The 126,078-nt window shown below is 42.7% G+C and overlaps 12 protein-coding genes and 1 non-coding gene across 22 annotated transcripts in view; 6 read left to right on the forward strand and 7 right to left on the reverse strand.

Annotated features, from left to right (window-relative positions):
* The first annotated feature begins 1,571 nt into the window (after positions 1–1,571).
* LOC139928759 (tumor protein D54-like) lies at positions 1,572–6,183 on the forward strand. Of its 2 annotated transcripts, XM_071921411.2 has the most exons (9): positions 1,572–1,638; positions 2,167–2,279; positions 2,379–2,527; positions 2,859–2,906; positions 3,568–3,669; positions 4,872–4,898; positions 5,314–5,349; positions 5,636–5,684; positions 5,778–6,183. In XM_071921411.2, the coding sequence occupies exons 1-9, from the start codon at positions 1,626–1,628 to the stop codon at positions 5,853–5,855; spliced, it is 615 nt and encodes a 204-aa protein (XP_071777512.2). In that variant the 5' UTR covers positions 1,572–1,625; the 3' UTR covers positions 5,856–6,183. The 2 variants fall into 2 exon arrangements, with proteins under 2 accessions (XP_071777512.2, XP_071777513.2); XM_071921412.2 differs by lacking the exon at positions 4,872–4,898.
* Positions 6,184–6,552: 369 nt separating this feature from the next.
* Positions 6,553–6,624, reverse strand: trnae-cuc (transfer RNA glutamic acid (anticodon CUC)). The gene has a single exon. It is a non-coding gene; the product is annotated as a tRNA-Glu (tRNA).
* A 548-nt stretch (positions 6,625–7,172) lies between these two features.
* On the forward strand, positions 7,173–9,995 carry ppdpfa (pancreatic progenitor cell differentiation and proliferation factor a). The gene is made up of 5 exons (XM_071921436.2): positions 7,173–7,322; positions 8,886–8,989; positions 9,169–9,246; positions 9,352–9,445; positions 9,579–9,995. Exons 2-5 carry the CDS (start codon positions 8,935–8,937, stop codon positions 9,709–9,711), a joined length of 360 nt encoding a protein of 119 aa, XP_071777537.1. The 5' UTR covers positions 7,173–7,322; positions 8,886–8,934; the 3' UTR covers positions 9,712–9,995.
* Positions 9,996–18,507: 8,512 nt separating this feature from the next.
* Positions 18,508–36,012, reverse strand: nol4la (nucleolar protein 4-like a). Its single transcript, XM_071921430.2, has 11 exons — positions 35,671–36,012; positions 27,310–27,465; positions 25,677–25,788; positions 24,726–24,835; positions 22,288–22,429; positions 21,143–21,435; positions 20,797–20,982; positions 20,116–20,304; positions 19,789–19,908; positions 19,449–19,638; positions 18,508–18,725 (listed from the first exon to the last, which is right to left on the reverse strand). Exons 1-11 carry the CDS (start codon positions 36,010–36,012, stop codon positions 18,508–18,510), a joined length of 2,058 nt encoding a protein of 685 aa, XP_071777531.1.
* A 13,625-nt stretch (positions 36,013–49,637) lies between these two features.
* Positions 49,638–64,043, forward strand: dnmt3ba (DNA (cytosine-5-)-methyltransferase 3 beta, duplicate a). 2 transcript variants are annotated; one of them, XM_071921437.2, is made up of 25 exons: positions 49,638–49,767; positions 49,876–50,021; positions 51,372–51,558; positions 51,676–53,423; positions 53,930–54,107; positions 54,472–54,531; positions 55,006–55,061; positions 55,594–55,743; positions 56,558–56,629; positions 56,839–56,988; positions 57,090–57,197; positions 59,300–59,432; positions 59,695–59,811; positions 59,928–59,972; positions 60,083–60,162; positions 60,291–60,403; positions 60,632–60,815; positions 61,324–61,408; positions 61,648–61,793; positions 62,164–62,254; positions 62,391–62,539; positions 62,641–62,726; positions 62,842–62,911; positions 63,108–63,226; positions 63,624–64,043. In XM_071921437.2, the coding sequence occupies exons 1-25, from the start codon at positions 49,644–49,646 to the stop codon at positions 63,763–63,765; spliced, it is 4,539 nt and encodes a 1,512-aa protein (XP_071777538.2). In that variant the 5' UTR covers positions 49,638–49,643; the 3' UTR covers positions 63,766–64,043. The 2 variants fall into 2 exon arrangements, with proteins under 2 accessions (XP_071777538.2, XP_078144122.1); XM_078287996.1 differs by lacking the exon at positions 55,594–55,743.
* A 1,489-nt stretch (positions 64,044–65,532) lies between these two features.
* LOC139928758 (microtubule-associated protein RP/EB family member 1-like) lies at positions 65,533–70,071 on the forward strand. 3 transcript variants are annotated; one of them, XM_071921410.2, is made up of 7 exons: positions 65,533–65,571; positions 66,549–66,670; positions 66,806–66,951; positions 67,045–67,237; positions 67,744–67,850; positions 69,231–69,380; positions 69,503–70,071. In XM_071921410.2, the coding sequence occupies exons 2-7, from the start codon at positions 66,550–66,552 to the stop codon at positions 69,551–69,553; spliced, it is 768 nt and encodes a 255-aa protein (XP_071777511.1). In that variant the 5' UTR covers positions 65,533–65,571; position 66,549; the 3' UTR covers positions 69,554–70,071. The 3 variants fall into 3 exon arrangements, with proteins under 3 accessions (XP_071777511.1, XP_078144376.1, XP_071777510.1); XM_078288250.1 differs by lacking the exon at positions 65,533–65,571 and adding an exon at positions 65,617–65,729; XM_071921409.2 differs by lacking the exon at positions 65,533–65,571 and adding an exon at positions 65,881–65,986.
* A 263-nt stretch (positions 70,072–70,334) lies between these two features.
* Positions 70,335–72,955, reverse strand: LOC144542323 (uncharacterized). The gene is made up of 2 exons (XM_078288389.1): positions 72,729–72,955; positions 70,335–71,938 (listed from the first exon to the last, which is right to left on the reverse strand). The coding sequence occupies exons 1-2, from the start codon at positions 72,869–72,871 to the stop codon at positions 71,611–71,613; spliced, it is 471 nt and encodes a 156-aa protein (XP_078144515.1). The 5' UTR covers positions 72,872–72,955; the 3' UTR covers positions 70,335–71,610.
* A 1,477-nt stretch (positions 72,956–74,432) lies between these two features.
* Positions 74,433–84,057, reverse strand: LOC139928799 (uncharacterized). Its single transcript, XM_078288100.1, has 9 exons — positions 83,383–84,057; positions 82,189–82,413; positions 81,224–81,382; positions 79,531–79,602; positions 78,185–79,429; positions 77,690–77,812; positions 76,890–76,939; positions 75,574–76,807; positions 74,433–75,075 (listed from the first exon to the last, which is right to left on the reverse strand). The coding sequence occupies exons 1-9, from the start codon at positions 84,055–84,057 to the stop codon at positions 74,917–74,919; spliced, it is 3,942 nt and encodes a 1,313-aa protein (XP_078144226.1). The 3' UTR covers positions 74,433–74,916.
* Positions 84,058–87,020: 2,963 nt separating this feature from the next.
* Positions 87,021–94,556, forward strand: osbpl2a (oxysterol binding protein-like 2a). Of its 3 annotated transcripts, none has more exons than XM_071921398.2 (14): positions 87,021–87,087; positions 87,418–87,559; positions 87,717–87,828; positions 88,284–88,359; positions 88,857–88,991; positions 89,170–89,267; positions 89,392–89,574; positions 89,730–89,837; positions 89,927–90,016; positions 90,148–90,274; positions 90,807–90,926; positions 91,846–91,969; positions 92,144–92,234; positions 92,685–94,556. In XM_071921398.2, exons 2-14 carry the CDS (start codon positions 87,523–87,525, stop codon positions 92,785–92,787), a joined length of 1,404 nt encoding a protein of 467 aa, XP_071777499.1. In that variant the 5' UTR covers positions 87,021–87,087; positions 87,418–87,522; the 3' UTR covers positions 92,788–94,556. The 3 variants fall into 3 exon arrangements, with proteins under 3 accessions (XP_071777499.1, XP_078144528.1, XP_078144529.1); XM_078288402.1 differs by having other exon boundaries at positions 87,028–87,087; positions 87,522–87,559; XM_078288403.1 differs by lacking the exons at positions 87,021–87,087; positions 87,418–87,559 and having other exon boundaries at positions 87,757–87,846.
* A 507-nt stretch (positions 94,557–95,063) lies between these two features.
* On the forward strand, positions 95,064–101,164 carry LOC139928778 (proteasomal ubiquitin receptor ADRM1-like). 2 transcript variants are annotated; one of them, XM_078288400.1, is made up of 10 exons: positions 95,064–95,094; positions 95,785–96,012; positions 96,174–96,290; positions 97,190–97,313; positions 97,457–97,543; positions 97,760–97,841; positions 98,675–98,916; positions 99,627–99,784; positions 100,343–100,445; positions 100,731–101,164. In XM_078288400.1, exons 2-10 carry the CDS (start codon positions 95,803–95,805, stop codon positions 100,832–100,834), a joined length of 1,227 nt encoding a protein of 408 aa, XP_078144526.1. In that variant the 5' UTR covers positions 95,064–95,094; positions 95,785–95,802; the 3' UTR covers positions 100,835–101,164. The 2 variants fall into 2 exon arrangements, with proteins under 2 accessions (XP_078144526.1, XP_071777534.1); XM_071921433.2 differs by having other exon boundaries at positions 95,788–96,012.
* cables2a (Cdk5 and Abl enzyme substrate 2a) lies at positions 101,151–109,692 on the reverse strand. The gene is made up of 9 exons (XM_071921414.2): positions 109,145–109,692; positions 108,333–108,425; positions 106,833–106,910; positions 106,597–106,696; positions 106,280–106,448; positions 106,049–106,146; positions 105,337–105,443; positions 104,955–105,159; positions 101,151–103,730 (listed from the first exon to the last, which is right to left on the reverse strand). Exons 1-9 carry the CDS (start codon positions 109,690–109,692, stop codon positions 103,590–103,592), a joined length of 1,539 nt encoding a protein of 512 aa, XP_071777515.1. The 3' UTR covers positions 101,151–103,589.
* A 3,094-nt stretch (positions 109,693–112,786) lies between these two features.
* Positions 112,787–117,205, reverse strand: xkr7a (XK related 7a). 3 transcript variants are annotated; one of them, XM_071921445.1, is made up of 4 exons: positions 116,830–117,097; positions 116,673–116,751; positions 114,029–114,228; positions 112,787–113,742 (listed from the first exon to the last, which is right to left on the reverse strand). In XM_071921445.1, the coding sequence occupies exons 2-4, from the start codon at positions 116,723–116,725 to the stop codon at positions 112,787–112,789; spliced, it is 1,209 nt and encodes a 402-aa protein (XP_071777546.1). In that variant the 5' UTR covers positions 116,726–116,751; positions 116,830–117,097. The 3 variants fall into 3 exon arrangements, with proteins under 3 accessions (XP_071777546.1, XP_071777547.1, XP_071777545.2); XM_071921446.1 differs by having other exon boundaries at positions 116,673–116,748; positions 116,839–117,076; XM_071921444.2 differs by having other exon boundaries at positions 116,673–117,205.
* Positions 117,206–119,109: 1,904 nt separating this feature from the next.
* Positions 119,110–126,078, reverse strand: part of LOC139928791 (ras-related protein Rap-1b) — an 8,755-nt gene continuing 1,786 nt past the window's right edge. The window contains exons 2-9 of the mRNA XM_071921447.2: positions 125,840–125,995; positions 123,947–124,035; positions 123,318–123,386; positions 123,128–123,184; positions 122,895–123,035; positions 121,555–121,698; positions 121,251–121,369; positions 119,110–119,864 (exon numbers count right to left, since the gene is read on the reverse strand). Coding sequence (XP_071777548.1) covers positions 121,280–121,369; positions 121,555–121,698; positions 122,895–123,035; positions 123,128–123,184; positions 123,318–123,386; positions 123,947–124,003 — 558 coding nt within the window. The 5' untranslated portion in view covers positions 124,004–124,035; positions 125,840–125,995 and the 3' untranslated portion in view covers positions 119,110–119,864; positions 121,251–121,279. The remainder of the gene's footprint in view (positions 119,865–121,250; positions 121,370–121,554; positions 121,699–122,894; positions 123,036–123,127; positions 123,185–123,317; positions 123,387–123,946; positions 124,036–125,839; positions 125,996–126,078) is intronic.

Consider the following 126,078-nt stretch of genomic DNA (forward strand, 5'->3'; position numbering starts at 1 on the left):
AACTAATATAATCTGAGTAATGGACAAAAAGAAAAAAAGGTTCCACACATTATTTAACATTAAAACCTCACCTCATGGTTTACTGCTGTATTGTTTATCTCATTGTAACATGATGTCAGTGTAGATGGTTGAAGCGTTTCCTAGAAAAAGCTAAAAGTTGCCAACCTGTGAACTTGTGCTCATTCTTAGGTAAGTGTGACTTGCTAGTATTCTGCAGTGTTGTGGCATATTTTGCCAGCAGATGGAGACAAGTCTTGCATCTCACCAACTTATTGTGGGATACTAATGATGGATCTTAAATTACACACACTCAAAAATTACATATTACAGAAATTTTAAAATGGGTTTGGTGTCAGTCCACATACCACAGTGTAAAAAAACACAAAAACACCTCTATCTCTCAGCCTGTCATGTTCTGCAATAAAGGTTATTCAAATTATCCTATTATACAAAATCATAATCAGCATTATTATCATAATCATAATTTTTGTTTCTGACTTAGGGGGAATAGGTCTAAAGGGTTGTGCAGTTCTGTTTCTAGCAGCTTCAAAATATTTTCAAAATTAGGTAGACTTCATAATTTAATTTAATTTTCAAACTTTTATAAAGTCATTCACATTTTTTTGATTTATATATTTTTAATATTGACTTCACTTTACTCTTTTCTCAATTGTAAACCCAACTCTCATCTAACTAGTTCAGAAAGCTATAATAAGGCTATTAGGGTTAGAGTTAAAGGAAAGATTATATAACTCCCATTACAAGTGCCTTACATTGGCTTCCAGTTGAATTGCTTGACCCTAACTTACATCACTGAGATTTTAACTCCATATGAATGGTTAGTCTTGGACATATTAAAGACCAAAATTGATCAGCTATTTGCCATTAGGGCCTCCTGAAATTGGCATATTTTGTCTGTTGCTTCTTAAAAGTTCAAAACCTCACATTTATATACTCTTTAAACTATTTAACACATTAACTAATGTATTTCTTTCTTTATTTATTTTTTTTTACAAATACTATACGACATTTTATGATGATGTAGTTATCTACAGGGGGGTTCTGTATTTTATTTTTTTAAAATTTTGAGTTGATGTGTTTGCATAAATAGAGCCAGTAGTGTCAGTCATTCCTAGTTTTTGTTTGCTGACTGAATATTAGACTACTGAAATTGAACTCATCCTAATATCTATGTATTATTTTTTTGTGTTTTTGCTTGCTCTCGGAGTAGGCCTGCCCTGCTTTAAAGCGTTTTTAAGTAAAGTGTGATAAAAAATAAATGCTGATGGTAATTATTGTTGTTGGTGGTGATGGTAGTGGTGTTTTGACGTTTTTGGTGTTCTTGCTGTTGATGGTGTTGTTGTTGTTGTTGTTGTTGTTGTTAGTGGTGGTTGGTTTGGTGTCACCATCATAATCATAATCATCATCATCATCATCATCATCACCACCACCACCATCACCATCACCATCACCAGATGTGCTTGTCTGTGTGTGTAAACATCACTAACAAGCTGAGTGATCCTGAGTGTGTGTGCCTCCTGTTGGTATGTGAGCTGATCAGGGATTGGACTGGTAGCAACTTAGCCGCTAGCTCGTAAAAACACTCCGAGGTGAAAGTGGCAAGAATGAACCGGCAAGGTAAGGACATCATCTGTGTGACGGGCTGGTACTAATATCATACTGTAGTTAAAATAGTACTGTTGACTTGCACAGGTTATTCGTTAGTTTTAGTTGCAGCTAACGACTAGACGTGTGTTTATAATCAGTTATGCTGCTCTTGCCGCTGGCTAGCGTTAGCTCTGTGTGCAACAGGTAACGTTAGCCAGCTAGCTAGCCGGTCAGGATGGAGAGTTCAGCACTAAGGACAGCGCTGTTGTTTTCATTATTGCCTCCTGAAGTGCTTTTAACTTCTAGGTTATAATACCTAACTATCGGTGCTACTACTGCCTCTGCTAGGGGTTAAACCACTCCTCACAGTACTACACTTACTGTTAGTCAACAATATAAGTACTTCTGAAATACTCCGAATTCCAATACTGCCTCAAGTAGTCTTCCTGTTTCATTGGTTCTACACGCCACGCACATATTGCAAACTACCACTTGTTGACGACTGAAATGAAGATCAATGTATTGTTGTTGTTTTTTCCCCCTTTGCCTCTTTGAAAGGTTTTGGTGGGACCTCATCAATGAACTTCTCTACGGGAGCAACAAGAAATGGAGGCTCACCCTCAGATCTAACAGAGGAGGATTTAGATGACCTAAAGATTGAGCTCACAAAGGTAATGTCGCTCTTGTATTTTATAAAATAATATTGCAACACGGGAATATGATTAATATATACAGTATATGAGTAAAATGTGTCATTCGCTGCTGCCTAGGTGGAGGATGAAATTCAGACTTTGCGGCAGGTGCTTTTGGCCAAAGAAAAGTATGCAATGGACATCAAGAGACAGCTGGGTATGAGTCCGCTCGATAACATCAAACAGAACCTGGCCAAAGGCTGGCAAGAAGTCCAAACCTCAACCCCGTAAGTCCATCACAGCTTTAGGTTTAGACCAGCAGCTTGCTTGCCATATGACATGACACGGTCTTTTGTTGCAATCAAAACACTAGTAAGCTCCTCCATGATCTGTTGACGTTGGAAGGAGAAAAAACTCCTGGGATCTCCACAGCCTCACATGGCAGTCTTGGTTTAAGACCCCCCACCTTTCCTCTGGCAGAACATTTGCCGCACATTGTCTCAGTGTGATAGGGTTACATAACCATGAAAGGGCACACTCATGACTGTCATGGTCTCTCTCTTAAGTCGAGGTGATAATCTGCCAATCTGTGCACGTTTTTCTGTTGTTTGTTTTTAGATATCTCTCAGCCTCTGCAACTTTGGAAGACATCAGCCAGTCCAATGCGTAAGTGTTGGCCATCATGTTTACATCATGTCCTGAAAACTTTATAAATAGCATTAAATGAGGCAGGGGTTTCCCCAGATCTTGTCCCATGCTCACATGGTAAAGAGGGAGCTCTTCTAAGGAACAAGTGATGGGATTTTCCAGGTCAAATAGGATCAGTGCCCTGTTAATAGCCTAATAGCCTGACTGAGCGCAAGGAGCAGCAGTATTAACAGGCAGCGGCAGGACTAGCCTGCTGCAATTGCTGGAAATTGGGCATGGCATCCTCTGTTCTTCTGTAGCCAGATGGATAATAGCTACTGACGTGTGTGTGTGTGTGTGTGTGTGTGTGTGTGTGTGTCTCTACGTGTGTGTATGTGTGTCTCTTAAGTGTGTTGACTGTTTCATCTCAGTCATCTCATCTGTATGTGTCCTAAGGGTGCTAAGGGTCATAGCTGTGATGGGAGCTTAGTGATTTCCCTCCGTTCAGGTTCTGAACCCAACATGAAGCACAGACGAGGCTGTACTGATGTCACTGCTGATAACTCAGAATGAGTTAGGGCCAGTAGCATTTAACATCCCTTCCTGATAAAAGAAGTAAACCCAATCTGATGTGATTATGCCACAACAGCGTTTCTTCCCTCTGTATTCTAATCTGTGTTTTCTGCCTGGCTGGCTGTAGCTATAAGAGGACCCAGGAGAATCTGTCTCATGCAGGCCAGGTGACTTCTGCCGCGCTGTCCAGTATGGGCGTGACCATCACCAGGAGACTGGCAGACATGAGGTACCGGCTAATACCGTCCCTATTGATTTTCACAAAGAAAAAACAAAAGAAATGGTTCATAATATTCCTGTGGTTTGAGTAATGATTCAACCCTTGCAGAATATCCCAAAAGAAATGCTGCTTTATACGTTGAATTACTGAGTTTTGAGATAGCAAATTTTGTTCTTTGTGATACACTTTTATAAGTATAATGTTAACGATTATAGAGACTTTGTGGAAAAACGCCAAACTCCACATATGTGGCATGAAAGCAGAGTGAGGGAGAATAGAGCACAGGCTACCATCAAGGTCCCTGGCTGGAGTAACAAGGAAATGATCTGTTTGGCAAATTCACCCAGACAGATGGACAGGCAGGAGACCAAGAGAGAGGCAGGAGGAATGGACAAGGCAAGGGACAAAAAGATGCTTTGAAATGATAATTGGTAATTAGGGTTGCTGTTTTAGTGACAAAAGTAACTTAAAAACAACGGATAAGAAAGGAACTTTAGAAAACAGTGTCTTGGCTTTCAGAATAAAAGATACATTCCAGAACATTACAGATCACTTTTACTCCTGATTATGTTTCTGTTCCTCTAAAAGAATTTCAAAAGTTTTCATGTTTGTTCTGTGAACCATTTCCCACCCCAGTCTGTATCTAATATCTCAAAACCAAAACATTATAGCAAGTAAGATTTGGAGTCGGTATCAGAATTACAATCACTTTATTCACCAAGTACAAACTGTAAAGTAGTTGTCTTAGTGGCACTGGTGCATTGTAACGTGACTACAGGACAACAGGACCTACTGTATATATAAAATTATATCATGTCCATTCAAGTAGCAGGGCCATATTTGAATTTATGATGACTTAAGAAAGTTTTAAGATGCGTATTTTCCATCTGTAAGTCAAACTGTTTAAGAACATAATGTAAATAAAAATAAAATTTAGTACTTAAGAACAAGAGATGTTATATGAAGTTGTAAGTGCTGTAGCTTCACATTCGCCCCCCTGACCCTTCACCACAGGACACCTTTTTTCAAGTTTGAAGGTCTCCTGTCTTGTGTTCCTATTTAGCTAGTAAACAGTCATAATCCAATCACACCAGTACATCTGAAGTTGAGCAACAATAGCTGCTTAGTCTGTTGTTCTCAGCCGTGTGGAAACAGACGCTGCTGTGACGTTATCTGTGTCTGTCTTTATCTTAATGCTGCAAACTCAACAGAGCTCTGCCGCTCCCAAGCCCACCACGGTAAGACTGAGATAAGTGGTAACACTAAGTGGTCTCACTGCAATACAACTAAATAGTCTGAGCTGTGTGTTTAATGTGTTCCAGTAAGTTGTTTTTTGTGTGTCGTGACCACAGCTTGAGTAAAGTTTATAGGTTCATAAGAGTTAACTTAGAGTAAAGTTTATAAGTAGAATATAGTGAGTCAGTTTGAAACACAGAATGAACAGAAAACCGAGGTAGCTTTAGTTCCACTTTAATATGGAGAGATTAATAAAATATTTGAGCAATTTAAAGGAGTGAAGCAAAGTTAGTTTTTTATGCTGCTGCTGATTCTGTATGATGTTGTTTTTGTGATCTCCTGCTCACACCCTCCCCCCTTCTTATCTCTCTCCTTTCTCTCTGCTGTGCCTCTTGAACCTCTTGACACACCCATCAGCCCTTTAAGCCACACCATAAGCGTGCCGGCTATGAGGTAAAAATGCCAAACATGTGTGGCTCTGACATGATTGAGATTCCCACTTGCACTGTTTACTTAAATCTGTCAGTAGTTCACTTAGGTGTGTCTGTGTGTGATTCACCTAGAAATGGCATTTGAGTCCTGAAGTTTTAAAGGAAAAATAGATAATCACCCTCCCATTGCTATATGTGAAAATACATTGGGTGCACTTGAAATAAAGTTTTCTTGTGTAATTTTACTTTTAAAGTTACCGGGCGCTGCACTAAAATACATTATAATGTGTCTTCACGTTTCCCTGTAGACATTCCTCTACATTCAAGTCTTTTGAGGAAATGGTTGGCAACATGAAGGTGAGTTTGTCAGAAGATTACATACTGCTCACTGTGTTCTTATCGTATAAATATAGGAATATTGATTACTTGTATCCTGTCTACATCCCACAGGAGAAGGTGACTGGTACTCGGGCAAATGATGGAAACACCTCCGGGTTTGAAAGAAGGTCCTTGCGCCAGAGCTCATGAGGCGGACCACACTGAATTTTTCTCCCATAACTTGTAATGTCCCTTTACTCCTCTGACCCAGTGAACTCTGCCACTGTCACTTATGACTGCTGTATTAACATGACTAATAGGACGCATTAAGTTTGTTATGCAAAGTTAATTTAAACTTAAATTTCCAAATAGTCTTTAATGTGTTGATATTCCTGCATGTTGTTTAAGTGGGATTTAAGAGTTTCCTTATTTTGAAATGTAAGTGCAGTAAAACCCTTCAGTCTTTTAAATAAGTTCAGTTACTCAGAATATGCATTAATTGACGTCAACTGTGACATAGTTTGTATCCTCATTTTTCAAGGGCGGAGAATTTCACTAATATAAAGTATTTTTGTACTTTAAGATTTTTCAATTAAAGTCAATTGGATGGTGTGTGTCTTTTTTGTCACTTCTTTGAGGGCTGTCATTTACTTACATGGTTGTTGTCAATTCCCTTTTGATAGTCAGTTCTGTAAGAATAGTTTTATAAAACCCTTTAATGGGAAAACATTAAGACATAGCCTAATACTTTTCGCAGACAAACGTTTGAGCATGACTGCTGAACACTGCCGTTGAAAGTACCAAATTACGGATTCAATTTACTATCGGAATTGCTAATGGTCCGGCCTTCAAAAAATTCCAGCAAAAAGAAATAAAGACAGTTTGTGCCACAATGGAAAAAGATGAGTTCCCTGACCGGGAATCGAACCCGGGCCGCGGCGGTGAGAGCGCCGAATCCTAACCACTAGACCACCAGGGACAGACACAAGCGCAAGGGCCAGATTCCATATATTACAATATAAAGTGAACTATGTCTGTATAATAACTAGGTCACCATTAACTTTTTTATTAAGGATAGTCCCAGAACTCATTTCTCACAGTCTGAGTCACGTTCGGAGCTATTGTAAAATACCTGAACACACACACACCTGTGGCTTTTCTGTCGTGTTTTCATACTGGTTAATGTTGTATCTTTTGGAAATCAAAAATGTATAGAAAGAGAGCCGTGCGCGCGCGCGTGAATTGGAGCCAAGCTGTAAAAGCTGCAGTTTGAGGTTAACAGCAGCTAGCCTACGAGCGAAACTGTTAGCTACTGAGTGTCTAACAGAGGGTTAAGGTTAAGATAAGCTTCTCAAAAGCCTCCGTCCGTCTCGTGTCACTGAGTTCCCATTGACAGAACAGAACAGATATAACAGCAGCACGTTTTGTGTCCTCGAGCTGTCCCCGCCCCACCCCGTGTCACACCAGCGCCCAGCTCATATAAAGCTACTAGTTCGCCCTCCTCCAGTCAGAACGGGATTGTGAACACCAGGGTGGAGTGACCGTGACGGGTCCCAACAGAGAGTTTACCAACAAATGGGCCATAATAACAATTAGCACTTTCTCAACTTCAAGCCTTGCCATCCGCACCTTAACCGCCTTTGGTGCTACCAGCGTCATCCTAGCCTAAACTAAAAGGTAGGTCTAAGTAACAAGGGAACAAATCATCAGTGTGTTTTTCTGTTGCCTATTCTAATAGGCCTTTGTCCAGTCATTGTTTTTGTGTAAGCTATATATGATATATTACTATTGGAATGGGTAAAAGTTGCTATCTAGTATAGTAAATAGCAGTTTATCTTATATCTGACATCCTCAAAAGTTATATAGTGTGAGAATACAACAGTATGGGCATTAGTTATACTGGTGTCTTTCCACTCAGCTTTCTTTCATCAGCCTTCATCAGATAAGACAAAGGTACATTTTGTATAATAGTGTGCTGGACTGTTTTGTAGGTAGAGGTAAATGTTCTCTGGATTGGCTGCATGCCTATAATGCTTATGATACGTCATTTCTGATTAGTAGTACACACAAACACACACACACATGTACAGACACACACACACATTCTTAGTTTTTTAAAGGTGGAATTTAATTCTGGCCATTGTATAAGTGGTCAGACTGCTCATTTGTTTACCCCTCAGCTGTTCTATCTAGTCTAGTGCAGACAAGTATTAGCCTGTTCCTTGAAATCCCCAAAGCCATCTGTGCTCGCCTGATGTCAAGCAACAACAGGTTCCCAGGCTCCAACCCTTCAGATATTATGCTTTTCAAGCCTTTTAATTTCATGAGCCTGAAGGCGTTTTTATACATTTTTACATTTTGATTCTATGTTAATTAGAAAGTAAAGCATTTTTTATATATATTTAATCAATTCTCACAAAAAGAAATATAGTTAGGATATATTGTTCTTTTTTTGGCACATAAATCTGGATAAAGTGTTCTATCATGGCCTGGCTGAACACAGCAGGACCTTGGACGTCCCCTAGCCGTGACATTGAACAGCATTTTTTGCCAACAACTTTAGTGATCATGCAGCCAGCTCATGCACTAGACTGTCAGTGCTCTGATGGACTTGTGGACACACACTCACTCACACACACACACACACACACACTCCATAGACACTCCAGCTATTTGAGTCAGGGGAAACCAGATTCCCAGTGCCAGCTGCCTGTGCTTATTCAGTCTGGAGTAAAGGCTGGTGGACTGGAATGGAGCTCAAAGGGCATGAATACATGAAGCTAGCCTACCTTGAAATGGGTCCAGAGTGACACATTTTCTGTGAATGCTATCATGGCAGTCCAGATGTTTTTCTCTCAGAAACATGTCCTCTGTCTCCATAAGGCCAGGCAGGATCTCTATACTGGGCTTGCAGTGCTTTGGACAATATTGGTTTTAGGAGATTAAAAAATCCAGGTTTATAAAGTTATGTTACCATGAAACAAACAAACAAAGCAACAAAAAAATCAAGATGTCAGACAAAAACGCAACTTTATTAAATGATAGGATCTAAATCTCAACAGAACGGCATGGTGAAAAACGGCAGAACAACATACATAAAATATAAGGGATATAGAAATAAAAAGCAAGTTAAATCATAAGGGAAATCATAGTGAAACCATAGCAACATCCATTTTCTTCACTTTGTTTCCACCCTCATAATAAATCTGCCACCTATTTTTTTTCTTCTCTTTCCTCAAGGTTACCATTTCCCATCTTTGAGCGGTTTTCCACCTAAGGTCGGAAGAAAATGGCAGCAATTCCATCAAGTGGCTCCCTCATCGCCACCCATGATTACTACAGAAGTGAGTGCAATGTGGCCTATATGCATTCATATTTATTTATTTATTATTTATTCATTTCATTGTACGGTGAAAATGCCAGTTGTTCGTTTTTCTCTCTGCATCTCCACCCAGTCAATTTGTTTTTCCTGTGGAGTTTTCCTTGAGTTTTGCACTAAAATGAAATATAATCTTTGTTGCAGGGCGCCTTGGGTCCACCTCCAGCAACAGCTCCTGTGGCAGTGCTGAGTACACAGGAGAGGTCATTCCACACCACCCAGGTATGCACCGGACTAGTAAACAAGGATTTATTTTGAAACAGTTTATTGTTACATCTCCCTGCGCTTCACTGAGCTCCTGTCTGACGTTCACTTTGTTCTCCGCAGGACTTCCTCGACAGGACTCGGGCCACTGGTGGGCTTCATTTTTCTTTGCAAAACAGAACCAGCCTGGCATGCAGAATGGATCCGAGTCTCAAAAGTGAGTCTCTCTAAATATGTAAACATAATCAAACTAAAACAAATCAGGTGCATTTATAGGCTCACACATACTCCATGTAAACTGTTCCTTGGTTCTCTTGAATCGCTAACTCTAACGTTCCTCTCTGCTGCAGGACTGGAACCTACACAGTGACCAATGGTCAGGTGACCTGCATCGCCAGGGAAATGGCTCTGAACAGACAACTGAGCGAGAGTACTGACAATGTAAAGTTTGAGGCGTCGACCCCTCCACCAACTTCCTCCTAGACTCCATTCCCTCCACCGCTTCCCCCACCATTCATTCGCCGCCCCACGTCCCCCCACCCGCACCAGGCCATCCATGACATAGTCCATCACTGGAGATGGAGATGGTGGTGGCTTGTTTTTATACCTGTAGTCACTGGAGGCTGCTTTTCCTCTGTGTTTATATATAGTGTCTTTTTATCATGACCAAAACAAAAAAAAACTCATATGTGTAAAATGTTTTTTTCATTTTTTCCTTTTTGTGACATGATGCTTTTTGCTGTTAAATAAAATGCTTTCAGCCAGTACTTGTGTTGCATTGATTGTACTTTATTGATTCCCCACAACTATTATCCATTTTCATAGATGGGTTGCTAAGACAAATATATATATACAAACATATAGTGTATGCATTATATACAATATGACGTCTATTCATGTGATTCACACAGTGAGCATAACAACTGTTTTATAACTGTGAGAGAACCACGGTAGCCTACTTGCCAAACTGACCTAAGCTGTTTAGCTTTGATATGATTAGCAGCTATTAATTCAATGGCTAATACAGCTTACATAACGCATCACCTGTGCTGGAATATGGGTCAAACACTTCTGGAAAACAGCCTGGCAGACTGTCATAGAAATCAGGGAAAGGTTATGTAAATTATTTGATTTTCGTAGAACAAATTTGCTGACGCCCAGTTACATGTTGCTTTGGCTGGCTGTTTTTTTCCAGTTCTCGAAACAGTAGCCAAATTCATATTTTCTTTTTTTAGGTCAAATGCTAGAGATACTCTGGCCCTATCTTGGTGCATAAAACATGATGAAATGTTTTTGAGAGGAGATCAGTTACTGCAAGGAAAGACATCTGGTCAGAGAGTTTCCAATACATACTTCCATAATAACAGCACAGCATAAAAATAAAGTGGTCACTGGCTGCTATTAACAACTTTTACTGGAGTCACTTCCAAGGACATATTTTAAATGCCTCATGACGCTGTTGTGAGAGATTCAGTCTGTTTATATGAATGCTACAATGAGGGAGCAGATTTTACAAGCTTTTTTTGCTCCCTTGCAATCTTTGCATTTGCATTATACTGTAAACACAACATGCTGTGTGTGCATGCACAATTTATTTCTGGACTATACCCTGCGCTGACAGAAATATACCTGGCGAAGAATCAACTATCTGAATTCACTCAATATTATGTAGCAGGTGCAAGTTGCCAAAACCAGAGTCATATATTCCTGAGAAGAACCAATATCTCTTGTGAAGATTTCCAGTACTATTAACAATGCATAATTTTACTGGACCTCCAAATGTTCTAATTATTGTGATTGCACTGCTGAAGGGTTACTAAAGACTCTGTTTGACTGAATGGACTTTGAAATGCTTTGAAATAATATCTAGGGAACATTTTGTAATCGGCACACTGACATCTAAGAATAGACTGAGCAAAGCCTGGATACAGTTCAGTCATGCTGTTAGATAATCTTCCTGTTCAAATATGTAAGTTAAACAGTTCCATTATGTGTAACATTTAGGCCAAAGCATAAATTACATTTTGGCCAAAGACTGGATTCATGTTTTCAGAGCTTGAGGCAACTCTGCCCATTCAACAGATGCGTGACCCTTCTCCCAGTCTCTACCCCCTCCAAAGCTGCACTATTCCTGGCAAAGCATCAGACCCACTTGGGTCTAAAAATGTCCTGCGATGCCCAGTCCCTTCACAGACACAGGAATCTCCCATCCTGCAGGTCCTGCGGAGCATGTGCCTTTTTTATCACCTCCGAGAATATTCCAGGTTTCTCTGGGCAAAGTTTACAGGACACAGTGAAGGACAAATTGACAGAATACTGATTTAAAAACAAGATAGCCACAGTGACTGTGAAGGTACTAAATAGTCAGGGAAAAACAATGTTGTGATGATAGAGCTTACAACAATAATGCTGGACAGTCCTGCAGCTTGAATTCAATAATTGCACTGCAAGTTTGTTGTGTACATTACCTGCAATCTCAGATTTGTGTGTTTGATTTAATAAACTGATATATTTCAGAAAGTAGCAGAAAGTTGGAAAGTGAATAGAAAACTCAGCTCAAAGAAAGGCAATGGATTGACTGCAAGTGAAAGTGACGCTCTATTGATGGAGAATTGTTTGATTAATAAAATAAGTTGCAGTTTTAAGTTTTATTCTTAAAAAATGTGGGTGAAATAAGGGTGGTAGTGTTATGGAGGATGGGTGGTTAAATTGTGAACTTGGCCATAAGTGAGATAAACTGAACTTGAACGATCTATTTCTCTGTGAAACCTTATGAAAGTGGATTCTTGGGGCATAGTCTTGATCCGTTATAATTCGGATAATTTCCTTGTGTGGAAAATGGTGGCAGAGTCACTTAAGGCACTGCTGTACATCAGTCAGCTCAGAGATAAAAGGGGAATGTGGGGCAAAGGCAGCCGTGTGAGCCTCCTCTGGCCCGTGCCAGGACTCTGGTTTCAGGTCTCAGTGCTGCCCGGGAAGCATGCGACCTCCCCACTTTCACAAGACATCCAAGTCACTGCTGCGTGGATACGGGTGACAAATAGGGGGAACGCTACATAGCATAACCCTATAGGCTCGTATTAGTCAGTCTTTCCAGGTAAAGGGGCAGGAGGTTCAGCAGTCTGTTGGCAAGGGTTCATGTGTCGTCCTGTTACAGATCTATATTTGATCAGCAGCATGAGCAAAGAACGTGAACCACATAGCGTGGTCGAGTCCACGTGTCACTCAGGACGCTTTAGTGTCAACACAAAACGTTACTCATCGTCTCTATAATGTTAGTTTAGCTACAGGCCACAGTTGTTTATACTGCTTCTTGTCTGGATGCTTCTATTTATGGTGGCAACCGGATCTGAGGTTTTGGGTTTTCAAAAATATCTGGTAAAAAAGATTTTAAATGAATTTGATCTGACAACTGGCTTTAGCCTTGAACCTCTACTGGTCAGGCTATTACACAAACTGTAGTTCCTGTTCAAGTGTTGCAATGACTCCAGTCAATGTGCTCACCTGCATGACCTTGTTTCTGTTACACTCTGGAGCATAAAGGATAAGGCAAGTTGAAACTTCTATTAAAAAGCAATGCATACCATGGCTAACTGCATGTGGAAAATACAGAAGGTGGAGAATATTATTTTAAACTAAAATATATCAAATGAATATTGTGCCCAGATGGTCGAATGGTCGAATCCCACCAGAGCTTTCTCTCCTCTGTCTCCCTCTCCTTTCTACTACTTTCCCGCCCTCTAAATAAAAAAAAAAATACAAAAGGTGAGTGGATTGTCTAGTGTACTTATTCGAAAAAATTGCTTTCTTCTGAATATTATTCTGAGCATGAATGGAACTGTTGCTGAAATTGCCTATAGCTGGGAAAACTGTAGATAAGTGAGAAGAAAAACAAGGCCACTGCCAATGTTCCATTACTTTCTGGGAACGCTGACTTTGTTCTAGTTAAACTCTGCATTCATTTTCACATGAGAGTCTGTTTGTGAAACCACCTGTGAGTGTTGACAGACATGTTTGAGCCAAGGCAAACTATTTGGCAATACCATAAACTCTAAAAAATAAGAATAATATAAGGCAGTGGCCATGGATCAGAACCACACAGGCTTATGGGAATCAAGGTTTGTGTAATCTCAGTCAATAAAAACACTTTATCTTTAATGTGGTGCAAAACAGCAAACATGTACTAGTAGGAGTATTAAAATGGGATGTAGAAAGAAGTAAATAATAGAGGTTACGCAATCATTCTCAGACAACAATTTGACCTATTTTGTCATTTTAAGAATGGTCTTGTCAATGATTTTTTACTTTTCATTGGAGCTTTCTAATTTTTAGCCATTTGTTTTTTCCTCTGACAGTAACATTGACAGCAACATGTTTATTGAATCAGTCAAATTAATAACTTAAATGTCATTTTGTGTGTGTGTGTGCGTGTGTGTGTGTGTACTATTTGTTGTATGTATGTCTATAGTTTTATTGCAGGTATGGCAGTTTTGCAGCAGTCTGTGATGACCTGCTGCTCCCTGGTGGCATCTCGTCTCGGTTCGCTCTCCTACTGCTCTCCTTGTCTCTGCTGCTCTCTTGTGGACGAAGGCCTTTACTCATGAAATAGTAAACCCAGTTCTTTGTTTCCTACTGATCTGAGATACAGATGGAATAAGAGAGAAAAGACAATATGTGAGGGAAAAAAAAGAAAACCACAAGCCATGTTTCAGTTTGATAGCTCATCGCACTATTTTATTCAATTACTGACATCTCAGGAGAAGAGGAAGTATGAGAGCCTTGCAACTCTGCCGTTGGTAAACCACTGTTTTTTTACCATAGCGTTGATGCAACACTGAAAAAGCGCTATTTCCAAACAAACACAGGTCCCTCATTAGTGATATGTAAGAGGCAGAGAGAATCCCACCTGGACAGTTTTGCATGAAACATACAAATGAAACAGGTTCAGCCTTTTCTTTTGTCTTTTAGTTGTTTCACATATAATAATAAATATTCATACCTATAAACACTCCAAAAATCAAAATATTAAGTCACAGGTACTGGAAAAAGCTCCACTTTTAAATCACAATGATAAATGTACAAAACAATAGACATCTCATATAAATGTTATGGTTTTCGGTAGAGACTTAACTCTCATTTCAGAAGAGATCAATGGATAAAAACTAAACTCGGAGATTCAGTATTTCCTGAGGTTTATGGGTTCCCCTTAGAAGGCCAGGAGAGGGGAATGGCTTTTATGTTACAGAGGAGATATTACAACAGGTCAAAGTGTACCGTCCAGGGTGCCAGTCAGGTTAAGAACAAGGAGTTTTTCCTGACAACACGGCCGGGATAATAAAAGATTCTGAGCACGTACAGCATTATAATAAATGCACCTATATGCTCCAGTAACATACATCCTACCTTCTTATTCTAGGCCACAATGTCGTATCCTAAAATAGTAGATTAAAGTCATCATGTTCCTTAACAAATCTTTGATGGTCCACTTTGAGATGTTGTGACGCTCCCTCTTACTCAAGATTTCCTAGTCAGATGCTCGAAGCCACCGCAATACCCAGCCAAGCAGCCGGTTATCAAGGCCCAGTCTGACCATGTGACCAAAAGTCAAAGTGGTCACAGCTGCATTTGATGCAATGAAACGACAAAAGGAAAATATCTAGGCAAATGTACACAGATTTGGGGCGTAGGTGAGAAAAAAATAGCCTGAACAAAACGCAAAAAAAAAAAAGTATTCTGAAAAACTGTACATGTAAACATCACACTTTCACTGAGTCCAAAACCAGAGGGGAAAAATACAAAGCTTCACACTGGTATACAGTACAACCCCTTGCACAGAGCTACAGTCTCTTATCAGTGCAGGAGAGGCAACAAATAAAATAATATAAATAACAATAGAAGTAATACAGAGCACCACCAAATGATAAGTTAAAACAGGCAAGGGTTAAAACCACTTTGATTTTTTTAAACAGTGCTGTACCCACAGAAAAAAGGTTTAAAACATGTCTTTTATCACTCTTTGTACAGCTATACAGTACATATATCTGACCACTTTAGCAATCCACAAGCTACCAGGGCATTTTTAATCAAACATCAATACATTACATTGTCCAGTCAATACAAAGAGAAAATCCAATGGCCATTAGAAAAAAACAACATGTCTACAAGTGGTTGTCTTCGATCACAGTAACTCCAGCACACACCTAAAATGTTGCTCAGCGTAGACTTAAGACAGTATACAAATCTGCAAGCAAATGTCTGGGGTGACAGTCGAACATGGTGCTAGACCAACCTAGCATCACTGAGTAAGACATGAAGTGTAGGGGACGGCGTCCGTGTGACTGCTATGGCTACTGTAACAGATAGTAAACAAGGAGCAGGTGGAGGAGACAAGGAAGACATGTATAGAGACCCAGGTCCCACGTACATCTATCGACTTCTATTAGTCTATTAGAAACAAGATGGACCATCCAAACCCATGTGTTCGAAAGATTGAGCTCCAATGGGATTTCTGAATAGCGACTGTTTGCCATTTTTTATATTCATCCATAAAACGGAAGCCGATATGCTTCTGATTTTGAGTAGTGCCAAATTTGAAAGTGTAAGGAGTGCTTACACAGAGAAATTGTCCAGTGTAGTATCAGTTCAAGGTGTTTGAACTGAAACAGATATCCCAAATGAGGTAAAGACACACCTATATCACTGTATTGTGTTACCTTAATCCTGAGCTATAAAGTGCTTCCAAACTTGCAATAGATAATAGATTTTACATTTGGAATGTAATGTCGTCCAATCATGGCATGGTAGTAATATGTGAAATGATCATTTAGCACATGTAAATCCAACTCTAGACTGGCCTGCAAGTGAGACAATCTCTGCAAATTTATGAATGAAACTGCATTAGTGCTAATACACTGATCATGCCTGATAAATAACTGATAATTTGATAGATTTGTGATAAATACAGAAATATATCTCTCTAAATTTTGAGCGCTCTGACAAATCGATAAGGTGCGAGCCAAGTTGACTGCTTGAAGAATCATTGTCGTTGTTTGGAATGTTTCAGCCTACTGAATAAATTCTTCACAGAGTTAATGTTGTACAAAAACAGCTCTGAAAGGGCCACTCCACTTAACACAGTCAACAGAAATTAATAACATACTCTTAATGCCAACACTAACATCAACAAAAAGGATAAAAACAAAAATCACAACATCACCACATATACACACACACGCACACACACACACACGTACACAACTGCTTTTGTGCTGAGTGACTCACCATTAAAAGTGTCTGTTGTGAGACTGTGCTCTCGATCTGGCCGGGTACGCTGTGTGCCCTCAGATCACACACACACACACACACACACACACCACAGCAGAGGGTTGTGAGAGAGAGTAAACTGTGATGCGATTACATCTTCTTCTAAGATTGTCTTTTGCTTCTTTTTAAACAGTGTGTTTTAAACCGTGATGTCAAGGAGGAATGTGGAGATGGGAAAGAGAGGAAATAGTTGAGGTCAGCGAGGATGATGATATGGACGGAGGAGTCTCTTTGTCTGAGGCGGGCAGGCAGCCCGCATGCCCACGCTGCATCCAGTAAAGCCATATGGACGCTACGGTCTCAACTACCACCGCACCCCTGTGTTCACCTGACTGTCAATGATGGATACGTGTCAACTTAAAACTCTCACGGAACAATTCCTGCACAAAATGACCCAAATCACTTCAAAGTAAAAAAAAAAAAAAAAGACGTGCAACATTAAGTCTCATTTTTCTGCCAGGTCCCTTTTCCTTTATCACTCTTGAATGACTGGTCCCAATACATGAAAGTGCCTCAGTTATGAGGTTAGCGATAAAGATCAGTGTTCACAACAAATAACAACATTGAAATTGGCTACAATGCTGCATGGGATATCATTTCTTTTTACAACATGACAGTTATACCAGGAGGGGAAAGTGGTAAAGTACGCCTCCTTCTTTGCCATAAACTCTAACAAGAGGCTTCAGCCATTATCAGTCAAAGAGGACATTGGATTGACAAAGTCGTATTTCCAGTAAGCACACCATTACTGATTATCTTCAATATTGCACCTTTTTCCATTTTTCCAGTAGCACTGGTTATAACCAAGAGCCTAAACAATATATTCATCTCCTTTTTCCCTGACAGGTGTCTGTGACCTCAATTTGCATACCCAGGCTTCTTAAAAGCCTCTTCTAGAGTTCCTTCATTTTGAATAATGAGAAATTGCCTATGATAAAAATATTCATAATGAACTAACTGAAAATAAAGTCGTGTTGGGTAATGAGTCTTTGTCTCTTAGTAACCACACACTTAAGAATCTGGAAACGGCTCCGACAGAAGAGGACAGAGGTATCGCTTTGATGAATCCACTCTAATTCTATGGTGAAAACCAGAGGTACCAAGTATGTCAAAATCACAGGTCAAAAATGTCAAACATTTTCGTTTTTTTTTCTTCTCCTGTCTCTGCATTTTTTTGCACATATGTATGTCAACACATCCTACAGTAGCTGTTGAGGTTAGCAGGTCAGTGGCAGGCAGCCACATCTTTAGCAGCGATTCATGTATGGAGCTTTTGAAAGCAATGTACCAAATTTTCCATGGAAAGAAGTGAATTTGGAGAGAGATTTAAGGTTATCATTTAGAAATAGATCTGCTCAGATGACCCAGTCAAATCATGCCACTGTACGGTATATTTTACATTTGTGTAAAAAATAAAAACTAACTCACTGCCATGTAACAATAACTTTGTGTTTCAGGCACGCAGCTTCATGTTAGAACCCAAACATCTGCACAGAAGAGCCGATGTCAAGGTATGGTGACAGCTAATTTAAGATTAACACCTCTGGTACTAGCTTGTCCTCCTGTGTATAAATGCACTGTCAAATTTTTTTTTCACATAGATCATAGCTTAAGACCTGAGAGGAATGGAGGTTGAAGTGGTGAAATGAGCTGGAGAGGGTGAATGGCTAAGGATAACGGGGCACTAAGGTCAAAGTGAACCAAATGCATAAAGTAAATAAACATATTTCAGCCTGTGATATGTTCTGCTCCTTTTCAAATACGTAATCATGTGCGAATAAGTAAAGGTACCATACCTACAGGATCAATTGTGCGCTGCAGTTTCACTCTTGTACATTTGTGTCTTTGTATGGGTTTCAGAGTCTGCCCGAATACGTGTGACTGCGAGCGATGCAGACGGGACAGGCTGGGAGAGGGTCTTGGCACGGTTTTGGCCCAGTTCAGCCTGGCCGGGACTCAGTTCTGCTGCAGGATCAGGTTTTCCAGCTCGTCTGCCGAGCGGAGCAGGAAGGCCGCTGACTCCCGGTATCCGGCGATGAGCTGCCTCACTGCAGTGACCTCTGGGGGGCTGAGCTGAGCCGACGCCCCGCCGCCGCCGCCGCCCTGACCGTGGCTGTTGGCGCTGGAGGAGGAGGAGTTAGGGGCCACAGACTTCATACTCAGGTCTGTGGGACCTGTGGACAGAAAGAGGACGGTTTCAAGGAAAGCATACAAAACAGGACGTACAGTAGGGAAAATGAAATAGGGGCAGGAAGCATCCTCACCCTGAGAAATTCCTATTGTTGAGGAAGAAATGGAAAAGTACCTATACTAAGCAACATTCCTACGTGGTCACTTAATATGTAACCTTTGACCCATATTTACACCTTAAGTGCCTAAAACACAAGAACACTGAATCTGCTTCACCTTTATAAGATTAAACTCTAAAAGTAACATTTTGTGTGTTTCTCACAGAACTGTGAGCCTGGAATGTGCGAATGCCCAAATCTCATAGATGCCATTAACAAAATAATAACTTGTCTTCTAGAGGAAGGTGCTCACCTCTTATTACTCCTTAAAGTGCTGGAACTATAATTATCATTGGTTGTTCAGTCTTGTTCATATGACCTTATACTTTTTGACCAACAGCTTTATTATATTCTATCTGTTTTAACATAATCATGAATATTCAACACTATACAACTCTGTGTAATCATTCAGATTTTGAGTTCCTTGGCTCCCACCCTGCAGAGTGAATAAACTTGTCAAACTGCCACTCTCTCGTTGGAGTTTTCTTCCACACTATGTACTGACTGTGTAATGACTAACTGCCCGGCATCACCATGTGTTTTTCCAGGCCGTGCTATTTGGTGCAGAATGAATTAAATTTCTAAGCTGGAATGATAAAAGCTAATCACCATTGGTTTGTGCAGCACCAGTGCTCTGCTGGTTGCTGCTGACTGTCCCATAGCCCCGTAAGTTGTAGTTGAGGCCTCCATTGGTGTAGAGCTGGTCTTGGGCATATGCTGCGCTGGCTATGGAGAAGCCTGAAGGGGCCACAGACGCAGGGTCCCTCGAGCTGGGCTTGTCAGCAGAGGCAGGCTCGTCCTGCAAGAAATGAAATGTTTTCAGTTTTGGCAGAAAATTGTAAATCTAAGTTGTAAAGTTTGGCACAGCGTTATTGACGCATAGCCCTCCTAGCACATTCCCAATCCCTGCTGAGCAGATTCACAAGCGTTCTCCTGCCAAGACATTTACCGCCGCTTGGTAGACATCGAGCCGCATCCTCTTGGCAGCATTTCGAGTTTCGCTCTCACAGGCAGCAGCGAGGATGTTCTCAGCCATGGCGGAGGTGAGGTGAGGAGGTGTTGGTCGTATCTGGCAACATGGGTCAGAGAGATTTTTGCACATTAAGAATATATAATGCTGGATTATTTTTCCTATCTCTCTGTGTCCCATTTACTCCTTAGAGCGACAATCTTCCACTGAGCAAGAGGGAGTTGGGGAAATCAGTGGTTGAGATTTATGAGTGGGTTGATATGGTGCAGTTGTATAGAGAACATTACAGCTAGGGCCCCCTCGTACCTCAAAACCGCCCTTCTTCATGCGGCGGCAGGATTTGAGGTAGGTGCGGATGCGCTTGCGGGAGCGCTCCTGGAACTCTGGAAACTGGCGGCTGCAGGACTCGATGATGGCCTGGATCTTCTCCTTGGGCTGCTTGGAGATGGGCACCATGCGGTCCAGATTCTCATCCACGAACAGACGCACAAACATCTGACAGAGACAGAGACGGGGGGGAGGGGAGAGAGGAGGAGGGGATATAGAGCAGAAAAATGGAGTGGGGGTGCGGGGTGGAGAGAGAGGGGTGTAGAGAGGGGGAAACAAAAGAGAGGAAAGCGCAGGCAGGGGATGGGGGAGTGTTGGAGGTAGTGATACACATTTTACCCCAAATACTGTGCTGAATACTTGCCAATATTGAGTACAGATATGAGAACTGTTCTTGTCCTTAATATGTGCATTGTTGTTACTTTATTCTATAAGATTATAAAAAAAATCTTTCTACATAATGTTATATTACAGAGAATTTATGAATGTTATCCCAGTCTAAATGCATAATTTAGCACCATGGCTGGCCGATACCCAACACCAGTACTGGTGCAACATTAATAAGAATAGTACCTGTGATTCTTAATCTACTATGTTCTCTCTATAAGAATTGAATTCTACTGCAGCTTCCAAAAAAGCATGGCTGGATAGGACTCTTACATTGAAGGCTTTGAGTCTCTCGGGGTCCATGCCCTCCGCATCATTGATCTTGTCACTGTCATCGTGGTCGTCATGATCGTCGTCGTCGTCGTCGATGATCTGCGCCCGACCAGAGGTCAAGTCCTCTGCACTCATGCTCAGTTCAGTTTTCACAGAGTCATAGCTTCCTGAGCTGTACTGAGGGGACTGCAGACACACAGATACACAAAAACACTATTAATACGGATTACAGTACAGACACACAAGCTGCTTTTCTAACTGTTCATCGAGAAAGACAAAGTTTGTAACACATAAATCAAGAACCATGTGTTTGAGCTAACGGTTCCAAACATGTCTCTGGTCTTACCTTGTTGGTGTACTCTGTTTTGACGGGGTACTTCCTGTTGGGGTCGGCGGGGTACGAGGCGAGGGGCGAGTTCCCCACAGGCAGCAGTCTGTCACTCAGGTTGACTGGCTGCTGGTCCTCTGAGGAGGAGGAGGAGGAGGTGGTGCTGAAGTCCAGGGGAGCGCTCACCCCGTTCTCTGTCACCTCCCCGTAAGGGGCCCCGCCATCTGGGGGGTTCCCACCCACAGCCAGCACCTCCGGGGAGGTCAGGGCCGGCAGCCCGTTGGCACTGCCGCTCTCTGAGGAGTCGTCGTCTGGCGGAGACAAACAGATATACTGATGAGTGGAGCGGTTGTTTGTCATCAAAGGAATTCAACATGAATGTGGCTTTGTTTGCTCAAATATTGCACTATTTTTGTCTTCAGTAACAACAGTGTGGGTGTGTATTAGGGGGGGATGGGTCTTCCTGCTTAATGTTGTGCTGTCTGAATTTGTTAAGGAAGTGGGTATTGGGGTCAACTGTCAAAATAAATATAAGTTAGGGGAACAGGGGGGTATCTTACGAGTTTTAACAGCGAGGAGGGAAAGAGGAGAGCAGGAGGGACGGGCGGGGGAGGGGGAGCCTTCATTCCCTGGTGTGCAAAGTCCAACATTATAGTTTACATCGCTGTGATGATTTCACTGTGATGGGTCCTGTGTGTCATGTGCACACCCATTTTCGCTGGAACAGCAAAAGTCTCCCTTTCAATTTTTTTTGTTGCCTTTTCTATTGTGGTGCCTAATCTGTGAAGGTTAATATCGGTCTTTGTCCTACTTCTGTAAGCCCTCTACCCTGAGAGAGTGGGTGGTCACGGGGGTGCAGAATGGATTGGGACTGGGGTGCTATACCACCCCCTATAAGAGTGGATTTATTTGGATTAGTCCACTAAGAACGGGACAAGCTGTTGCCTGTATACCAATCTGTGCCTTTTCCATGCAATGAAACAGTATGCTTTCCAATCTCAGAGGAAACAATTCACGGAAATCCAAAACTAGAAAACAAAATAAAAGAAAAATCACATAAATAACATCTAGTGCTGACAAGAGGGCCCAATTACTCAAGTTAACACAAGAAGGCTTTGCACATAAGTCTACATAAAGCACTGCCAGATGTAAAAGAGTCTTACCGTCCTCCTCTTTAACGGTGGCTGGTGGGCTGCTGACCCGCTCTCCGTTGGGCGGACTGGGCTCAGGCACTGGGGGCTGCTCAGCTGCGACCCACGTGGGCTCAGCGGTATCCATGTCCTCACTGCTCACCGAACTGTCATCCTGAGGGGAGACAGGGGGGGGGAGAGAGAGGAACTGTGAGCAGGGAGGGAGACAGAAAAAGTAGGATGTATTGCCCCGTGGACCAGACTACTGAAAGAAAACTGAGTGGGCAGAGAGAGAACCTCACACTCATGGCAGCAACTTCCAGCTTTCCCATTCAACCCACGATTGAACTGAAAAAGCATTCTTCATAAAGTACATTGTGATTTATTCGCATTGTGAGACAGAGATAGAGAGAGGGAGAGAGAGAGAAGGAGTTTCTTCATACAATGCCTTGTCTGTTCTACATCCTCAGCTTACTGTTGGAGGTTTTCTTGATTTGACCCTTGACTCCACGTTGTGGAAGTATGACAGCAAAATGAAGAGGAAAAGGAGCAGCCTCCCTCTTAAATAATACGTGTCTTGGAGCACTGCTATTTTTAACTCATCTACGTAGAGACCCCAAAGATGCTCGTTGTAGCGTAACATAAACATGAGTGAACCACGGGGGTAAGGATTAGCTTGGAGAGAGAGGGGAGAGCACACACGCACACAAACACAAAAACACACTATTCAACGGCTGTCCTGAGCTTTGGCTTCAAACTGTACAAACGCTATCATCTGCTAACAAGCGCGACGCCTCTTTCGGGCCAATGCTGCACCCCTTGCCAGTTTACTTCATGCCAATTTGGATGGCGACTTCTCTTAAGCTTGTCTGGTTTACTATAGACTATAGACAATATGGAGTTGTAGCATGCATGGCGTCATGAGTCCACTTGACATGTCACTCTGCCTTTGCAGAAGGGGCAAACTCCTGTGTAATGGGAACAGAGCAGAATTACACCTCGGCATCTCGTTCCCCCACAAGAGCGCACAAATAGGCCTACACTCGTGGGAATATGCATCCCTCTGTAAGGGTTTTGAGGAGGACCAAAACGCTCAGTGACGGCTCTATTAGGTACCAAGTGAGCCATGTAGTAATAGAGAGAGAGGGAGAGAGAGAGAGAGAGAGAGAGAGAGAAAGAGAGGGGAAGAGAAAGTCTCTAATTACACTGTTTATAAGATAAGTAGTTGGATATGTGGCATCATTTATTTTTTGGAAAATAAATGATTGACAATGTAGGGGATCTACATTGTTCACAGAGGATAAGGTCCATCCATTAGTTTAGTACCCATTGGTATTCTCAAAATGTTTGGGACAGTAGTTTAACTGCATCCAAACTACACAGAGCATAACAGTAAGGACTGTTAGGTAAAGAGCAACTGTGGGGAATAATACATTACTATAAAACGCTATCTCTGAAACTTCAGATTTGATTTCATCCCCTTTTTAAAAAAAAAAAATGTGGGTCTAATTTGTTCCTTTACTGCATGCAAGTATGATTTTATTGTAACTGAATCACCATATTTCTGTACAATATTAATTGATCTGACACTGATAATTGTAGTTCTAATGGGACAACTGAGAGTAACTTTAGCAGATGAGTGGATTTTAGAGCAATTAAACTGTCATCACTGATGGAGAGTACTACAGACCTGTTACACATTATAAATCCACTCCACAGAAATAGGTGAAAGGTGAAACAAGCCCTTGACTAAAACAGACTAAGACCCAACTAAATCATAAACAATGTCTCAGGTATGAACTTCTCTCCAAAACAGTTTAGCAGACCCAGAGATATGAAACAGTCAAAAACGACACTAAAAAAAGCCCTTAATGTTTATGAATTATGAAATGATTTGCCTGTTCATCCTGAGTCTGAATACAGAGGCTGCTAACAGTCTGTCCATATGTTAATTTTACTCACCCGCGAATCATAGCATGAATCATTGTTCCGGATAATCCTAATTATTCATGGGGTCTACATTATTATCTCGAAGCACCGCTCCCTTTACTTCAGTATTACTCGTTTCTGCCGGTATTTTGATCCATCAGTCGCTGTCAGAGCCACAAACGGGCGGAGCCTCGCTGCGACGTCACTCTACAGACCAGCCGCTAAACCCCATTTCACACGGGTGCACTCTCCCAGTAGGGGGCCGCACTGGGTGTTTAATGCTGAATTTAAAGTGTAGAGGAAAGATGACCTGTTCTGCCCCACAAAACAATACTCCCTATATGCTGGATGGGCTTTGCCCAAAAAGAAAAGATCACATAGACCTCAAAAAATAGGCATACAGTCAATACAAATGCAATTGTTGTGAATAAGGAAGTCTTAATAATGCACGATTTTGTAGTTAAGCCATTCCCTCCATCCCCACGCTTTCACAAATACTATAGTATGTACTGTATGTATCCACAAAGACGGGCTCTTCTTACCCTTTCAGTGGCAGTCATACACTGTAGTTTCATTTGTTTCAGGTAGGTGGCAGTAAGGGGCATGTTGTAATCAATGAGGTCCGGGACCAATGAGGTTGGTCTATCATTTTCTGCAAAAAGCAAAAATACAACAATAACAATACACACCTAAAAGCCTAAAACATAAAACACCATAAGCATTGATATCTTAAAATAATCATTAGAGAAGCAAGCAGGCCAAGCAGAATCAAGGTAAACCCGTAGACTATCAATAGACAGTGAATAATGTCTATGTCATCTAAAGATAATATTGTCGCAATATGCTGCAAATGATCAAAATGCATCCTTGACAACCAGCAGTCTTTCAATCACACCTGAAATCAAACAATGTGGGTGAGAATTGACTGCATTCTCCACATCGGCCACTAGAGGAACTCTATGATCATTTTAGTCCATTTCTACAATCACTGGTCTTGAGTCTTTGTTACATCATGTTGATGATGGATATATATTATTTATTGCTATTATTTATGAGGTTTCAATTTAAAAAAAAAACTCTTCAAAGCACATGCACCTGCAGATGATTGTGTGTGGCAGAGGAGAACTTGGGTCTGTCATTCAGATGTGTGTGGTTGTCAGTCAGTGTCAGAAACACACTGAACACCTCTGCCTTAGATTAGACTGCTGTTGTGTGGCGGCTTAAAAATATCTCAGTGAATATTATGATGAAATTATTTCAGCGAATCATACAGTGACTAATGAAATGTCTCATCTACTGGTTGGATAGTGAGCTTATAACAGTATGTATGGTACTGTACTGTATAACAGTATCAGTATGTACTGTAATGTTGTAATTAACCCTTTTCTCTGGTGATAGCATGTCTAAAGATCTGAGCATATTTGCAACGGCATTTCAGTTAATGATGTCTCCAGAATGAATGAAGCAAGCGCTGGTCACATGTGGGCTGTTACCTTTGAACTCTGCAGTGCTGGGGTTGATGTGCATCCTCTTCTGACACTCTCCGCAGCTCATTAGGAACCGTGTCACCGCCTCTCTGGGCAGGAAGGCGTAGGTCTCTGCTATCTGTGCCGGGGGAGGGAGCAGAGGCGACCGGGTCACGGCAGGAGGCACAGCACAACTGGCACGTACGTACTTACAGGCCGACTCAAACTGTGTGCAGGTGTTTCTCTTCTTATTCTGTGGTATTTTTGTACCGTGCACGTGTGAAAGTTTGTGGTCAGTGATTATGTGTTATCTCAGCATGGCATGAGCAGGAATCCTCCCTCTAGACGCCCTCTCACGCCTGCCGATGGCCCGACTCCAGCTCCTGCCCTCTACATATTCCTACCTTGACACCGTAAAACACAACTGGTGTTCATCCTATCCTGTCTCCTTTCTCCTCCTCCTCTCCCAGGTGCAGCTGACTCATATCTATTCTTCTCTCTCATGCTCTAGCTCCCTTCTCTGTTTATCTCCGGCCCTGTGCCCGCCTGCCCCCCCCCCCCCCCGGCGTTTCCCTGTTAAACGCGACCTTCACGTGACCATGGAGAGGCAGCAGGGGTGCCCACCCCTCCCCACCACCCCCACCCATCCCCTACGCCCCCACCCCCCATGACCCCTTGAGGCGGCAGAGAGGGAAAGGCCACCCAGAGGAGTGTGCACCTCCCAGAAGGCCACACTGACAGTTCCATATTATGCCCTGCCCCAGTGGTGCTGCCTCCTCAAAAGGGTACACTGTATGAGACGTGACAGGACCTCTCTACAGGGCAGGGGCACGGGGAGGAATCCGCTCTCTGGCTGTTCTAGTCCCAAGGGGGGGAGGAGGGGAACCCGAGTCCTGCTACCACCCCCACCCCCCCACCCACCCCCCACCCCAAACCCTGCCCCACAACGCAGATGCACCCCTACAGCCGCAGACAAAGCCCCTCGTTTTGTCCTGAGCCACTTGGCGAGGGCGCCGCACCCGAGACCACACCTCAGGTTGTCGGGTAAACTCACAGCTCGTCTTTGTTCCAGAGGCTTCCATCATGTGACACAAGAACATCCACTGCTCTTGTGGTTTATGCACCATATATAGTTTGTTTTTGTCTTTTTTTGTCTCACGGTAAGGGTGGTTGATTGTTACCTTGGTAACTACTGATGCTGAGAACAAGAAATTACGTTTGTCTAAGCTAAGTAGAATACTGTGTTTCTGAGAAAAAGCAAAATGCTTGGTTGTCTGTGGGTGTACAACATGCCGATGGTATAGATACGCAGAGTGAGGAAAACAAAAATGGAAAAACCCCAATCGTTCGCTTGTAGAGTCCCTTCCAAACTGCACGTTTCATCTCAGAACAAAAATGTTTCAAAAATGTGTTTGTCTGTCATGATGTTAGCCATGTTGACTGTTAAATATTTCTCTGTCTCTACTCTCAATAAACAGTATAATAGTAAAAAGTAGTAACTTTGTCATGCAAACAAGCATAAAGAGATACTTGTATCATTGCTAGCAAGTTATCTGCACCCTGCAAGTACACCTGGATGTGTGTGTGTGTGTGTGTGTGTGTGTGTGTGTGTGTGTGTGTCTACAGGTGGGATGAGCTGTTTGGTTGGACGTGTTCTCACCGCTTTGTAGGTCTTCTTTTGGCCTGCATGTTTGGGTGCTCTGCCGGGGTCAGCACCCATCTCCACATGCATGGCATAGATGATGTCAAAGAAGTCTTCGACCACTGCTACACGCTTCAGGGAGGAGTTGTCTTGGGCCGAACCCCCATCTGAACACTGCAACACAGAGAGGCTGTAGTTTAGTTTAGCGTCCTGCCTCGGGCTGACAGAGCGGATGTCATGTGTGCATCATCTACAGTGAACGATCTCTGAAATACATGGCTGCAAATGGAGCCGTGTGATTGGGGCAGCAAAGATCTTTCAGGCTTATATGAGTCATAGGTCATGTGTCCGGAGACAGTCAACAAACACACTGTACAAGGTATTCTCACTGAAAACTGAAACTGCCTTGTTTTGCCCAGCTCTACTCCAGCAGTCTATCTTTAACTGTGAGTTTGAAATTCCTCACTGCTGTCTCAGGTGGAGACGTCTCGGCCCCGGTTGGGTCGGCAACCATCGGGCGCCTCAGCTCTGCAATGTTTAAAAATAACACCGCTGCTACTGTATAAGACCAATGCTCCCTCCTGCAGCCACCTCTAGCAGCCATCCTGCTTCCCGTACCGCTGACCCTGTCGCCATAGAAACTGCCACCGATCTCTCTTGGGCAGGTGTGCGGGGCAGAGGGTCATGTGACACACCATAGAAGTGGGATCGCCAGGACAACGGCCCCCATCCACAGCACCACATGGGGCTTTCTTTCTTTCACTCGCTGCTCTCCACCTCTACCTCTCTCTCTCTCTCTCTCTCTTTCTCTGAATAACTCTAATTTACCCCGCAAGTTTTCTTTCATTCCCTCACTTGCCTCTTGATAATCAAAAGCCAATGCTTTGCTGCTTGTAACCTCCTAGATGTGAGCCACAATCATATTTCTGCAAGTAGTACTATTTCAGACATGTAGTGCCCCAACAATGTGAAATGGAACATTTCACATTGTTGGGGCATTGTTGTCTTTTTTTTGCTTTTAATTAAGTTTCTCATGTATAATATGAGTGCACTTCTGAAACACTGATGTGAGACAAGCTCTGACATTTTCTGGAGAATGGGTTCTAGGTGGGGAGTGATCTTTTCTTGTTTGAGTGAGAGGAAGGGCCAGAGTTCAAAAAGTTGTCCCCTGGCATTGAGGAATCACACTTTTCCCCCCCTTTGACATTTCTGTGCCGTTCCTGGGATCTGACATTTCATTTTCTCTTCCTCCCCCAACTGCGCCCCTCTCCTGCCTCCATGTCTTCATCCCCTACCTCCGTCCCGTTCTTTCTTCCCCCCTCTCCTTGCTCCTGCTCTCCCAAGTGCGAGGTAATGATCGTTGCCATGGCAACTAAAACCAGCTCACAGAGCGGGTTTGTTTTAATCCGGCCCTCTCTCTCTCTAGCCACTCTCCCTGTCAGCATGGGCTAAATGTAATGATAATAAATGAAATAATAGCGATCTTCCACCTCATCATCACCGCTGTAATCTATCGCGCTAGAGGTATCATCATTCCCTGGTGACATCACTGCTGTCGCTTGGGACAATAGTGTCAGGTCCATTCACGCTGGATTTAGATAATCTCATACAACTGTAGGGTGTGCAGTGCACCCACACCACCGCATCCTCCACTGAATTCTGCCTAGCCCAACAAAATATCCACCATACCTACGGGATATTCTGTGTTCAGTGCATTCTCTGCTTGCAGTCCAGAAATCCAGCCTAAAAAGGGACACATATGTTGCAATCCACCAGTGTTGGACCTGGTAGAAAGCTGTCATGCATTTGAGTCTAAGACCAACATTTGTGATGCTCCTGCGTTGCCTCTCCTCCTCAAGAAAGACTATGCCTTCAAGTGAATCATGTTTGCAGCCAAGACTGCATTTCTTTCCTGCCAGGAATTAGCCACCACGTCAATCCTGCTACCCATTTACCTAAAGGCCTTGGATCGCCCGGCACGGTTGTAGATTGCCAGATAGGCTGCCAAACGCAACTCAACAGGGAGTTAAACATTCACCTCCGAACACAACGTGCTCTGGGTGTGTGTATTTGTGTGTTTTGTGTGTTTAAATACGGTCCGTGTTTACCGGGCGTAGCACCGAGCTTGTAGCCGAAGCATCTCCGAGGAGAACAGCTGTTGAATGGCTCTGTAGATATTTGGTCTCATCAGCAGCACGCCGTTTTTTTAAAGAGGGAAGGAGAAATGTCAGCATCCCTAATCACCAACAACACGTAAAAAAAAAAAAAAACACCACCACAAAAACTCTCTCTCTCCCTCTCTCTCTCTCCCTCTCTCCCTTCCTCCTTCTCTCCATCTTTCTAATCCCGCAGGACTTTGCTCTCCCCAGCCACTGTACACCAGCCCCCATCCCCTCCGCGCTCTCCCTGTCCCGCTCCAAACCGCTCTGTTGCTAGGAGACTGGAGGGGTTGAGTCGGCTGCCCCCACCCCCCCCTGGCAGTCACACACACTCTAGCAGAGAGTCGCTGAGGGGAGAGTGGAGCAGTCCTGCACACAGGCAGGTCAGGAAGGGGGGGGCGGGGGGGGGGGGGGGGGGAGCAGCTGGGTCACAAAGACAGGCCAGCAAAGATAGAGGAGATGCATCACACAAGGACATATATTACCTCCCCTGGTGCATGGGTAAAGAGCATTTACAAAAAAACAACAATATCAAAACCATATAATTAGCACTGTGCATTACAGGCCCTTTAACTTCCAAAGTCAAGCCAAGATGCAATGAATCCATGGAGTTACATTTTTGGGGTTTTGTAAGGTGGCTGCAGAGTAAATAGCTTCAGTGTTTGATTGTGGTAGTAGTGGTGTGTGCTGGTTTATTCTGTGAGGCGGTGTGTGTGTGTGTGTGTGTGTGTGTGTGTGTGTGTGTGTGTGTGTGTGTGTGTGTGTGTGCATCCAGCAAGGAGGGCAGGGTGAGAGTAAAGATGGCTGTGTCAACACTACTCATGACTCAGATTATCTCACTGCAGATGTGACAACAGGTCATCTTTTAAAGCCCCATCAGCCCCCAGTAAATCTATCAACTGGCTAATGGACATGTAAATGGAGGAATCCTTTTATCTTCCGTGTGTGTGTGTGTGTGTGTGTGTGTGTGTGTGTGTGTGTGTGTGTTGAAGGGTTCATTACAGGGACTATGTGGAAGGCAAAGGTTCATATGGGAGGAATTGGGATGAGAGAGAATATTAGCTCCATAGTGGCCCCTATGTTGAATACCATCCCCTTCCATCCCTTCATCCCTCCCTCTTTTCTTTTCACCGTCATCCTCTCCTCTCTGGCTCAATTCATAAAGCCCCGTCATTAAATCCACATTAGGTGCACCGTGCTCTACCCCTCTGTCCCATATTCATGCCTGTGTGTGTGTGTGTGTGTGCGCCTGCGTGCGTGCGTGTGTGCGTGTGTGTTTCTCTCTCTCTCCCGCTCCCATGATGATCATTATGTGATAGAGTGTGTGACATCCCCAATATCCCATAGCGCCGGTGACACAGACAGTCCCGCTGGTCCGGAGACCGGCACTGTTGATGTTCCAGTCACTGACTCAAAATGGTATGCAAATGACACACACACACACATCATAACATCACAGAGTCCGTCTCACCGTTTTCATGCTATTACCATACTGTCCCAGTTTGTTAAATGCTGGCCTTGCAAAGGTATTAAAAATGACAGTAGCGGTGTGGCAGGAAGATTACCGCTGTCTTAAAGACTGTGCGTGTGTGTGTGTGTGTGTGTGTGTGTGTGTGTGTGTGTGCGTGCGTGCGTCTGGAGCAGAACTCAGACTATCTCCCACACAGGGGGGAGGCCCCCAGGCCAGTTAAAAATGGTGTTAATTTCTCCTCCTATGGGAAAGCAAAGAACTGTCTCTCCATGGCAACAGAGAGGGTGCTGAAGGGAGGAAACACAGAGCGTGCGATCAGCGACCCCCTCTTTGTACGAACACACATACACACAAACTACCACGTACATGCAGGAGATATTTCGTCACCCGTTCTCATTAACTCATATTGGAGCATGGTCGTCCGCTGACATACATAACGTCACAAATTAGCAAATAAACAAATATTAACACGAACTGTCTCTTCCTTTGTACGTCTCGGGTTCCGCCTCATTCAACAAAGAAGCGTTCCATAATCTTAGAGTGTGTGTGTGCATGTGGACATACCTGTGTGTGCGAGTGTGTATGTGTGTGTCTGTGTGTGTGTGAGCAAACATGACTCATCTACACTTTAAGCACTACAAAAATGATGAAAACAAGTCAATCCCCGAGATAAAGGAGTAGCTAAATTCTGCCAAGTCCATCAGTAGCACTCTGATGACTAATGAGAGGAGAACAAGTAGGTGAGGGTTGTTTAGGGTTTTGAATTTGCTGTTTGAACCCGTGAGTATGAGCCCATGTGCTGCCCCTAATAAACATTACCAGAGAGGGACGAACAAAAAGGCCGGATCAAGCGCTAGAAATGTGCTATGCGAAACTAGCATTAATGCAAATGCTGCAGAATAATAGGGGCACTATTCTTTTGACTCTATGCCCCTTTCACAAAAGGAGCGCTCTCAGGGGAAATGTGGACTAATTAATCAGATAATAATGATGATGTTCCTCTTCCCTTTTGATGGTGAGGCGCAAAACATTTAGGGCCCATTTTTCAACACAAAGATTAAGAATAGTGCTCAACTCTTGATTTCTATACCAAGGAGGAGTTTTGGTTGAACAAGATTCAGAGCCCAGGACTGGGCACAGTCTGTATTCTGTAAAGTAGTATTATTATTAAATCCTCTGTATTCAACACGCATTAATGAGAAACTAGTCTTCCTCAGCCAGTCCTGTTTTTTTTGTCCTGCCCTGCGACTGGGATTTCTTTGTTTTTCAGATAGATGGTTAGTAATGGGTTTAGACAAGTCACATAGGTATGTTTCAATTTAAAGCTTTCCAGAAGCTGATGTTTACGGGATTCATCCTTTGTGACTGCCTATCCTGCAAGTACGGTTCTATAAGTCTTTTAAACATCATGTGAGTCACGTTTAGTGTTGGTGAACCGCTACATGTATATGTGTGTGTTTGTGTGTGAGAGTATGTCCACCAAAACCTGGTTGCGAGAGATGAACAGAGATATTTACAGGTTCCAGTTGGCATGGCAACAAAAAGCAACAGCTCTCATTCTTTAAAAAATGTTCAGTGCCATGCTCAGATCAGCCAGAGGAAAATGCACAAAGCGTTTAAGCCTTTCTTTTGAAATAGAGTGCACTGTGACACCCTTCGTCTTTCGGAGAGGCATGAGCGTGTAGCGTTCAATTCTGCGGTGCATCTCGGTGTCTGTTTCTGGTTCCATTCCCCTCCTCCTCTGTAGCGTCCTCTAATCAGGACATAATGAGAGCTAAACGAGGTTGCATCTCCACACTGAGGGCTGCTGGATTCTCTGAGCACTGGGAAAGGGCTGTGAGTCGTTCAGAAAGAGGGCGAGACAAGAGAGACCGGAGGCTGCAGATGGACAGAAAAGGGAGAGAGAAATTCCATATAATATTCCAGCCGCCTGAGAACAAACAGCTACACTGAGTCTGTGCAACGCCGTTCAATGCCACTGTGCTCGGCCTTTCTGTCCCGCGAAACACTGAAGCTGCCTTGTATGCTTCACTAACGCAGAGAAGAGACCTCCTCTGTCTGCCCATCAACCACCATCCTTCCCTGCCCCCACCCAACCTCCCGTCATTTACCCCCATGCCTGCCCCCATACAGAAACTTGGCACACCCCGGGAGCAGCTGCAGCGGGGCTTCCAATGCACACGCTCAAGAGACACGCCCCCGGCCCTGCAGCCGTAGGAAGGTGCAACGGCCATTATGTGTGTGTGTGTGGGGGTGTATGTGTGTGTGTGTGTGTGTGTGTGTGTGCATGTGTCACTTTCCCACTAGTCCAGGATAGCCTATTTATAAAGCCTGCGAACGCACGATAAATCAAAAAGCGTTCATTCTAATACACACTCAGTCACATCCATATAAATTGGTTGATTTGTTACTTCTGACTCATCATTAGAAGCAGCTTGTGTTGGCTGTTGTTTTGTTTGTTGTTCAAATTTCCCAAGTGGAGCTGAGTCAGGGGGAGGCTTCCCCCTGCCTTATGATATTACCAACAAAGCCTGTGCACTCCTCTCGAATGCATGGTACACTTTTCAGCTGTACAGTGCCTTTCTCAGCCTTGTGTAGTCCAAATATGATTTTTACTAACCCTAACCCCGAGAGAATAATTTCAGCTCAGCCATTTTTAGATGGGCCTTTCACAGAAATCTGTGACAAAAAGCTGTGGCCCAAAGAATGTTAGATTGATAAATATATTGGAAAATAGGCCATTCAAGAATTAATAATAACGTGCCAAGAAATGACTGGAGAGAGACACAGACAAAAGCTAAACAACAGCAAATTTCAGGCACCATCTGCACCTGCCCAGAGACAAATCGCACCTGTCCGCTTGCCCTGACTGAAACATAATATTGCATGGAGATTAGAGGAGATTTGTGACTGGCAATTGGCCTAAATCTAAATTGTGCACTCACACAGGTAAAACACCTGTGGAAGGATCAATGCTATTCAATCAAATAATCAAATAATTCACACCTCTAATCTGTGCCCATATCCATCCCAGTTTGTTAACATAATTTGTGTTTTTTGCTCTTTGCGGTCCTGAGAGACTCTGTCCCAACAGGATGGGTGGGGGTTGATTATTCCCTCAAGGCGGTTATTTAAAATGGTGGTTGTCTCCTTGCTGGCACAGTAGGCCCAAACACCATACAGAGATATGGGAGCGCATTCACACAAATGCACCCACGCACGTACGTACACACACACACACACACACACACACACACACACACACACACACACGCACACGCACACACACACACACACACACTCACACTCAGATTGGCTAAACACCCAAACCAATATCCTCGGATGGATATCCTGGCCGGGCACTGGCTGACAATTTATCAAACATCTACATGTCTCGGCAATCCATCCATTCAACACCATTAAACAAAAAGAAGAATGTATGGCACACCCCTTAAATAGGGTGCAGTTGATAATTAGGCTTATACAAATGTAAATTTAAGCTAATCATGGTGTGTAGACCTAACTTCCATTCTACTACAGAAACATCACAACCCAGCAGCAGTGAGATATAGAAGTGAAGTCTCGGCACTAATTGTGGGCGCACGTCGCTATCAGCCCCGAACAGACCCTTTTGTTTCCGCCACAGCCCCTCATGTGGTCACCAAATTACGCACAGCGGCTCCCCTCCATCAAACAAAGAAATTAATTGTGAAAATGTGCGTCTTGTAGAGACACCTTAAGTAGGCTAATGGAGTTTTTCATGTAAGAGTCCTAGTCGGTAGCCTACATAATAAAATGCAGCGGCAGCAGAGTATCCTGGGCTACACAGGTGTTGCCAGAGCAACGAGTGCCTGTGAACCGATCCGCATCCTGCCCAGGACAATGAAAAGTGGGATGGAAACACTGCTACTCACACTGCCACATTACGATATATTCTCAATTAGCCTGATCTTGGGACAATTACGTGCACAATATTTATCCTTACAAAAGAAGACAATAAATCCATCCAGAACATGAACATATAGATAATTTTGCATGGCTGAGTTGGGACAACGAGGACGCGCGTCCTATGATGAATCAATGACAATCAAACATGCTGAGCGCCACAGTGAAAAGGTGGATCTGACATCTTGTAAGTTGGCTTTCCGAAAATAGCGTGTGGTCCCTGAAGGGGCACACCAAAGTACCCTGACACAGCCGACCCGTGGGCATGCCGCTGGCATCCTCGCGCACACACACACCATACTACACCGTACCGGGCTACAGCAGACCCGGACAAGACGATTCAAACAAAATGTTGTCAATGGACAATTATCTGATGCTTTGCGCTCGGCAGCATGCCACTGACAGGACTTCAACCTCATTGGCGAGATGGCTATGCATGATAGCCTACCTTTTACAATTGCGATTGCCTGGAGGCACCGGCGTTGCTATGGCAGCAAGCGATGAGAGTAGGGCTGTTCTGGTTGGGATTTGGACAAAGTGAAGCTTTATCGGTAAAGGTGAACGCGAGCGCGGACGGATAAACACTGATAAGTTGTAATTTTATTCATGTGACAGGTGCATGTGCGAAGCCTGAAATAATGGCAACTTAATAGGCGGCAACGGGACATCTCGTGCGCGTGTGCACACGCACGCTCTTTCTCTCCCTCTATCTCTCTCTCTCTCTCTCTCTCACACACACACACACACACACACACACACACACACGCACACACACACACACACACACACACACACACACTTTACCGTTGACTTGACCGGGACATATAGAACGGGTTTCCCTGATGCTCCTTTCTTGTTGTGCTCTCCCAAAATGTTGTTGCCGACCTGAAATCCTTTAGACTTCACCCAAAATTTGAATTTGGCGTTGATGTGGCTGTTGTCGACATAAACGCCATCCGACTCGTCGTTCTGCAACAGTGTCTGCATGATTTTGTTATATTTTCGCCGGGTGACGGTCTTTGTTTTCCCGGAGTCTCCATAAGTCCGGAGACACCAGTCCTGAAATTCACTGAACATCTCCGCCTCCAACACGACCGGACTCCGGCTCCTTTTGGGCGCATCCATGCACGCCTTTTTCGTTGCCATTGCTCTCTCTCTCTCTCTCTCTCTCTCTCTCCCTCTCTCTCTCTCTCTCTCTGTCTCTCACTCTCTCTGTCTGATCCCGTTCAAATAGACCAGGCTAATAAAAAGCAGACTTCAATACGGGGGGTTGATTTTCTCCTCTGCTCCCCCCTGTCCCGCGTCGAGGAGGCTTTGCTTAAGGTTTTGGGATCCTATACCTCCCTTTGGTCCTAGCAGGAAAAAGGCTCATGAAAGTGACCCGGACAGCAGCACACCTGTTTGCAGAGGAGCTGTGCTGTCCCGAACCGCAGCGGTGAAAAATGTCACTTCCTCACATCATCCGCCGAGGAGCAGAGAGGGGGCTGTCCTATGCTGAGCGGGTATCTCCCACCTGTGCGTAAAACGCTCTTCACTAAAGGGTAGGCTATGAAAAAAAAACCACAGTCCTCGCTAAACAACAAAGAACAGACAAAAGCATGGAAACAAACGTCGCTCTCGGTTCCTAACGACCTACTTTCTAACAGCCAACACTATTTTCGGATGCGGGTTGCTCAAGCCTGAAAAAAAAAGCGCAAAGATGCTCACATTTTGCTCCTATATGGTCTCATATCCGATCAACATGCGCCACCTGGGATTGTTTCTCAGCCTCACACCTGTTTGAATGGGACCTGCGCTGGCACTGTTTCGTAGTCTATCCCATATGAAACCATTCATATCTGTGTGAGGCTGCTAACTGTCTCATTTTGCCTTGATCCGGCCCCAAAGCCTGCGGCTTATAAGTAGCGTTATGATGCCTAGTCGCAGAGAGAAAATGTCCGATTTGGAGACGTGCAAGGTGGTAAAGGGCGGGGGCAGAATTTCTTTCACAGGGGCATAAGAATATGCTAGAAAACACCAATAACACAATTTATTTGCAATGAAAAAAAACAACAACACTTTTTGTAGATTCATACTAATCATGACCAGTGATGTAGCGGTGCATATAAAGGTGGGTAAACTAGTGATCATCTTAAGGCAAACAACCATCAATATATATATTGAAAAAAATATATACAGTAGGCCTATATATATTTTCTGTTTAAAAGACCATACACTCATATAACTTTCTTCAGTTTGATACTACTTATTATGATGTATAACCTATATTATGAATTTATGTCATAAAAGATGTCAGCCTAAAAAGATAAAAACTTTATTCTACAAAAGAAAAGGTTGATACACTGAGTTTAGATGTGTTTACCCTCCACTACAAACCTGACTGTGGCCCAACATGATTTTAAGTTGAAGAAAGGATATAGACTTTTGTCTCTCTTGGTGAGCTTATTTGTAGTGTTGAAATTTCTAAGCTGCAACAAAATCTGCCCTATAGAATGATTTTAGCATTATATGAGAATATGAGTATTTCCATCTCATTACTTTCACATGGGGGGCAAAGGCAGAAAAATCTGATAAGCCATAAAAATATTCACCAAATTTAGGCTTAAACAGCCCAGAGAGAAGGGTTTGTAACTCTGACCAGAAACCAATGCTCCATACACATTCTGCATCTCCATTTGTCTCCTGGAGGTCTAGTATATTTAGTTTAGTGCCTGCATGCGAGGTGTCCTATTCCTATTGTGTGTGTGTGTGTGTGTGTGTGTGTGTGTGTGTGTGTGACTCCTCCTGGCCTGTGCGTTATAGGACCATGCTGGTGGTGGTGACTGCTGCTGTTGCCATGACAGCAGCGCAGCAGTGTCTCCGGCTGTGCAGAGGGTGAGTGGGATGCCCCGTCCTCATCTCTCCATCCTGACTCAGACAACGGCATGCTGGACAAAAGCCCCACCCCGACTCACACCGAATAATGAACAGCTCAACAGTCAATCAATAGCTCGTCAGATAAAGTAAAACTGTGTGTGCGCACGTGTGTGTTTGTGTGTGAGTGTGTGTGTGTGTGAGTGGTGAATGACCAAGGCCGTAGCAGGCTATTTCATTCAGTTTCATCATTTGGTCTCATGTTGTGTCTCCTCTCAGGACCGGCCTGCATGCAGGATGAGCTGGAGGGCTCCCCATCCTACAGAGGAGGAAACATCTCCAAGCTACTCTTATTCTGTAAGGTTTTCATTTAGACATGAACCTCCAAAGCATTTTGTACTGTAAAAGCTTTAAGATGGGAAAACACTCATAAACACACACAAGCCTCAGTTTTCGCAAATGCCATATCTGTCTATTCTTCCATATAGATTCCTTGACATGAACACACGGGAACAAAATGCTACACTTCCAATGTCTTCTACTACACCTACGCCTAGCATCCACTGAGCGTGGAAGTGACTATCTTGGCCCTCAACGCCACCATCCGTGTGGTTCAGCTGTCGGACCTGTAGGGAGGGTCACGCCTCCTCACTCCTAATGAGGCAAAACTGCTGTAATTATGCTCACCATCCCCCACTGAGAGCTTTCTTTTCACCGTGGGGTGGACGACTCCTATCCTGAAGGGCCACAGTGAGCGCTGCCTTGCGCTCGAATACCAGATTCAAAAATAAAACCCCTCAGCGAGACGCTCTTTCATATTATACAGGTGCGTGTCACCATTTTCACACCCATGTCAGGCACTTGCATGACCTAATAACCCCTGATTTTATTCAAAAGTATGGCAACGTCCCAGTTGTTGCCTTGAGGCTAAGAAATATAGCGTCTTCTTCATCCAAGAGATGAAAATTTGTCTCTTTACAAATGCACTGAACATGCTGTAGTGGGTATGTTATCCCAGACTGCTTACCCAACCCGGCTTGAAGTTTCTCCAGGGGGATATTTACATTGCTAACAAAAAGGATGTTTGCAGATCTTTCGTTTTAAAGAGAACTCTAGCCTAGTTGTAGTGTAAACAAACAAAATCTGGCTTCGTAGAGGGCGGAGAGACGTAAATAGGGCTTAAGGGGGGACATACAGGGAGGCCTCACAGTAAACACAGGCAGACAGAGGGAGAGAGAGAGAGAGAGAGAGAGAGGGAGCAGAGGGAGAGCGAGGAAGAGACTGACACAGAGCAGTGACTGTTAGACTGAATAAGTGTATGAGAGGCAGACACATTGAGGGGGAGTGATGGTGAATCAGCCTCAGTTAGGGTGACAAGTTTACCCTGCCCGGCCCGGTGCTGATCTGCCAGTGTGATAAAGCCTGAGTGACAATTTGACGGCTACTGCCCCCTGATGGCCAAGCTTAAAACTGCACCTCCTTTGTGTCACCCCATCCTGTCCGGACCCGTCCTACACAACTCCACATATCAATATGCCTCTCTATTTGAATGAACTGCCGCCTTGGTGTATTTCTGCATTGTTTAATGATTAAAAAAACACTGAAATTTGCATAGGTATATGAATTTTACAATGTGCCTCCATTTATATTCAATAAAGAAATGACAGCAATCCGTTCTATTAATTCCCTGATGTTGCGTTTGATGTGTGATGAGATTCTGTGGCTGTACGGAGAGGAGGAGCGAGCTGACTGCATATTTAGTGTCTATTATGTCAACTCTCTCTTTGTCTGCTCATTCAGCCACAACACCGACCAGCCAGAAGTTGGATTATTGGTGTGATGTGGTGGTGGTGTGTGTGTGTGTGTGGGGGGGGGGGTGTGTGGGAGTGGGGTGGGGGTGCGACATGAACACACACTGACAGCCTTATGGGACCATGAGGCACGGAGGCAGGGAGGCACGGGGCGGTGGGTCAGGGCCTGGGGTGGCTACAGGCCATTGGGACAGCGAAGCCAAGAGGCAGCCAGGAGACGACAGAATGGGCACAGTCACCATGGAAACACAAGCGGCCCAGGCAAATCATGGCAACTGGTAACTAAGTAACAGGAAACGACGGACCATAGAGGGCGATGGGTCTGGTTAATCATGAAGAGAGGGGGTATTGGAGAGAGAAGGGAGGAAAGGGGGGGGGGGGCAATGGCGGGGAGATAAGGGCCGTAGGTCTTCTCCAAAGTGTGAGCTCATTCACTCCCCACGTGGATTGGATTGACACTGGATTAGCGTCAGCGTGTGCTGGAGAGGGAGCCTCCACCCTGCTTGCACCATCCTTTTCTTTGTAAATCCATGAGGAGGTGTAAATGAGCGAGTGCTACAAGGAGAGGGGAAACGAGCTGGACTGCAGCCATAAAGATGAGCCTTTGTGCGTGTGTGTGTGTGCGTGTGTGTGTGTGTGTGTGTGTGTGTGTGTGTGTGCGTGTGTGTGTGTATAAGTGTATGTGTATGTGTGCTTCTGTGTGTGTGTGTGTGTGTATAGGTGTATGTGTATGTGTGCTTCTGTGTTTGCATATGCGTGCATGCATGTGTGTCAAGCGTAAGTGTTGGCCTGCCCATGTATGCCTGTATTATATACTGTGTGTTGCATTTGTGCCCCAGAAGATGGAGGAGGTGGGTGGGTGGATGTGTGCGTGTGTGTGTGTGTGTGTGTGTGTGTGTGTGTGGGGGGGGGGGGGTGTTAGGTTGGCCTCAGCCTCAGCCTCGCTACAGAGAGGAAGCTACAGTTGACACCCACGAGGAAGTAACCCTCAGGAAACACTTGTTGCGAGAATGTAGTCCACAAGTCATCCACAAGTGCAGCGGTTCTCTAATCCGCCCATGCTCCTGAGCCACATGTTTCCACTGATAAAAACTTGCTTTCTGATTGTTACTATATATGATATACAGCATTGTTGAAATTCCTAACCATGCTGCTGATATACAGCTCAAGATAAATTTAAGGAGTAAGAGTTATCATACGTGATAAACAGCAAATTAAATATATATAAATATATAAATTCACAGCTGAATGTTTCCTACGTGTCAGAACCATTCAGTGGACATTTTCTTTCGTTCATTCTCTCATTTGGTTGGTTGGTTTTTCCTGTGAAGCAGATAATAAATTGTTATTCAGCCAAAAAAATATAAAGAAGCAAAATCCTTTTGAATATAATTAGTGTACTTAAATAAAAAATGCATTGTAGTTCAACTCTGTTTTAAAAGTTTGTCTGTGTGTTAGTTACATTACGACCTAACAAAAAGGTATTTATCAGATGTGGCCTACCAGCAAGTAGTGTGAGTGTGTGTGTGTGTGTGTGTGTGTGTGTGTGTGTGTGTGCGTGCATGTAGATGTGTGTGTGCATGTGTGTGTGTGTGTGTGTGTGTATTTCATTGAATTAAAATTTTATTTGGGCCATTTAGGCTGCAGGGGTCAAAAGCTCGGAGATGTGAATCTAAGGAGGCTTGCCACTTAATTGGATCCTCCACCTCAGACCTTATATTTATTATATTTATTATATATTCAATTAATTTAATGCTGATCGGGGCTTGAAGGTAGTTTGCTCATTTCTAATCACTGCTGTGCTTTGGGACGGCAAGTCTAACAACTTTAGATGCATCACACATCGCACCACATCAGGATCTTAACTGGACTAACAAGATTATACCTGGCTGGGTGAATGAAAACAAATAAACCTTAGCCTGACTTGTCAAACCAGCCTCAAATCATCATGAATAACTTTGACAACTATTTCCCCCTGCTAATTTCTCCATTGAACTCTATGGGTATAGGCTTGCTGTCTCAATGCACAGCAGTGATTAGAAATGAGCACTACTTTACCTTAAAGGTCTGATCAACATGAAATTAATTGAATACATGGTATATAATAAATATACGATCTGTGGTGGATTGTTTCTCATGTATCCCATGTTTATGCAGTACTGCACATTGCTTCAGAGACTAAACAGCAGTGTGGAGGCGCGTTTTAATTTTTATAGAGATACACTGAACAGCACAAAGGCTGGAAAGAGAACATGAAACTGAGATATCAGGAGCCTGGAGATGCTTATGGGTTTCAGACATCTCGATGTGCTCAGCAAGAATTTCTGAGTACATACAAAAAAGAAATGGTTTATTTGAATACAGTTTTAATCTGTTTCAAACAGCTTGAAATAGGGGATCATGAATGAAAAGGCCTGAATTGCTTTAACTGTTTGTTCATTATACCTGCAAATCCTCTCACACTGAAGCTGAAAATGTGCACTTTAGCCTCATAACCATTGTATCTTTTCATAACCAAAGAAGTATGAGTATGAAGCCAAAACAATAAATAATGTATAACTATCCAAATATTTATGGAGCTCACTATATGTGACAGTCACTGTAATGAAAGGTACTATATTATGAAACTCGCAGAACAAATCATCACACACAATATTCTCTGGATTATTTTACTTACTACAGGTACATTACACCAGATGGAAATGATTTAAAATGAAATACCATAAATGCATTGGAAAAACGTTAATGCATAGAACCACAGTGTCGGTCCTTGCCACCCAGCCCCTCCCCTATAAAAAAAAGGCCTGGGACACTCCGCTGCTCTTTCCCCTGTGTGGTTTGAGAGGCTGCGAGGGGCCCAGAGGAAGCCCATTACTTCGACACAAAGGCAGATTGTATGTGTGACCCTGGTGGCCCAAACCCTTGTTCATAACTGAACCTTTATCTTTGACACAACATCTGCTTAAAATGGCAGCCATGAACAACTTAAGGAATAAACAAGTACAAGCTGGCATAAAGCTGTTATAATCTACAAACCCCATCATGACCTTTAGCGACCTGATTTTCATCGATTCACAAATAGCCGGTTTGCTCAACTGCTCTCTCTCTCACATGCATAGGATCTGTCAGTGGCACCTGTGCTTGGCCCCTCTATCCTCCTCCTCTACAGCTGTGATGGGCTCACTATAGGAAGACACAAACACTCCCTACTGCCCAAACGCTCCACAGCTCCTGTTCCACCACCCTGATTGGCTGTGACATGCTTATGGTGACCCCCCACAGCCGCGCTGACATCCACTTTGCCGTGGCTGTGCGACACATCTGATTGCACCTGTCAGGCTCTGTCCTCTAAGCCTTATCCCCTGAATGCTCCCCCTGACCTTTGCCTCTGTTTTCTCCCTCTTCTTTAGACTTTTCTTCCCTGTTCTCAGGCCACAAGTTTCCCTGCCTGCCCTTCCCCCGCCACACGATACTCTTCAGAGAAGCTACGTGGAGATTCTTTACCTACATGACCTTACCTCTCTTGATACTGCGCGATTAAATCAATGCTGTAACAACTGTTGATTGCACGACACGTCAGGAAATTGTGCTGCATATTCAGTTTTCCATTTCCATATCGTTTTCATTATGAGGCATATGAATCGTTAACATTGTGGATCTCTTTGAGAGCTAAATTAAATCAGTGAATCACAACTTGAGGCATTCCCAAATGACATAAGAGAATAAAGCCCTAAACAGAGCTCTGTTTTTGGGGTTTGGGGGAATATATATATAATCTAGCCGGAGTTAATTGTTTACAGAAATGGCTAAACCATGTCACTCTCAGTGAGTAATCTCATCATCGAGTCCCAGGAGCTCTAAAACCGCTCAACCTGTGGGAGGTGAAGATTTAGGCTACTTACTCTGCCAGAGGGGAGGAGCATTGTCTATAATTAAGGGAAGAGAGTTACTATCCATGAACCAGGTGATGAGGTTCATTACACATTTGTTACAGAGGCGATACATATGTTAGGAAAGGCCAGTGAATGATATTGCTGCTATATCCAGCCTTGCATCCACATTTTAAAATGTGCTTTCTTGACACATTAGTCTTTGCTACTAGAATCATTCAGGCTTGTCTAAGGATTTAGACCAGTCAGTGTAATTTATGGTGGGACTTTTATATTTGCCCCTTTTGTCTGAGTGTTTCCAATTCAGATCCCTGAATTCTTTCACTTGACCTCTTAACCCAACGGACGATGAAAACGTAAAAGACCCTATCAAAACTCGACATCATCATCCCTTTCTTTAAATTTAAACAGAAACACACGTATTTTCATGTATGTCTCAATGACCGAAAGTGAACAGCTGAACCCTGTTTCTTTTGTTTTTGCCCTCGTGCTCTGACGACCCTGCCTAGCCTTGGGAGGATGGGCTGGTGAAGAGGTGGTGGGACAAACAAAGCCCAACCTGACCTGTGCGACCCTGCTGTGGGCTGCCAGTGGAGTGGAGCCACAGAAACACAGCAGGCGGCGTCACAAAGGCCCTGACTTATATCTTCATAATGGATTAATGTTACTTGAAGCCCTGTATAATCAAACAAGAACACATCATTATCATATAAACACAACTGCATTAAATGCTTAATTAAATGATGCCAAGGTTTATGCTGTACTGCCATCTAATAGAAGCAATGAGCATATTCATTCATCACATGCTTATCAGCCCACAATCTTAAATGCATACTGTGTAAGCTGTCTCATAATATATTCAATTCTTAATGGGTGCAAAAAAAATGACAAAGGGAAACTTCAATTCAAAATTTCAAAAAGTATTTAATAGTTCATGCCTTTTGCCAATATTGTTGATATTGTATTCACAGTACAGCATGAGTTGCAGTAAGTCATTGTTTTCAAAGAACAAATCTTCTAAAGTATGAATGGTCAGATTCATATACCTGTGAGATGCTTTGCTATTTCCTCCACACAGTCAACACAGTCAGCACATTATTTGCCATTTGAATCTCATTCTCAATTATTCTACTTTGACAATGATATTGCAGAGTTTAAATGTGGTGAAATACACATTTCTAGAGTAAACCCTCAATAGAAGAGCATGTGTTCAGACTCTCAACATGATCAAATACTGAACCACTAAGTGGCACCACTGGGCCATTTTTGCTTTGACCAGGCAAATTAAAAAAAGAAAAAGAGTTTGAGTGACAAATGTTCATGACAGCAGGTCAAGTTTGCCAGCTTTAAAATATATGAAAGCACTTTGAGAGTTGTAACTTAAAACACACACTTTGAGATTTGTAATTTAAAAAACAAACAAACATGAAAATGAGCAGGAAACACAACCAAATACTGCAATAGTACAGTAGCCTGCAAGGATATGCAGCTGGACATTCATAAAAAATCAGCAGGATTACTGTTTTTTCAAAATAGCTTATTGTACTTTTAACTGTATTGTAAATACAATAATTACAATATTGTTAAAATTTCATAAAATGATTTTGGAATCACAAAGTGTGTCTGTGTGTTCAACCTTTTTTTATATAATAACTGGAATCTAAACCAGAAATCAGCTGTTGTGAATAAATATACCTGACTGTTTATGTAATGGTGACACCAAAATTGCAGTTCCTTATGTTTACTTTCTGTAATTGCGGTATGGTGGCCCCCGTTGAAACAATGTCATCACACTGCTATCTATTTTTATTTTGCGTTACTGAACTGAAGACATTTTCTTTTCACTCTCAGCTCTTGATATGAGCACCCTCCAGTATGTGGCAGCCAAATGTGACTCTTACATATTGAAGCTGTAGGTTTGCTTCTGTTGGTCATGTTTCAAGGATCTAAATCAAACAGACCTATATTATGAGTTACAGTGGGTTATGAAAGGTGCAATAAGCATCGAGTCAAAATCCACAAGAATCTGTGAATATAGCTACTACTACTATTACTTACTACTACTACTTAAAATTGATATAACCAATTAAATGATGCTTCAGAGGGGCTTTAAACACACTAACATGTTTAAAAGGTGTTAGTTACTGCAGGCCTATGTGTTTGGAAACAGCTATTTGTGGTACACTTCAGGGGAGCGTTCAAGCAACCTTTGCCTACCTCAAACATCAGAAACATACATTTTTAATAATTGGGTTATTTCTGTAACTACTCTACGGCCCACTGCATTCCTATAACATGGTCATCTTCCCTTGCCGACAATGTTGAATTACTGTGACATTTTGGCACTCTGAGGTTTGGAGGTTACACAACTACTAATTGCCCAGCACACATTCAGTTTCATAAATGATTACTGTGGCTGCTCCAAGACAAACAGCAATATTCAGCTCTATGCTGGAACAAAACCAGTGATTGTTGGCAGATGGGGCGACTGGGTGGCCCAGCCTGTCCTGTAACTGTAACACCACAGGTTCAGTCCCTGTGTGTGTCCTTCAACAGTCATGTGTCCTGTCAAAGTGCCCTTGAGCCAGACACTGAATCCCTGCATGCTCATTCATACGTTGCTCCAAATGTCAGATAATGAATTAAATCTTCTTGCCCGGTCCAAACCAGTCTCCATGACTCTTTGGAGACCCAAAGCTGCAGCTCAAACTGGTCTCAGCTCAGGCAACTTTTATCTATACTGAACAAAACTATAAACGCAACACTTTTGTTTTTGCTCCCATTTTTCATGAGTTGAAATAAAAGATCTAAGACTTTTTCTATGCACACAAAAGGCTTATTTCTCTCAAATTTTGTTTGTTTAAATCCGTGTTAGTGAGCACTTCTCCTTTGCCAAAATAATCCATCCACTTGACAGCTGTGGCATATCAAGATGCTGACTAAACAGCATGATTATTGCACAGGTGTGCCTTGGGCTGGTCACAATAAAAGGCCACTCTAAAATGTGCAGTTTATATGTTCACGTCCCAAAAATCACGTTCCTTATTGTTATATGTTTTGCCCGTGGCTTCTATCCAATTAACTCAAAATCTAGGTGAATTTCAACTATGATCAATTCTTTCTTGCTCACAATAGAGATGTAGGCAACAAGTCGGTTTGCATGTATGCACACAAACCCTGTGTCAAGGTTTTGGGTTTTGAAATGTATGGTCTTTCTCAGCCCAAACCTTATTAATTCTCTTAGGATCAAATGCTTTTTGTTGAAGATGTGCTCATTTTTCAATAGGCACGCGGTTTCAGGCCCGGTTAGCGTATGTAAAACACGTTGTAGGCTACTCGGTGTAATGGCTGTAATCGTGAGCTGACTATGCGACAAGATGGCCCAGACATTGTTCTGTTGGCTTTGGATAAGCGCCATATTGGTTGTACTGGCTTGCTCACGTTGACTGTGTTTTCGCCTACATTTCGCCATTTTTTATTTTTTTTACTTAAAACTGCATCATTAAAGTTTTACTTGGCTAAAAGAATCATTAGAGCCAAACCAAAGTCTCCCTTTTTCGTGGACTTTCGCGTCATTTCAACCCCCTACCGCCTGTTTTCTTGCCAGTGCGCCGATACAATGTTACAAATAAAGTAGCTACCACATTAACAGCCCCAGTATCTGTTACCATTGTAACAAATTGTTTCAGCCCGACCATATCAACGTTTCTGTGTGCTTATGGAGACAGTTTCTGATCGCACACCAAAAGGAAACCAGACTCAACACGAGTCTCTGATTTCTGAGAAACGCGAGTCTGGTATTCCCGTTGTGGCATCGGTTACCACGTTTTAACTATTAGACCACTATCTTGAGATGACTGATCTGTATAACAACTGAAAATCGATCAAATCTTTCGGATGTATGATCATCTGCAACGACCCTAAAGGCTACCTGAGTTTGGCTGCAGCCTGTCCCTAACAAACGGTGCCACGCCGTTGTTCCGACGGCCCCTTATCCCGAAACCCCAATAGTCCGAAAACTCGGTGCCAGGCTCCATCCAGAACCGGGACTTCTGACAGCCTGGACCTAAGCTTGCTCTAACCCTAACCTCAGTGACCCCATGCCTCAGCCCAACCACCTCCGGGATGTCGGACAAATGGTCTTTCGGTCCAATATGGGACATTTTTCGGAGGGTTTCGGAATAATGGGCCGTCGGAACAATACGGCCAGTCCCCTAACAAACACCATTATAGTATTCCTGTACGGATTTAAAATGTGAGTTTATAGCGACCTTATCACACTTTAGTATCACTAGCCTATAATATTCCTAATAGGATATTGGCCTAGCCTAGTTCAGGCTATACTTCTGCGGTGATATCAGAAATATTATAGGATTACTATAGTTCCTTTCGTAAAAGAACTCCAATTAAAAGTAGGCTAGTGAGGCTAGGCGTCTGTCTGACAACAGAAATCGGTGATACACTGGAGCAATTTTCAAATGTTTGGGTTTGCATTGCCTGCAATGACGCTACCAATTCTCTGTTTTGCCCTAACTATTGATCGGCGGTGATTTGGAGCGCGTGCCCCAATGCCCAGCGTTTACAATATATATATATATAATAGGCTATTATTCGTAAGCCTAGAGCAGAATACTAACTAGTCCTACTACGGGACAGCCCTCTTTGTACACCCAGTCCTCCAATCCCCGGCCAGAGGAGCGGGGCAGAGCGACGTCACATGAAGGTAGGCCTATTGGAGAATGTGCTTGGGAGGAAACCAAGACCCAGGCTACATCTATCCCTAAAGGGGACAGCCGAGGTAAGTCACCCATGATCTATCCTATATATTAAACGCGTCGCTTATTTGTAACATAGCGTGACTTTCTCGCGCTCGAGTGAAGGTAGCCTAAGGATCATACTCGCAGTGTGATGTTTTGTAGCTGGTATTGTCATGGTTTATTCTAAATGTAACCTGCTGCAGACACAAAAGCACAAAGACCGGCTCATCCAAACACAAGACGATATCACCAGATAATGTGGGGAGCTGGGGACTAGTTTGATTTCTAAATAATTTAAATTGACTTTTGCAGTTTTTGTGTGATATTAAGACGTGCAGGTGCGCCGCAAGTCTCATGTATTTGTTATTAATAATGCGGCTCTGCGGGTGTATTACTGGGTCTATTTAGTTGTTTCGTCCAACAAAATAGTAATGTAAAAGAAAAAAACTTGTAGACGACCGGCTGTCTCCAGTGTGAGGAAGCTCTACTGCTGCAGCACCATGCCTAGAAAGTGAAATGTTGTAGACGAGTCCTGAAGAACAGGGTTAGGGTTGCCGGCAACATGCCGGTCGGCGTGGGGTTGAGCCACTTTGTAGTGGATCATATCTTTTTGTCCCTCTAAGTAACGAAATTTGATCTGAACTTAAACCCAAAGTTGCCTTGTCAGGTTGAAGGGAAAGTACACAGGGAACGTTCGCGGCAAAAAACGGGTAACGCGAGATTTCACTGATGCTATGCTTGCTATACATTGAGGAAGGGAACGAGAAACAGCAGCGTGGAGAAAATGTCTTGCAGCATGGCACTCAGATATTCGTCTTAATAAACAGGCTGTGCACAAGCCAAGAAAAAAGCTCACATATGACCAGATATTACAGATGGAAGGATGTCTGATGTTTGATTGCACCACATAATGTGACAGAAAGTCAGCCTTCACCCTCCACAGTCAGACAAAAGGAGATTAAGCCACCCACCCATTAGCCCATTCTGACCCCCACCCTCCCCACCCAATGAAGTGTGTCATGGGACAGGATTGACATTTGGCCTGGCAATACTGACAGCTCCTTTTTGTTATTTGGTAAAGACATTATAACAGTTCCTTTATGAAAAACACCTGTGTTCATTTTATAATCAGCAATAGAAGGATGATATACAGATATTACAGCAAAACTACACTATTATGCCATTGCTTATATCAATATTGTAGGAATATTAGTGATACAACAGGAGATTAAAAACACCATACAGTATGGTAAGGCTGCTATAATGTCACCACAGTCAGATTGTAGACAGATGATAGGAATATTATAGTGATTCTTTGTTAGGGACAGATCTATACATAATTATAGACATGAATAAGAGTGAATTAACACTATATAGTAATGTTTGTCATTATGTAACCATTAATCCTTAATACTTCAATTTATAAAAATTGGGTTTTGTTGTTTTCTTTCTCAGAAAGCTGCAAGATGGCGACCAAGGTGGTTGTGACTCCAGACGTTGCTCTTGGAAAAAGCAACCGCTTTCACTTGTTGACCTGGCTCAATAACCTGCTGAAAACCAGCTTCACACATGTGGAGCAGACAAGCTCAGGTACCCGTCACATTAGCAGACCAAACACTCTGCACTGGGTCAGAGAACTCGAGCTCAGCACTTTTATATCTTACATACTGAACTGTGTGTGTGTGTGTGTGTCCACAGGTGCATGTTACTGTCAGATGATGGACTGGCTCATCCCTGACTCTGTTGACATGAGCAAAGTGAAGTTCCAGGCACAAGGCGAGGAAGACTACAAGCACAACTTCAGTCTCCTCCAGGAGGCCTTCGAGAAGAGCAGCATCACCAAGGTCTGCACCTTTTCCCTTTACGTATAACATCACACTGTTTTTTGTTTTTATATTACTGTTCCTCTCTGTTTTACTGGCATTTATTTGAGGAGTTCATTTCCAAAATGCTATCTAGCCATTTTGGAAAAAAAATCTTTAGTTGAAGTTCATAATTTACAGTTTTTTGTGATTGCTTACATACTTGTTGCGGAATTTGGCTCATTGTGTCAAAACTCTACACAATCCAAATAAGACACAACACTTGGAGATAAACATCTCACTTATATGTCAAAATGAAACTCTGCAATCAAAACCTAACAATCCTTTTTCAAAATGGCATTTTTGCAACAAAATGATACACACATGCACCATTTGAATTACTCTTTCAAAGCAGCAACAACACACTGATGTACTTTATACAAAACACTGCTGTCTTTAGTACTTTGTATACCTTTTTAATTTTCTCATACAGGCTTCTGTGAAAGATTGTTCCAGTACAGTACATCTACTCAAATTTCAATGAACACAAAAATAGAAAGGCTTCAGAAAAAAATATATACAGCTTATTTTTTAAACACAAAGAAAAGTAGAATTACAGTACAGTAATCAATACAATATGTTACTGTAAACTCACGGAAACAAAAATAATCACAGTAAAATTACAGTGCAATGCCTCCCTCATCGTCAGGCATGATTTATGACATGGTCCACCAAAGTGGCCTTAATGTCGACGGAAATATGTCTCCGTCTATTGCCTGGTCTCCTTCTTTGTTCTTGTCCTCGTCCTCATCCTCGTCCTCCTCCTCTTCCTCCTCCTCCACCTCTTCCTCCTCCTCTCGCTCTCACTGCCTCCATGTTTGCAAAGTTCTCACAAAAGAGGTGAGCTTACCTGAGGCCTATTTGTAGTGCTAAGGCTCAGACCGATTGGTGTTCAATTAGTGTATAAGTGTTTTCAATTGTTGGTGTTGCCAATTTCAGGTATGTTTTGCATTTTGAATAGAAGTGTTTTCCCAATGATTGCAAGAGATTTCATTTTTGAACTAAGTGTCTAATGTAAGAAACAGTGTGTAGTGTTTTGCCAGAAGTGTGTTGCAGAATTGCAAACACAGTGCAAAGCAGAAAATGTGATGCTTTTGTCTAAGCATTCACTTTCAGTGTGTAAGCAATCGGCAAAAACTGTAATTATGTCTGAAATATACTATGCTTCGAAGTTATAATGATGTATTTTCATTTTTGATCCGTTTTTAAAAGCAGATGTCACTGTTTGTTTTTTTTCTAAACTTTTGTTAAATATAATGCATTTCTATTGCTTGTTGTGGAAGGCATTTTAATTTTTGGATTTTCTCATGAATGATTTTTGTCTTGTTTCAGCCCATTCCAGTTGAGGAGCTCATAAAAGGGAATTTCAAAACCAGCTTTTCCATGTTGAAGTGGTTCAAAGTTTTCTTCTCGGCAAATGTGAAAAATAAGGACTACGACCCGTTAAAAGCTCGGGACGGCCAGGAAATCAGCCCTAGCGTGTCGTCTCTCACCAGGAGCACCAGTTCTCCTAGACCCAGTGAGTCTAACTTCTAGATTTTCTTTCAGTGTCATAGCCTTAAAATAAAGCAATGCATGTATTTTGATCAGCTCATTATAGTAATCATGTGGTAATCTTTTTCTTTTGCTTTGTCAGGGAGCTGGAAGATGGAATCGGATGTGGATGAGGACGGCAATATAATGCATAGGAAACCTGTCCGTTACGATGATAAGTGGAAGGAAACCTATGACTGGGTGGAGCGCAGCACTCTGGGAGGGCTTTATACCTACTGCCGTGTGTGTGACGTAAACCTGAACACGTTTCACACAGGCCTTTTTGACCTCAAGCGACACCTGGATACAAATAAACACAGGAAAAGGGCTCAAATGTTCAAGAGCATTGGCCTGCCGAGAGGAAACGACGAGGCGCCGCCATGTAGTGAGGCAGCTATTCGGTTTATTCAGAAGCACTGTTACTCCGGCTCCGCTGATGGCGATCAGGTGTCGAGCCGTTTTGCACGCTATATGCTGGGGTTGCAGTACCCCAAAGATATTGTATCTGTTTGCCAACACACTCCTTACTGTGTGTACATTTATGGAGGGATAGCACTTGAAGAGGATGACACCGTCTCTGTGGTCCTCGTTGGGTTTTTTGATGTCAAAGCCTCCAGGCACTGCATCCGCCTTCTGGATGCTCTTCAGTCTCCGGCGGACGATGCAGGAGATCAAACAGCTGCAGCAGTGGTGGAGACCCTGAAGAGATTTGGGTTTCCAGCAGCTAATCTTGCCGCTGTTTACTTAGACGGTAACGGTGCGGCCTCAGAGCAGATCTGCTTGCAGCTCAGGGAGCTCAACCCGAACATTGTCGCCTTAGGAGGGCTGTATATGATGGTTGATGGTGCTTGCCGTGCCGGGGTTATGGAGGGGCTCTCCAATCAGGCTCAAGAGATGATCGTAGACATCCACACCCACTACTCCGCCTGCTCCATCAAGAACGACAACCTCAAGGCTCTTTTTGGCTCTGATAACAACGCAGACAGTCCGTCGTTTCATCTCAACACCAGCTGCCTTAACTTTTGCCTGGTAGTCACAAAAATCCTGGGAATGTGGAGAGATCTCATATCATATTTTAGCTCTTGTGACAAGGACGATGACAAAGCCAAGTTAATCTGCTCCCAGCTGCAGGATCCCAAACTCAGGGCAACATTTATGTTCCTGGATCAGGCCATGAAGCCGCTGCAGACTTTCCAGAAGCATCTACAGACGCACGAGGGAGCGGCCCGGGCCGACTTGGTGCACATCTTAGAAGAAGCCAGCGGCCTGCTGCACTCCTACGCCTCCAGCTTCCTCCACCCGCAGGCTGTTGTACGCTTCCTCAAGGAGCGTGACACCCAAATCCTCAAGAACAAGAAATTCCACCTGTCAGGGGCTGAGCTTAGTCTCGGTGGGTCCGCCGTGGAAGACTTCCTGAATGAGTCTGAGGCTGCAGAAGCGTTGCCACTTTTACAAGATGAAGCCTTGTCTTTCTATGCGGCGCTCACAGGCAGCATAGCAGAGGAGCTGCCTCTGTGCGACGGGGTCCTAAGGAGCATGGCTCAGCTCCTGAGCCCCCAGAGCCGGCTGAAAGTGACAGGGAAAGCGGTGGGGGAGCTTGGAACCAAACTGGGAGTCTGCAGCTCCCCTGAGGAGGTCAACCAGCTCACCAGTGAGTTCCTTGAGTACCAGCTGGCTGAGGAGGGAGAGAGAGAAGAGGGAGAGAAGGATAACCCAGAAGTGGTTTCACTGGAGAAACACTGGGCCGGTGTGCTGAAGGACGCAGAGTCCACCTCCATCCTCAGGAAACTTGTTTTGACCCTGCTGTCCCTCCCCTGTCCTCCACTGGAGGCTCAGCGGGTTTTTACTCAGGTGTGTAAATGGAGCCGCATCACTAGGGCTGGCCGATATATCGTATAATATCGATATCGTGATATGAGACTAGATATTGTCTGGGATTTTGGTTACCGTAATATTGTGAACATTATAGTGAACTTAAATGTTACGTCTTCCTGGTCTTAAAGGCTGTGTTACAGTAAAGTGATACAATTTTCTGAACAATGATTGCCTTTACCTGCTCATCATATCCACATTACCTATTACTTACATACACATCACTGATTACTAATGATCATTACTAATTTTCAAAATTTTCTTGTGTGTAAATAAAGCACGAATACTAACCCCCCAAAAACATTGTCACATTATCAATATCAAGGTATTTGGTCTAAAATATATCGCCCAGTCCTACGTCTCACCATCTTGTGTCAACTTCACTCTGAAAATATGTGCTGGAACAAAAATATTCTTCTATTCAGAAGGTGTGTGTCTTTGTGTTTTAGTTTGTGTGTGTTGTGTTAACGTTGTGCTTGCATCAGGCCGTAGAGAACGGGGACGCCACGCTGTTCTGTGAGAGTGAAGTGATGACAGAGAGCGAGCAGGAGTCTGTCCAGGAGGCTGAGATCGCCATGGACGGCGCTCTGTCCGACAGCGCCAGCAACAAGGACTCACCGGTCAAGACTGACAGGAAGAAGAAAGCAAATCATGATGCATCAGGTGAATTAAAAATGCTGAGCTCCCATCTGCATGTAACTGTATTTAATAACTTATTTTATATTCCATTAATCATTGGACGATGATACCGATTATTATGAAATCAGTGGTCTGGGTGTATAAGAAGTGTATACATTGGATGAGTGCCAATCTTTATTGAAGTTTGTGTGTTGAATATGTTGGACAAAAGGGTTTAGCATGGATTTGGCATGTTTTATTTGCACTTTCACATGGTTCAAAGGCAGCCAAAGCTCCATTGCATAACGTTATCACTTCTCTAGATGTTTTAGATAGGTATTGATCCTATTAAAATTGTCCTAGTAGTGTCTGTTATGGTATTTATCTGTGTATCTATCTTGTTTTCTAGACTTGAATTGCCTTAATGGGACAGTGAAGCCATGTGCAGTCCGCCTTAAAAAGTTAACTGGTAAGAAAGATGTTCTCAGTTCATTAGGATGATATTTGGTAATATTGTATATTACTTAAGGACAATTTGAGTTATGCAGATGTCACACACTACCAGAGAATATTCAGCATGCTATTCACTTTCTATTCACCTCCTCTTCATTTTATAAACAGACTTTTATTATGAAATTAGATATCCAATTAGTTAAAGTAGTTGTGAATTTTACCCTTACAAAGTTGCTGAGACAGTAAAACTCACTATGGATTATTAGCTACCTAAAGATCTTTTTAAAGAATAACATTTTAGATGATATAATGAATTCTATTTTTGAAATGATTTTGCAACGAACATCACGGTCAGGATCATCATTTTTGCATTTTATGTTTGGGGTTGAGATCCTCCAGATTTTCATTTTGAACATGTCCAAAGGCAGATATCACCTATCTGCTCTCATCAATGAAAAAACAATATGCTTTTTTCTGTTTTCTTACAAAGGGCCAATGAATGAGCATGACAGTGTATCTGGAGAGGATGGCATCTTTTTGAAAGAGGTAATACATTTGGTTCGCTGTTCTTCTGCCTCTTAATCTACTACTACTTCTACATGGAAAAGAAGCAACTTGGTTAAAAAGTTAGATTTTGTATGACTTGGTTATGCTTACTTTACTGCACCTAATCTTAAAGTCTTATCATTTGACCATAAATATCTTCAACTACACTTGACAATGGAAACAAATCAAAAGAGAACAGATGCATGGATTTTTGTTGCAACCATTTTAAGCTTCATTCGAAATCCTAAGTTGCACCTTTTTTAAAGTAAACCTCCCAATTTTCCATACTTTTTTTGAGACTAACCTTACTAACAGCCTTTTGCCCTTTCCTTACTTCTTTATTCTTTCCTCTTTTATCTGCAAGGGACAATCATGATTGGCATGGTGAGAGGCAATTTGTCCCTGTATGAAGGTGTATGTGTGTAAGAAAGCGAGACAGAGAGATGTGAGAGAGCATTTTTGGGTGTTCACTTGCATGTGCATGGTGTATGTGTGTGTAATGAGTGTGTAATGAGAGTATATTGTCTCTCAGGGGACCATTAGGGGAGGTTATGGCTGGGAGAGCAGCTTGCGCCAGAAGCCGCAGTCCCGTACACTGTTTCAGGCCGGTGCTGGCACCTGGGACGCGCCTGTAGGTCTTGATAAGGACAGCAAAAAGGGCCCGGAGTCCCAAGATGAGTTGGTAGGTATACTCAAGTATACTACCAGAGCGACTCAGGGCCTTGAGAGGCTTCTCTGCCCCCTGAAATGCAAGCAGAAAAAAAAAAACACACAACTGTATGATTTACATTTCAAAGTGTCTCATTTGTCATCCTGCACAGTGGCAAACACATAATTGGACTGCATGAATCCACTTTGGTTTGTTTTGTCACTCCTCTAACATGCCTTCATTTCAGATTTCTCATTCGCTTTGTTCACCTGGTGCCACTTTAAATTAGAATCAAGACTTGAGTTTAAAATTTCATTCGAAAATATCAATACAAGTATTAAAATTATGAAAATGAGCGGTACACATCATTTCTGTAGCCACAATGACAACACTCTTAAGGTTGTTTCCATGTTAGTCAATAAGAGAAACTCTTATTCACTCCCATATATTTCCAAGCACAAAACTAATGTGGGGAAAAGGGAAGTGATTCTTTTCATTTGATTATCTCAGTTTGATTAGTCATTACGTTGCAGTGAACTGGTGTTTATGCTTCCTGCTCTGCACTGCGTCACAGCCAACCATGTGTGAATAAAGCGAACAATGATGCAGGCCTGCCTTGCTCCTGCTCTGCTTCTCTACTCTGTGTCACCTGGAATTAATCACTAAAGACAAGCAAGATTTAAGAATGGAATTGACTGGTGGTAAATGTAGAAATCCCATTAAGTAAACTTACCACCAAACACAATCACAGTAATCTTAGGCTTCCCGTAAGAAATATACACACGTTTCCTTCCAAATTCCTTTTGATCTGTTATTTCTTACCAGTGTAAATGTGGTTGATTTTCAGGTGAAAGAGAGTTCCCCATCCAGTAAGACCACACCGAGCCCCCGGATAGCAAGACGGGCCTCCGCCTACCAGGTAACATGAGCAGCTATTCAATTCTGTAACAACCTATGGGGAAAGGCACACAATATTAATGTTCTGTAGAATTCTCCAAGTCTACTAGTCAAACATCATGGCACAGAAATGAGAATTTACATGTAAGATCCATCACGTTTCACCAGTTGCTTTAGATACTGTTTTGGTTTTGCTTTATCACTCCTGTGCTTCGTCTTTTGCCTTTGCAGGATGGGAAGGGGTTTCTGACAGGAGTGCTGGTCTGGGGGAAGTTGAAGGGCTTTTCCTGGTGGCCGGGGATGGTCATGCCCTGGAAGACTAAGTCCGCACTGCCGGGTATGAGGAGGGTGGAGTGGTTCGGTGACGGCATGTTCTCAGAGGTTAGAAGTACATCTGGTTTTGATCTGTATGTGCCAGACCTGCAGAAACAGTTGAAATTTGTTGAAATGAATCTTGCTAACTTAATTGTTTTCTGTTGCAGATCTACACACAGGGGCTTTTGCCATTCGGTGCCTTTTCTAAGTGCTTCTGCAAGAATTCCTATGCCAGCTTGCCCACCTACAAGAACGCCATCTACCAGATCATTGAGGTGAGAGGCAACATCACACAATCAGAAGCGTATCATACCACATACTGTCTCTGCAACGTACATGTGATGTGATACAAGATTGAATTGCAGGGCTGCTGTCTGTGTCTGTGCTATTGTTCTTTTGAATATATGCCTCCCTCCCAACACTAGCACTATATTGTGTACTATGTATGGAATAGACAATTATTTTCCCCTTGTCCACATAATTGCAAAAATAATTGTCTGTTCCATACATTCTACACAATCTAGTGCTAATCTAATGTAGCTCTATATTACGTCGCATTGAAATGTACCTCACCGCTAAATGGAGAATTTCACGGACAGTTTCCCTTCATTTCCCTTCATGGCTGTGGCTCTGTAATGTTGCGTGGTGATTTTTCTGACATGGTTTTGGTCAACTCATGTCCTAGAGGACAAAGTCAATTCTCATCACTGCTGACATTATAATTCTGAATGGTCATCTCAGCCCTCTTTCTTCATGATTGGATTTTCAGATGCATGTGAAAATCTCCTATAATTGGGCTCATGTCTGATTAATGAGAAGGCTTTAGATTTTGCTAATAGAGTTGGGAGGGTATCCTGATATTATATACTGGGGTATTTGAACACGTCAAATAGTGTACAATACATTACATTTTCTATTAAAAGACCACATGCTTGATATTATTAATTCTTATGGAACAGTGCCAGTAGTAGTTGCGGCTGGAGGGATAATTACACCGTTATCAACAACTCTGAAACAACTACTCTGACAGGAAGGTGAGGGAAATGACAAAGATTAAATCAGAAAGCCAGCTGATTTGGATCAAATTTTATACAAGGTTTGCATGAACAATGATTTTTTTTTGTGATCTATTGTTTATTAAACTCAGAATAAGTAAGAAAAAATGTGTACACTACATAGGCACATGGGGATACTGCAAACAAATACAACACAAATATAGATACATATAGATATACCCACACATACACATACACATACACACAATACATAAATACACATCTACACAAACACCACAACCCAGCAGAAATGACATACAAACATACAAACATACAAACAAGGCCTGTAATACTGGACAATAAGGAATATGAAAGAATGAAGATCAAGAAAGGGCCAACTAGGCTAAACCTGGTTAATTCTTTGGATAATCTCGATAGCCCTGGACCAGTTAATAAGGGTATCAACATTTGCACCATTGATTCTGGCAGTGGACCTCTCAAGTACACAAATATCTAGAAAAAAGTTAACCAGGTTCTCCTCATGATAATAGCGGGTTCAAACTAGTTCTTAATGATGGTTTTCTTAGCTGCAGTTGAAACTGCCATTAGTATTCGCTTCTCCTGAAAGGAGATAGACACATTTGGATTGAACCCCAAGAGATAGAGAGCAGGGCAGAAGGGAAGAGGTTTACCAATAATGCTACCAACAACTGTATTAATATATTCCCAGAAAGATTTAATCATAGAGCAACGCCAGAACATGTGAAAATAATCCCCTCTCACAGAGTCGGGGCACTTAGAACATATATCATTATCTGACATTTTCAATCTAAATCTGCGCTCGGGTGAAATTAAATTTATGTATGAATTTAAAATGAATTAGCTGATGAGCCAGATTTTTAGATGAGGACAATACAGTGTTCCAAATTGTGGACCAATTCTGTTCAAAACCAAGAAATTGTAAATCTTTTCCCCAACTTTTTAATACTGGAAGTGGTTTGATGTTACATGAGGAGAGCTTGCTGTAGGTCAGTGCTACTAGTCTGGACTTGGAGGAGAGCATTGTTACCATGGGGTGGCGACATGGAAAAGCATCCCATGGTACCCCATATGTTTTTAGTGCTGTGCGGAGTTTAAGGTAAAAAAAAAAAAACATGATGAGCCTGGAATGGAGTATGTGTCCTTCAGAACAATGTTTTAGCAAAGGAGGGAAATAAAACCCCTGGGTGACTCTCTGGCACTGTTGTCTTTGAAGACATGAAACATATGTATCTTGGTGTCACTCACAAGTGTTGCTATAGATTGTGCTGACTCCATGCCAGGAAATGTTCCACACACTCGTAGCGAACCCCCAGATTTTGACTTCACCCTGTAATTTTCAGTTGGCAGGTGAGCGATGTGGGAAGTCTTTTACTCAGGCAGGGGGAAATAAAGAAGAAGAGCTGAAGCTGATGCTGGACTGGGCTTTTGGAGGCTTCCTGCCTACAGGACCTGATGGATTCACACCTCCTGACAGTATGTATATCTTTACTGATATATCCAGTGCTCTTCATGACCAATATGACAGACTGCTTTAGGTAGTAGACAGCCTGGTTGACAATGTTTGATTACAACAAAAAACTGGACACACAAGTAGGCGCTGCATTTTTTCTGTTCTGGCCATTTGTATATATGTATTTCTGACGCTATGAGTCCTTTCATTTAACTTCTCTTTTCTTTAACGACCAGTGATTCATCTATAAAAATATGCTTGATTCCATTTGTTCTGGTCTTCAAGATTCTGCTGCAAAGGCTGAATCCTCAGACTCCGCCCTGTCAGACTACCAGCCCCCAGCAAAAAGGAAATATGTTCAAAAAGCTAAAGCACACGCGGTCGTCCTCACCCACACCAGAGGTACGTATGACTTGTGTTGCAGCACATAAGCACACCAACTATTAGATAGTCATATGTTGCATGTTAATATCATCATTATCATTTCCAAGTCTAATTTTTTATGTTTTACTTTACAGAATCAATGATAAAAACGCTCACTGAGAAAGGCAAAAAAATTGAAGGTATGTTTTGGGTGAGAGTACAAAAGAAGTGTTATCTTATTGATTTAAGGCCTTTGATATTAATATAAAGTATTTCTTCATCATTCCAAGGTAATATTTTGTCATTTCAGGTTTCTGTTTGTCTTGTGGGTCAAATGAGACTGAAGTGTTCCACCCGCTCTTTGAAGGGAGTCTTTGTCTGAAATGCAAGGTAATCTAATAATCCAGTAATCTATCACTAGTTTGATTTGGTCTGCTTTACTCCATTCCAGCCCAGTCCGAAACACAGCTACTGTTTACATCCTGAATGCTGTCAAACTACATTCTCATTGTTTGCAGGAGAACTTCATCGAGACGCTGTATCGCTACGATGAAGATGGTTACCAGTCGTATTGCACCGTGTGCTGTGCAGGCTTAGAGGTCATTCTTTGTGGCAACGCTAGCTGCTGCAGGTAGGCTGCTCAGGTGTAATCTCTCTCACCTCTCTATATACTAAACAAATAAGAAACACTGAGGATGGTAAATGACAAGTTTTCACCTTGTTCATCACCTTCTTTCAGACGTCCCACACTAATCACCCTCTTTGTATGTCTGCCCCAATTTGCATTTCCAGTCTCTGCCGGTCCTTTTAGCTCATTCACATGTATCTCCTTGGGTGTTGCCTTTCTCCCCCCCCCCAGGTGTTTCTGTAAGGACTGTGTGAACATCCTGGTGGGTCCAGGAACCTTTGAGAAACTGAAAGACATTGATCCCTGGAGCTGCTACATCTGCCAGCCCTCCAAGTGCAACGGGAACCTCAGACTGAGACCCGACTGGAGCGTCAAGGTCCAAGAGTTCTTCGTCAACAACAGTGCCATGGAATTTGTAAGTTCCACACGCTGCATCTCTCCTAGCACCTTTCTCCCCTCGTTCACAGTCCGGCAGCCTGTCGCACCAGTTAAACTTCACCAGTTCAAACATATGCTAGTTTGAGTGTAAATTCTCACTAAGTCTCACTAATTTTAATGGTTGCACTAATTGAACTAGTTCCAAGGTAGGCAGAAGTTACATCTTAAAACTTACACCTACTCCCTTCTAGGTGTAAAGTCTGTAAAAGATGGGTTAAATCTAAAGACTAATTTGTTGATGTTTGGTGATCTTAAGTCTCCATGGTGCAACTACACAAAAACACAGGTTTAGTGTCACACTAGCAAGTTTCAGCATCACTTTTAATTTAGGCTTTACACCCTAACTTGGGGCCAAATGCACATCCAGCTGGTGCGTCAGGCTGCAGGTACATTTCCACTGTCCTGGGTCAATGACTTAATGTTTGATATCAGTTTTCAAATTATTATACTTATTACAGTAATGGTTGGTTATTTATTTTACCCAGGAGCCCCACAGAGTCTACCCCTCCATCTCTGCACATCAGCGCAGACCAATGAAGGTGCTGTCCCTCTTTGACGGCATTGCAACAGGTTGGTTTGTCCTGTTATGTAAATGTCATATAATGTCACGTTTGAGGCAAACTCATCTGATTTCTAAGATATTCTATCTTCAACATACTATTCGAGCAGAGACTATGGAAGCTTCAACCAGACAATTACATATATGAGAAGTACACGTTTAATGGCAAAAAAGTAATGCATTTTATATTGTCTAAAACATGCGTATTTCTTGAATGAGAGAATTGCTTGTAACTGTTGTGCCCTGACAGGATACCTGGTGCTCAAAGACCTGGGCTTCAAGATCGAGCGCTACATTGCCTCAGAGATATGTGAGGATTCAATCGCTGTGGGGATGGTCAAACACGAGGGGAAGATAGAATATGTCAACGACGTACGCACCATCACCAGGAAACATGTGAGTACAACTTAAATGATAAATAAATTATAAACATTGATAAAGCAAAAATTAGCTAAGACGGCGCCATGAAGTTTATCAATGAGTGTAGCAGAGTTCGACTACAAATGACCGACCACCCAGTGTTATAAATTTATTTTCTCTTTTCTTTTCTTTTCTTTTCTTCTGTTTTGTTTTTTGACTGATTTTAGAGCCAGTGTGTCCCGCTGTATAGAAAAGCTTAGTGGCCAAATTCAGGGACTCACTATTTGTCTCTAAAAAAACAGAAGGAATATATGACTGTAAAAAGGTTCTTGTCACACCTGATCAGCTAAATAACAATGTAAAAAACATCAGACCTCACCTGTAGCTCTGCTGTCATGTGTTGCAGCTTGCTGAATGGGGTCCGTTTGACCTTCTGATTGGAGGAAGTCCGTGTAACGACCTGTCCATGGTCAATCCTCTTCGAAAAGGATTATTTGGTAAGGAGCCTGCAAACTTCTAAGCTATTCTTATGTGTGAACCGTTTCAAAAACAAATAGTAATTGATGAAATCATGGATAAAGCTGGGTAAAGTAAGGTCTCTCTCTCTCTCTCTGTCCCCCTTTTCTCCCACAGAGGGCACTGGAAGGCTGTTTTTTGAGTTCTACCGCATGTTGACCATGATGAGGCCGAGGGAAGGCGACGACCGTCCTTTCTTCTGGCTGTTTGAGAACGTGGTTTTCATGAGTGCCAATGACAAAGCAGATATCTGCAGATTCCTTGAGGTGATTATTTGTGATTACCAAACTGTCCTGTCAACCCGATGGCTGAAAGTAGGTTGTATTTAGCTTTATTACTGATTATTTGCCTTCTCCTCTACTTTCAGTGTAATCCAATTCTTATCGATGCAGTGAAAGTCAGTCCTGCTCACAGAGCTCGCTACTTTTGGGGAAACCTCCCTGGCATGAACAGGTACATGCTCATACAGAATCATGTTTCTTCCCCTTTATGCATAATCTCACACTGAAAAAGACTTCTTTCCCTCAAACTGAATTTATTTTCCATGCCTGTCTGCCTTTCTCTTTAGGCCTCTTGCTACAGCCCTAGATGGCAAAGTGGAACTCCAGGATTGCTTGGAAGTCGGACGCATGGCAAAGGTAGAAGCTGCGATTTGTCATATTTTCACGTTATCTTAAGGTTGTTGTTTGTAAGATGACAGTAAAGTGAAGTACGAATGTTTCATGAAGATCGTTGTTGTTTTAGATGCTGTTGACAATGCAACCAGGAAAGCTGGAGTAACAAAGCTCTCCCAACAACAAAACTCAGATTCTGATTTGTCTCCTCTTCCTGCAGTTTGACAAAGTCCGCACCATTACAACCAAGTATAACTCCATAAGGCAGGGGAAGATGGGACCGCTGCCTGTCAGCATGAATGGCAAGGAGGACTACCTGTGGTGTACCGAAATGGAACAGTAAGCATTTCTGGAATAAGCGTATAAAATAACAATAATGTTTACATTGTAGCTATAATGTCATGTTCAGTGTGTACAGTAGAAAAAACATTTTCCTAAACGTCAGACATTGAAACATAAAAGCCTTGGACAAATCATTCTAAGATTGGTGATAAATTATTTGCCTAAAAAAATGTTAAAACAGTCCAGCAAGTGGGCCGTGACCCTCTGATTGAGAAACATTTCTATAGAGGAATATATGAATGTTTCATATTTTGGGCAAGCTTTCAACCAGTATTTCAATATATTTCAGTCATATGAATGTTTTTTTAATATAGGGGCTGAATTGGATCAAAAATGCACTTTATTTGATATTTTGTAACGTCTCTAACATTTCCCATGTGCTTGCATTGTGCAGGATTTTTGGTTTCCCCAAACATTACACGGATGTGAACAACATGGGTCGGAGCCAGAGGCAGAAAGTCCTGGGTCGTTCCTGGAGCGTCCCGGTTATCCGTCACCTCTTTGCCCCACTCAAGGATTATTTTGAATGTGAATAGGGACTGAGAGCCGAATCCTCATTGTGTTTAACAATGAGGATCAATTGTTATCCCGTCTTTTAAAACAGACCTAACTTAGTTTTACTATTGTCTTTATGCTATATGAAATGTTTACGGATGTTCTTTTATTCCTCGGTGTAGTTAGTCAGTCGTATGATCAATTTTTTTAGCAGGCATTGACACTTTTCAGTTCTGTTTCATGGGAGGAGGCCTACTTTGTTAAATGACGGTGCTGTGATCAAACAATAACCCTGTTCACTACAGGTCTCTACCTCAATACTGTTTGACTGGTTACAAATCTGCAATTTTTTATCTCTATTTAATGTAATGAATGATGATGAATTTATATTGTTTTATATTATAATATTCTTATCAGGGGTTTGTTAGTCTGGTCTAATCATGATCCTCATTAATCATGTTGCATTTTAATGTTTTGTACTCGTAAAATCTGAGAAAATTAAGGGGTTAGCCAATTTTGACTCTTGGTTTAATCCATTTTAATCCAAATTACACAGCCTCTCCATGGTGCACCAGCTATTTTGTCCAAAATTACCTCATTGGACATTTTTGCTACCATGTCTTACTGTACTGTTTTGTGATGTTATTTATACAACGTCAGTGACATTTTGTGTCTACTCATCGAAGACTGACTTTGCTGTGACTGTTATCAGGTGTTGCAGCCAGAATAGTTTCTTTAATATTTCCAAAACCACTGACATAACTAAATTGTTAGGCCAGCTGTTTTACAGAGGTGGCTACCATTACAGTACTGCAGTGGCCTGATAACAGTGTCACCTAGTGTGAGAGAAATGTAGCCTACCTTAAACCTCACTGAGACTTTCCTGTGGTGCTGAGACTTTACCCATTAGTTTGCATGTGTGTAATAACTGTACTGTGGTAAATAGTAAGGTGAATTTAATCTCTCTTTTTTTATGTTCAGTGTGATAGTTTGAAATTGCAGCTTTCATCATTCTCCATACACATTGATTTGTGCTTAATGCTGTTCAAGTGTACCTTAAAATATGAATTGATTTTATGCAGACCTACCCTATCATTACTGAATGAATAATTTGAGCTTTATTGAAAAATGGTGCAGCCCTTCAATATGAAAGTAGTGCTTAGGCCTATATCATTGTTATTTGTTCCTTTGGTTGACCACACATCCACACATTACTATTCACAGAGGATGTGTAGAGTATGTTTAGGAGTGTGAGATCATGTCGTTCAAACACCAGCAGGGCAGTGTTACACATGGGCCTTATTCACACGCATGCCCTTCAGTTGTGATGAAAATGAATCAGCCATGAGTGACATTAGCCTGTGTTTTGATATGTTCGACACCAATACCTCAAATTGTTTTTTGTTTGGGACTTTTGATGCCTGAAGGTGCTATGCTAATGGTGCTAACTTTGTATGTACAATTTAGAAAGGCCTATATGTTTTAATGTTGTTTTCCAAAGACCTCGGCCCTTGGCACCAGCTAAAGGTGCACTTCTACACTGCTGTTCTGCAGTGATGTACCCTTCAGTTGTGTGTTCTTGTTGGAAATGAGAAATAAACTGACGTAGTGTAATTTCAATGTGATTTGTGCTGCATTTCTACGGTGAAACGCCAGATGGCAGAAACATACAGTCGATGTAAATGTCAGTTTACGGGTATGCTTGTTTTCCTTCCTCTGCTCCGCCGGAGTGGGCGAGGCTTTCACTTGAGCCTGAATGAAAATGTGTAACGGCGCCCCCCCCGGCCGGTGTATAAATACACGTCGAGCGCACAGTTGAGATTGACAGCATCAGCCATCACCACACGGTATTTAAATCAATCAACAGTCGCCGGCGAATGGTGATATTAACGCTAGTTGCTAGCAAGACGAGAAAGTCGAAAAGTTTTTTCTTCATACCGTTCAGGCCTCTGACAAGTTTCCACTGAGATTTTATTGAAAGTCGTGCCATCGGTGTATACTTAGCGTAAGTTGGAGAGTTATATTCAACCTGTTAAACTTTTTGTGAAAAAAGTAGTTAGCGGTTAATACTAGGAAGTGTTTCAGCCAGTTGGCTAGCTAGGATAGCAGTTACCGTTAACTAGACTAACTTTAAACTTCACAGGGTTAACAGTGTGCAGTGTACCTACGTTGTTTGTTAGGACTCAGTGAAGTCAGTAACTTGTGTTTGCTGGAATGGGACAGTAACATTTAGCTTTTTGTCTTACGAAAACTAACGCGAAAGTAAGTCTATGTGAATGATGTCAAGACACATTTCTGCTAATGGCGTTGTTCATATCGGAAAGTAGTCGCGTTAAATTGCTAACGTTAGCTTGCAGCAAAAGTTGGCATTAGTGAAGTTTGCGAATGAGACAGGCCCACTTCTACTAGGGCCGGAGTTTTTAACCGGGGCTCATAACTGGATGTTTATATCATAATAAGTGGACAGTTGTGTTGTAACTGCAGTTGTATTTGTCAGTTTTATGGGATGGGAAAGTAAGGCTAGGCGATGAATGTTAACTGTATTTGCACATTTAACTGTATATGGGGACACCGCATGCAAATATAAGTAAAGGAAGGGCTGCATGAGTTAATCTTGATTTGACGGTACATCGTTAAATAGCGGCAGTACAGTACTACTTCTTCAGGGATCAGGTGAAGGCCAGCGGGGTGGGTGTAACTAAAACACTGTGATTAGAGACGTGAGGGGCTGATGGCAAAAACTAAGGCCCTGGTGATACAGTAGCACAACTAGGTTAGTATTGTTTATTATTCTATCTCTGGTAATTTCTCATAACCTGTCCAGGATGGCTGTGAACGTGTACTCCACATCTGTGACCAGCGATAACTTGAGTCGCCATGACATGCTTGGATGGATCAACGAGTCTTTACAGATGAGCTACTCTAAGATTGAGCAGTTGTCTTCAGGTGTGGTAAACTGTCAGGCTACTGTTTATAATAGTACTAACTTTCTGCGTTGAGTGTTTGCAGTGTTCAACATATGTGTGAAGTTCAGAAATGAGGGTTGTCTGATGGTGGAAAGATGTCTGTCTGTTCACACAGGGGCAGCTTATTGCCAGTTCATGGATATGCTGTTCCCCGGATGCCTACCTTTGAAAAAAGTTAAATTCCAAGCCAAACTTGAGCATGAATACATACATAATTTTAAAATTTTACAGACAAGTTTCAAGAAGGCTGGGGTTGACAAAGTGAGTATTTGATGCTCTTTTCTCTCATCCTTTTGTAAATGCTGAAGCAGGTGAAGCATGCAAACTATTCCATTCTTTAAATTTCTATTCTAGATAATCCCTGTGGACAAACTGACCAAAGCAAAGTTCCAGGACAACTTTGAGTTTGTGCAGTGGTTCAAAAAGCTCTTTGACGCAAACTATGATCAAAAGGAGTATGATCCAGTTGCAGCTCGCCAAGGACAGGAGACGGCGACACCTTGCCCTGCATTGGTGGCTTCTAGCAAACCCAAGAGGGTCACATCTGGTGAGCCCAAAGTATTTTCACCCAATAATTTGTCACAGCCTTTAGCCCACTTTCTGAAGTCTAAATATTTGTTTTTGCTTCAGAAAAGCTCATCCAACCTGCTGACAAACCAGTTGCTAAAATCGGTAAAGTGTTCTATTGGTTGTCAGACAAGGGTTCTCATGTTGGGCGAGTCACTTTGCAGGACTTTCAGAAAAGACGTGGGAGTCACTGGGTGGTCAGTGTATGGGTCGCACTCAGCTTTCTGCTACAGCTAGTCACAAGAAGAGCCATTGGGCTGTAGATACATGATTGGCCTAAAAGCCGTGGTGCACTTTGTCTTGAGGCTGCAATATTGGCAGGAACTGGTGGTGTGATGGATGTTGGCAGCATCAGTGGGCACCTTATTAACAAAATACACTGCAGGTTAAGTGGGATGATATTGAAATGATAAACTGATGCGAGGTAATTGCCTCTCCTCTCCTATTTCTTTTTTTTTTTTTATTATTATTTCCCCATATATCCAGCGCCGGTAAATTCTACCCAGACGGCGAGCCCATCCAGGTCAGTGCGACCTGCAGCACGGAAACCTGCAACAGGTGCAGGGGGTGACAAGGCACAGCTGGCTGAGGAGGTAAGGCCCAAATGTAGTATTATCACAATACCAGACTTTTTTACTTTGATACCAATACTAAGTTTAATATCTAAAAATGTGATACCGCTATGATGCCATGGCAAACAAGAAAAAACGGCAAGCAATGTCACAAAACAACCACTGTCTTCATTTTAACCAAAAGCACCATGAGCCATCAACCCTAAACCCTAACCCATGAATATCAATAGCTGGGATAACTTCCAAGTATTCAACTCTTGAATGACAGCAAATGGCAGAATAAATGTATGGACATCTTGAATAAAACTGTGCAGTGATGTCTTGTAAAAATCACAGTGGACTGCACTGACTGCTGCAGTCCACTGTTAAGAGCCAGTCTGTGGCTTTGGCTGTCTATTCCAGTCCTCCTCCTCCTCCTTTTTTAAAGGAAAAATCCACCCTATGATACTGTGACAGTGTTCTATATCATCAATCAATGATGTTCAATGCATTCCAGGAGTTATTTAGTTCGTTATGTGATGATGAAGTGTTGTAATTTACCTATTTGTTGTACCCACTTTCCCTCAACCTTCTTCGTTTACTTCTATTTGTTAGTGACTTCCTACGTTTCCCAGAATGCCTTTCAACAACCCCAAGAGAACAGGCGTGAACTTGTTTCATTCAGCTCGGGGTTGTATGTGACCAGAGTAAATTTAGCTTGATATTGGATATTTTACTCTGGTTTTTGTGTGTAGCCGGAGAGCAATAGAGGTAGCCATAGCTACCGTTAAGTTTTAGATGGTTGAAAAATGTTATCCTATTATACTCCACTGTAGCTGCGCTGGAAATATCTTGTCACATTGTCTCTGTTTGGCCAGATATCCATGGGGGAAAAAGAAAAATACATTGCCAAAGAACTAAATGAACCCAGAAATGCAAGGACCATCACCAATAGCTGTTTTTTAACAGTGTTAAAGTGTTTTGGGGTGGATTTTTCCTTTTACTATTACAATCGACGTGCCATTCACATGTGTATATACCCTCTGTAGCTGATGTTGAAATGGAATTTCACCTGCAGAAAACATTTGGTTAAAGTATCTAGCGTTTAGAAAAGTAAATGTTGACTTGAATCTCTCACAGTGGTATCGATGTAGTATTGAAATGTAATTTATCGTGACAAAGCTAGCCCAGAGATCAGAGGTGGTGCTGTGGTCAATACTCCTGTCTCTTGGAATGTATCTGCTCCTTCAGGCCAAGGATCGGTCCTGACCAGAAAATCATTTGTGCCTGACTCTACTCACTGTTACAATAAAGGGAGAAAAAAAATACAATCATAAAGGGGTGATGGTAATTTTAGGCTTTTGTATTTCTTTTGCATGTCATGTTCTCAGTGCGTAATTGCATCCTCTTGTTCATTTTCAGATCGGTTCTCTAAAATTAACAGTTGCTAATATAGAGAAAGAAAGGGACTTTTACTTTGGAAAGCTGAGGAACATCGAACTGATCTGCCAAGAGAAGGAAGAAGGAGACCCGACCCTGCAAAAAATTATGGACATACTTTATGCCACAGATGTAAGTAATTCTCATGTAAACACACACACACACACACACACACCCAGCTCAGCTGTCAGATTTGCATCTTACTTTGCATATCATAATGCTGTTCAAAGTACAAAGTGTTTCTCTCCTCACAGGAAGGATTTATTGTTCCTGGTGGGGAAGGGGAGGAGCCAGAAGAGTTCTGATTGGAACAGCAAACCACTTCTAGACTAAACCTTAATCACACATTTTACCTTTTTTATACACACACACACACACACACGTTAATGATGCACTTATTCAAACCCATTGCCACTTTGTGTTTAAATGCATATGAATTTCACTGCTGTTGGCCGCCTTGGTCCATGCTTTATTTGAGCCATAAGCAACATTTCAGAGACTGCTGCTCCAGTCTTCAAAATTTAAGAAGCTCCAGATGAGTTTTTTCCTTCTTCCTCCTCTCTGTTCTAACCGTGCCTTTCGGTTTTGTTACATGACTTTTGAAATGGGATTCAATTTTTTGTTTTTTTTCTGTGATTGGATGGAAGTGCTTGTTTTATCAAATGAAAACTAAGCATAATCTTAGTCTTTAAAGCAGCCTCAATTGAAAGTGATTGTTAAATCTCTAAGATTGTACTTGTCTGTGTTTTGGAAAGAATGAGACATTAACTTAAAAATAAAATATTTGAAATTTTCCTATGACATTACAAAAAAATTAAAGATGAATTTAGATTTAAGTTTTGTGATTGTACTTTTTTCGTATGTAGCTGTCCCTGCTCATACAGACAGCACAGTGACTTCTCTTTTGTGTTTCATCACCAGCAATGTGGAAATGCTGATTCTCGGTAAAGAGGGAACAAACTTGCATCTAGAGTGCAAGAGTTAGAGCCACAGTGCCGTCATAACAGGTGTGACAAACTGATACAGTCAATACAGACTGATCATATGAGAGGTTCTAGATAAGGAAATGAGTGTTGAAGATGCAGAAAGGATTTTTTTTTTTATTCAGGACATGATAATTTCAGAGCCAGACAGTGTTGTTCAGTACTGACACATATCTCACGCCGTGCTTTACTTCCCCAATTAAGGCAAAAACAGGATGTGTTGCACTCAGCACAACTTCCTTGTTTGTAATGTAAGTAGACCATAGTGGCATCTTGAGCAACCTGAGCCATGTTTATTTTTAAGTACAAGCTCTTAAATGTTGAGATAGAGAAATTGTGCAAAAATACAACCAGAGATACCTGTATTCTACCACAAGGGGTCAATAGTGGTCACAATTACACTGCAGTAAATCCTCTCAGACACATTTGGAGAGGTGGAACTGAGACCTGCATCCTGTCTCAGTTGAAGTCTGAGAACTTGTGTGTTGAAAATCAGCTGAGTGTGTTCCTCTTGATATGTGATAACAGTGATGAGGAAATGGAGGAAACATGAAGAATTAGAAGGGAGAGCAGATGAGTGACATGGTGCAAGCCCACCTACATGCATTTAGGGTTTAAACAACAATATTTATGCAATGATTTTAATATATTTCAAGTAGGGCTGAATTCACCTTTATCATGTATGACTCTCCACTAGCCAGCAAGCGTCACCTCTAGTTAGGAGCAGGGTAACTCTGCCAAACATCTGCTTTGTCCAGTCTCAGTGAATCTCAGTCATATTGAGGACATCTGGTTGGAATTACTTTGCCACAGTCCAGAGATGTGACCACGTCAACTTTGCTCAAGTCCCGAGTCAGTCTCAAGTCAAGTTTCTAGTCTAAATGTAGATTACCAAGTCAAGTCTATGTCATTAATGTCAAGTCTCAAGTCTAAATGTAGAACATCAAATCAAGGGTCCAGTTTCAATTTAATATCTTAAAGAAAACTAAATATCTAGGACTTGACCTGATTTCAATAGGATAAAAACTTGGTAAGAGCATCATGAGTCTGATTTCTATAATCAGTGTCAACTTCAATAAATTCAATCATTCCATACAAATTCAGAAAGCAGAATTTAAATTCAGTCGTCTGGTGGAACAAATCTCATCACTTTCAATCTAAGTCGTTTACACAAACACAAGATCTCAAGTCAAGACTTTAGAAACCTTAAGTCCCAAGTCACCAGAACCCAACTCAAGTCAAGTCTCAAGCAATTAAAACTGTGACTCAAGTCTGACTCTAGTCCAGGTCATGTGACTCGAGTCCTCACCTCTGCCACAGTTCAATTTCTAACCTTTATTAAAAAATGATGTTCTTTTTGGGGCCATGAATGGGTAACGTCACTCGGACACTGATGATATTTCCCAAGGTTTCAACATCCTTCCCATCTGAGAAGGAGTGGGATTCTGGTTGCTTGGCTGTATGTCCAGTTTTATCACTCCGGGCACTTCCTCGCCCGCCTGAACTAGTCTCATCACCTCCTCAAAGGACAGCTGGGCTGCTCCGGTGTCTGTGGAGGTTTCTTCACTGTTGTTTTCACTGATGCCTGAATCTGAACCTGAAAGTGTCTGCTGGTCCAGCTGTTCAGTACTGCGGTCCGTCGATGTCAGGCGAGAGGAACCGAGGCGCCACTGTTTGTACCCGGTTGAGTCTATGGGCTCCACGAACCTGGTGATGACAAAGAGGCTTAACATCACAGTGATGGATACAAAGCTGTTTAGGTTTAAAGGGGAATGACACTCAACGTAAGAATTAATTAATAGATCCACTGCATGTTTATTCAGTTAGCAGTTATGAAACAGAAATGTGGCCTTATCCTCAGAAAATCCCCTTGTGTGCTACAGGTTTATATTTTACATCTTTGGTTTGTGGTTTTGGTAGAGACTTGTTCATGTTCACAGACTGCTGGATCATAGGAATAACAGATGAGTAGAATGAAAGGTATTCCCCTCTCGCTTTGATTAAGGTGTTTAAGTAACTTGAGATTAAACTTTATTGATCCCCTTTATTGATTAGGCGGTTGCAGCAGCAAATCATGAGGTTGGAATTATAAGATATTGAGCATCAAAGATTTTTACGTACATTACAGCTGGCAAAAGCTGTTATCCATACAAAAAAACAAAACAAGCATAAAGTAACATTCATACATCATGAATATGTGGATAACTTACCTTTGATTAAAAGTCAGATAGAACCTTATAATTTCATGTAAATTTAAATGTAATAGATTCAGAAATGCACATACATAGAATGTAAAATTATAAATTAAAACAGTCAAAAAATGAACATATGCTGCTGACAATTCCAACACGTTTAGTAGCCTGTATGGGTGAGTAATATGGGGAGTATGGATTACGGTTGCTTACTTAAAATATGGATTACTAAATTTGAAACATGTGCTACATATAACAGTATCTATGAAGGTGAGTAAAAAGTAGCAGTGTCATGTGACACATACCGGTTATAAAAGAATAATTTCATCTCCAAGACTTTCTTGTGATCCCTGCTGATGCTGGACTCCTCCAGGGACACCAGGCCGCTCTGAAACCTCTTATCAGACTCGAAACTGTAGGAGTCAAACCTCACGAAAACAGACTCCATTTCAACATTACTTTGTGTTTATCTCCTCCTTGGTTAACTTTTATCTCATCTAGCTGTTGTTAATGCCAGAGGAAAATAGAGACGGACTTCCGTGCATTGCTGTTGTTTGCAATCAACAAATGTAGCTAAAGAGGGGAATGTGGCCGAGTGAAAGATCGTGGACTGACAGTGCAGCGGCCCCGTGTGGTGATTTTAGTATTGCAGTGAAAGACACGGTGCTCATGATGTTGTACCCCGGGGTTTATGGGATGGACGGTTCAGTTTAACACACGGTATAAACCTTATCTTACTGAGTAAAATAATATTCATTGTAATTGATTGGAGATTGAAAACATATTTTGACAATATATAAGTGCCACTAGTAAATGTGTAACAGGGTGTAGCCCATGTTATTCTAAGTAACTGAATGAAAATAGATTTCCCTTATCAGAATATTATTTGTGTTTTGAAATCTGCAAAAACACGGCCAAAAATGTGAGACATTCATTTAAAACATATTTTCAGTGGCCAAAATATATTTTGAATACTTGCAGTCATACTTCTGTTGTCATCAGATTCATGTTGAATTACTGCAGATTTATATTGAAAATAAAGAAAGAAAATGTATATCCAAAATATATTTTGAATTTTGAATTTTTTCTAAACGTATTGTGAAATAATTGTATTTTTTCAGTATGGGGTAGGATTAATTATGAATATTGTCATTGTATGTTACTTGGAATTATGGAATATATATTATGGAATTATCCTTTTGCTACCCTTTCCTCATGATGTGAGACTTGGAGGAATGATAAATTGAGATTACTCCATAGGAAGCAGCCCACATTGTTGTGCTATCTGTAACTGTAGAAGATGAACAAGTGTGGTAAGCAGAAACGTGACACCGTGTGATTGTGTGACCCCTCCACTCGCCCTGCCCTTGACCACAGCCAGCCAGCTGCCAGCCACACCTAAAGGTGCTAAAGTATTTCAGCTGATCTCTTCTGTTCATGCTCATAATGTTGCACCTCAGGGAAAATATTCGCGCTTCTCTGTCCTGTGCAGGGAACCTAAATGTTTTGAGTCCTTACCAGCTGCCCTCATAAACACACTGGCATACTACTGCTGCACACTGCACACATACACTCATCCTTCTTAATGTTCGACAATACAAAGCAATACGCTTTGAGGTGCTTGCTCTGTATTTTCTTCAATGACAATGAAAGTCAAGAATCACACAAGTAGAAAGAGAGGGGATCATGCTGCTGACAGGTGAGGAAATCTTATCTCATTATCTACTTAGCAGTTACTTCTTCTTTTTTGAGCATGTGACGCAATGGCCAGCAGCCCATTGCTGAAGGAGCTGATTACCCCCCACAGTATAGACATGTGGCCAGGACTTAATAATATCTGTAGCTTTGGGTGAGGTGAGTGGTGTGACTGTGTATCTGGCAATAGGCAGGATAGATAGATAGATAGATAGATAGATAGATAGATAGATAGATAGATAGATAGATAGATAGAAGTAAGCAAATATACAGTCAGTGATCCCAATAAAGTGTAGGCTTGTTGTTAGGGTCAGTTTATTGAGTAAATCATTAGGTTATTCTCTACAAAATATCATAAAGATAATATAAAATTAATTTGCATTGACAATAATAAGTGCAAAAATGTGTTTTTTCATTGAATTTTAACATGAGCATGGTGTGTTGCAATCTTTTCTAGTACATGAAATAAGGATTAAGCTCATCTGTCAATAGAGATGAGCGTTATGAATTGCACCAAAAGAAAATATAAGGATTGCGCTATCGGGGTAACTCACAATACACACTCCATATATAGCCTACCACTTTCTCCAGTATGCCATCCTGCAGTAAAGCGAGACTGACTCTATCCTAATATCAATCAACCCAACACTTCTTACATCGCTCTCATCCTCTGCCTTCATCATATATCACTAAAATTACATTTTAAATTCCGTTCCCGTGGCTCTGAAAGTCTCTGCGTCTCTCAGACTCCCATCAGCTGTCCAGCGGTGTCAGTCTACCCGCTGCACCTCCTGCCCTTCACTCACAGTTGGAGTCTCCAGCCCCGCTGACTGGTGGGGTTGGGTATCTGTGTCGGTGTAGCTTGCTCTGGGTCGAGGCTTGTCGCTGGGCGGAGCGAGACGAACGGGCGAAGCAGAACGTCAAGGTGCTGCTGGAGCTGCAGTCGTAGTTTCCTTCCTGGTCAGTGGGAGAGCAGAAGAGGGTGAGAGGCAGCAGGGATACTTATAGTGGATCAACAGCAAGTAAATATATATTTTTTGGGAAATCAATATCACGATAATCATATATATCATGATATATCAGTATCGATATATATCACGATATGGCTTACGTGTGCAAAATCACATGTTAAATAATCAAGTTTTTGTTCGTCCCATTGAACTGAATGGTAATATCAGGTGTGATGACAAACAAAACTGAAATTTTCAAATGATATTCATTTTGTCAGAGATTTTAAATAAAATTTGCTTGTTATTTTCAATTTAGGCAGCAGAATTGTATGTCACGATCAAAGTCACCATATCATCTCTAGCCTATATGATTCCATGGAAAGGTGATAAACGATAATATTGAATTATCACCCAGCCCTACCATCAAAGCTATGCACATATCAGACAGTGGAATCAGGGGTGTGGGTATGATTTAGTGAGCCGGACCATGCATGGTTACACTTACCTCTGCGGTGGTGGCACTCAGGCTGTGTTCCCTGCTGACGGCTGCTCTGGCAGCTTGGTTCAGACTCCCCTTCTCCTCTCTCTGGACACGACCGGCCTCCTCTCTCTGCTTCATGAACCTCTGGTTGACGATCCTGGTCACGCTGTCGTTCCTGTGCAGCGGAGCGGCGGGAGGCCTGGTCGGAACGCGCTCCAGGTTCTTCAGGCCGCTCTTCCCCTTTGGCCCCGCCGCCGGTACCGGTTTCTCTGCCCGGCCGCTCACTCTGCGCAGGAACTCCGTGACCAAGCCGTAACGGTTGGTTCCTGCAGGTTTGCTGGGGGGCTTCGCGTTCCGGCCTGAAACCTCACTGCCGAGAGAGGTGTGGTTCTGCCCTCCGCCTGCTCGACCGTTTGTTTGGCGAGACCACATCATGCCTGTGTGACTTTGATGAGACAGATTCCACAATGCCCGTTCTCTGGAAGCGGCCGCAGACGAGGAGGAGGACGACAGGGAGGTGCCGAAAGAGGCGGAGGAGGGGAGAGAGGATGAGCCGGAAGCAGAGTGTCTCCGGTACAGTTTAGGGGAGGTGGAGGTCGGTTTGGGCCTCTCCACCCTACCTGCTACCCTCTCCAGGGAGGAGGAGATGTGGTGAGTGCGGGCAGAGACCAAGGAGGAGCTCAGGACCCGGGAAGGGCTGTTTCTCACAGTCTGTGGCCCATCTGTCTGCAAACCAACACTCACCATCTGTGGTTTCATGTGAGTCTGAGTGCCTGAGCAGGCCACATCCACCCATCCTCCGTTTAATCTCCCTCTCCTCTCCAGCGAACTGGAGCGGACTGGCTGCCTCCAGCCGGCTGTCATCTCCTTCATGTCGTCGCTCAGGTTAGCAGACAACCCCAGACAGAGTGGTGAGAAGGAGGTCGGCGGCGTGCACCAGGGAGAGGCGGTGGTGATGGAGTCTCTGTCTGCGATGGGGCTTTGCTTCAGCTGAGCCAGCTGGACTCTGCGGGCCGACGGGGGGCTGTAGTAGATGCGGAAGGCGGTCTTCTCTGGAGCGGTGTGGCTTCTGTCCATGGACATCTGCTCAAAGTCAAGATCAGGAAAGCTAAGCGGCATGATTAGATGGTCCCAGGTCTTAACGGGGTCCTCTTGGTCCAGCTGAGCAGCTTCCTGGCTCAGATAGCACCAGTTCTTTCTGTTGGAGCCGTATGGAGAAAACTCTGGCCTCAGTCTTTTCCCTTTACAGTTGTACGCCCTGTGAAAACAGCAGGTGATCTGTGTGTAAAGACTTCAGTGACAGCATGAAAAAGGAATGTGTGGATATGTGGAAGACTGACCTGTCAGTTTCAGAGTATCTTTCCTCATCAAAGATGGCACTGACAACGCACTGGGCAAAGAGAGAAAAAAAAAATCACTCATTTGGCAAATAATGATTACTGATCTTATAAATTATGAAAATTCAGAGGTTATTTGTCATGGAATTTAAAAGGCAAACAAATTGTGTCTGTGAGGAAGTGAGGGATTAGTCTAGTAAGTGGAGTAAGGATGAAAACAACCATTAAAGAAATAAATCCTCCTCTTGCAGAGCAGATCCTCAGTCATGCTGTGCCAAGCAGACACCACTTGTTGGCTCAGCTGTTCAGTGGCAACAACTCAAACATTAAATTACAATTCTTATCTGATGTGAATTAAAAATTGTTTTTCTATTTGCAGAGATGAAGTTATCACTGTTAGATCAAGCAGGGAGAAGCAAGAGTGAAGGATATGGAAATGCGAGAAATTCACATTCATGAAACAGCACAGCAATGGGAATGAGAAACGATGAATGAATAAGCAAAATTAATATGTAACAATTTACATTTCACCTCTCTTTCACAACAGTCCGTAAGTTTGGGCAATGCAGTGAATCAGAGCAGTGTTTCATGCAGTAGATGTGAAAATGCTTGTCCTGTTTGGCTGCAGCCCCTACAAGAGATTAGCCTAAATACTGTGGCACGAGTCTCTTCACGATGCCTGTTGAACTGAGTATCAGGAGGAGGCCTTGCCAGAGACAGAGATCATCAGCTGGGCAGCCCACTGTATCACACACTCACACACAGCAAGGCACACATGCCTGAAGGGTAAACACCTTCCTCACCTCAGTTGTCCTGCTCTGTCTGTCGGCCTTGGCCTCGCGGTCAAATTCAGACCCTCCATCCTGAAGCTCTGCTCCAAGGTCTTGCAACAGCCCGCGCAGCAGAGACATGGTTTTATCTCTCGTCTGAATGAAAAAATACAAATACAAATACCTTCAAATATATTTAGATATTAAGAATACTGCTGTTGTCGTGTGAAAACCTCGTAACTCCAACTTGATTGGTGATTTTCATGTTTTAACTTTCCTCCTTTATGGGTTGAGAAAATTCGATGATCCTTGGACTTTTGCACTTTTCAAACCCCACTGGATAAACTCAAAAACACCAAAAAATGTAAATAAAAAGCTGGTTTTCTTAGTTGACATCTTGGAGATACAAGGTTTTCACCCGACAGTGATGATAAATAACTTAGTTCTCATACGCAATGTGTAATTTTAATGGCAAGTACGGCTTATTTGAAATAGCCAATGAAAATTATCAACATCTTCATTTTTTACCTCTTTTCCCTCCAGGCCAGGTCCTTTAACTTGACACCACTGATGGAGGACCCACAGAATCTGCAAGGTGAGTCGCATTTTCGGCTCCCTGCAACTGTGGACCAGGCCCCACTGAGAGGGAGGTCCTTGTCTCGCTTGTTTCGCTCTCTCCTTAACCTCTATAGTGCGGAGGTCTTCCACACTCTCCTGCTTACTTGGTGACTCTATGACATTATGAGCGTCCACATCACGCACTGCACAGCCTCCGGAGAGAAAGGAGAAAAGGTAAGAATCCCAAACATGTCCTTCCTTGTGAGGGGAAAGTCTAACTAAATCCCCTCCTGTTAGAAGTTTCTCCACCCTGCCAATGAAAGCTAATATCATGGTCTGCAGCAGCTCCAAAGCCTCATTCAAAGGCCCCTGCTGGGACGGGTCCTGTGCCAGGAGCTGGGCCTTATCCTTAGAGTCCACCTCTGTCTGAGAGACAAAAGCAGATGAGGGTGAAGCGCAGTGGCCATTTTTGGGCGGTGCTGTTAGGAGCTGGATGGCTGAACTCACGATGCAGGAATGGTCTCTCAAAGCGAGAAGAGTTTCATAGTCTTTCTCAGTCATTCCATGGAGACCTTGATCCACCTTTTTGTCACCGTCTTTCTCATGACTGTCTAAAGGATCCCACTCGCCACCCACGGGACCCTCTCGAGTAATGTGGCAAACAGCAGTCATCCCTTCAGTCTGCGCTTGGTTGTTGTCTCTAAGCAAAGAGGCCTCGACAACACCTTTATCTTTAGCTGCTTTCTCCTCTTCACCCTGCTCATACTCCGTGAACCCCGTTTTCAAGCTCTCTTCCCTTCCCTCTCTGTCCCTCACTTGTGTGGAAGGGGACAGATTTTCTGCTGCCACTTCCTGCGTCTCCTCATCCTCCTCTTCCCCTCCTCCTCCTCCTCCCACTTTCTCCCTGAGGTCGCTCATTTCTGCTCGCAATCCACGGTTCTCCACCTCCAGCTCCACGATGCGCCGGCTCAGCAGCGTGGCCTCCTCCTCAACCAACTTCAAGTGAACTTTGACCTCGGCCTCCCTGGCGTGGGCAGAGTTTGCTTTGCCTTCAGGTGATTGGGTGGCGTCTACGTCTCCATAGGCTGAGTGGTATTTGGCCAGCTCCTCACGCATGCCCTCGCTCTCCGATACCAACTTGGTCAGCTTCTTGCACATGAGAGCTAATTCCTCTTTGGCAAAGTGGAGTTGGCACTTGAGATCAGCGCTGTCATCCTTGGGAAAGGCAAACAAAGCACATTTAATATCATACTGGTGCAGTCTTTCATGGATACAACCACGTTTGAGATCAGGCATGAACTATGAACATATCAAACCTCGATCTGTTGAGAGAGCCTCCTCTCAGCCTTACTGGGTGGCGATCTGACACTTTTCCTCCTCAGAGAGCTCTGGGGAACAAAAGGCAAATAATTATATCAAAGCTGCAACATATAACCTGCCCAAAAACACATCAGAGATCTTCCTATGTAGTTATACCGTTAAATATTTAAAATTTGCTTGGCTCATGCCCTAGTGGCCCTTTTAATGTATCACAGAAACGACTAAAATGCACAAAATGCCCATAGTGTGAGAACGCAAAGTAGACTACAATTCACAAACACAAACTCGTGATCCATTGCAGGCAAACTTTTTCTCCCCTCCAAGCGCATCCCTACCCTACATGAGTGAGGTTATTTGTAAGTCTGAGTATGAGAGGAATGTAAGCTTAAGTCTGTCTCTGTCTGGCGGCATTGTCTCGCTGGTAGACACTAGGCAGGAGGTTACAGCGTTATAAATAGCCGTCTTCCAGGGGCTAGAAGTGGGAATCATGAGGAGTGGGTTACAGCCTTCTCAATTCAAGGTCTGTAGATGAGTGGGCCTAGAGGCCATGTAGATATATTGTGACCTGCTATGTGATATTAAGAATTACAGTATGATGTGTATGATAAAGGTTAACTGCCATTTCTTGAACTGAAAAACAGGCAGAATTTGTGTTGTTTAAAATGAATAAATGAAAGTGCAGTGACAGTTTTTGCCTTTTTACCACAAGTCTTCACTTATTTTTTTGTTATTCTTCAGACAGACACTGTATTGTGGCAATACAATATTGTGTTACTGTGCAAGTCCCACAAACAGGGTCACAGACAGTCTAGTTGCAGTGCAAGTCTTCAAAATGTTCATCCTCCTTGCCCCTCTATCTAGACTAGGCTCTGTGGTCCCAGATTAGGTAATCTAAGTGGATTTCCCAGTTGGGATCAAAGGGACTAGCAGCTGCCTCAGATGAGTGGACCAGACTGAGCTCATGCCAAAGTACCGAATCCTGGATTATACCGAGCACGTGTCCCTGGACGGCACCATCATTATCATGAGAGGTACGGGCTAAGGCAGGCGGAGCCACAACAAAGAAAGGTAGACTGGGAATTCAGTCACTGCAAGGGTGTAGCAGCGACCGTGTGATAAAAGCATGTTCAGTGATGGTTATAGGTCAGTGTGTCAGTCCACAAACCCAAGGCTTTTTGAATACCATAATACATGCTGATCCAGATTTAGCCTAGCTTAATAGAACCAGAAAGAGAGAAAGGGAGAGAGAATCTATTTTTGTAATCTCTCACCCCCACACTCACTCACTCTCCCTCGTTTGCACCCTGTCTCCCTTTCCTCTGTCCTCTCTACTGAGAATATCAGCTGTGCCTAGAGTTCAGACTTCGGCATACCATGCTGCTTCACCCCACCCAGGCACCAGTCAGCTGCTAGCCGTGCCCTCAGCTCATATCCTTGATCTACACCAGGGTCATCTGTCATCTGACATCAGGGTGACAGCGGGATGAGGGAGACAACTGGCTGAGATGGGGCAGCTGTGTAGAGTAACACTGGTAATGGAGAAGCGGATTCTGGACCAGAGCGATGGGGGTTTATGGGGCACATAGGTGGCGGCAGCTGATGGCGCTGTCAAGGTTAAGGTTGAGGCTGCCCTGCATATCTAGACCCAATACGTAGATTTATTTAACATATTGTTTTAAAGTAGAGCACCTCTCTGACTTTCTCCATCTCAGCCTGCAAGACCTGCTTGGTCACTTCCAGCTCCTGCGTCTTCTCACGCAGCCCCTCGTTGTCCCACTCCAACTGGGAATTCTTCTTCTGCACCGACTCCAGCTCGTTGTGTAGGCGGAGGGACACGCTCTTCGCAACCTGCAAGCAAAACCAATAGCAGGTTATTGTACCCCTAACCATTTCCCCCAATCAGGTCAACTGAGAAAGCCTTACGGCCCTGGCTATACGTCACATTTTGTGGCTGAGTGCAGCATGTTCTCTGTAACAGTTGGTTTGGCTAAAGCTGAGGAACTTTACAAGGAAATATTTTGGTAGGAATTCACCAACTAAGAGGATGGGGGGGGGGGGGGGGGGGGGCACTTTGGCACGGGTATCAAATTCCTGTCTATGCTGCTGCTGGAAATCCTACCACCACACCCCTTGTAAAGAAACCGAGAATGGCTGCCACCACAGAGTCTCATTTAACAACAGAGTGATTGACCTTCCATGATGCTGATGAAGATTACTGTGTTTTATGTCTCTTTCTCATAGAAAACAACTCACCACATAATTACACTACGGTATGACAAACAAATAAACAGGATGCATGATGAAGACATTTAGGCCTAATAAACTTTTTGTGGCGCGGACCAACAGCAGGATGTACTTTACAGCGCAGCAAACAGTCATGACTCATGCTGCTGATTACAGTGCTTGAATGCGTGTGAGCAAGGCAGTCACTGCTTAGTGTACTGAGGTGAGAAATGGCATTGGAGCTCTGATCAAAATGTTCGCTTTGATGTCGATGACTGAAATAGCGGTGATTCACTCAAAAGCCAATTTTGAGCAAGAGCTCTTACTGGTTGTTGGTGGTGAGTGAGCTCTAACAAAACCACAAGAATGCACAGAGAGAGAGAGAGAGAGAGAGAGAGAGAGAGAGAGAGAGAGAGAGAGAGAGACCTGACCTTGATGTCATGCTCCAGGGTCCGGACCAGTTCCCCATCCACCTGTCCTGTTTGGGCCACTCTGATGCTGCGGCGCTCAGCCTTGCGGAGGCGGTACTGCAGGATGCGACACGTCTTGTTGGCCTGCTCCACCTGCAGCCGCAGCTCCTGCAGCTGGTACACCTCCTCCTCCTGGAACATGTCGCGCATCTCCAGCATCTCACAGCGCAGCTCCTCCACCTCATCCTGGGACAGGCAATATAGAAATACTGATATTAAGACCAGGAATATTGGCATTTTGATATTAAGCTTATTCTGAGAAGTTTTTGCAACTATAGTTTATTGTACATATGAATTTCCACCTACATAATGAATTGACACATAATAAACTTTTGCTTATGTAAATATGAAGAAAGTAAATCAATTATTATTTCAACTTAAGTTCACATTTCGCCTGAGCCTCGTGGTCAAATTAAAGGCCGAGAACCTCCTAATTTCTACTTTGTTGATTTTTTCACTTCTCACTCATTTTGAGCAAGAACAATGATTATTTACTCAGTTGGCATATTAGCTTACCAGGACATGTTTATAAAACAGGCCAAACACATCACCCTTTGAATGACGATACAAGGCCCAGCCATAACAGGCTTTACATCACTCACAATAGATAAACTACAGCTCAAATAAAATGCCAGAACCAACAGGTTAATATGTGCCACTGATCTGAGATAAAGATGCATTAACAGCTTTTGAATTGCACCAATACAAAATAACTGGAAAAGGGCAATGTGGTCATCTTCTGACTCCCCCCATTACATCTCATTATGAGCAGCATGTTTACAAGCCTGCCCTATATGCTACTCACATACATGTTTTTTGTTTTTTCAAGATTTATAATTTTTTTGACCTTGTGATTTCTATTCCAAATAAATAAACAAATAAGTGGATTTTTGTAGTGCCACAGATTTTTTTTTTTTTTTTTTTTAACACAGGCCCACAGTGACTCTTGACCTTTGATGCTTCCCTGCGAGCTTCCCCTCAGTCGTCCTGCAGCCACTAATTGAGACTGACATAAGCATTTATAGAAAATCGGCTCTGGACCACTGGGAGTCACATGCTCTGACAGATCACATAAGGATGCAGGTATATGGAAATTTAAATGCAAAACACAAACCTAATGATATGAATTAAATCGGATAAATAAAACTCTCTTACTTTTAAATACTCGTTCTCTGATCTCAGGTCCTCCACCTCCCTGACGAGGTCTTCCGTTGTCTCGCCCATCATTAGATCCAAAAATGATGAATTTAACACACCGAGAGACCCTCCAGATCCGGGGAAAATGCTCCCAGCATCAGGATGGGAAGCGCCAGTGTCTTGCGTGGCTCTTGATCCCGGCTTGCCATCGTCTTGCCCGCCTGTCGCGCCGTCCAGGCTCACATAAACTCTCCCGTCTATCCAGCTGAACTCAGTGTCGCTGCTCTGAGACTCGGGCTTGTTTCCCTCAGAGGGGCAGTCGGATATTTCTGAGCTGCTGTCTGAGGAGGAGAGTTTCCCAGACGCGCAGCCGGAGTCCTTGCTCAGGTCCTCTGAGGCATTACTGGCATCGGACAGTTTCCTCTGCGCGACCGGGCTCCTTTGGCACTCCGCGGGGGCGCTTGGTGAGACTTTTCCCGGACGCTTTCCCTCTCCCACCGTTTTCACCTCCCTCCCCGAGTCGCACTGACCCGGCCGTGCGTCCTTGGAGTGGGAAGCACCGCCGAGAGCATCTTTAGACGGTAATGAAGATGGATCCCTCCTCTTCTTCTGAGCAGCACCCTGCTGTGGCGCCTTCGGTTGTTTCTGGCACCGCAGCGCCTTCTTAGCGCTCTTGTCTCCTTCTCTGTTCATCCCGTGTCCCCGACTTCTTTCTCTTCTGTCTTCAGGTCGGAAAAGGCAGCTCTTTCAATTCAGTTCAGGTTGATCATGATGCTGTCAGAAATCTGCCGAAATGTCTCTTAACTTCCACCGCCCAGAGCGCATGGACTGGACTGGAGGAATCCTACAGGCTGCTCCCCATCCTCCAAGTCTGAAACTTTGCCATCATGCCAGGGAGGATAGGGGGCAGCAGCCGTGACCAGCGTCAAACCAGACACAATTACAAAATACAATTTCCGGTCAAAATTTTCAAAATAAAAACTGTAGGCGATTGACAAAAATAGGCCTACATTGCAATATGTTTTGAGTAGCCTAGTACAAAGTAGGCTACCAAAGTGAAAATAAGTAATGTACTCAATGAGGAATCAGATTTTTTCCAATATGTCCTTTATTTTGATATAACGTTTGCTGTACATTCCATTACTTTGGCCGTGTTCAAACTATTCTGCTGCTTTGAATTGTGGCATCGACCGTATTTTTTGCTGACAATAAAAAGCAGGCCATGGGACACTCAGTAGCTGCCACTATAGCAGCAGCACTAACTACCAGCAGTAGCTAGCCAGATAACTTTCAAACACTTACCAGGAAATCTCACAACACAGCCAATGTGCTCCATATTTACGAGTTTCTGGGAATTTGCTAACATCTAGGCCTAGGTCTACTACCAGTTTTTCTCCATTTCCAGTCTGGCTGTTTTCGTTCAAAACCCTGCCTCATCTTTGTTGTAATTGGTCAGGTCACAAAAAGCAGTAGGCTAAAAAGCTGATCTTTTCTCAGCTTTAAAAGGCACTCTGCTCTGCTTTTTAAAAAGAAGTCATGCACAGCTCTTTGGGAAAATGTTGTGCCTGACTTCTTCTGTCCACCTCCCCAGTGACTTTAATGTGAGAAAGGCAGCAGTTTGACCTTCAATCTTTTTGTTTTTCCAAATGACACGCTTTTATTTTGAAACCAAATCGTCTGTTTTCCGGTGTTATTGTGGCTTTCTCTGTCTAACTTGACGCAGCTGAGTTTGTGTTGCTGCTCCCCGCCCACAGCCTCTACTCTCCTATCGGAGGCTGGCGAAGCCTTATACGGGCCACTGGCCAAGTCCCCCTCTGTTCATTCAGCTACCAGGCGTTTACATGATCAAACAACCTACTGAAACATTTGCTTGGCTGATATTAAAACAGTCACATGACTTTTGATTTTGCTTTCCGCACATCAACTGATCTTGCCAACGCGTCATTATGGAGACAGAGCGTCCACCTGTGCAATTTCTACCTATAAGGAAATTTACTTGTGGCATTCTGTCTGGCTTTTAGCAGATTTAATTTGATGTATTTTGCATTCAATCATCAAAACTAAAATTAGAAAGAAATCTAACACTACATTTTAGACTTGATCTTGCGGATCCTATTGAGCTGCGTTTGGTTTAATTCAATAGACACATTGACACACAACTGTTTACGGGCAATAGACCACAAACGCAATTTCAGCAATCTCATGTCGTTTTGTTGAGCCATTGGAAAGCACATTTTAGTGAATATGCAGTACTGTTTACTGTGGCCAGAAATGACAGAGAGGAGTTTCCCTAACCCGCTTATCTATTTGGTTATTTGCTCCATGATTTGTTAAAGATGGAAGAGGTGATGTGAGGCATTCGGACAGGCAGCGTTTTCTGGTAGGCTAGTAGCTACTACAACTACAACATATGGAAGTAATAGCTCAAATAGACACAGACCACAAACTGAGTCTGTTATTTATTGTGACTGGAGCAGTGGGCCTATACCCAGATGGCATCTTGACATCACAGATTACATCACATCGGTTACTGGCTCTTTGTTGTCTCAGGTTGAGTTATAATCCAATATAGTCCTCACATAGGCTTTGATTAACTCAAGTCTTAAATCATCACTTTCCACTGAGTTTACTCCTAACCCTAACCTCGACCCCGGCCAGGGTCTGAGACATGATTTGGGTGATTTATAGTAGGTTTTATTCTAGGCTCCTCCGCCTTTCTCAGCGCCGCCGCTGCCTCAGTTCCTCCCGTCTGATTGGACACAGAAGTAGGTGTGTCAAGAAACAGAGGCTCTTCTGCTTGTTCAACGTGCTGTCCATCAACACATCCAGCATAGAAAGGTAAGAAAAGAACATAATATTCATAAACTGACATGTGATGTGGTACTCAATAGTGAGTTTTTAGTGAGCGTATCGTATCGGCTGTAGACTAGTATTTTAATTCCTATATGGTATCCTTATAGCCTATAGGCGCTTATAGTTTTGTTGTGATATTTATGTAGGCTATTATCCTCATAAAATGTAGGCTACTGTAGGATTAGTTGTTATTCGTAAAGGAGCTTTCATTCCATAGTCATATTACCCTTTGTATTGACTGACCAATTTGTTGACTGCCTTATTTGTTTGTTTATATATTTATTCATTTTAATTTTGTTTGAAGACTGATATATTTTTATTTAAAAAAGTATGACTTTGGTTAGTTGGATCTTTTGCTACAGAGGTCAAAGTTGGGGCGACATGACATGCAGTTTCAACAATAACAAGTAGTTCTTGTGTCGGCCACATGGTTTAACTACACCATATATTAATGCAAGTATTTTATATATGTGCTTTATAAACGTGTTTTATAGGCTATATTTTAGTAGGCTATTTAGTTATGTGGAAGTGGTTCAAATGTGTATGTGCGAGTATGTCATACGCGTGTCAGTAATTCATTCGCATGTCAGAGTGAAAATTTAATATGTGTGTGGACAACAAAGTCTGAGTTAAGTCCTATACGGCCTCAGTTTTTCACGGTATCATATTGTTTAATCTGTGTTGAAAATAGCTGCTGAACGGAACATCGACTCTTTGCCTTCTATTTCTAGACGGCTCCCAGCTGCGATTTGATTGGCTGGCCGACCTGTCAGTAACGTTGTCCTTACCGCCCACTTCCGCCCAGTTTGTGAAGCTGAGCACTCTCGATTGTTTATGTTTCCAGAGCATTTCAGTGGTCTCAGTTCACAGGTATTTCTTTGTAAATGTATTAACATATGTATTTAATTCGCGCTTCTCTGTTGATATTTGTGTGTCGGTCCCTGTGTTGATAACGTTAGCTAATCTCCAGCTCCATTATCCAGCCGTCAGCTGACGCTTTTCACTCAGTGCAGCAGCGATGCTAACGGCTAGCTATTTAGATAGCTAATAGCTAAGGCTCTTGTGGGAACAAACGAACTGACAACTAGCTAGCACGCTGTTTTTCTGTTATGCATAGCATGCAACAGACAGTGTGTTACCTAACCACCACACCGAGCTGCCGTGCCCTGCATGGTGTAACGAGCTGTTCATGCATTGCAGGTTGTGTGTTTGGCTGTCTGTGATGCTTGAAAAGCGGCTGGGGCGCGGTGACAGGCCGATGGTGGGAACATGACTTCTGAGTAACATTGACTTTCTCTGCTCAGTATGAACAGCGAGGAGGAGTTTTACGACGCTGAGACAGGTGAGACAGGCTGCCAGAAAAAGCTGTAACAACATTAATGAAGGTAGTCAAATAACTAAGTGATATGGCTGTTGGGGGTCATACAATAACCAAGGGAAGACCCCCCCACTTCCCACAAAGATTCCTTCCTTACCTTCCTCTTGTGTTTGTCTTTCAGGGCTGGAGTCAGATGACTCCTGTGAGGTCAGTTTTAAAGATGCCCTAGTGTTTGACAGCAAGCAGGTAACCGATGGCAGTACGACACAGGAGAATGGAGTGTGGGAGCGCAGGTGAGAAACAATGCAAAAGTATGTTAGTTATCACATAATTACATTCCTGTTTACAGCAGTGGGCGAGGGCAGCAGGGGTTTGATCATTTCATGCATGCACACATTCACACATGGAAGCAGCCCAGTGCAACAACATTTGTATGCTGTTAACCATTGAGCACTTCCACTGCAGTATTTGGTTATTAGTATTAAGTGTGTTGCTCAAGGGCACTTCAATGGAAGCTGATGAGGAGGAGAGACTGTTTGTGTGGCTGTAGGCAGTCATCTCTTAATGGCCGTTTATACTGTTCTACACCATAATCAATATCTGAATTTTCATGTAGAACAATATATTGTGTGATTATATACTGGTGCTTGCTTGCTGTTATGAGCCAATAATTAACAAATCGGCTGTCACAAGTTTGTGTTTTATTTAAGTTTTATTTTAAAATGTCTCTGGCTTCAATGTGTGCCAGGAAAACCCTGCCTGCTGAAATGATCTCCAGAAACAACTTCAGTGTGTGGAGTATACTGAAGAAATGCATTGGCATGGTGAGTGCTACCCGGGTAGTTAATTAACCGATCTACCAACATAGTTGGCTATGAGAAGCTGAGATGCTTTGCAACTACTCCCATACAAAATAAATCCTTCATTCCTGACCACAAAATTGCTACAAGCAAGCTGCAGGTCAGATTCTTGGTCTACTATGAAACTTGGAACTTGACATGGATTTTGTTAATTACTGAATGCTTAAATGTTTCTGCACTCATCTCTCCTCTACAAGATTAGTTAAAACTAGACTGGCTTGCTGGAAGCGCTTTTCTTTGGAGGCAGACACAGTTTTCTCAGTTCCATATTTACAGGGCAGTGCAGTGCTGTAGCATGAAAGCAGAACCATGTAGCGTAGTTGGTTTGGTTGGTTTTGGTTTTGTACAACAGTGCTTTGTTGTCCTTTAAATCTGGCATAAAGCTCCCTTCCGTTTGTTTTTGCTTATTTATCTGGTCTATTTTTTGCCTTCACTGAAGTGTCTTTGTTGTGGTGACACAGGAGCTGTCCAAAATAGCGATGCCAGTTGTGTTTAATGAGCCGCTGAGCTTTCTCCAGAGAATCTCGGAGTACATGGAACACACTCACCTCATCCACAAAGCCTGCAGCTTGTCCGACTCCATAGACCGCATGCAGGTAAAAATGACAGACAGACAGACTCTCACTGTCTGTTTTTGCCAGAATTTAATCTCATCTTTATCATCTTCTCTTGCAAACGCATTTGCTGCAGTTGAACATTATCCGAAACATATTTATCCTTGGACATTTTCATCCAACTAGTCTGTCTTCAAATCTCCCTGTTTCTCTGTGACAGGTTGTCGCTGCGTTTGCTGTTTCATCTGTGGCATCTCAATGGGAAAGGACTGGAAAGCCATTTAATCCTTTACTTGGGGAGACTTATGAACTCACAAGGTATTAGAGCAAGTGCTGACAAAAGCAAATAGCAACTTAAATTGCTAGGGGCAATTTTGCCCAGAGGAATCAAACTTGCTGTATTTGATCGATTAATGTGAGTTTTGTGATGTTGTTTTTCTAGAGAGGAGGAGGGATACAGACTGATCTCAGAGCAGGTGAGCCACCACCCCCCTGTCAGTGCCTTCCATGCTCAGTCTCTGAAGCAGGAATTCGAGTTCCACGGCTCCATCTACCCTAAACTCAAGTTCTGGGGCAAGAGTGTAGAGGCCGAGCCCAAAGGCACCATGACACTGGAGTTACTGAAGTGAGTACATGTGTGTTTTGCGTGTGTGCATTTCTGGGTGCATGTACACATATTTACACATTGATAAACATGTCAGTACAGCGTCCTCTTTTTCAGACTGTGAACAGAAATCCATATTACTGAGCATTTTGTAAGATGCTGTGAATTTGTTACAGACATAAGGAAGCGTACACATGGACAAACCCAATGTGCTGCGTGCATAACATCATCTTGGGAAAACTTTGGATTGAGCAATACGGAACTGTAGAGATAGTCAACCACAGGTATGATGACAAATACTTCAGGACAAATTCTATAATATTTGGGCCAGTGTTTATTAATTGATTTCTTCCTTTCGCATCTGATTGGTCAGCACGGGAGATAAGTGTGTCTTGAACTTCAAACCATGTGGCATGTTTGGAAAAGAGCTGCACAGAGTGGAGGGTCATATCCAAGACAAGAGGTAAGAGCATGGCTGGCAGCAAGACTGTGAATGGTCAGTGGCTATGAAGACAAATGATATTAGCACATTTTTTAGCACCTTTTTAGCACCAAAATCCTGAATTGATTTTGATGACTTTGCTGTTGAACTAGTAAGAAGAAGCGGCGTGTGATCTATGGGAAGTGGACAGAGTGCATGTACAGCGTGGACCCCAAGGTTTACGATGCAAACAAGAAGGCAGAAAAAAAGGCAGGGGGAGACTCTAAAAAGCTGAAACAGGTGAGTGATGCTCAGATTTACTACTGCTTTGAAGAAAATCTGTTGATGAGCAGACTGTCTCTGATCAAATGATCTGATTAAATGTTGCCTGGGTTTTGTTCTCACGTTTGTGCTTGAGAGATTGCACCTGTCTTACAACGTAATCTCTGTTTTTTACTGATCACTGTACATTTGTTTCTCAAATGGTATCTTTTTCTTTCACAATAACATGCAGTGGCATTAGTGGAAGGTAAGGTAAAAGTGTAATTGATATGGTATCTGTAGTGTGCTACTGCTGTTGTCTAGTTCCAGTTATGTTCAAAGTGCAGTGTATGAATAGATCATTGCCAGCACTAATCCATAATGTCTTGCAATGACATGCATCGTTGCTTGAGAGAGATGTGTTGAATTTGTGGCAACTGTAGTTTTGTGAATCATATGTAATGCATATGTACGTAATGTAAGCTTAAGCTAGTTAGTCCGTGTCTAATAATGTCACATATGTGGATGGATGTGTTTGTTTGTGCACGCACATGTGTGTGTTTGTGTGTAGGAACATAGTACTGAAAGTGATGAGGCAGATGAGATACCAGAAGTTCAAGAGACTGTGACTGTGATACCAGGAAGTGCCTTACTGTGGAGGATAACGCCGCGACCTGCTCACTCAGCACAGGTAACACACACACACACACACACACACACAGGGGTTTTAGCTTTCTGCAATGACTATTGTAATGATATAACCTGAAAAGGAAAATTAGGATTGTCCTTTGTTGTAACAGTTCATCATTCTGTGCATCCATGCCTTCATCATTGTCGGTATCCATTTGACCATGAGTCAAAACTGTTGAACTACTGATCTGGACAAGTGTTTTTCAGTGTTTGGTTTGGGACACAAGAGTGGTTCGCACAGAGATTTAAAAAGGGCCCCAAATTATTCTGGATGAATTGACATCAAAAGTTATTGACTATGTCATGTTTACAAAGCCTTCCTGACTTTTCTGTAATGTAAGGTAGGCTAAATAAAATATATCAAGGTACTAAGTAGCCCTAAAAGACAGGATGAGTTTTGTTAGATTAACCGAATCAATAGCCCACAAAATCAGTTTTAGATTGCACAAAAAACACTGACAGCTGGTAGATAGAAACAGATAATCAGCTCAAAGGCATAACATTGCATTTGCAACATGGCTATGGATATAATATTTGGCCAGAAAGATTCCAGATTGGTGTAGGGTTAAACAGTGTAGGATAGATACTGTACAAATGGAGGGTAAAAGGAACAGCCCTCAACTGACTCTAAAGTTTGTAAGCAAATCACTTCTCTCCTATAGGAGAAAACCCCCAAAATGAACTGGAGACGCATGGAGTCTCCAGTGGCAATGTGACAATGTGCAAATAAAGAAAATCACCAAGTGGACATAAACCGCCTCCACAGAAAGCCTCTTAATTCATTTCGGAGGACTTAAGTTGACACTGAAATGGCCTGAGTTCAGTTGAATGTTTGAATTGTACAGTGTGTGTGTGAAAACACCCTTGTCTCTGTTTTAATAATTTCCACTGTAACCTCTGCTGTATTTCCTCCTGTGTAGATGTATAACTTCACCAGCTTTGCCATGACACTAAACGAGCTGGAGCCCGGCATGGACAGGCTGCTGGCCCCGTCAGACTGCCGGCTGCGGCCTGACATCAGAGCCATGGAGAGTGGAGACATAGGTAATGCCGCTACTCGCTCATAAATATGCATAAAACACACTCGCACACGTGAATGCTCTGTCTCACATACATGCACAGAGAAGCTAAAACGTTTCCTTTTAGACATGCGGCTACACCACCGTGATCCTCATGATTCTGTAATGACTCCTCCATTTGCGTTCTCGTGTTTTGTAGACACAGCAAGTACAGAGAAAGAGCGGCTAGAGGAGAAACAACGAGCCGCACGCAAGGAACGCTCCAAGGACGAGGAAGAGTGGTCAACCAGGTGTGTTTCCGCAAGACCTGTCGTCTGTGTGTTTTCAGTCCTTGCATGAATTTGTAACTTGCAAGATTTATTTTCAAGCTTGTAAATTTGAGCAACTCCCAATTCCCGGAGTTCTGCCACATAAAACCCATAACATTTTTTAAATGTCTTTAAAATTATGATGGTGACAGTGCAGTTTTCACAAATCATCCCAGTTTTACTGTAATAAATGGTCTAGTCTACTTAGCAGCTTTGTCCCTTGATGCTGCAAAAGCCATTCCTCACACTTTTATTCCAATTAGATATAGAAAATCCCCCGAAAACTCATTTTCTATTTTCCAGAAAACTCAAGATTACATTCAGATTACAATTTTCACAGCATCCCGACAGAACTGTGCATTGCTCATAATATGCAATATTGTTCTTAACCCTGTAATTGAAAACGTGTTAACGGGTTTCATTTCTACTCAGGTGGTTTCAGATGGGAACAAACCCTCATACGGGGGCTGAGGATTGGCTCTACACAGGCGGATACTTTGACAGGAATTACACTGACTGTCCCAACATTTATTGACACAAGAGATGCTGAGTGTCAAGCTCAGTCTCCAGCTCCTCCCCGATTGGATTTATTTTATTCGTCTCGGCATCTAAGATTTGGGTCTTTGTGACGTCCAAACCTTCACTGGTACTGTTTCTTCATTAGATATGGAAAGCTCATATCAACATGTCAATATGTATCAGATAGAAATTATTTATCTGCAGTTGACCGTGAAAGTTTGTACACAAGTGAAGTAATATTGAGGAGTATTTTAGAGTTTACTTTAATGTTGGCGACACGTCAGCCATCTTTACGTGCCCTAATCGTGATTCTGACACTATACTCATGTTACTCACCTCACAGATGATACCTATTCTACTCTGCTTTTTGTAAACTATTCAGTAATGTGATCTCTGGAGTGGGGGCCACACTGCTGCGGGATACAAAACTCTGACTTCTAGAAAATAAGTTGGCAGTTTGAGTTTAGGTACTCAGCCACACTCTCACATCTAGATGTACCACACACTTCTGTCAAGGTACATTCAAATATCAGGGGTTATTTACACACATCCGCTACTTTTATATAATCTCTTTGAATATTAGATGTCTATTTTAGTTAGCACTAAACCATCCCTAAAGTGTCACAAGTGTGATCATTTTCTGTGACTAGAGAACTAGAAATGAAAGCTGCTTATAACACTGTTTACTTGCAGAGTAAACAGAAATATTGTTGGTAAATTATGTTGTTGACAACTGTAACATAATGTGCGTAATACTTTGGTGCATGCATGGTCACCAAGATGATTATTTACACAACTTAAAGCCATAAAACGGTGGTCTGCACTGAACAAAATACTGTAAATGCATTCATATAAATTGCTAAGAAAAGGGACGATTCGATACAGAGCGTATTGGTTTGACTCATCAGATGGCAATGGGACACTAAGAGAAACCTGTTTAACTTTCATCTTCTTACCCATTTGTCTTTAGATGTGGACAATACAGTTGCTCTGACTGTCATATTTTAATGGCTGAGTTTTTACAAGGCATACCGTACTTTGATTTGCTAATGAACCTCCTGTGATTGAGGCTTCAGTTGGACTCAATTTCCAATTTGAGGTCCTGGCCCATTTTCCACAAAACAAAGCTCTGGTGTTGAACACAATGGCAGCAGATGAAACACCTTTAGACATCATAAACCTATGCAAACAACCATCTCCATTCAGTCTTCCCTCCCGAAATGTGAAAAGAAGAGAAAAAAAAAAAAAACACTTTGGTCCTTTTTAACTAGTATCCAATGTGTGCTTAAGATGCCACCTGTTGAAATGAATGTTTTCTAGTTTTGTGCTACTAATATCATGCTTACATACAGTACGGTTGTTAGAGGGTAGAGATGCTCCTTTTTGTTTCCAAGCACTAATTTTGCATCAAGCTGCACATTTGTATGCTCACAGTCCTATGCACATACTGTATAGTGATGTATCTTTCTTCCTCAGCTATCCTCAACTTCCTCTATGGATTCAATGCACTTTGCAGCCGCTCAGAGGTTCAGGTCCCTGGGTCTCATGGTTCCTCTAATACTCTTTGTGCTTTTGTTGTTGTCTGCCGTTCATTTGAAAATGTTTACATCGTATGTTATTTGGCTTTTCTTCTTTTCCTTTTCATGTTTTTTCGATATACAGAGCACCTACACCTTTAGCAACATACAGTAGTACAGAAAGCATACCTCCCGCCATTGTATTGTATAGGCCATATGCATACAAAGTGTATTTAAAAAATAAATTATGGACTATTACAATTGTCAATTGCCTTTTTGTTATTTATTGGTATGATCAGGTTGTCTTCTCACTGTCAGTCTACCCCCATTGTATCAACCTTGAACACAGTTAAAGCACATGATGACACATATCTGAGCACCATAATAGCTTTGTAGTCCCTTAATCTGTACTATAGGTTAGCTTTAAACTGTGGAGTCAAAAACCTTCCATGTTTGCAGGTGAATATCTTATATGAAGATGAGATTTCTTCCATTTAATTTATAACCTATTTAATATTTAGTCAGATTAGATTCTATTTATACCCACATATAAGTGTACTTATACATCTGTAAAACATTTATACTCGTAGGTCTACATATTGCACATATTGGTATGACAGTATAATGAAGTGTAATAGGCTGTGCAGTGCCCTCTCTACCGAACATGCGCGTGAGATTTAAAGACCCGCATATTGGCACACACTCTGGCCAATCACAGTGAGACAGCGGTGACACTCAGCCAATCACATTCGCCTTCTTCATTGGGTTTGACCGTCCTGCAGCAGAGTGATATTTCAGAAAGAAATGTAAGTACAATGTCTTCCTTTTGATGCGTGTTGTGGTTGTAACATGAGAGCAGATGCATGTTCAGTTTGTGTGTATGCAGTATAAAGTGTAAGTGTGTCCAGTGAGCTGAACGCAGCTGCTGGCTGCAGGATGCAGAGTCATCCGGGCTGGACGAGCCGCCCGGCGCATCTATGGTGCTGTCATGTCCCAGTGGCTGCTTTAATATGGGAACACTGGGATGTGTATTCCTTCTGTATGATTTAACATTTCAACTCGGTCTTCAGATTATATTCTGTGTGTGTGTGTGTGTGTGTGTGTGTGTTCATTTCAGCCCAGTAGAGCCTTATTATCCCTATAGGGGACAATAACAAAATAGCAATGAAGACAGAAAAATGTCCAGAATTAATATGCAAACAAGAAGTCTAATTTAGTGGTCATGAATCTAAGACTCAACTGTAAAGATAAAACTAAAAATATGTGACTGTTCTGTCATAAACAGAGAGGAGTGACACAGTAGGGGAAACACAACCTCTTATATCTGATATCTGATATCTGATATCTGGGACCAAATGTCTTCTCATTTCTGCCACATAATATGCAAACAGCCTACATTTCAAGCAGGGCCCAAGTGTTCTCGGGTATAAGACAAAGGTTAGATGGATAGACATATGATTCAGCTCTTCACCGAGGCCTTCCTCCCTCTGTCCCAGCAGCCCGTCCTGCTCATCATGGCCTCTGGAGCGCTGTTCCCCAGTCTGGTGTCTGGGTCCCGTGGCTCCTCCAGCAAGTACCTGGTGGAGTTTCGGGCCGGTAAGATGACGATGAAGGGCAGCACAGTGACTCCTGACAAGCGCAAGGGTCAGGTGTACATCCAGCAGACCGACGACTCCCTCATCCATTTCTGCTGGAAGGATCGGACCACTGGAAACGTGGATGATGTAGGTGACTCTGTCTGTCTGGTTTGGTTCTGAAATGGTGCCTGTTTTTCTCTCTCTCTCCTCTGTGTCTTTCTTTCTCTTTCTCTCTTGTTTTCCTGTAGCTATGTTGGCTTATCTGCCTTTTGCGTTTTAATCTTCACCCCCTTCTTGCCCTGATTCAGGACCTGATCATCTTCCCTGATGACTGTGAATTCAAACGGGTCAACCAGTGCACCACTGGGCGGGTGTATGTGCTGAAGTTCAAAGCCGGCTCCAAAAGACTGTTCTTCTGGATGCAGGTATGTACCTGGATGATGTGATCATCAAATCGCTATAAAACCCAGACTGATCTTCTAATACTGTATATGATGCATGGTATTCCTTTGGTTTTCACTTGATAAAAGAAACAAATACATTTATCTGTAAATTTACTAGAGAGAACTTTTATTATGTTAGTAATGTAAAATATATTGACAGCTATAGCTTTTTCCAAGCTCATTTTATTTTGTTCTTTATTAAAGAACAAAATAGCATTAAAAGCACTGGTGGGTAGATAGGAAGACTTTTCTCTGGTTTTTGCAGAGGAAAGTTCATCCAGCAGGTAGCACTGTTTTGTGCAGCAGACATTTAGGCCTTTTATATCATCAGGAGTGTCTTCACCACAGACACTGAGCACATGGAAGTCTAATCAACTCTAAGATTAATGTCAGATGAACATGGGAATGATCACTGCAGAAAAAGACAAGACCATGCATTACTAACAATGCAACTGATCAATGTAGTAAAGCTTCTTTAAATACATTGCTTAATATGTATTATAAAAAAAAAATGCTATTTAACAAAGAAGGGGAGTGGATTTGTCAGTTAATTTTACTGGTCTATTAATATTGTTTCAATGTAGCATTGGGTGGTATATGTGTTGAAATAAATTTAGAGTAGAGTGATTGAATGAACCCATAATTGAACTGGAGACATGGGATTGGTTTATAATAAATTAAATATTAAAAAGAATGGGTAGTACACGTCTCACTTTATTTTAGAGGTCTATTACAATTTAATGGAATTTTTTGTGTCTATTGAAAACCAATCCTGTGAATTAGTAAGTCATTAGCAAGAAACCAGCGACCTGTAAGGTAAGGTTAGCTGATTGCGAGCTGGATGAAACCTGACTCCACTTTGTCTGCCTTTCTGATATCAGGAGCCCAAGACCGATAAGGACGAGGAGTTTTGCCGCAAAGTGAACGAGTATCTGAACAACCCGCCCATGCCTGGAGCTCTTGGTAGCGGAGGCAGCGGGGGGCACGACCTGTCTGCTCTGGGAGGTGAGGCAAGGCAGCATCAGAGTCACACTCACATCCCATAATCATAATCATGTGATGTGTGAGATCCTGAAAAAAAAACATTTTAAAAACTCAACTCCATTCTCCTGCTGGGTGTCACAAGCTCTCTGTGTTTTCCTTTAAAGGGGAGGGCGGCCTGCAGAGCCTGCTCGGTAACATGAGCCACAACCAGCTCATGCAGCTCATTGGACCAACTGGACTGGGGGGGCTTGGTAAGTCCCTGCTTAACTACATAGTGGACTAATGGACGCCGCACGTGGCAATTAGTGGCAGCATTTTCTCAAGCACAGCTGACAACTTGAGAACATGCTGATCTGACACATTTCTACAAAGAGAGGAATGTCTTGATAAATGCTCTCACACGCTCTGCTCAGAATGTGATGCAAGCAGCAGAATAATATGCCTGTTTTTCTGACTGACTGATCCAGGGGGACTTGGGGCCTTGGCTGGACCAGGCCTGGCCAGTCTGCTGGGCAGCAGCGCTCCTGCAGCCAGCAACTCCTCCACAAGGTATCAACAGAGACTCACCGCCTCACATGCCTATGAAATGTGACTGCTAATTCTACAGAGCCCAGTGTTGTTAAAGGAAAAATACGCCCTAAAAAACAGCTATTGGCAATGAACCTTGCTTTTCTGGTTCCATTTTGGTGTTTGGTGGTGTATTTTTCTTATTGCAGTGAATTAATAAACTGGCCAAAACGCAGACAATGTGACATCCCGCTGAAATATTTGCAGTGCAGCTACATTGGAATTTAATAGCAGAATTATAGCAGAATCAACTGTCTGAAACAACAGTAAACATCAGGTTTTTGTATCAGTCCTTCAGAATCAAAGAGCAAAGTCTTCTTTCTGACGTTCAGCCATCATACAGGAAGAAATCCATTATGGAAGAGGCAGAGAGACGATTTCTCCACCAACAGTAGCCTCAATAGACCAGAACACAATGTAGCTACAAGACATGCTGTGTTGGGGGCGAGACTCGACTGGAAAAACGTGTTCTCTTGTTGGTAGTGTACGAAAGGTATTATTATGCTATTGCTATGCCACAAGTTCAGGCCCCTTCTCTGGGGGTTGTCGAAAGGCATTCTGGGAAATGTAGGAAATTGGTAACTGAAGAAGAAATAGATGAGGCAGGTTGAGGGAAAGTAGATACAACAAAAGAGTTAAATTACAACACTTCATTACAAAGTAACTCCTGAAATGCATTGAACATCACAGACTGATTAGAACAGTGTCAGAGTATCATAGGGTGGAATTTTCCTTTAATAACTGAACATGAAAGGGTTTTTCGCCTGGCCAGTGAACTTGGATAGACCATCCTTGTTTTTTCTCTCTTCTCTCAGTCCGTCAACAGCGGTCACCCCCACCTCTACCTCCACTGCCAGTCGGCTCGGCTCCTCCCAGGTGCCGACCACACCCATCACTCCCTCCGCCACCTCGGCCGCCTCCCCCACGGCCACCACCCCCTCCACCCCCGCCGTCTCCTCTCTGGCCGCGGGGGCAGCCAGTCCCACGCAGCCCATCCAGCTGAGCGACCTGCAGAGCATCCTGGCCACCATGAACGTGCCTGCCAGCGGGCAGGGAGGTGAGCAGCGGGGCGGAGCCGAGATAAACTACACTCTGAATTGACACGACACAAAACTTAGACGAGCACCGAGGGGAAATTGCACATAATTAGTCCTGATTAGTGTAATTACAACTAATTATGGACTAAATAATTGGTGTTCTGAATGCAACAATCTCTGCAGTAGTGTGCAGTTTCAGCATAATAAACTCAGTTTATTACCGAAGCACAAACTATCAATGCAAATCTGCCATTGTTTTGATTTTATTGTCACACAGCATTAGGCACAGCTATTCATCCTACTGCTTCCTGGATAGTATTTATCACTTTGCCTACAGAGTATATGATGTTAGAGAAAACCATAGCTGCTGAACAATTTCAAACTTGCCATGCGTACCAAAAACCCTTGATGATCAGCAGCTACTACATAATGCAGTGGGAGTATTTTAACAGGCTCCTAGTGCTTTCCCCATGCAATGTAATGAAATGTATAGGAATTTCCTGCAACTACACTAGGAGAACCAAGCCTGGCAGAGAAGTACAAAGTTTATAACTGATGGACAAAAGAACAACTTGTGACTTGTGGTCATGGAATGCGTCAATTACTTTTTTACCAGTGAAATACATTTTCAGACTAACCAGATCAAACAAAAGCACGTTAAGCTGGGAATAGTTTCTATTTGGAGCGGCGGCGTGCTGACTGAGCCGGCGGTGGTGTTTGTTTTCTGCAGTGGACCTTGCCAGCGTCCTGACGCCCGAGATCATGGCTCCTATCCTGGCCAACGCCGAGGTGCAGCAGAGGCTGATGCCCTATCTGCCCTCTGGAGAGTCGCTGCCTCAGAGCACAGAGGAGCTCCACAACACGCTCAGCTCCCCTCAGTTTCAGCAGGTAGCGGAGCACACACACACACCGCCCTCTGCACCTTCCTGTCACTTTCCGTTTGATTTGCGATTCAATTTCATTCGAAAAAGAGGTGAAAACTGTTGACTTTCTCTCTGCCGACATGTTTTTCCTATGCTCCGGGGCAGTTTTATTTGAAGTGGAAGCAAGAGAGGGGTTTTTCCTGCTGCATAATTTATCATGTAACACCGGTGTGCAGCTCTACTGAGAATGAATAGTGGAAATTATGACTGTGAGAGCACTTAGGGGGTATTTTTTAGAGATATGAATAGAGTTTCTGGGTTAGAACTGTTAGCATTACTGTAAAATAAAGTTCAACAATCACAAGTCCCCCAAATTAACCTCCCATTCATTGCCTGTGGAGCAGTCTAGATATCTCGATAAACACATCAGTCTTGGCTCTCTTATTTCCAACTAGGGAAGGAATTTGACATTCAACATTCAACTGTTCCTGGGCACAAGAATAACATGTGATGTGAGTGATATTCCCCTGTTTGTCATGAGGATCTCTTGTTTTTGGTATTCATGGTGTTTGTCTCTCTGCAGGCTATGAGCATGTTCAGCAGCGCTCTGGCATCAGGACAGTTAGGGCCTCTAATGAACCAGTTTGGCTTGCCTGCAGAGGCGGTCGATGCGGCTAACAAAGGAGGTCAGTGTCTTGCCCATGTAAATGTTACAGGACAGACATTGTCACTGTATCTGTGTCGTTGCTCGAAAATTCCTTCAATGTAAAGAATGTCATTACTTTCCAGAGTGCGGGATCTCTGTTTTCATTAGCCCACAGGTGCTATAAAGACGAGATTGAACTGCAGTCACAGGCTTAGATTTGAGGCTTTTATTTGGCTGTGTAAAGTCTGCAAGTCTATTGATTGCTGTGAGCTAAAGAGATAAAGCAAACATTGATTTATTTTTTTGGAAATGTCTTTCCTCACAGATGTGGAGGCTTTTGCCAAAGCCATGGAGACAGAGAACAAGTCGGACCAGGAAGGAGACTCCAAAGACAAGAAAGACGACGATGAAGACATGAGTTTGGACTAAGAACTGCTCCAAGGAAATTAGCGTTATTGCTCATTGTATTTATTTAGCTGCTTCTGCTGTTTGTTTTTTAACCATTTCATTTTGAGGATAAAGATTATGGTCAATACATGTTCTCTACTCAATACATAACTAGACAACTGATATGTACTAATGATACACATTATGACTAAGACACCCTGTGTTCATCCTCCGACATTGTGTTGAGTTAATGTTTGCAAAAAGTCTCATGGAGCTTAGGTCTAACTGAATCAACATGTACTCTGCCTGCATGTCAACTACTAGCCCCTCCTACCCAGAGAAGACAAGGGAACAGTAAAATGCTCATAATCACAGTGGTCTGTTGTGAATTTATTTTGCAGTCTGGGTTTTCTGGCCATGATCACTTTACCTGCTGTAGACTTTATTTAGTACCTGTATAGGCCTGAAGACAAACATAGCTGCATATACAGTATACTGTACACTACTGATGGTTCACTTAAAAACAGACAACTCAAACTGCTTGGACTTTTCAGAATCAGAAAATATATTTCAAAAACATTCTCATTTTACAGTATGAAAACAGTGAATATTTACAAAATTGACACCAACCATACAGGTACAACACAGTTACACAGGTCAAAACTACACAGGCTTCTTCTGTGAGGTCTATTTGGATGTGTACTGTAATACAATTAACACCACTGCACTCAAACACTTCACTTTGAATCACTGAAATGACAACTACAACAAGTAAGAACCCTCTAGAAAGTGTTCATGATTATCTTTTCCAGATATCGTATGCAATCTCAACATCTAAGGATCTCTACAGCAGCAAGACCGAGAAATGTCAACGCGAAATATCACTGTGATAAGATGGTTAACCATTTCCCTGCAACTGTAGTTTCAGGCACTTTGTTCACACTTGAATGTCTTATGGCATCCAAATCTTAAGAATTAGCTACGCCATAAATACTGCAGTCAGGATAATAGCTTTTGGTAAATATAGAAGCAACTTCCATCCACTTATACATCCATCCATCTTTCTCCTAAGGGTGTTAGGCCACCATGTTTGGGTTTCCCCGGTGTCCCAACACTACAATCAGTTAACTTCCATTGACTTACAATGGGATACAGATGATCTTAGTGACGATTCTGGAAAATCCCACCCAAGATGGTAGTTAACAACATTTAAACTCTTTTGGTCAGATATTTTGAGCCATTCAAAAGTAAGTAGGAAGAAAAAATTGGAACAGATTTCCTGAGAACTGAAAAATGTGACAACTAGCTATGTACAACGCATGTAGTGAGGAATAAACCCCAGTGCATTGTAAAGTTTGAGACAATGTATCCCTGGGTATTGACTAGGGATGCACCGATATATCAGTATCAGCCAATATCAACAAACAGCAATGTTGGCATCGGTCTGACATTTTTTTACTGCTGCTATTTGGCAGCAGTTTGGATTATGGAAGTGGCATTTCTGTGACCACGGATTTTGTCGCTTAATACAACTGTCAAATTAGCAACAGTATAAAACTAACATGGTCTTCTGTTTACAAACCACTTAATTATCTTAAGATAGGCATGTCTGGTGATATCAGCTGATATGGGTGGGAAAATATCAGATTGCTGGTATCTGCCTCAAAAAAAACACATCGGTGCATCCCTTGTATTGACAAGCAACAAGTTTAGTTTAAATAATCCACCTCCATAATTCTGTTGTCCAGCCCGTGACACCATAGTGGTTTTATATTAGCACAGTGTTTCAACCAACATCTACAACAAGAAGAACTGACACAGGGACGTAAGAGTCTGAACTGTATATCCCTAGCTTTCTTTATATTCAGGAACAAGATAATAAATATATGAATGTGGCTGGATTATTGAAGGACATACAAATCCCTCTTTACTTGTCAAATGAGTCCTAAAACAACTTAAAGGCCACTTTCTCCCACTGGAACGTTCAGGCAGACTGTAAACAGCCAAGAACAGAAAAAATCATGTTTTCTACCCACAATCCATATTATTGGAGTCTAATGGCTAAAAATGCATCGATTTCACAGTGGGTCACAGGTGTCTACAGAAAACAACCAAGAGTGCAGGTCTTTGCTGTAATTTGCAAAGGCTGCTTGTAAGCAGTACTATACAGGATGTATAGTAATGATAAAAGTGCAGGTGAATGACTTCCACAGACACAGACAAGTTACATCATAACTGAGCAACATCACATCACAGCAAACATACATTTAAACGCTGTATGTTTTCCAACACGTCATTTAAATAGAGTTTAAGTTAAGAATGCTATGCACAGGAAAGTTGATTTAAAAAAAAAAAAAAAAAAGAGTCAGGAGAAACCAAAAAAATAAAAGCACCATCAATGTGCTGGTTCAACATCTCTAACATAGAGCTCATGGCTGGATTAACACCAGAACGACACATACAAAACGCTTCAAAAGACATTCAGAAAGACACACATGCCATCAAGTCTAAAACATTTGCAAACAAGTAAAAATTACAATTATCCTTTATATAAGGGACCCGATTCACGACTGAAAGAAAATAAATAATACCAAGTTCATATATCTGTGAATTATTTGTTTTAAACAATTTACACCACAGGTAAAGGCCAGCCACCAGCTGGCTCTGATTCAAATCCCAGTTACCTTCCCAGTATGCTCCCTGACTCACCTCAGCATTAAACCAGCGCAGCACACACCACTATTGACTTTTATTAATGAACCCAGCGTGCGGTCGGTCGGCCCTCACAACGTCCAGGCTAACCCTGCTGCACCAGTCTGCGGTAGTGTGGCATGACCTTGCTCTCGGGGAGGTAAAGTCCCATCTCCAAGGCAACCAGCACCGGGAACTCCAGAGGAATCAACTCCCGTCTGTTGATACGGAAACGCTCCTCCAGCTTCTGCTCCGCCGTGGAGAGAAGACAGAGAGAGGGTTTAAGGGGATGTGTGTTAAGAGGTGGATAATTATGTCATGACAGTTGTGCTATAACTGAAACTGTAATTGTCTTTTTTTTTGCAGGTAGGCAGAGTAACAAGGCTAGATGATGAAGTGTAATTTCATTTACATTCTTCTAACTGCGGGGGGCCACACTAGCTCATGTTAATCATTTAAAGGTCCCTTATTATAGGAATTCAAATTTTCCCCTACAGACACTACCAGTCAAAAGTTTGGACACCTGCATTTTCTATATTTTTACTATTTTTCACATTTTAGAATAATTGTAAAGACATCAAAACTATGAAATGACAAATGGAATTATGCAGTGACCAAAAAAGTGTTAAACAAATCAAAACTATCTTATATTTTAGATTCTTTAAAGTAGCCACCTTTTGCCTTGATGGAAAGGCAAAGGCTTCGGAAAGAAATTCATACATGCATCAACTTCAGTATTTATATTTGTCTAAGAAACAAATTCCAAGCATTTAAGCATATGCCTTTAGATCAAAATGGCTTTAAGATAATGAAAAACATAGTACATTCAATCAGGTGTGTCCAAATGTGTGTATACATACGATCAAAGATGTTGAAGACATTGATAAAAAGTGTTTTTTAGTTGTTAATTTGAAAGTTATTGCATTTTCAAAAATTCACCCTTTTTTCTCCCGGCAGTTTCAGATAAGTCCAGTAAATCCTGACTGGCTCCCCTCACTCAAGAATTACTGAAATCCTTCCAGTCAGGCCAGTTTGCAGCATCTGAACTGGAAAGCCTCCAGTCAGCAGGTTTACCTCATGTAGAGGAGCTGCTGCTGTCAGACAGCCAGGGTCCAGTATTGTGAAGACTTCACATTCATTCAATTTAACTAATTCAATTCAGCTTTTGACTAAAGTACACTGATTCACAAAACATCATGAGGAACAATATTTCCACCCTCAGCCACAGTATATTTGAAAACTGAATAATATGGGACCTTTAAAGAAAAATATTTGATAAGTGACAACATGGTTATGTTACTGTTTTTTTCTATAGATTTTGTTTACCTTTTTCTTTGCAGGTATTAGTTATAAAGAGGGGTGGGTTGAGGGTAGAGTGTTACGTGTCAATATGTTGTTTTGTGTTATATTTGAACTCAATCAGCGGGGTGGCGCTGCCATGCAGAAGTGTTGTTGAGGAAACTTCACTCACATCAATCAGCTGTCTGACTTCGGGTTTCCGCAGATCGCTGCTGATCTTTGCAGCCAGCAGCACGCACGCTGCAGCCACCAGCTTCCTGTTCTGCTTGTTGAGGCGACCCTGCAGCACCAGCTTCTCAAAGTAAACAAACGCCATCGCTATGGTGACCGGCTGTAAACCGCAGTCCTCGCTCATAGCCCGCATCTCCCTCTTCAGGCTAGTGGACAGCAGGAGAAGTCTCATTGATACATTTTATTTTACTGAGTGCATGGCATGCATACATGCATACAAACCAGATTCAAAACCACCATGCTTCACACTTATTAATAGGTAAGAGGATAAAAGCTCTAGGAACAAAGTGGGAGAAGCAAAGAGGAATTTGATGTCTCTGTACCTTCTGATCTTGCTGAGTGTCAACTTGATGTGGGGAAACTTCTCCTTGAAAGTCTCATTCATGTCTTTCTTCAGGTCGGACGGTTTCACATACTCAATAACAGTTGTCTGCAGGGACATAAAGACAACACACCTGCATATCAACACGGCATCGTCTAGTGTCAGCAGCTTCCTTTATTATGACTTATAGCTGCAATAAAACTTTACTGTTTTGCTTGTAAATGGTTTCGATATGAATCGTTTCACACACAATGGTGCTACTGTTGAGTCTTGTGATGTAATCTACTTTTTTTTTAATAAAATCATGTGAAGGAGCTGCAGTGCACTGTGTTTTACTCTTTATTAGAGTTGGGTGTCAATTCAGAACGGGTGAATTTAATCAAATCAATGAACTTGAATTGAAAGGCAAACAGGAAATACAACATGAATTTGGATTTAATTGAAGGAAGCAGAATTGCAGTTCACTGAAACTGGGGGGGAATTCAAGTGATTCATTGGAATCCAATCACACCTCAGATGCTAAAATGGTGAAACTTTTTTGTCTGAATTGACTTCTCCTTCCTTAAATTCAATTCAAATTCAGCTTAGTGTGAGAACAGCAAATTCCAACTTACTACATTGACTTGGAATATCAAAACAATTGACATGTCCCTGATTTCTACAACAAATAAGTGCAGTCACCATGTGATGCCATCACAAGAATAAATGCTCACCACATATGAGGCAAATATCAGAACCCTCTTGTGTCTCCCACAGGGCCACTGGGGGTCACTGAGGAGGTTGGGATCATACTCTGCCACTTCCTCTGTACCTGTAAACACACAAGATGAATGAGCGCTTCCATTACATGAGGTAAAACATCCGAGGCCGGTGTATTAGGCCATGTCAGTGAAGAAAGCGCGAGAGAGTGCGTGTTGTGTTTGTAGCCTGAAGTGGAGCCATACATGGGTCCTGTGCCACAGCGTTGTTCAGACGAGCTGGGGTGAAGTTCCTCTGCCCGTTGCCACGGAAACGCAACTGAGGGGTCTGAGCTGTGCAGTTCTCTGGCACGCCGCTGCTCTTCTGCCTCACCAAGGCATTGGTCGGGTAGAGGAACTGAGCGTATGAAACGGTCTGGGGAGGGAAAATGGGGCAGCCGCAAACAAACAGATTCCTTATGAAAACCGTCTGGATCAAAATGCACATTGAAAGCATGTGAATATATTCCAGTATGGGTAGGCAGATATCCACATAACCAAGCACATATGCAAGACATATTTACCTTGCCATAAGCCCCCAGCTCCACGCCTTCCAGTGAAGGGAGCAGGTCAGCTGCGACCACAGAGGAAAGCCTTTGTCTCTGAGCCTCCAACTTAGGATCACTGGGCAGAAAGAGTCACATGTGTCATTTTCAGCACGTGCTGCACACAAGTCCCTTTGCTGAGAATGATATGGAGTACACAAGAGGAGGATGAAACATAAAAGCGGGGACTCTCTAGTTGGGATGGTGCTTTGTACCTGAGGTGATAACTCTCTCCATAGGGCAGCACTGAGAAAGCAGCATATAGCGACCGCTTGGCACAAATCAGCATGATCCTGCAGGACACAGCAAGTACAGGCAGACAAAACAGATGGTGTGTCAGTCAGTCTACAAGCAACAACTACAGTCACTGCTACACACAACAGCCACATACGGCATTAATCAGTATCGGTGCTGTAGAGGTGGGGAGAGGACAGGGATCGGTCACACAGAGCCACTTCTACGCTCATCTGCATCACTACAACTGTTGATCAGCAAACAGCGTCGCTACTGAGGTGTCAACAACGATCTAAGCTTAAGGCGGGAGGGGATATCTGAGAGCTGGCCCATTTAAACCAGGGAGAAGCAACGGGCAAACAGCACACACTCAATATGGCTCTAGTCTGCTGACACAAACATGGACAAACTAATCTACCAAAAGTCTACATTGCACCAAACAACCAGTGAATACAACTGCATGGTTGTAACTAGCTTTTTGCACAAAGAAAACTTCACAAACACCAGGGGCTTCAGTTCTAGTCCTCCTCACAAAACACCAATCAATAACATACAGTCAGCAGTCTCTGGCGTGGACCCTCAGCAGAAAACACCCTGGACAGACCTTGAGGGGAGATATCAAATCTCTTAAGGGCGACAATATCTCAATATCTAAATCTCTGCCAGCGTAAACTAGCTTAATATAACTTAGGCCTGTGACAGTGAAAGATGAGGCTGTGCCCGCTGGTATGAATGTTAATTTGGATTTCACCTTTTGTCTCCAACTCGGTAAAATGTATGTGACGGCTTTAAATAAAAACAGAAAGTCACTCAGAACGGTAGGTTAATTTAGGATTGCTAAATCATCATCTGGCACACATCAGCAAAAAAGTGAAGCTTACACGGAGACCAGAAAACATATGACACACTGGCACACATGTGACCGTGAACATGAGCTTGTCTGAGATGGAGTAATGTTCGTAAAGCTGAGGAGAAATGAGTGAAGGGGAGTCAGAAAATTATGGTTTCTTAGTATCTACAGCCCAACAAATACATTAGTATACTCTGGTTTCTAACACAAGTAAACAGTAATGGCAGACGGACAGCCTTCAGTGTGATATTTCAGTCTTGCATGAGGGCTATTTCACTGTTGTTGCAAAGCGGTGTTACATTTCCACATGGCACCTCTTTTTGGCTTTTGATAACTTTCCAAGGGTGATTAATTTTACTGTTGCAATCACCGCTCAGCAGCTGCACTACTGTTATTCCTCTGCAAGCCAAAGTAAGTCTCTAAGCAGTGTCTGAGTTAAGCAGCTTATTACAATACTAGCGGGAGGAGAGTAACACTGCTGGTAAATTTAAGGCCTACTTCAAAGTCCAAAAGGAAAATAGTCTTCGTTTTTAGATTTGTCCGACAGGAACGATGATAGGAATATCCAAAGCAGTAAGCCTGGGCTCCACTCATGAATTCATCAACTTATTCAGTACGTAAAGAGACTAACCTGCATCCCCTGGTGTCATACTGCCTCATACTCTTGATGAAGTGGACTTTCTTAGACACCTTAGGTCCAGGGGAACCAGAGACATTCCTTGATCTGGACAGAGATCAAGAGACACAGAAAGGCCAGCTCATTATTATTGACATAAACATCAACCAAACAATGGATGTTAACAGGCTTTGTCTTGTTCTGGACTAGCTGGCTGAACAAATCTAAATCCCTTTACATCACAGATTTGGAATTAAAGCCAAATTACAAGGTCAAGCATCCTTATGCAAGAGGGACACAGATTATGAATTATCTTCTCCTGTCGACCTGTGGCCAAAAGTATCTTGTCAAATTATAAATCTGGCAACTGATATGACAGAGTTGTGTCTTTTATTCTGAACACAGATTAGATCCACGACCCTGGTAACACAGGAAACCAAGTAGCAGGGTTTAAGAGAAGAGAATACGATAAAACAATGCAAGAAATATAAGAATATAGTAGCCTAAATTGTATACTATAGGATACTGCACAACTATCATAGCAAAAGTTGAGTGCAGCTACTATGTGTCTTGTTATACCACAGGGAATGCTGTAACAATAACACAGGAGATAAAAATACCATTAAGTAAGGTAGGGTCACTATAAACTCACTATCGAGTACCACAGACACACTGGAAGTCCCTAAAGGAATATTATAATGATTTGTCGTTAGAGGCCGTGATGATGCCAGATGATTTCACAAAACACGGAAGTAAGTAGGCAGCAGAAAGGCCCACAGTAGGCACTGAGCAGCAGCCGTCACTGTTTATCCCACTCATGTGCTCACCTTTGCCGTGAATCCAGGGGTAGTGAATTAGCGGCCGGGACTGGGCTGAAAACTGGCGGTGATCTGACACGTGAGCAGGACTGGTGTCCGGGAGGCACGGGTGACAGAGGGCTGTCGGGGGGTAACGTGTCTGCTACACTGCCACCCTCCAAAAATACTTCACTGGCCCCGACAGCGCTTGCCCCGGGTCCCGGAGACATTACCAAAGAAGGTCGAACGGGGCTCATCACTCCGGTCCCCGGGAAAGTAGTAGGAGCGCTGCCGGTGGCGGCGGGTGTCACCTGGGCGACCGTTCCCTGGATACCCGCTGGCTGGGGTACAGCCGGTACGCCGACGTCCATGAGTCGCGGCTCTTCGGCCGCTTTTTGGTCGATATTTCCATTGCTAAGCTGACACTGGGGCCGTCCGTCGAGGGAGATGTTGTTGAGGAACAGCAGAGCCGCCTGCCTCCGCCTGGAGTCCCTGGCTTTCCTCTGCTGCTCTTTGTGTGTCTTCGCTGCGTTGTTGTTGCTGCCGGTACACTGGAGACCACAGGCAGCGGTCGCCATTCTAGTTTGAAATGTGGCAGTTGAACGCTAAGGAAACGAGTGACCGGTGCGAGCCCGTTAGCCACGCCCACTGAGAGCTGATTGGCCTGAGTAATCATTATGCAAAATAGTTTCGAGAAACAGTCCTAGATGATTGGATGAGAGGGTCATTATGCAAAATTATTCATGTTGCTCGTAGTTGATTGGATGTGTGGAGAAGATGGGCGGTGCGCTGGAAACAAAGAAAATATACATTGTTACCAACTTCACTTGACAGCTTTTCTATAATTTGTTATGATAATATGTCATGACAATATGTTTCTATTATCTATGGGGGACACCTAGTATTGTTTTCGATTGTCAGACACGTGATATCAGAGTCTTCTGCTTTCAAATTTCTCTCACATCAGTATACTAGGTTTAAAGCTAATGATACACCAGCAATATTTTGTGGCAATGTAGATAGATTGTTTCCTTCAGCATAACAGACACAGGCAAAAGGAACAATATCAATGTTGATGGTAGAGTTGGTTGTAAGGAACAAACGTACCATTAAAGAATATTGTTGTTCATATGTAGCCTATTATCAAAATTGCCCTTCTACATCGCCTCAAAATGTATATATTATAGTTATAATTTGATAGAGTAATATAACTTAATTTAATCACTAATCACCCCCTCTATGGACACTGAAAAAGTTTTCACACTAGAGCTTTTGCTTCTGAGAAAATGGCAGCAGCCATCTATTAGCATTTGTGAGCAAGTCAGTGGGATGTGAAACTGTTGCTCTGAGATCCAAGACAAGTTCTGGCAAACGGCTCTATTACTTGTTCTGTCTGTTACTACAGCAATAGAAGGAGGGATTTTGATTTTGGTTTCACACTCCATTGACTTGCAAACATGAGACTGAAGCCAATTTCTCAGAGACAAAAGCTGAAGTGTGAAAGCTTTTGCGTGTCCCAAGTGGGGGCTTAGTCATGATCAATAGATTAGACTATTGGAAATTCTGGAAGCTCCTTTACAGATTGTAGAGAATTACAATGATAGCACTGTGTAAAAAAAAAAATCTGTTTGTGGAAAATAAGTTAGAGAACAGGTTCATCTGGTGAAAGGCCAGTGACCTCTGTGGATATAGGTATTGCAGGCAAGCGGGGCAGTTCACTAATCCACTGATCCACTGCAACATAGAGATGGGATTTAGTCTCAATCTAATCAGAACAATCTGTCTCCTTAGCACACTCTCTCTCTCTCTCTCTCTCTCTCTCCCTCTGTCTTGCGGTGGTTCTGTATGGCTTACACCGTGTTGTAAAGACACCAACTCAGCACAAATCAGGTAAACACATTGCTCTTTATTTTAGCAACAACAACATAATGAAATCACTCTTTTGTTCATATTTTTTCTTTTTTTTTTGCTGTGAACAGCAACAGTCTGGCATGACCAGTTTAAGGCTTTGATTCTAGCTTTTTGTTTGTGTTTGAGGTACAGCCCAGCCGAACTCTTTCCAGAACACTGTTTATGGTATGCCGTGTTGTTGTTACATAATAGACTCAACAGTTAGCACCATAATCAAAGCCTCTGGCCTTGTTACTGTGACAGTGGTGGCAATGGTGCTTCGTGGGCAATTTATTTCAGTGTCGTCTGGGAAAATGAGTTGACTGGACAGTGTTTAGAACAAAACTGTCATATTTCAATGACACCGTTTCATATGAACTCAAATGCACATGACAGGACACTCTCAATATCTCTCGCCCCCCCATCCATCCATACTGGATATGTGCATGCTGGTATGTGAGCTCACACACACATACACGCACACACGCAGACACACACACACACTCACACACACACACACAGTTCAGACATTTCCCTCTTGTGACTATTCTATAGAACAACAACCTGACACCCTGATTAAACAAGTAGCACATGCCTGAACCATCAATAATATCAAAGCTATTCTCTTACGAGTCTGCAGCCCATATTTTTTTTTTTTACATTTTCTAGACAACAAAGTATGGATACAGTACAATTACAGACAGTGCTGTCCTTCTGTAACCCCTCTCTTCGTTGTACAGCTTAATTTACATGGAAATGAATGTCCATTCTTTTGCTTTTGCAGTGTAAGATGGATGCAGTATGAAAAATACAACTGTCGAGAGTCATATCGATAGAATACATCCTACAAACGTAATGGAAATAATAATGTAACTATTGTTCAATACATTACACATTCTGGAGGAAGGTGCGTCCTATTAGAATAATATTGATGGCATGGCCCAAAAACAACAGATTGTTTGTAAACACACACAAATCTTTTTTTTTTTTCTAGCTTACCTCAAAAAACAAATATAGTACCACAGGAATGTTGTATATCCCACTAACAGCATGAAAATGCTCAAAGCCTTGTCACAAATATCACATTTTCAACTGTTTTTACATTCAACTCAATACATGTTGCTTTTAAACTGCCCTTCAGCTTTGAGACAGCGGTTTCGGAGACTGCTTCAACATGAGTGAATAGCTATGGGAAGTAATGTAGATCGGTACCTGCGTTATATTTAGTGTAGGTCGTGTTTGAAATTAGGATGTGAGTTACCCATCTTCAAATGCCTCGCCTCCTCACCCTGCTACACCTTGCCGCGTGATGTTTCAGTGCTAGCTGCCATAAATATTCATGCATGTTGAAGACTTGTCTCTGGTGGTAACTGCCTTGAGAGGATGTGTTGAAGCACCTTCACTGAGGATATTCTACCTCTGATTGATAATCATACAACTCCACTTCTCTGCCTGGGCTCCTCTGCAAGTTCACTGGACAGCGAGCCTTGCTGCTGACTCTTTAACCTCGGTCCACGACTTCTTTCTGTACCACCTGACCTGAGAAATGATACAGAAACCTAAATACACACCATCGTTAGACAGCATGTCAGGATTTCGCCTTGTAAAAAAAGACACCACACACCATCCCTTTCTCTGTCAGTTTGCCTCCGGTGCTCGACGGTACAGAGAGCAATCGAGTAGGTGTGGAGCTGAAATAGACTACTCAGGGAGTGTCATCTGTGCCATTTAGAGCCGGGACGTCTGCACGGCAGCGAGCTGAGTCACAGCGCCTTCGGCACATCACACGGTGGTCTCATACTCCATCATTTCTTTGGGCGTACCCAGACAGCGGTACTGGATCCTTGGCGTGACCGGCGCAGCGCCTTCGAGCACCAGGATGGTTTTACGCAGCCGGCGGTCAATGAAGTGGGCGTCCCAGGCGGGGTACTTCTTCCTGGGTAGATCTATTCGGATGACCGGCCCCTCAGTCCTGGGGGTGAGGCGGGGCACCGGGGCCTGAGCTCCCCGAGCCGGTCGTACCTGAAACACGTCCCCGTCTACCGCGGACCCCTGCTCTCTGTCTGCCCCTTTAGTTCTCTGAAGGGTCCTGGGGGGGCTGCTCACCAGGTCAGGGGGAAGGGTGGAAGCCGGGGACGCGAGGGAATCCACCGGCCCCTCCTTCTCCACCATATAGCCCCACCCTGAGATGGGGCCATCAGGGTGCAGCAGACAGTAATACACAAACATGAAGAAGGTGCCCAGAGCGTAGCTGCTGGCCACCACACACACCATGATGACAGCGTAGAAATCTGAGGTACGCGGGCCGCGGTACAGGTACCAGGCAGTGGTGAGCGCCACATTCTCAACGAACACAGTCAGGCTGTAGATGAGCATCCTGCAGCGAGTGCGGCCCTCTCTCACACTGAACCAGCAGAACACATACACAATGCCCACCATCATGTTGTAGATGATCTCCTCCCATTTGGACATGCAGAAGTCTGTTTCACCTTGAATTATCCAAAATGTCATGATGCACCAGTGGGCCACGATGAAGATGCCAAAGTAAAGCTGGAACACTGAGGCGAACAGCGCGAAGGCCAGTGTACGGGCGCCGATGGTGAACAAGTGCCACAGGATCTGAACTATGACGGCCTTGTAGGTCATGGGCAGCTTATCATCTCTGGAGTCCCTCAGGACTTTCTGATAGGAGGCAATCATCCAGGCCAGGGATATGAGCGAGGCGGAGGCTGAGAGCCCTGGGGAGAGAGAGAGAATGGGAGGTGGGAGGAGAGAGATACAGTATGGAGAGGGGGAGGGAGCGAAAGAAATTAGAGGGGAAGGAAATGGCTTCGGGGGAACGGTCTTACCATTTAGCGCAGCAAGAATATGTGACACATTTCTCCTGCTCTGCGGGTGCCTCAATAAGGCACTAATCACTAGTCACGCAGAGTGTGGGCTAGAGATGTGTGATGGACTGATGTCAGGATTTATTTTTGACATGTTGACGGTGTCTGTAAGGATCGATCATCGGGAGGAACTCACCCTGCAGGGGCAGGACCTGGCTGGCCTGGATCATGATGCTGAGCTGCAGCACCAGCTGAGGGGCGCTCTTCAGGAAGGACTCCAGCAGACGCAGCATGCTGATATCAGCACTCTCGAACATCATGCGCCAGTAGAAGTGATGGCGCTCGTGGTCGCCGCGCCAGCGGCTCTGCACCCCCAAGTACAGAGCATGGACATACCTATGGAACAGAGTCAGGGATGGGGAGAAACAGAGCAGAATTCAGAAAAGTGCATCAGTGAATTCAGCTATTTTTTGGAGGGGATGAAAGAAGTGAGATTAAACAGAATTCTAGGTCATTATATTGTGCTTCAAAACATATTTTCCCATCAAAGATAGACTCTCAGAAGTCACAGCTCATTACTCCAAACTCGGGAGCTGTCAGTAGATCTTGCCAAAATAACTGGTTGCTTCCTCCTCTGGGGTTTAGATTAGACTGGAATTGAACTGAACTGCTATGTGGTTTTTAATTCTAGTACAGGCATCAGAGGGGGAGATTGTAGAACTTGTCAAATCTCTCTTCAAATAAAATAAATCAGAGGGCCACGGAAAGAAAAGTAAGAGGGGAAAGGGAGAAAAGAAGCCATATAAATGCACTCATTCCGGCCTTCAGGTTGTAGGGTTTCGGAAAAAACAAGCTCGTCGCAAATCCCTTGTTGAACTCCTGAGCTCCGCTGGCATGTAGTCCCGCCCCCGTCTCAACACGCTCTATAATGACCTTGTGTAGCAAACACATACAACTTTGCATGCACGGAAATTCATTCACACACTGTGCGCACACATATTTGCACATAAATGTGTTTGCTTTGAAGATATGAAGTGACGTGTGACATCTATTTGTACTAGGCAAATATACAGTATGTGTAAATCATTACCTTTATCATCACACAGCACCTAACTATGTGTGTTTGGAGAAAAGATTGGTGCTCGCTGAAGACTGAAGCTAAAAATGTCTCAGTAATTGCCTCAGGGAGAAGGGTCAGAAGTGTCCCATGTCAATAAGCCCAGTGAACCAGGAGGGAGTTTGTGTAACCCTTTTTTGTTCTGGTTCCTGCTACACAAAGTGTGCCTTGGGATGTCACACACTGAGAAAATAGAGCGTACATGCTGTAATGAGGGTCAAAGATCCAGCCACACAGGACACACACACACTGTTTCATCGTGTCTGCATCACAGCTCATATCCCATCCGGTGCGCATTGGCATTTAATTCTAATAGCTGGCCCAAATTGATCCCGGTTCACCTGACTATGTATCAGTGACAGATCATTCCTGAGTTAACAGCTGAGGGTAAAACACACAACGGTAATCCTCTTAATGTGCAGACACGCCGGTCTGAGAGCAGCAGCGATGAGCAGAGCGCACACAACAGCTTTAATGGCATTACCGGTAATTCTGCTCTGCCACGCTGCTTTAACGTGCTCCTGACGCGCACACACACTTACACACACACACACACACACACACACACACAAGTCTCCGTCTCCATGAGGAAATAAGGAATCAATAAATATTGCCCATAGGACTGTCTAAAGAGGCAGGAAGAGAGACCACAGAGAGAGAGAGGGAGAGGGAGAGATTGTAGGCCTACAGATAGATAGTATAATTGATTTGCGTCAGATTTCTGTATCATCATAGTATCTGTATAAACACATTATTTGTCTTTCTGTATCATCACAATATCTGTATAAACACATTATTTGTCTCTCTGTATCATACACATTATTTGTCTAACCCTCCTCCCACCACAGTTCAGCTAGATGCCTCTTCCTGGCTGGCAGCAGTTCAAGCCTGTCAAAATCAATCAGCGCACTCTGAGCTTGAGGACTGCCTCACCATCACTGACTGAGTAGCTGACCTACAGACCTACTACCATCCGTGTGAGAGTAATGTGAAAGTGTACACTAGTTTGTTTTCAGCCTCACAGCCTGCCTGGCAATTAAGCGTGTTTGGACTCTCAGCTGACAGGATCAGACTTAAAAATCTCAAAACTACTTAAGCTGGGAGATTTGAGGATGCAGATTTTGCAAATATCAACACCAAAGTACAAGCCTCCAGCTAAGGACTGACACGACACAAACAGTGATAGGCAATCAAGTACACAGATCATCCATCACTGTGCAAATATGAGGCGACACTCCTGACATTTATGACTACACATCTCCTCAGTTCACATTATGGTTTGGGACCAATATAGCTCTCCCCACCCAGCAGAATGCATACATCCCAAACAGTCAGGCTCTTCCTCACCCAAAACCCCTAAAGACAAAGGGATTTTACTATATTTGTAAGGCGATTGGTGTGGATGAGTTGACGATTTTCCCCGGGAGATTATTGACCTAGAAGCGCGTCAGGAAAGGGAGGTGGAGCCTAATTCTCCCTTTCCAAGCTGGGGAGACATCAAACAATACAAAAGACATTTTGGCATTTTGGGCACAAGTCTTCTCTGAATGATTATGTTTCATAACCATTTAGCCACGGGGAGTGTTGCTGGGCTTTGAAGAAGAATGCATGAGCGACACACACACACACACACACACACACACACACACACACACTGAGAGAAAGGCAGAGACAGAGTGTGTAGTTTACCCTGTCAGATGCCGTTATGAGTGGCCGGTCTTACCTCCAGACCTGCGCCAGCTGAAAGACGTGCACGACGGCCTGGAAGAGCCACATGAAGGCTCTGCAGCAGCCCCGGGCTCCTCCCCTGTTGCCCGTCCCAGGCAGCACCCCGACCGCGGCAGTGCGGCCAGCGCCCCGCTCGTCGCTGTCCTTGGTGCTGAAGTCGCTCTCCGCTCCCGACGCGGCGACCACGGCCGCAGCCGCCGTGCCACTCTCGGTGGTCTCCGAGTAGTCGTAGGCGAACCATCTGAAGCTCAGCACCTGCACGACCACGGACGGGACTATCACAAAGACCAGAGTCAGTGCAAACCACCAGTAGTCTCTCCTTAGGTAGTAGTCCGCGGCCAGCCACAGGTCTGAGGCCCCGTCCGAAAAGAAGACCAAAAGGGCGCACAGCGTCCAGCAGCAGTCCGGGAGGGAGTAGCGCTGCTCGGCGGGGCGGCACTGGGGAGACCGCTGGTCCGACCTGGACGGGCACTCGGGCGGGATTTCGTTTCGTAGAGAGACGGGTGCACCATCAGATTTAGCGGCCATGTTTGTTGTAGAGAAGAGAGTGAGTAAGAGAGATGGGAAAATGATGGAAGGGGGGAGGGGGGTCGTGCAGCCTGTCTGTATGCATGCGTGTGGGAGAGAGGGAGGGGAGAAGGAGGGAGGGAGGAGGGCGAGGGTAGGTGAGAGAGTGAGAGAGAGAGAGAGAGAGAGAGAGAGAGAGAGAGAGAGAGAGAGAGAAAGAGATCCACCGCCGCTAAATCCCGACTGAAATCAAGAGGCAGGCCACTGTCATGAATCAGTGATTATAGAAATATGAATTTAATGGCGGTCTAATGACATAAAAATTGTAGGACTGACCTCATACCTTTAGAAGGAAGGTTTCTCCATTGAATTGCTAGTTTACAGTTTACTGTGTAGCCTGTAGGTTCACCTGAGGCTATTCTCTTGCATACTACAGAGGTAGTACGGTCTCCAATGAAAAGATCGTTCACATAGTCCTTAGTGTCAGAAAGATCTCCTTATTGGTACATATAGAGCCACTATCAAATGTGCTGTCACCTTCTGGTGGAAATGTGAAGCACAGAGTCTGTTGGTGTAACTCGGGAAAACTCGAAGGTTGATCAGCTAAAAAGGTAAAAACCAAACTGATGTTTAGTCCAAGTGTGGAAGGAAAAGGCTTTATTTCATTGGCTGAGGAACATCAGCATCTGTCCAGCGCGCGACCGTCAATCTTTCAGCAGCACCTCCATCCTTTCCCTCTGAGTAAACAAATAAAACTTGTCTTTTTTTTTTTTTTTAAATACCACACACGCACGTTTTTTCAAACCGTCGCATTTTTCCCCAAAAGTCTTAGCAGCTTATGCCCTGCGGTCTAACAAAGTTGAAAGACAAATTAACACCAGGAGGGATGTCATCATCACTCCGAGGCTTCTAGTAACCAGTTTGGGACTTGAGGAAGTAGAGCAAGCACACGCATGTACGCACGCGCGCGCACGCACGCACCTGTAGTTTATAAGAGTGTCCCGAAAAGTGAGGTTGGTCTCTTCAGGAATACAACAGGCCTCTGCTTCATCTCACTGGCCTTAAGGAAGGTTATACTGAATTTGTATAAGTCTACTCTGTGATTAAAAAAAAAACTAAATGGCAAAGCATGCAGGCTGCATAATGAATGGGCCTGAGATCAAAGATATAGATCCATCGCCTTATGATATACAGTTCATTAACTTATTCATTTCATTAAAACTTGTTCAGATCATCAATAGGCCTACGAATATATTAGTTTAGATGAACGTGCAAATTAACATTATTTGATATACCAGGCATGTCTTATGGAGAATGTTTTTTACATGTAGGAAGTTTACTTTTTTAGGGCTTTTATCTCAGTCATACTTTGGTGAAGCAGCCTGCTGACTCACCTAGGAAACATTCAGTTGTCCAAATGCAGCATCTAGTCTGTGTTTTTACTGTGCTTTTGTTGCATTCATTTCTCTCTGCCTTTCTGCTGCTGCAAGCCTGGGCCGAAGCTGTTTCCTCATTGGCCTGATAAGCTCTTTGCTGTGGACACAAGGCTCTGACCTCTGCTGCAGCTAAACTGGGCCAATTCCTCGCCTGAAACTTCTCACGCCAGCTGTTTGAAGCTTCACCATAGTTTATCCTTTTGACTCCATAAGACCTTTAAAAGATAACAAAGTTGTTTACTGCATTCCCACAGGGAAAGCTTATGACATTTGCTCTGAAAGTTGCTGGTTGGAGAACGGCTACTTAATTTGCCTTGTTCGATCTTCAGTTTTTTAGTTTTTTTCTAGACTTTCTTGGAAATAAACTATTATTGCTCTAGTCATTGCACAGGAAAAGACATAGCCTATAATGTGTCCTACCTAGAATAACTTCAGCCATGTTCACCTTAACAATAACACTCTCAATAAGGAAAAACTAAGACCAAAAAATAATGAAAATGTACTAAAATTTAATCATTCATAAAAGCTGGAAAATCATTTGTGACAGGGTAACACAAGAAGCAATATTAGAGTTGGTTTAGTACAATATATTTTCAGCCTCAAGACACAGAAATCAAAATGCGTCATTTCCCCCATCAGTCTATAAAATACTAATTTCCTTAGCTTCATTATGCAAAAATGGAATTAGAATATATTATGGGAAATATGAAAGCCTTGCAGCTCTCAATATAAAACAAAGTCACTTAGGAAAGATGTTATCTCATGAATACACATCCTTGTAAGTAGGAGCAAGAAACTTATGGACAATGATGCATTTTTGTTGACACCGTTAGTGCAGAAAGGTATGCGAAGGCCAACATTTCACATGGTTTCTTTTGCAAACGTATAGTCACAATATGCCAAAGATTGTTGTTACTTTCAATAAAACAGTTTAGTTCCCATATATGGATTTACACCCATGGTCTCTTTTCTTTTAAACCGATATTTCCAAAAGAAAGACACCTTGGAAAAGAAAACACAAAAACAAAGAGTTGTCATCACACAAGGCTGACAATGGCAAATAAAAAAAAGAAACAGGTGGATTTCTTTGCCATTAAAAAGCAGAGAAGAATATCTTGAAAGTATGTGCCATCTCCTCCCATTTCAAGAGTGGTGAAGTATCTGTCAGCCTTTTCAAAATGTTCTGGAGAGGGCTGGGAATGCTGGCACGTTCCAACTGGGCAGCAGTTAACCATTACAGGGTCCTGCACACAGGAAACAATAGTATCAGTACACATCGCTGAAAATGTTGGAGCACATGAGCTGTTTGGGGGAAAGAAGGAGCCTCAGTTGAGGGCTTTAATTTGCATGTGGCGTTTATCCCAGTGAGATCACCAAGACTGTGGACCAGACCTCAAAATATTCCAAACCGGCAAGAATAATGTCAAGAATTTTACCAAACCATCAGTGGCTCCAGTAGAGTTTGGACAATCTTACTGAACATATCCAAATCCTCTCAGCTCATAGCACACACACACATATGTATATGGTATGTTAAATCATTTTTGACATGCTTGTGATAAAGGGCCATATAAATAAACATGACTTGACACTCTTGCAGGACAAAAGGCATGGAGGGACACGTTCCACAAGTCCAAAGGCCAATGCACGGCACTGTGACTATTCAAAGGTGAGAGTAAAGTGAAAGAGTAGACTAGTTTGTTTTCAGTCTCAGAGTCTGGTAATTAAACATGTTTAGACTCAGCTGAGAGGATCAGACTTAAAATTTCCAGACTATTTAAGTTCATAGATAGCTATTCAAACATGAAGCATTGCTGCAATGCTCCAACAGCAGATGGAGCCACAGGATTCAGCAGAGGCTTGCTGGCTTACATTGAATCAATTCCACATAAAACGAGGAAATGCATTTTCGCACATTTTTTACTTTCACATTTGATTACAGTTCCTGGGGTTTCCAAAAATCATCACTAGATCTGAAAATACTGAGGGTGCACTTTTCAGTATCGTTTCCCGTTTCACATGAAGTCAATGAAGAAACTGGATAGAGATAGAGCTAGCCATAATTATACTTTCAAAATCCCCTGACGTTTCATGACTATGTCAAAGCATTTTGATAAACTATTTTTAAAATGTTTTGGCTGTTTTTCAGCTCAGAAAAGGTCCAAAGGGATATAACTTGTTACCACCACAGAGCAAAAATGGACTTTTAATTCAATTTCCTCAAAAACGTTCATTATTCTTTTAACATCTTGTTACCTACAAACATGATTTAGGGCTATTGTTGTTTCAAATAATCCATTGGTATTTTCAATCCTATGCACTGTGAATTTACCCTGGCAAACCGAACTTGTCCTTGCTGTGAAAAAGTGGCCGTCGTATGGAGGAAACAGCTGATAGCCACTGAATGTGCCGACACAAGCTGTAAAATACTTTCTGCTAGATTCCTGGAAAAAAGACCAATCTCTAAAATTCCCTGAAAATTCTAAAATTCCCCCCTATTCTATGACTTCAGATTCATGAATTTGCTTTCCTTATTTGAAATATAAAAATTCAGTGACAATCCACAGATTCCATGAGAAGTGGGCTCCCTGCACATATCTGGATTACATCCTATTTTAACTCCCACTCACCTGGCCTGGAGCTGCTTGTAGGAGGGCATTTAGAGCAGTGTGCAATTTGACTTCTTTTTTGCCTTCTTCTTTTCCATCGGTGTTTTCCTGTTGATCTGCCGCACCAGGTCATAGAAAATCTACAACAGAATGAGCTCAATGGTTTGAACATTTTGCTGCAGTAATCACAAAACTAATGCTTTGCAGTGTGAAGTTAATAATAATGTCATTCTAAGCATTTAATTTTCTCGTATGTGAATTCTATTTCAAATTATATGACCACCTTAATTCTTCAGTTGATGCCACATGCAGCATTGGAACATACCTCATTAACATTGATCTTTGATTTAGCTGAAGTCTCTAAAAAGGCACAGTTGTTCCACTGACGGGCCAGGTTCTGGCCCTGCTCCTTGCCAACCACACGTTCATCCTCCAGGTCACACTTGTTTCCCACCAAGATCATGGGAACCTGATCAAATAATAGTAGTGTCAAAGACCGATGCATTTCAAAGCGATATCTTACTTTGGTAGAACATTTTCATTTTTTACATAACTCAATATAAATTCATCACTAGTAAGCCTCCAACATTGTCTTCAACATACAAAATCACCAGCACTGAAGCCATTTTCAACTCTCACCATTACCAATCTCAGTCACTTTTGAAAAATGTAACTGGGAGACACAAATTTATCAGGTTACATCAATGTAATTCATGTGTCAACAATATAATTTTTTTAGTCTAGGTTTTGAAAACAAGTAAGTGAGTAGTGGTCACCACAGAAATCAGCTAACATTGGTTCATGGTCTAATGAAAGGTATGCATGCTAAATGGTGAAAATGTTTTACCGAAGTGAAATATTGCTTTAACAAAGACAGACAGACCCATCAGGCAACCGGCTATGAATAAATAAAGCACAGACTCAGCATGCTTCACATCCTCTCTCTAAATCAGGAGATGAAGAGAGCAAGACTGAAAGTGGAAGATAGCATCTAACAACAGCACTGACATTTCCATCCTGTTACAAAGTTCCTGCCCCCCTTTGCTTTGCCCTCTCTCCCACAGAGCCGACTCTAATGAGGGCGAGATGAACAGGGATCAATGGCAGCTACAGAAGTTGCACAGGCACATTATATAGTGCGACACAGAAGGTTACCATCAGTAAAGAGAGGCTCACTGTACAGATTCAATGAGAAGCTATAGCTCATAATACTATAGGGCTCGGCAATATGGACAAAATTAATATCACAATAATCATAAAAAATATTCTGATATTGACATGTAACTTCTAACATATGCAGAATCATGTTAAACAATCAAATTCATGTTCATCAAATTATTATTCTATGATTTGTTAGTATTCTTTAACTTAAAATAATTTCAAAGACCTGATTACCAACCAAGACATCCGTCTAGTGTTTAATGTGATACTATGAATTATACTCTTTTACCATGTTCCATATTTCCTCTAGATAACCATACTCCTACTGTGTCATCTGATTTTGCAATTTATAGTTTGTAATTAGCATGTGTGATGAAATCACTTACTTCACTTCTTGATTAAACCGAACAGAAAAAGAATGAGTAAAAGAATAAGCAAACAGTATAACAGCTTTAAAAAAAAAAGGGTGCTATGCGTGATTGAAAGTGATACTGTGACACTCACATCCTCAGTGTCCTTTACTCGCAGGATCTGTTCCCGGAGGTCCTGTAGGTCATTAAATGTCGACTGCGCTGTAATGGAGTACACCAAGGCAAAGCCCTGGCCGTTCTTCATGTACAGGTCCCTCATAGCCGTGAACTGTTCCTACAGAACGAGAAAAGGGGAGGAGCCACCATCAGTCTGGTTGCTTTTGTCCTGCATGTTATAATCTGCTATGTATAATTGACTTGACTTACTGTTCCGGCTGTGTCCAGGATTTCAAGCATACACTGCTGCCCATCGACCTCAACTTGCTGTTGGAGAAAAGGGAGCAGGTAAATATTATGATACAGGTGAGGGAATTTAAATAGGCAGTTCATGAGTTGCTGTGCAGAAGTAGAGGCAGTTGTATGAAATGTTGACAGCATTTTGTTTTTCGGAGCTTACCTTTCTGTAGGAGTCTTCTATTGTGGGGTCATACTTTTCCACAAAAATGCCTTGCACAAATTGGACTGTCTGGAAGGGACAAATGAAGGGAAGGAGAGCGTCAAGAGGGTATCAAGAGAGACATCACTATCAACAGAAAACTGAAAAATACAGGCATATTTGTCAATTACAATCTAGCTTACTGCATGAAGAATAGGCACATCTAGACTGAAAAACATCTACCAAAAGAGTATGCATTGAAGTAAATATTTCATCCAGGTCTGCTTCCAAAAAACCAAAAAACAAAAGACACTTAATTGTGACACTGCATATTAGGATTCTTCATCTCAACTTCACATCGTATAAATTTGGTAACATTTAAAATAAACAGATTTAAAGTAATAACAATGGCAATAGTAATTGTTAGGGCAAAAATAAAACTTAGGCTAATGGTCTCCTCAACATTATCCAGCATCTCTTGGATGATCATTTAATATTTTTTAAACTCCAAGATACTGCAAATTGCGTAATATCAAATCAATAATATTGTTCAAATTGTAATAAACATAAGATCAATATCGGCTCAGATCATGGGACACCGGGCGACTCTCAGCCCTGCTGAGTCCTACATGGCGGCAGTCATCACTCACCAGTGCTGATTTTCCCACGCCTCCTGATCCCAGCACCACTAGCTTGTACTCACGCATGGTGGGGCAACTTCACTGGACAGTACAAGGGTCTGTAGGAAGAGAGAGCAAGGATGATGAAGTCATTTCATTTACAATCACAGGAAAAGCTCCTAAGCCACATAAAGCTAAACAACTAGTATACTTTTCCAAATTACCCTGTGTAAATTATTGCTGTAAGGAAGATAACTGTAAAATTATGATGTTAATAAATTGATCGATGAGATCATTATAAACATCATCCATAATTACCAGCTATTACAGCAGTATTCCATCCAAAACAAGGCGTCAACAGAAATGCTTAGTTTCGACCCTCCCCAAGTACAGTATCTATGACAATGAATAATCACTGCTGACATCAGCAGATTAAACTTTCATTCTTCTGCCAAAAAATGAGCTTTCTTTCCCACCCACTACCTTGGGACTTCAGCTGTCATGATGGTGGGGCCCCTCCTCCTCTCTTTTCAAATAAAGAAGCCAAGAAGAACTGAAGGAAGCCAGAGGCTGGTTCCTCTACTCCAGGGATTCAGACCAACTTTTCCCCCACTGGTGAAGGACTCGCAAAGTCCGACCAAATGGTCGCATTCTGGGGCCCTGCACTAGATCCTGAATATGGCAGTGCTCTGTGCAGTCAGTAGGTAAGAGCACAGTGCCACAAATAACTTAATCTCATTACAATATGGAGGAGAAAGGCCACAGAGAGTGACATGTCACCAACTCCATCAGTCTGGCACAGTTTTGAAACTGCACTGGGCCTAGACAACATAGGCAGTCATAGAAAATTTGTCACAGGAATGGAAATATTTAAGACGAAGAAAGGCACTTTTTCTTTAAGTGATCCTTCAACTTGATAGACCATGTCCCTTTCAAAGCAACTGAGTGGTGGCAACAACAGGTATGTGGGGTAGCCATAATGAATGGATTACTGTTTATAAACCTGCACAGTATGTGCTAAAAGGTGAAAATGTTTTACTAAAGCAAAGTAGTGATTTTAATAAGCTATGCCTAACATATAATTGTAAAATGCAAATTTTATGTTCATTTGATGCACAAATGTCAAAGAGGTGGGTGATGCAAAACAAAATTTCATTTAAGAGCCTCTTTGAATCTACTAATCATGCTGGGTCTGACGATCTGTGGGACCTTTGTCAAATGCTGAGACAAACAATACAAAAACCACTCTGTCACACTCGACCAGCATTTGCAATTCTAACTACGATGTATGAAGCACCACCAGAAGCCCACAGTGAGAGACGGGCACATGAGGCACTCTACAAAGGGCCATTGTAATGATCCTCCTCTACTCAAGTGCACCATACAAACAGAAAATAGAGATCAGAGGAGCATGCATGATCACTGCTCTGAAATCATTACCAGAGTGAGGTGATGCATCTAGATGTGATGCAACATGTGCAGATGCCTTTATTAGCCTAATAATATACGTAAAGGCAAACCAGACTGTTTAAAATGTAAATTCATGTGGGTGTCACAAAATTTGCTGCAAAGCCTTTATATCAGATAAGCCAGAAGCCTAAGCCTTCCGCTGATTAGATATGTGCCTAGCCTCACACATCTCAAGTATCAAGTACCCAAGCTGACAACCTTGACCAATCCTAGTCGAGAATTTCTGCTAGCTTATCTGATAGGCAGAGAATGCTTCCTTGTTGACAGGCCTTGATGTTAACAACTAATGATGGCCAAACACTTTATTGTACAGATATGATCAAGAAGCAAAATATATAAACAAACATCTGCCATCATCTACAAATGTACAAAGCCTTTAACAAAAGTGTACTTTGCACCATTGTCAAACACACAAAAACAAAACACTCAGGCTGTGAGAACAGCCTAACCTACCGTGTACACGGCTGCTGCAGATGACAACTCCCTCTACATCTGGCGAGGGGGGGCCAGCAGATCCTCAAGTACACTGATGTCGGCAGGCAGGTGCTGAGGGTGTGTTGGGAGCCAGTAAGCTAGGCTACACCAAGTGATTCAAACAGGAAACTGGACCTAAATCATACCAATTTTGAAGCATGTACATTCAGGTCAGCACTACATTATTGGTAAAACTGGAATAATTTACTGCAAAACCT

This window comes from Centroberyx gerrardi, chromosome 14, assembly GCF_048128805.1.
Source record: "Centroberyx gerrardi isolate f3 chromosome 14, fCenGer3.hap1.cur.20231027, whole genome shotgun sequence".
Taxonomy (NCBI): Eukaryota; Metazoa; Chordata; class Actinopteri; order Beryciformes; family Berycidae; genus Centroberyx; species Centroberyx gerrardi.

What these genes read in the sequence shown, in the direction of transcription:
- LOC139928759 (XM_071921411.2), top strand. An exon ending in TAAAGATTGAGCTCACAAAG is followed by an intron (nt 2,280 to 2,378) that starts GTAATGTCGCTC and finishes GCTGCTGCCTAG; the next exon opens with GTGGAGGATGAAATTCAGAC. An exon ending in AAATGGTTGGCAACATGAAG is followed by an intron (nt 5,685 to 5,777) that starts GTGAGTTTGTCA and finishes TACATCCCACAG; the next exon opens with GAGAAGGTGACTGGTACTCG.
- ppdpfa (XM_071921436.2), top strand. Translation starts at nt 8,935, where the DNA reads ATGGCAGCAATTCCATCAAGTGGCTCCCTCATCGCCACCCATGATTAC. An exon ending in CACCCATGATTACTACAGAA is followed by an intron (nt 8,990 to 9,168) that starts GTGAGTGCAATG and finishes TCTTTGTTGCAG; the next exon opens with GGCGCCTTGGGTCCACCTCC. An exon ending in GGTCATTCCACACCACCCAG is followed by an intron (nt 9,247 to 9,351) that starts GTATGCACCGGA and finishes TGTTCTCCGCAG; the next exon opens with GACTTCCTCGACAGGACTCG.
- nol4la (XM_071921430.2), bottom strand. Translation starts at nt 36,012, where the DNA reads ATGGCAACGAAAAAGGCGTGCATGGATGCGCCCAAAAGGAGCCGGAGT. An exon ending in AAAAGAAGACCTACAAAGCG is followed by an intron (nt 25,789 to 27,309) that starts GTGAGAACACGT and finishes CCCCCGGCACAG; the next exon opens with ATAGCAGAGACCTACGCCTT. An exon ending in TGGTGCTGCACAAACCAATG is followed by an intron (nt 18,726 to 19,448) that starts GTGATTAGCTTT and finishes TTCTGTCCACAG; the next exon opens with GTCCCACAGACCTGAGTATG.
- dnmt3ba (XM_071921437.2), top strand. Translation starts at nt 49,644, where the DNA reads ATGGCGACCAAGGTGGTTGTGACTCCAGACGTTGCTCTTGGAAAAAGC. An exon ending in GGCAACGCTAGCTGCTGCAG is followed by an intron (nt 60,404 to 60,631) that starts GTAGGCTGCTCA and finishes CCCCCCCCCCAG; the next exon opens with GTGTTTCTGTAAGGACTGTG. An exon ending in AAGTCGGACGCATGGCAAAG is followed by an intron (nt 62,912 to 63,107) that starts GTAGAAGCTGCG and finishes CTCTTCCTGCAG; the next exon opens with TTTGACAAAGTCCGCACCAT.
- LOC139928758 (XM_071921410.2), top strand. Translation starts at nt 66,550, where the DNA reads ATGGCTGTGAACGTGTACTCCACATCTGTGACCAGCGATAACTTGAGT. An exon ending in AGGCACAGCTGGCTGAGGAG is followed by an intron (nt 67,851 to 69,230) that starts GTAAGGCCCAAA and finishes GTTCATTTTCAG; the next exon opens with ATCGGTTCTCTAAAATTAAC. An exon ending in ACATACTTTATGCCACAGAT is followed by an intron (nt 69,381 to 69,502) that starts GTAAGTAATTCT and finishes CTCTCCTCACAG; the next exon opens with GAAGGATTTATTGTTCCTGG.
- LOC144542323 (XM_078288389.1), bottom strand. Translation starts at nt 72,871, where the DNA reads ATGGAGTCTGTTTTCGTGAGGTTTGACTCCTACAGTTTCGAGTCTGAT. An exon ending in AAATTATTCTTTTATAACCG is followed by an intron (nt 71,939 to 72,728) that starts GTATGTGTCACA and finishes TGTCATCACCAG; the next exon opens with GTTCGTGGAGCCCATAGACT.
- LOC139928799 (XM_078288100.1), bottom strand. Translation starts at nt 84,057, where the DNA reads ATGAACAGAGAAGGAGACAAGAGCGCTAAGAAGGCGCTGCGGTGCCAG. An exon ending in CAGAGAACGAGTATTTAAAA is followed by an intron (nt 82,414 to 83,382) that starts GTAAGAGAGTTT and finishes TGCCTGTCCCAG; the next exon opens with GATGAGGTGGAGGAGCTGCG. An exon ending in TGAGTGCCACCACCGCAGAG is followed by an intron (nt 75,076 to 75,573) that starts GTAAGTGTAACC and finishes CCCACTGACCAG; the next exon opens with GAAGGAAACTACGACTGCAG.
- osbpl2a (XM_071921398.2), top strand. Translation starts at nt 87,523, where the DNA reads ATGAACAGCGAGGAGGAGTTTTACGACGCTGAGACAG. An exon ending in AATGGAGTGTGGGAGCGCAG is followed by an intron (nt 87,829 to 88,283) that starts GTGAGAAACAAT and finishes AATGTGTGCCAG; the next exon opens with GAAAACCCTGCCTGCTGAAA. An exon ending in ACTCCATAGACCGCATGCAG is followed by an intron (nt 88,992 to 89,169) that starts GTAAAAATGACA and finishes TCTCTGTGACAG; the next exon opens with GTTGTCGCTGCGTTTGCTGT.
- LOC139928778 (XM_078288400.1), top strand. Translation starts at nt 95,803, where the DNA reads ATGGCCTCTGGAGCGCTGTTCCCCAGTCTGGTGTCTGGGTCCCGTGGC. An exon ending in AACTGGACTGGGGGGGCTTG is followed by an intron (nt 97,544 to 97,759) that starts GTAAGTCCCTGC and finishes TGACTGATCCAG; the next exon opens with GGGGACTTGGGGCCTTGGCT. An exon ending in GCCAGCAACTCCTCCACAAG is followed by an intron (nt 97,842 to 98,674) that starts GTATCAACAGAG and finishes CTCTTCTCTCAG; the next exon opens with TCCGTCAACAGCGGTCACCC.
- cables2a (XM_071921414.2), bottom strand. Translation starts at nt 109,692, where the DNA reads ATGGCGACCGCTGCCTGTGGTCTCCAGTGTACCGGCAGCAACAACAAC. An exon ending in GGAGAGAGTTATCACCTCAG is followed by an intron (nt 106,697 to 106,832) that starts GTACAAAGCACC and finishes CTTTCTGCCCAG; the next exon opens with TGATCCTAAGTTGGAGGCTC. An exon ending in ACACTCAGCAAGATCAGAAG is followed by an intron (nt 105,160 to 105,336) that starts GTACAGAGACAT and finishes GCTGTCCACTAG; the next exon opens with CCTGAAGAGGGAGATGCGGG.
- xkr7a (XM_071921444.2), bottom strand. Translation starts at nt 117,205, where the DNA reads ATGGCCGCTAAATCTGATGGTGCACCCGTCTCTCTACGAAACGAAATC. An exon ending in CAGCTGGCGCAGGTCTGGAG is followed by an intron (nt 114,229 to 116,672) that starts GTAAGACCGGCC and finishes TCTGTTCCATAG; the next exon opens with GTATGTCCATGCTCTGTACT. An exon ending in CCAGGTCCTGCCCCTGCAGG is followed by an intron (nt 113,743 to 114,028) that starts GTGAGTTCCTCC and finishes CTCTCTCCCCAG; the next exon opens with GGCTCTCAGCCTCCGCCTCG.